At 37.4% G+C, this 144,179-nt stretch overlaps 1 pseudogene; it reads right to left on the bottom strand.

The window, feature by feature from the left end:
* Positions 1-30,891: 30,891 nt before the first annotated feature.
* On the bottom strand, positions 30,892-87,465 carry LOC144255051 (neuropeptide Y receptor type 4-like; annotated as a pseudogene).
* Positions 87,466-144,179: the final 56,714 nt, after the last annotated feature.

Raw genomic sequence — 144,179 nt, 5'->3', positions numbered from 1 at the left:
TTGCTCTCTCTCCATAGTCTCGAGGAGTATACGAAAAATGCACAAGAGCGTTGAAGACAGGATCAAGAGCAAGACTCATGGTTCACTAGAGGAAGCCATGCGCACTGTGTGTGGGAACTGGGACACAGTGCTCAGATGCACATAGGTCCACAGCTGAGCAACACCAAAGGGTAAAGGGCAAAGGGCCCACGGAGGTAACAGAAAGCAACAGGAGCCCATGTCACCTTCATAGGTCCTCCCCATACCTCCCACGCTCTCAGCCTATACCCTGGGATTGTTCCACTCCTAGCGTCTCAGTGTGTCCTGCCATGATCATTGCTGTCTTCATGGCACCCAGTGCCTTATGAGGATGTGTAAATATGCATAAGCATGTGAATATGTGTCAAAGAAAGAGCGTAAGTGTGACTATGTTGGTATAAATGTAAATGTGTGAGGAGATGTTTAAGTTGTGAGTGGGAATGTGTGCATGCGTGTGTGCTTGTGTATAGAGATGTGTTTGAAAAATAGTGCAAGTATATGAGCATATGTGAGAAAATGAGTGTATTCATGACTGTGTGCAGGTGTGTGACAGTGTATTTGAGAGATTGTGTGGGTGTGTGTGCATGTGCTCGCACACACATGCAGAGGTTTCTGGTTGAAAAGGCTTGAACAAAGCCACCTGTCTTAGTTGCCAATTGCAGAAATGATGGTGTGAGATTTTACAACACCAGGAGCATTAACCACCTTCCCCACAATGAGAAGTAAGATCCAATAGAAGACCCAGTAAGAGCACTATAGAAAGTCATTGAAGAGTAGAGATCTGCTGCTGAGGCAGAGGAACATCTCCTCTACACCTCACTCAATGGAGCTGAGGTCAGGGCTGCTGGGATGGGACATTCATCTCCACATCAGGTTACCTCTGGAAGGAGCTGGGTGCTTCTCCTTCTTCACTGTCTCTCTGGTGAGTGTTGTTTTCTGGAACTCCCCAGCCAACTTTGACCCTAGTGATAAAATCCAGTCTATGTTGGAGCATCTAGGCACACTCCTACCTCAACCTCAGCAACACTGTCATCCCTTCAGTCCTCAATAACAAAACCTCCTAATTAATATCCTCTGGCAGGGAGCAGTGAAGGTGTGCCTGGCCTCACTATGCTGGGCACTTCCTGTTCATTTCTCCTTAAAACATCACTCACTGTCACATCACAGATGAGTCAGGGATGTCATGCAATGCAGTCACACCACACCATCGAGGCAGCATTTAAACACATGCCTGCGTCCTTCAGAGCCTATCTTCTGCATCCCTGGCTTAAAATATTGCTTCCCCATGCAGATGCCAACTCTCTGCAGGAACATTCATGACAGGGGTTTCATGGAAAAGCAAGCATGGGGCCTGCTCTCTCAGCCAGGTGTCCCTGGGGCCTTAGTCCTCCTGGGCTGAGCCCCACTCATCTCATGGGAATTTAAAATACAGGGGTCCTCTGAGGCCATGGCCACCGTGCTGTGATGCCTCTGTGGAGCTAACCGGCTGGATTCTTGATGGTGCTACATTTAGTTGAAAGCCCAGGAACTCTCCAGGTCTAAGCTGAGCACAACTCTTACCAGAACCCAATAGCTGCTGAGGCTGGATACCCAGAGAAGAAGGCAGTATTTCTAAATATTTGCTTGATGTTCTAAATAATAAACATTTGTTCAATCAAAACGTGTCTGTGTTTTTAACCATGACCAGAGTAAGACCAATTTCACTGGTCAGAAATAGATCTTTGGGGAGCAATCAAACTTCAACACCTCTGTGGGTATTTCCTTGAAGGAACACTGAGGGTGAGCTCTGTCCACTGTTGCCCTGGGGACAAAACCTGTGAATGAGGATACTTTCTAGTTACCCTCTTTTTTTTTAAGCCAATATCTCAGGGTTGAAAACGGCTTTGAAAGTCACCTGGTCCTGTTCCATCCTGCAGCACGATGGCCGTCTCTGTTGTCATTGTTGTTCCTTGGTGTCCTAGAGATAGCTCTAAATAGACTCAATATGTGTACAATGTCCTAAACTATCTCCAAAGATGGAGACTTAATGTCTCTGTGGAATTTCCAATCTTTTTCCAACTGGTGTGATCTGTAAAATTTTTATCTGAGCTCAGACTTGCCCTTTAATGCACACTGCTTTTGACTCCGCCATCTGGAGCCACAACTTTTATTCTTTCCTATTTAAAACATTTTGACATCTGAAGAAGGCCACATATTCCAGTAAACCTCCTGCCAAAGGTAGATGTCCCCGTTGTCTCCAGCAGTTTGCTGGAATCTAATTTGAGGCCATGACCTCTGAACATGCTCCAGCTTACAAACTTCAGAGTGTGTCTCCAAAGGGTCTGGGCATGCCAGGGAGACAAGAGCAGTGTGGGCTCCAGAGGTGGATTCTGGATTCATGACTCTGACCTACTCACTTTCTCTAAAACTCAGTGTCCTTGTGTTTCAGTGCAAGGGGGAGTCCTGTTTAAAATTGCTGCCTTAGAGCTAGTGGTGTAAAATCATCATTTCATGGTGCTCACAGATTCTGTAGATCAAGAATTCAGTCAGGACACTCTGCAGATGGTTTATCTCTACTCCAGAAAATCTGGACACTTTGTTGGGAAGATCTAAAACTTGGGGTGATTATATAGCAGGAGGTCTCCATCACATGGAAGATTCTCCATTCCCATATTTAGTGCCTGGGTGAGAAGACTGGAAGGCTGGGTTCAGTGGGCCCCATAGAGCCCTGACATGTAGTCTTTCCATCATGGTGGCCTGGGGATGGAAGGGTGCCTCATGTGTCAGCTCAGGACACCGTATTCATCTAGTAGATGAAGAGCAGGCTGCATTGCCCTCTGTGATATAGACTCAGGAGTCACACTGCCCCTGCGTCCTGTTGGTCCAAAATATCACTAGCCATCCAGCTTCAAGAGATAGGACACAGTCCCCACCTGTCAATAAGAGGAGGGTCAAGGACTTGAGAGACCACTTTTTAATCTACCACAGGTGGTGCTCAAAGTATTCAACAATCAAGGGCGACACAGCCCACTCACTTGGAAGGGTGATACCTGTAGGGCTGGGGCAGAACTCCAGAGGCCCTTTCAGGGCCAGGCCTTGAGCTTTGGTGCTGAATGAAGGGTTATCTGTGGGGCACCAGGTTGCTTGGAGGGTAGGCGTGAGGAGCAGCAGCTATGTACCAATATGTCTTATTCTGCTCAAGTTTTCATTACACACCTTTGATAATTGGTTGGCTTAAGCTATAGATTTTTTTTTCACTCATAGCTCTGGATGTGAGGAATTCTAAGGTCAAGAGTGAGCCTATTCAGTTTCTGGTGAGTGCTCTCTTCCTAGCTTTCAGACGGCTTCCTTCTGGCTGTGCCTACACATGGCTGTTCTCTAAGTTCACACTCAGAGACAGAACCAACTCTCTCTCTCTCCCTCCCCCTCCTCCTCCTCTTTCTCTTCCTTCTCCTCCTCCTCTTTCTTCTTCTTCTCTCATTTCTCTCTCCCTCTCCTTAGGACTGGAACAGAACTTCCTCTTCTCTTATGGTCACTAATTCTATCATGAAGGTCCCACCCCTTTATAAGATTAGATGACCTCATCTAGCCCTAATTACCTCCCAAAAGCCCCCTCTCCAAATACCTTCACACTAGGAGCTGGGATTCAACAGCAAACATTCAGTCCTTAGCACAGCAGTGCTAAAGATCCCTGCAGTTTCACATCTGCCTTTAAGAGCTGTGCCAGGGTAGGGCACCCAAACACTGGCCCTGCCTGATGATTCCTTTTTTCCCTCCTTTTAGCTCAAGTCCTGCCCTGGACTTCCTCTCAGTGCTGAGTCACTGTCTGACCCATAGCTCTTTTCTGCCAAAGTGCTTTAGGAAGAACTTGGAGGACTCCTCTGCCATCCTGTACCCCCTGCTTTTAAGGGTTTGGAATTCTTTTGCAGCCTACCTGAGAAAGCCTTCATGTGACCTGATAGGAGCCTTGAACAAAGCTGAGACTGGCCAGGAAATGACAGCCTGTCCAAGTGGACACTCAGCAGGGTGTCTCTTTTAGCAGAAACAACACTTCTTCATCTTTCCTAATGAACCAGAAGACACTCCTACCCCCAGAAAACAGTGGGCAGGGTGGAAACAGGAGGTCTGCTCCGATTAGAGGGTATGTACTCTCTCCTTGGGGTCAGAGTTAAGCAGACATGCTGGGTGGGTGTGGGTAGATTTCCACAAGGTGTCTCCAGCTGAGTGCTATCTATCTATTAAGTGATACTCATGGTGGTTCAGGAAGCAGGAGGACCTGGTCAGGACAAGAGGTGTTTCTTAACACTCCTGTGTTTTCAAAGATAATTCGGGGTCTGCTTTCTGTGATTTGAGCAAAGTGGAAGAATGAGGGACTCATGACAAAGATTCTTTGCTTGGACAAAATTTAGTCAAACTCCTAAAAGGTCTCCAGACTTCCTTGTAAGTCCAGTTTGAGCAAGTACCCTTTGAAGCCAATGCAGTAAGAACCTCCATGATCACTTTCCTCATCACCCCCCTACCCCACCGCAGCTGACGTCTAGTCTGATCAACTCAGCTTGTCTTCAACAAAAATCTTGTTTCATGGCTTCAGACAGAGTCTCCCTGACCCCAATGTTTCCTGTTGGTGACCCTCTCATCCTGCTCCTTGGTTCTAAGTCCCCCTATCCTTGCAGTATCCAGAACTGAGTTCTGTTCTACATGAAATCTATCTTACCTTGATACAACCGTCCTGAATTGAATCCATTTTTACCACTTTGATTATTGCCCAGCTCTGGTCTTTCTTTGGTAGCAGATATTTCCTGCTTATGGCTTTGCCATGGTTCTCTAATGACTGTGGTTTGTTGTTGCATTATTGCCTTTTAACCCTCTGTTAGAGATTATGTACTTGAACTCGCTCCATTCTCAGATCAAGCCTTTTATTCCCTAGGAGATGGATGTGTTTATTTCCATTGAAAAACTAGCTGGCAGACAAGGAACAGGATCCAGAGAATGGGGTCGGAATTTCTGCTACGACATGATCTGAGACAAGGATTTCATCCCACATGGAATGAAATCTGTGAGCTTACGATAGCCTTTCAGAAATTTCTTTTCTCAGCCCTGGACCAGATGGGTATAGAGCGGAGTTCTACAAAACCTTCAAAGAAGAATTAATACCAATACTTTTCAAGTTATTTCAAGAAATAGAAAAAGAAGGAGCTCTTACAAACTCATTCGATGAGGCCAACATCACTCTGATCCCAAAACCAGACAAAGATACTTCAAAGAAAGAAAACTACAGACCAATATCTCTAATGAACTTGGATGCAAAAATTCTCAATAAAATTCTGGTGAATTGAATACAAAAACATATCAGAAAACTTGTGCACCATGATCAAGTAGGATTCATCCCTGGGATGCAAGGCTGGTTCAATATACGGAAATCAATAAATGCTATTCACCACATCAATAGACTTAAAGACAAGAACCATATGATCATCTTGATAGATGCAGAAAAAGCATTTGACAAAGTACAGCATCCCTTTATGTTCAAAACACTAGAAAAACTAGGGATAACAGGAACTTATCTCAACATTGTAAAAGCTATATATGCTAGCATCATCCTAAATGGAGAAAATCTGAAGGCATTCCCTCTAAAATCTGGAACAAGACAGGGATGTCCTCTATCACCACTTCTATTCAATTTAGTTCTCAAAGTACTAGCCAGAGCAATTAGACAGACAAAAGAAATTAAAGGCATAAAAATAGGAAAAGAACAAATTAAATTATCGCTATTTGCGGATGACATGATAATATACTTAACAGACCCAAAAGGGTCTACAAAGAAGCTGCTTGAGTTAATAAATGAATTCAGCAAAGTGGCAGGTTATAAAATCAACACGCATAAATCAAAGGCATTTCTGTATATCAGCGACAAAACCTCTGAAATGGAAATAAGGAAAACCACTCCATTCACAATATCCTCAAAGAAAATAAGATACTTGGGAATCAACCTAACAAAAGAGGTGAAAGATTTATATAATGAAAACTACAGAACCCTAAAGAGAGAGATAGATGAAGATCTCAGAAGATGGAAAAATGTACCCTGTTCATGGATAGGCAGAACTAACATCATCAAAATGGTGATATGACCCAAAGTTCTCTACAGGTTTAATTCGATGCCAATCAAAATCCCAATGGCATTTCTTGTAGAAATAGATAAAGCAATCATGAAATTCATATGGAAAAACAAAAGACCCAGAATAGCAAAAGTAATTCTAAGCAGGAAGTGTGAATCTGGGGGTATAGTGATACCAGAGTTCAAACTGTACTACAAAGCAATAGTAACAAAAACAGCATGGTACTGGTACCAAAACAGGCAGGTGGACCAATGGTACAGAATAGAGGACACAGAGACTAATCCACAAAGTTACAACTATCTTATATTTGATAAAGGGGCTAAAAGCATGCAATGGAGGAAGGATAGCATCTTCAACAAATGGTGCTGGGAAAACTGGAAATCCATTTGCATCAAAATGAATCTGAATCCCTGTCTCTCACCAGCCACAAAAGTTAACTCAAAATGGATCAAGGAGCTAGATATCAAATCAGAGACACTGCGTCTGATAGAAGAAAAAGTTGGCTACGATCTACATATTGTGGGGTCGGGCTCCAAATTCCTTAATAGGACGCCCATAGCCCAAGAGTTAATAACTAGAATAAACAAATGGGACTTACTTAAACTAAAAAGTTTTTTCTCAGCAAGAGAAACAATAAAAGAGGTAAATAGAGAGCCTACATCCTGGGAACAAATTTTTACCCCTCACTCCTCAGATAAAGCCCTAATATCCAGAATGTACAAAGAATTCAAAAAATTAAACAATAAGATAACAAATAACCCAATCAACAAATGGGCCAAGGACCTGAACAGACACTTCTCAGAGGAGGACAACAAGTACATGAAAAAATGCTCACCATCTCTAGCAATCAGAGAAATGCAAATCAAAACCACCCTAAGATACCATCTCACTCCAGTAAGATTGGCAGCCATTATGAAATCAAACAACAATAAGTGTTGGCGAGGATGTGGGGAAAAGGGTACACTTGTACACTGCTGGTGGGACTGCAAAATGGTGAGGCCAATTTGGAAAGCAGTATGGAGATTCCTGGGAAAGCTGGGAATGGATCCACCATTTGACCCAGCTATTTCCCTTCTCGGACTATTCCCTGAGGACCTTAAAAGAGGGCACTATAGGGATACGGCCACATCAATGATTATAGCGGCACAATTCACAATAGCTAGACTGTGGAACCAACCTAGATGCCCTTCAATAGATGAATGGATAAAGAAAATGTGGCATCTATACACAATGGAGTATTATGCAGCACTAAGAAATGACAAAATCATAGAATTTGCAGGGAAATGGATGGCATTAGAGCAGATTATGCTAAGTGAAGCTAGCCAAGCCCTAAAAAACAAATGCCAAATGTCTTCTTTGATATAAAGAGAGCAACTAAGAACAGAACATGAAGGAAGAGCATGAGGAAAAGACTAACAGTAAACAAAGACAAATGGGGGGAGAGAAAGGGAGAGAGAAGGGAAAGCATATGGAAATGGTAGGAGACCTTCAATATTACACAAAATTATAAGAGGTTATGAGGGGCAAGGGGGGGGAAGGGAGAGAATTGAACAACAGCAGAGGAGGTAGAGAGGGAAGATGGGAGGGGAGGGGAGGGGAGGGGGGATAGTAGGGGATAGGAAAGGTTGCAGAATACAACAGTCACTAATATGCCATTATGTAAAAATGTGAGTATGTAACAGATGTGATTCTGCAATCTGTATTTGGGGTAGAAATGGGAGTTCAAAACCCAATTGAGTCAAATGTATGAAAGATGATATATCATGAGCTCTGTAATGTTTTGAACAATCAATAAAAAAAAATACAAAAATTTCATCTTAAAAAAAAAAGAAATTTCTTTTCTCTTTAAACTGTCCAGAGTGGCTGCTCTTTTTAACAACACAGAACTCTCTTTAACTACAGAGTTCCTGCCCTAATGGCATCTTATCTGGTTATATGTCTCCCAAAGCAAAGCTCTGAGTCTCATAAAGGCAAGAACGTAGTTTTATCCAGTTTTGAACATTTTTCCTAACACATAGCATGTACTTCGTAGATATTTTTCAAAGAACAGCAACAACCAAGAGAATAGAATTTGTAGAGAAAAAAATATCTGTAAGGCAATGATTTGAAGCCAAATCTTTCTGGTCACTGATTCTGTAGGCTCCTTGGACTTCCCTGTGGAAGGAATCCTCAGCCAATGCTAGTGAAAAAAGATCTGGGAAAGATCTAAGCAGGGAGGAGAGCTCTCTCAATTCTTTTGGCACAAACTTGGTCCCAGCCCCAGTTTTAGATTCTGCCACTTGCCACCCTAGTGCCACCAGTTCAGTGGGGTATGCCTTCAAGTACTGGTTTCATACTCTTGTGAAGAAAGGGCTGGAATGCTGGGATTGACCTGTTTATTCTGTATCCTCAAGCTGGGGAAAGGTTACCTTTCTGTGGGTTGAACACTTGGGCAAAATCTGGATTCATTAGGAAGTAATAAAGCAGGCACAATGGATTTGTGATCAGCATCATACACTGCCACCACAACCAAGCATTCTCCCTGCCCCTACATTGGGGCTGGCCAGATCATTCTTCATAAGGAAGGTGAAGCTTGAGCAGTTTTGAAGAATAACTCAGTGTTTATCAGGTTGACAGGACAGAGAAGAACATTCCTGACAATGGGCGGAATGTAAACAGCCGAAGGAATCTGGTCTATACCAGACACACTAAAGAATGGCATGCTTATGCCCACGCAGGTGGGAGAGTCCAAAGATAAAGACATCAGAGGACAAGTAAAGAAGGCTCATGCTGCCAGGCTGAGGAGCTCCAAGATTCCCAAGGTCATTTTGGAAGACTGGCAGAGGATGTGCAGGGATGGGTATCTTGACTGGGTTTCAGTAAGGTTTCTGCCATCAGGATGGGTGGTGAAAAGTGCAGCTGGTTTGGAAGGAGGAGGCCCAGCACTGAACCTCTTTCCACACTCTATCATGACATGCACCCAATTCCCTTCAGCTTTATAGCCCAGCATTTTGTGGTCCTGGGTTAATTCCCTGGGAGGAGGCTGACCTTAATAACCCTGTGTCCTGGTCCTGGGAAGTCTTTCTAAGTATTTGAGGGTACCCCAGGCCATCTCTTTCTTCTCAGTGAGGAGAAGATTCTGATTTCCACAGCTGCTACTCTGAGACCATTGATACCTGAAATTTCTCTTGTGACCCTGAGGCCTGAGCCTCAAGTTTCTGTACATCACAGCCCCATGTAGGTGTCAAGCTCCCTCCCTGCCTGATGCTCCAGTGGCCCATGACTACCTTTGTTCCCCTGCCAGTCTCTTGCTGTCCCTGGGCCTGTCCCTGGGGCTATCCTCTGATAGAATTCTAGGGTTTCCAGCTGGTGATCAGGGCTGACCCTGTTTCTGTAATATGCTGTGGACCTGGATTCCCATGAGCCTCTCTCAGACGAGAACCCCCAGGTGGGGTCTTGGTTGGTCAAGCTTGGTTCACTCTGCCTGCAACCGTCAGCTGCTTCCAGGAAGCCACATCTTCCTCTCCAAGACTCAGTGCCTCTTTTCCTCCCTGAATACCTGAGCAGCTGGCCATGGTGAGCCATGACTTCTCCCACAATCACCCCGTCTCTGCTGTCCACAGTTCCTCCCAGATAAGGTCTCCGTCCCAACCCCTTCCCATCTGGTCCTAACTGAAACAGGAGTCAGTCACCTCGACTCTGCCCCTGGCCTGGTGGGATGTAAACCATCGTCCTCCCAACCTGGGGAGACACATCCTAGCTGCCAGGCCCTGTCACATCCCACATCGCTCTGTGCCAAGATCAAGGACTTGTTGTCTTTGTTTTCAGCCCCACCTGCTCTTCCTGGGCTCCTTTGTTTCCCTGGTGGCTTTATTTCCAGCTCTGTGTTCTGAGGTAATACACCAGATGGAGACAGAGTCCCTTGCAGATGTGGAGTGAAGTCACCCTCACCCCTGCCTCCCCTGTGTCTATCCTGGCCAGGCAGTCAGGGCCCAGGTCTGTTTCCTTGCTTCAGAGTGGTTCCAAGCTGCCTGGAAACCTGCTCTCACAGTGCCCTCTAGTGGCTGACGCTGACCAGGAGGAAGGCTAAATGGCCTGGAGGCTGATACCCACTGAGCTGGCCAGGGAAAGCTGAGGGGCTATTGAGGAATAATACTGGCCCACCCCAGCACTGGGTGGACATAAAGAAATCTGTAACATATTATTTCATTTATATTGAAACTAATTATGGTGAAAGAAATCAGACTAGCAATTGCCTTGGGGTTTAGGGGTGGAGTGATATGGCAGAGATTAGTTGGAAAAGGCACCAAGAAACATTCTGGGGTGTTAGAATAAGGTGGAAGGAGACCCTCATGGGTTCACAAAATGCATATACGATGGTGTGAGGGGGAAGGGAATGGAAAAAAAGAGAAAGAGAGATAAGTGTCACAGTAGAATGGGTAGAGAGAGGTGATGGGAGGGGAGGAGAGGGGAGGGGGGATAGGGAGGGCAGCAGAATACAACTGCCCTCCTTATCCTGTATGTATACATATAACCAATGTGATCCTGCAATCTGTACACGTGGAAAAATGAGAATTCATACCCTATTTGAATCAAATGTATGATATGTCAAAATCATTGTATTGTCTTGAACAACTAATAAAAAAAAAGAATATTCTAAATCTTATAAAGGGTAGATTGCATGTGTGAATGTGTTAACAAAAATATATTGAATGTAACATTTAAGACTTGTAAATTTTGTTTTGTGTAAATTATCCACCAAGAAAAACAGTACAAAGCTACTATGAACATGCATGTGCATTTTTCTGAGTGGACTTAAATATTAGTTTAACTGATAAATGCCCAGGACTGTTGTGTTCAGGTAATATGGTAAGTGCTTGTTTAGCTCGTTGTTTATTTATTTGCTTTAAGAAGTTGCCATCTCTTTTCCAGAGTGGCCTTATGTACCTTTTCTTATTTCCACAGGTATTAGAAATCCAGTTACTCTACATCTATGCTAGCATTTACTTTTGTTATTACCTTTAAATCTTAGCTGTTCTAAAAGACATGTAGTGTTTTTATATGATGATTTTAATTTGCATTTCCTCGATGTCAAGTGTTGTTAAGCCTCATTTTATGTACTTGTTTGCCTCTGCCATGAAATGTCTCTTCATCTATTTTTCATTTCCAATTGAATTACTTTTTACTAATTTGAGTTTTGAGATTTCTTTATATATTCTAGATAGGAGTCCATTATGCTTTGCACATATTTTCTAATATCTATAGCTTGTTTTTCCATCCCTTTAGCAGAATCGTTTGCAGAGACAAATTTTTTTATTTTGACCAAATTCGACTTATCATTATTTTTCATTCATAGAGCATACTTTTAGTGTCATGTCTAGAAATTCTTCACCAAGCTCTAGATCTGAAAGATTATCCAATGTGTTGTCTCATAATAGCTCCAAACTAAAACACTGAAATGTCCCTCAGTGGATGAGTAGTTAAACAAACTGATACAACCATGCCAAGATTTGGCAATAAAAAGAAACATATTATTGATATATGCAACACATTGGGCTAAGTGAAAAAGTCATTGTCAAAAGATTGCAAGCTGTATGATCTTGTTTATATAGAATTCTTCTAATGACAAATTATAAAATTGGAAAACATATCTGTGGTTACTCTGCTTTAAGGCTGGTGAGGGGGGTGGCATGAACACAAAAGCATTGCCCAGGGGAGATCTTTGTGGTGGTGGAATCAGTCTGTAGCTCGACAGTAACACAAATCTACCCAGGACAAAATGTCATAGAATGGCACACATTGTGCCTATGTCAAATTTCCTGATTTTGATGCTGTACTATAGAATGTAAAATGTAAACATTCAGGGAAACTGGGCAAAGGATACCAGAACCTCTTTTCAAATTCTTATGAATCCATAACTATTTGAAAAAAATTAAACATTCATAAAAACAACAAAAAATATCAAAAAGCAAAATAAGTAATACACAAAGTTGATAAAAAAAAATCAAACAGTACAAAATAATATGTGGTAAAAATATAACTTTATACCACTCTAGAGTCCTAGCCAAAATCTTTCCACAATAACTTTCACAATTAATGTTTCAACACTTCTGATAGGAATGTGTGAATATATGTGTTTTTCCCACTTTTACAGCTTTGATCTTACACTATGAATTTAATATAACCTAGAAAGTAAATCAGTATCTCTTTTTCACAGCAGTACGACTTTCATTTTGAATATGCCATGCTTTATTGAAGTCTCTGTTCATTTCAACTGTTTTGTTCATTTGGTATTATAAATCATGTTGCATTAAATATCATTCAACCTCATCCAGCACCGTCATAGGAGAGACTCCTAGAATACAGTTTGTGGTTAATAGGGCATGTGAATTGTAGCTGAGAAAAGTTTTGCCAAATTGCACCCCAAATAACATTCCAAATAATAATAAAATACCAATTTTCTAATCTTTTCAATAACTGAGTAAACTTTTAAAATGTTTACTTTCAAAAGTTTACTTTGAAAATGTCATCATCACTACTCTGGTGAGTAAAATAAAGTGATACAATGTTTTTAAGTTACCTTCCTACCATAACAAGTGAAATTTTAAACATTTTCATATATTTAAATGGTTTTTGCATTTGATTTCCTGTGAATTGTGGATTCTGTCCTCCCACTTAGCAGAGTGCAGTGAACCTGCCTTGTGTTCCTAAACAACTCCCTCTCCCAACACAGGAATGGAAAATTACAACTGCGTATCCACTCATCAGTTCACATGGGTTACTTCTACCTTTTAACTATTGTGAATAATGCCGCTACCAATATGCCTGTGGCATATTTTGTGTGGACATATGTTATATTATCCTGGGTATGTACCCAGAAGTAGACCTGCTTGGTCACATCATATTTCTACACTTAACTTTTTGAACCTCCAAACTATTTTCCAAAGTGACTACACCATTTTACATTTACCCCCACAGTATATAAACTTTCCCATTTTTCTGTATCTGCACTAACATTTGTTATTATCTCTCTTTTTTATGAAAACCATCCTACTGCCTGTCTAATGGTATCTTCCTGGAGTTTCATTTGCATTTTCCTACTGACTAATGATGGTGAAAACCTTTTTATGTGGCTTTTTGGCCATGTGTATATCTTCTTTGGAAAGACCTTTATTCAAATCATTACCCATGTTTTAATCAGATCATTTGCCTTTTAAAAAGTGTTTTTTTTTTTTTTTTAAATATTCTTTACACAATCCCTTTTCAAAGTCCCTTGCAAATATTTGATTAGCAAATATCCTCTTCTCATCCTATGGCTTATCTATTGACAATCTCAATGGTGTCCCTTCACATCATTTCAATTTTAAAAATGTCCAGATTGTTTTTTGTTTTGCCACCCTCATGCTTTGATAGTATATCTAAGAATCTTTTGCCAATTTGAGGTTATAAAATTGACCCCTACATTTTCTTCTAATAGTTATAAATTTTTAATGTTCACATGTAGAATTTTCATCAAATTTGAGTTAATTTTTGTGTATTCAACTTTATTCTTTTGCATGTGCATATCTGGTTGTCTGAGCACTATTTATTGAAGTCCCTTTTTTATCTAATGGGGTTATCACATTGATACCTTTATCAAATATCAATTAATCATAAATGGAAGTATTTATTTTATTTCAATCTTTATTATTCTTTCCTTTCTTCCTGCTCTGAGATGAGTTTACTCTTTCTTTACAAGTTTATTAAGGTGAAGGGTTTGTTTATTGGTTCGCTACATTTCTAATTTTAATATATACATTTACTGCTGTATATTCCCCCTAGGTACTGATTTGGCTGCATCACATAAGATTTGATATGTTGTGATTTTATTTTCATCCATATTCCAGAGTTTTCTAATATACTATGTGATTTCTTCTTTGGTTCATTGGCTATATGATTTCTTCATAGGTTGGATTTCCAAAATTTCATTTTGTTATTGATCTCAAATTTCATTCCACTATGGTTGGACAATACATTCTGTATAGTGTTATCATAACAAAGTGTACACAAACTTAGAGCTTAGACAACACCATTTATTATCTTACAGTTCTTAGGCATGGTCCTACTGAGTTAAAAATGAGTGGCATGAATTTGTATTCCTTTCTGGAAGCTCTAAGAGATTTCCTTTGTTCATTCTGCCTCTTGGGAAAATTAACTTCCTAGCATTTGTATGACTGAATTCCCATTTCTTTGCTGGCTGTCAGGGGATAGTTTTCAAGGACTAGAAGCTAGCCGCACTGCTTTGTCCATAGGCCCCTTCTTCATCTTCACAGCCAGCAATGGTTTTCCAAGTTCCCCTTTCACCATGCCTCCTGTAATCTCCTTGAAGAGTGTCTGGACATGATGGGTTGTGTTTCTATTGATGCTTTCAACATTCTCTCTTTGCTTTTGACAGTTTTGATTCTCATGTATCTACATGAGGGGTTTTTGTTTGCTTGATTCTATGCTACTTGGCTTTCTCTGAACTTACTGAGCATGCAAATTTACCCTTTTTGTGTGAAACATGTGGCAATTAAATCTTCAAATACCCTTTCTATAATCTTCTATTCTCTCCTCCTAGTATCCTCAGGATGCATCTGTTGGTCAATTTAAGGATGTGCACAGGTCTCTGAGGTGCTGCTCACTTGATGTTTTTTCTTTCTGTTCCTCACACTGTGTAATCTCAACTGATCTATCTTCAACTTGCTGAGTCTTTCTTCTACTTACTCAAATATGCCATTGAGTCCCTCTGGTGAATATTTCATTTCAATTGTACTGGGGGGTGTGAGGTGAGGCAGAACATCATGGCTAAAGTGTATGGTAGAGGAAAGCAGCTGGGGACATGGCACTAGGAAGCTGGAAGTGGGGAGGGAGGGAGGGAGGGAGGGAGGGAGAGAGAGAGAGAGAGAGAGAGAGAGAGAGAGAGAGAGAGAGAGAGAGAGATGGCAGACCAGGGAAAAATATAAACCAGCCAGTTAATTCTTACTCCTTAACAGGGGATTAATGCACTGATTAGGGTCACCTCATGACCCAATCATGTCACCTCTAAACCTTCTTGCATCTTCTCACACATGAGCTTTTGGGGGGATACCTAGTATTTCTGCTGATTGATTTTAGGGTTTTTGCTCATTTTTTTCTTAGGACCTTTTGTCTGTTTCATTCTGTTTTGTTTTGTGGGCTGGGGAAACACAGAGCCTCACATGTGCTAGGCAGGCTCCCTACCAGTGCTGAGTTCCCTGAACCCAAGCTGATTGCTTGTGACAAATGCCCTCAGGATGAGGCGGTTCACACAGATTAATTTCTGAACCATGTCAAATAAATCCCTGAGAATGGAGCTTTTCCAGGGAGCTGTCAGACAGATAAAGCAGTGAGAGATCCCTGGGGATGGGATTTTTAAAGGGGCTCAAACCTGCTCTGTCCTCTGCAGTGGCTGCCAGGCGGCTGGACTGCACAGCAGCCAGGTCTGTGAGGCCTTTTGTTTTCAGTCTACAGTGGAGATCAGGAGAGGAGGGAAGGAGTAAGTCAAGTTTAAACGCCATAATGCTTGGTGTTCTTGCAGAGATTGGGTTATTTTACTTGAATAAAAGCTACTTGAATTGTTGAGAGCCTTCAGTTATCTTCCAGACTCTGAAAGAGTTCATTTTGATGCTGATTTTTTCTTTTTAACTGTTCTTGATGTTCAAGAGGAGGATTTTCAGAATCCTACCCATCCAGATGTTCAGGACCCCAACTCTGTGCCAATGACTCATCAGCACCCCATTAATACCCATGATCCTCTGGTTTGAATAAATACCTTGCATTCAATGCTGGGCTCAGCCTGGCAGCTAACCCCCCACCTCCCATATAGCCTTGTAGCTAGAGCCATTGCAGGCTTCGCTAATTCCAGAAGACTGGCCTGGGAGATCTGATCTGGGATGTGAAGCAGGCACCTTAGAATCACAAATAAGCACCTAGGAAATGTGGGCTGCCTCACCACCCCCTGCATAGGACAAAGAGAACAGGCAATTCTTTTGTCATTGATTGGAGCCACCAAACCTTCACTTACTGTACACCTTGTATGCCCATGGTAACAGGTAGCACATAAATACAATTTCACTCCATGCTTCCCAGACCCACAGAAGTAGGAACATGCTCCAATGTGCAAATGAGGAAACCAAGGCCCAGAGAGCAGAGGCAACTGCCTGGAACCATGGAGCAGGTGAAAGATGAATCAGGTAAGAGATGGAGCCAGGGGTCAAGGCCAGCTCTGATGGATCTAGAGCCTGCACTCTCTGATATGCATTTCCACAGAGCCATGGGTGCCCAAGCAGGTGACTCCACAGAGATTCTGGAGTTTCCAAGACCTGAACAGGGAAGCAGATGGCGGACCATTGAGAATTCCATCCATGTTAATGTGAATAGTGAGGGTTTTCCTATCCCACATTCTGTTGAGGGGATTGTGCTGTTGGAAATTAACAAAGGCAACTGTGTATTCAGGCAGGAGCACCAGTAACCAGCCCCTGGCTGCTCCCCACAGTGCTCAGGTGTCAGGCATTCATTCAACCCCTAGGTTCTCTCCCCATTTTCCCTGGTTTATCTGAAGCTGTCTCCCTCCCCTGGCCTCTCTTGCCTCCTTTTCTAGAAAGTCAAGTATTCCACTGGCCCTGGAACCAGTTGAGCTCCCCCCTGAAACTTGGATTCTCTTCTCTGCCTGCAGATGGGTTCAATTCCCCACATTCCCCCAGCCCCCATCCCACATTGAGTTTTGAGAGGATAACCTTAACTTCCAAGGAAAATCAGAATCATACCTATATGTGGGTCAGACAGCACATGGACTTCCCATCAGCCAATAGGCCTATGTCAAGAGGTGGGAAGGTTTTGGTAGTGAGCATAAAAGAGATCTGAGCTTTTCTCCTCCTGGTTCTCTGTGGGATAGGGACATGCAACCTGTATAAGCAGAGTCTTTAAGATTGGAAAGCCATTTAGACCAGTGTAAGGGTGGTCCTGGGTTTCTGCCCTTTGTCCTTCTTTAATTATTAATAAAATCATGTAGTACATTGAACTGTGGCCCTCCAAAAAGATATGTCCACATTGGAATGGCCAGATCCCTGAGGAACTGAGTATATTGTAATTAAATTAAGGCTTGTCAGATAGTTCCTCCTGGCTTATCCATTTGTAATCAAGTTGTTGCTTTCTTACTATTGAATTGTTGTAAGGTTTCTTTCTTTCTTTTTGGATACCAGTACTTTGCCAGATAAGGTGTGAGCACTGTTTCCTGTAAGAGATGGAGAAAGAGAGGTCCACACATAAAGGAGAAGGGCCTGTGGTGATGGAGGAAGAGACTGGAGAGATGCATCCACAAGCCAAGCCTGGAGCCACCCACAGAGGGAACAGGCAAGGGAATCCTCCTAAGGCCTCTGGAGGGAGTGCAGCCCTGTGACACCTCCACGCTGGACTTCTGACCTCCAGAGGCATGAGAAGGCCAGCTTCCATCTTTAAACCATGATGTTTGTGGAATTTATTACTACAGCCCTGGGGGAAATTATAAATCCCTTTTCACTTTAGAACTTGTCAGTTGGGTTGAGGTGATACATTGGGTGGACCCTGTGAGAGAAGTGTGGGGAAAGGAAACAAGAAGCCAGTTTTCTAGGTTTTGTGCCCAACTTAGGCCAAGGACAGGGGCTCAAAAGTCAGTATATGTCCCACATACTGGCCTTTCCTAATCTCAGTGGTCTCCACTGCAGCTTCAGAGTCCTCCTCCCATCTCCATGCCTTGCCCTCTCAGGGGCTGTCCACAGGGACTTTGATCCTGCTGCACTTTCCCTGGCCTCCCAGGCCTTCCTTTCAAATCTTGGTGGAAGCCTCAATGACCCCCTAACTCCAGCATCCTGCATTCCTGCAGAACCAGCACCACATGCTTAACACCAAGGTCTGCCACCATCTGGAGCACTAGCCAAGCCCCCAGGGACACTCTGCAGCAGCCTCGGAGTGTCTGAGTGGCTGAGCATGTTGAAAATTCTTCCTAGGCCCCATGTGTTCACAGAGGGTGCCTCACTGGTCTCTGCTCAAGATCATTTTTAATTTTACATCCTTGACCCTGAGGTGGATGTAGCCTTACCAAGTCCCCGGAAGCCCTCAAGCCATATTTTTTATTGTCTCTGGGCAAACTCTTCAGGATTTCTTTAGTGGCAATAATGTCTTTAACAAAGGCAACTTTCTTAGCCCCAGTTTAACTTCCATATTTTAAGTCCAAGTTTTTCAATTTTTTTCTGCTCTGTTTTCTGCTCCTGAATATCACAATAAATTTGGCTAAAAGCCACCAGCAATACTCATGCCAATTCCTGAATGCTATGCTGTCTAGACCTTTCTTCTCCCAGATTTAGAAGTCCACCACTTTTAAGATCAGCCTCACAGAAAGTCTCAGGATATGGACATAATACAGTGCACTTCTCAGCCAGAACATAACACAAATAGCCTCTCGTCCAAATTCCAAATTCAGAGTCCCTATTCTCTGAAACCTCTTGCACCCTTTCTTCACTGTCCATCATCCTAATGGTTTTCTGGTCTTCTGAACTCGCACCAGAATTGGCCAGTAAGATCCACTTGTAACAATTTAAAGCATTTTCAGCTGGCACTGCTAAGCATCTCAAAATTCCTCACCAAATCCATAAAATTCCACATGTTCAGGTAGCCAGAGCAAGGACCCCACTTCCTGATAGAAATTTTTGTTTTAGTTAGCTCTTTTGCTGCTGCAACTAAAAAATCTAACCAGAACAATTTTAGGGAAGGAAAAGTTTATTTAGAGACTCACAGTTTTAGAGGTCTTAGTCCATAGATAGCAGACTCCATTCCTCACGGCTCAAAGTGAGGCTGAGCATCATGGATGAAGAGTGTGGCAGAGGGAAGCAGCTCACAAGATATCAGGAAGAGAGCTCCACTAGCCAGATAACAAATATACACCCCCAAATATGCTCCCAGTGCCCCACCTCCTCCAGCCACATCCTACCTACCTTTAGATACCATCCAAGTAATCCCATCAGGTGATTGATTGGCTGATTGGGTTAAGACTCTCATATCCCAATCATTTTTTTCTCTGAACCTTCCTGCATTGTCTCACATGTGAGCTTTTGGGGACACCTCACATCCAAAGTATAATACTTGATACGTGAAATCTTCTAGATTATATGACATTTAAGAATTTTCTGGGAATCCTATTACAATACATTTTTATTGCTGCAGGAGATGACTTGCTGGATCTCATGCAAGACTTATTCTTATTTAATTCATGTACTTGAATTATGGCCACACAGGCACTGAAAACTCAGTACTTCAGTAATTGGCCAGGGCCAATACCTGCATGGTAACTGCCAAACCAATTGTCCTGAGGAAACTTTAAAGGAGTCTCATCCCTAGCCATGGTGCCAAAACTTAAAAGAACTGAGGTTTTGGGAGAAGGAGGATAGCCCTAAAAGAAGATTTTTTTTTTTTTTTAGTTACAGAGTTCACTGGACAGAATTTTGTTACTAAAGGAATTAATCCAGAAACTAAATAAGGGAAAAATAGTAAATACTAAGTAAATACTTTAAAAGTGGATTTGTAAATATCCTACAGATGTAAAATGTATAGATATCAGTTGATTTTATTAAACATATTTTTAAATTAAAAAAACTCTTCAATATCAACCCAGTAGCCTGTTATACCATAGATTATTTACCTTTTTCTCATGACAAGACATTTAATTATTTCTCATATTTCACTGCATGATACCTGGAAAAGCATTTTTGTACATAAATCTAAGGAGTAATGGGACTGGGGATGTAGCTCTGTGGTAGAGTGCTTGCCTAGCATGCATGAGGCCCTAGGTTCAATCCCCAGGGCCAAAAAAAAAAAAAAAAAAAACACCAACATCTAAAGAGCAATTACAAATGTTTTCTATATAAATTCTGGACTTCTCCAGGCTGCCTTTTCCTTCTTTGTAGTCCTGTTTTCAGAAGACCCAGTGCGTGGCAAGATAGATATTTTATGATGACCTCCATTCTCTGATGACACATAGAATCCATTTCCTCTCATAATTAAATGACAGAATGAATGTATATAGCAGATCATAAGCAGTAAAGAAGATGTCAACTTTAATGATAATGACCCAAAGATAATGACCCTAGAGAAGACCAGAGGATAGCAGGGAGTGCTAAGAACAGAAGGGTCAGGGCACCTGGCCTCCTGGAGGAGGGAACAGCAGCTTGTACCTCATCTGGAGCTGTGCTTGTTAAGTAATCCTAAAATCACTGCCAAATGCCTGCTTATCCCTGTCTATAGAGGGAAGTTTGCATATTTTCACAGTAACACAAGCCTTGGTTAATTGGTCCCTGTATTGTTACATACAAATTTTGTAGATTGCTGTGTCAACATTCTTCCTAGGGAAAAGGAAGAAAAGAGGATAAAGTACTGAACTCAGGTCAGAGAACTTGCTTGCACTAGCATTTGCTGGTCCTCTCTCTGTCTGCCTCCCTCTCTTCCTCCTTCCCCTGTCTCTATGTATCTCTTTCTCTGTCTGTTTCCCTTTTGTTCTCTCCTCACTTACTGGACATTACATCTTCCTACTTTCTTAAATACAGGTGGGGAAGCCCCATTTCCCTAAACCCCAAAGTCTAACTTAAATTCTTTGTAAGGAAAGTTGCCTTCCCACACAGTTAGTTGCCAGCAATGGCTGTAGCCTTGATTAGTTGCCCCATTGGGAAGATGAAGTTGTTAGCCTGGCTCTTCCCTGCTCCCCTCTTGGAGGCCCAGCTCATCTCCAAGCTTCTACTTCTAGTTTCCTGTTCCTTGTGGAATATTTGCTCTGGGGCCCATAGTGTACTGATGACTGTGCTGGAAATAAAGGCCTAATCCCTGTGCGTAAGGGGATAACAGCCACGTGCAGAAACATCCTTTTTCTTTCCAGCTCTAAGAAGAACTGGAACATGTATGTGGATTCTACAGAAAATGAGCTAGACAATGTGTCATATTTAAGGAGCCAAAAATAGGAATATGGTAGAATGGAGTTAAGGAGGGAGGTCAGAGCAAAGACCATGGGAAAGCCAGCTGGAAAGAGAGTCCTGCCTGAGAGGCCCTGGGCATCACCAGGCAGCGGTGACCATGCCATCTGTGATTCGATAGAGGGCAACTTCAGCAGCAGTAGAGGTCAAAATGCCCTCAGTTGAGAAGTAATGGGCAAGTGAGAGTGGAGGCTGTGAGTGTAGAATACTTTGGCTCTGAGGGCATTGGCAGAGTCATGGGGCAGGTTTTTCTAATGTGGTGCTTCACTGAGTTTGCAGGCCACAGTGACAAAGCTTGTAGCAGGAAAAAAAAAAGTAAAAGAGTGGGGATGACTTTGAGGACACAAAGCTGGGGGAGTAAGGCACTGTTGAAACCAGAGTTTTGAGATAAAACCAGACTCACAGCTTTGCCAATTTTCTTCTGAGTTTTGTTTTGCAAATTTAAAGAATGAAATCCATGAACAATAATGAAAGGGAAGAGTAAACAGAGTAGGATTTATTGAAGTGAAAATAGAGAAAACTCCTGCCAAGCAGGAGGGACCCTGATAGCTGGAGATTCAATTTGGAGATTTATATGGTTTTGGGTGAGAGAAATAGAAGGTCCAGTGGTTCATTTTCTGAAAATAGGATTTACCCTTAATTGGGATGTAAGAGCCAATCATAGTCATTTTAACTATAGCCCTTCCCTTTGCCCAACCCAGTTTAAAAATAAACAAACAAACAAACATTAATTTAAGGAAATGTAACAAAATATAAGAGAACACAGACAAGTTAACTAAATTACAACTGAAATTCATGATATGAGTGAGAAATTCAGCAGTTATAGAACTGACTCAAGATCTAGGAATTGAATTGATTAAGGGGCTGTGACTGTTGCTAGTCAAGTCACACTTTTGTTCACCCTAGTTTTATTTTGTTGTCCATCCCAATTTTAAAATTAGCAGTTGCATAATTTATAACACCGAGTTCCTATCAAAACAAGGGGCAGTGCTGCATAGGGATAAGTAGGGTGGGCTGCCTGCCCAAGTGTACTTGCTCACCAGACTTTGTTGGTAGCACACCTTCTCCTGCAGAAGTAAAATTTGCCTTGCTGAGCTACTTCCAAACATGTTTGACTCCTTGTGGCACCCCAGTATATCTAACACGGGGTACGACCACTGATCCAAATCTGTGTTAAAGAGTGTCAGTGATGTTGGTTGTGTCCTTTAGCAGCCCCCCACCTCTCCACCCCATACCACACCACCCCCACCTCTCTGGGACAAAGGACTTGGCTGGAGAGTTCCCACTGGTGAACCTCCTGGGCTTTCACATTTGAAAAAGGCCTTCATGGTGCCCATTTATATTTCCACAGATTAGCCTCCTGGGATGATCTCTGCCTTGAAATAAGACCTTAATTAGGACCCATTGCCGATTTCCTCACAAATGGTGAGGAATAAAATGTATTCTTATTCAGTGGGATGCATTAATTATGGGACTGACCCTCCATGAAGGAGGAATCCTCTTGTGCTTTGGACGTGTCACTTCCCCAAGGCTTAAACACTTTGACACTGCCCAGTCCCGAGCACCAGGCCAGCTCAGGCAAAGAAGGAGGGAGGAGGAGGCCTAGAGTCCCCTAGAGAAACTGCCTGTGAAGGGTCAGCACTGAAGATCTGTGTCATGGAATGCAGCTGGGCCCAAGCCCAACCCCAGGAACCAGTGGTGGGCTAGCAATGCCATGATGTGGGTCACTGAACATCACTCATTTTTCCTCAGCACTTTGTACATTGATGGCTCATTATTTAGTACCATGTGCCATTCAATGCTCAGTATTGAGAAACAATGATGTTGTTATCTGGCTTCTACCAATCAGCTGCACAGCTCTGACGTGAAAAGACTTGTGTTAACTTCAGTGAATGAATTAACTAACAGAACTCTGGCCTGGGTGTGCAGGGCCAGAAAAGTCAGGATGGTGCTCATGAAAATGGAACTATGATATGACCAAAAATTATGGACCTTCCACTGTGTACTGGGTGTTCCACCTGTTGGTCCTGGCACTGATTCTCTCATAAGGGCTTCTGCTTGATTTCATGGAAAGGTCAGGAGACTACACATTTATTCTACTTCCCATAAAGATAAAGAAATAAGCTCTAAGAAGATCCCAGATTCCTGAAAATATTCTGGTCCAATATTCTACTCCATTTGACTAATAGGGAAACTTCAGGATAGTGAGAATTAGGGACTTCCAAACCTCAGGGAAGAGGTTATATGTAGCCCATTAAACAATGAGAAGACAGTCAAAGGACCAAATAAGTTTGCTTGAATGGCCAGTCCCCTCTTCTGGACAAGTATAGGGCTTGGAACTGGACACAGAGCCCATAGTTCCTGGGATCTGGGCAGGCCTGGAGAGTATATCCTAGAGCCAGGATCAGGACAGTGAGGGAAGGACTAGGAGGATCAGCCACATCAGGGCTCCCTATTACAGCTCACCCTGTTCCAGATCCCTGCATTCAACAGGACTCTTTGCTTGTGGATGAGACCATCTTCCCTTTAGCAAGCTAAAGCAAATTATTGTGGGAAAGGCCTGAAGGCCCCAAACTCTTTATTAAAAAGGAAAATTGCTTGACATCCCACCCAATGCCTGATGGAGCAGGGTTTATGGTAGAACCCTGCAGAGATAGGCTCAGGAACAAGTATGTTGACCTCTTCCAGGGCAGTGTACAGAGACCAAGCTGGGATGAGGTCATACTCCAAGAAAGTGACCCTGGATCCTGGGCTTGTAAGAGTCAAGGAAGCAGAGCCTTTTATCAGGTGGGACCAGAACACAAGATCCAGTAATAGTGAGGTGTGCAGAAATATGGTGATCTGCCCCATGATCAAGGAACAGCAACTCCCCTCCAGTGTGGTCAGGGGCTGGAGTTCCAGCTATGTCCTACCAGGACTGATCATCTTCTGGATTCAGCTAGAGCAAACTTCCTTGGAATTCTGCAAGAGATCAGTTTCTCCCTGAGGCCAGCTTGCAGAGGGAAAGGAAACCAGGAATCAGCTGAATATGTTAGTTATTATTTTGCTGAAACCCTTCTCCTCACTGAGCCAAAGGCAGCTTTCCAATCCTCAAATTTAACAATGGCAGCCCCTGTAGGAATTCTTGGTGTTGTCTCCTCACATGTATGACAGAGTCAAACTGCTCAATTGGAGATAGGAGAACTTCCACATCACATCTCAGGTAACTGCACAGACTCACCTTCAAACACCTTCACATCCCAAATACATCAGATCCTTTTGCTTTAGGTCCTTACAACTACTGGGTGCCCCCTACCCCACCATTGCTCATGATGTGTCTCCTGTCTTTTCCTAACCTGCTTACCTGCTTATCACCTAAATGTATCCTTCCACACACCCTCATGGAGAATGACTGTCTCTTATCCAATGCTCTGGCTCTATAACTGATCTCCTCATTGTACACTGTAGTTGTTTTGGATCTGCCCATCTGCAAGGGGTCTCAGTGACACCAGGCACAGAAGAAGTGCCAATAAATAATGAGGTTAAAGTTCGCTAGTTGCATATGCCCCTCCCCCAATCTGGGCTTTAGGTCTGTTGGCCCTGCCCACAGCCAGGCATGCCCTGATCTCATAGGTGGTAAAAGACCCAGGTACTTGAAATGAGAGATGGGGTGACAACATGCTGAAAGCTTAAAGGGCACCCCTGTTCACTTGGCACCACTTGGATAGAACTGCCCAAAGAACAGAACACATGTCACAGTGTAATCATTAATCATCTATAAAGCCACATTTAAAGAGTAAAAAAGATGAAGAGAATGTGAAGCAAAACACAGACTGGGAAAAAATATATCCAGTAGACACATTTAATAAATATCACTTCTCCAAGTGATATTTACACCAAGAACTCTGAAAACTCAACAACAAGAAAAAAAATCACTTTAAAAATGGGCAAAAGACTTGAAGTGACACCTCACCAAAGAAGGCACACAGAGGCAAACAAGCATCTGAAAAGATGCTCCACTCCATACATTGTCAGGGAACCTCAGACAACTGCTCCACCCCTATTAGAATGTCCAAAATCCAGAACACTGAAAATTCCAAATGCTGGCAAGGACATGGAGCAACAGCAACTCTCATCCACTGCTGGTGGCAATGCAAATGGCACTCTGACACTTTGGGAGAACATTTGGAAGTTTCTCCCAAAATAAAAATATTCTTACTATGCAGTCCAGTAGCAGGGCTTCTTGAAGCTGAAAGTTTAGAGACACATGAAAACCTGCATGTAGATGGTTATAGCAGCTTTGTTCACAGCTGCCAAAACTTGAAAACAAGTTGTCCTTCAGGGTGAGCAGATAAACTCTAGTACATCTGAACAATGCAATATTATTCAATACTAAAGAATGATTAGCAAGCCCGGAAAAGACACAGGGGGAACTTAAGTGCATAGTAGGAAGTAGAAGAAGCCACTGTGAAAAGGCTACATACCTTATGATTCCAACTACATGCAGTTGTTGGCCTGGGTTGTGAAGGAGGAGGAAAAATGGGTGGAGTATACAGGAATTTTCGGGCAGTGAAAATAGTCTATATAATACTCTCATGGTGGATACACATCATTATATTTTGTCCAAATTCAGAATGTACACAGCCAAGAGTGAACCCTAATGTTAATTTTGGGCTTTGGGTGATCGTGATGAGTGGTTATAACATATGCACTGCTGCAGAGAGAGATATGTTGGGGAGGCTGTGAGGGGGATGGGGGATGTGGAATATTTCTACTTTTGGCTCAATTTTGCTGGGAACCTAAAGCTACTCTAAAAGGTGAAAAAAAAGTAACATTAATTTTCATACTTCAACCCAATACTACTACTCGACACATTATAAACCTAAAAAAATTCAATGAGACAATTCCCATTCTTTTGGAGGGTGCTAGCTTTGAATCTGTGTGAAAATTCATACTCCACACATCTCAATTGAGTCAAATCACAATTTGAGTATCGAGTAGTCACACACATGTGGCCAGAGGCTACCGTGCCAGGCAGCTCCAGAGTCTGTGAGTTAAGACCCACTTTCAAGGAAGGCTGAAGGCCTGTGCAGATAGTGCCCAACACAAAAGGCTTTTATGGCAAACTCCAGCCATGCAGTAAGGGATGGGACAAACCCAAAAGCTCTGGACTCTAAAAAGTTCTCTACCATCATGTTCAGAGTGTACTGCAAGAGTAAGATGAGAGTCTGAGAGGATAGAGCTCAGATGAGAACTGTATTTCCTTTCCCAAAGTCACCAGAAGACTCCAGAAACTCTGGAGTGCTCCCACATCCCAAGGAAACATATTGGAGCCCACACCTAGTAAATTGTCCCAGATGTGAGGTAAGCTCTCCTACAGGGTAGCACATCCCAGCTCCCACTGAACCTGGAGTCTCATGGCCCAGCCTCTGCCGGAGCCCTGGGGAGGCACCAGCTTCAGCAATCCTAAGGTGGTGCCAAGCAGAGAGTAGCCAGAGACCAAAGGATTTGATGTAAGGCTACTCCACACACCAGCTCTGTGGCCTTGAGCAAATGCTCAGAGAGGTCTTCTCTGAGTAGCACCCTGCCAGGAAGGAAGCTACTGCCCTTCATCTCCCAGCACCTGTGACAGATCCCACTTCACGACTGAGGACTGAGGTTCTGCACACCCCTGTCTGTGTGGCCAGCTGCTCCCTAGTGGAGCCTGCCAATACAAGGCACTGGAGGGAAACTGGGAAGCTGGGGCAAGGTTGGGTTTGTCTCTCCCTGTTGTGCTTCCCCTAGGAGCAGGACCTGTTGAGGCTCCTTCCTCCAGAGGTGGCTGCTCCTTCCCACAGCTGTAAAGGGCTCCTGTTTGCAGTTTTCCAAGACCTCCAGAGCCAGCCCCTTGGTGACCCCGGTACACTCAGGCCCCTCTTCCAAGCCCAACCTCTTCTCATTTTTTGGCCTGATAACAATAACAATAATAGGGTCTAGCATGCTAAGCACTTCGTCACTCAGGAAGAAGGGAACCCCATCAGTTATTTCAACAGAATTTCATGTAAAAACTGTGAAGTTCATATAAAATTGTTGACTGGATGATTGTAAAAATGCAAAGACAGAATGCTAAGCTGTCACAGAGGGATGAACCATGGGAAGCAGTTTCCATTCTAGGACTGGGGAAGATGCTGTTTAACAAGGCATACATATGTAGTTATTCATATACAGACTAAAAATAAAAAAAATAAAGATTCCCCAAAATGTAAGCAGTGATTATCTTTGAAGGCTAGAACTGATGATTTCCTTAAAAAAGAAAAAAAAAAAAAAACACTTGTGGCTGGGGATGTGGCTCAAGCGGTAATGTGCTTGCCTGGCATGCACGTGGCGCTGGGTTCGATACTCAGCACCACATAAAAATAAAATAAAGATGTTCTGTCCACCAAAAACTGAAAAATAAGTATTAAAAAATTCTCTCTCTCTCTCTCTCTCTCTGTCTCTCTATCTATCTTTAAAAAAACTTTATTTCTGTATATACTGCATATTTTCAAGGATGAATATGATTACTTTTACACTGGAGAAAACAAGTCAATATTATTTCTTAAAAGAGGAAGGGCTGGATTTAGGCAGATTTACACTTTCACAACCAGGATTCTGTAAGGTGATGCACTCTGAGGGTTCCCAGGCAATCTTTGTGGGTGTGAGTCTCCAGTCCCAACTATGATGCTCCCCTGTAGGAAGGTTAACTCCGATTGCAGTTGGCAAGGTCAATTTCTGGCCCCTCTGGGAGCTTAAGAGATACTGAGAGATACCAACATTCACTGAAGCAATTTCTAAACTTATCAAAAATGATGTCCAGAAAGAAGAAAAACTGTTGTTGATATATTTTAAATGAAATAGAGAAAAATGCCAATGGACATATTTCTTTTGAGTGGAAATACGTAAATATGTGTTTAGCAAGGAATGACAAGGCTTCACAAGCAACACATCCACAGGAAGCCAGAGATGAGATGACCAACCAAAACTGAGTCACCTTTTTCCATAAGTTTTGAAGACACAGGTCTGGAATGAAGATTTTACTCCAATTCCCAGAGTGGGTGTTTACAGGTGCTCACCCAGTAACCCTAAGTTCCAGGTTAATCTGTTTCCTAGAGCAAAGCTTCTTAACTTTAATGTGCATGTATTAAGCTGTAGATTTTCGACAAAATATGGATTATTATTTAGCAGGTCTGGAATGGAAATAATAACTCAACATATCTGACACCTGTGAGTAAGGCTGAGGCTGCTAGTTTTCTGACTATACTTTGGGTAGCAAGTACCTAGTATCTTGCATCAAAGCAATGGGGATCATTGGGAACCAAAAACAGAAAACAGCCATTCAGGTGTGCTGTGCCACACTAAACAAGGGAAGAGGAGCATAGAACATGGTCAGTGAGACTTCCACCCACCACCCAATCCCTAATAACAAGTACCTTCAGATATTCAGTCTGGTGCTTCTGTCCTCAAGTATGCCAGCACCATAATGCATCTTTGTCCCCAAAGCATCTTGGCACCATTGAGATTGATAATGAGAAGCAAACTTCAGGACCTTGCATGAGATCATCTGGAGAAGCATGAGGACCTCAATTCTTTGGAAAACTTGAACAATGACATCTTGCCAGGAAGTATGCCAGAGTCTGGGCTTTGCTTACAGATGGTCACCTGGATCAGTAGCAGCAGATGGCATCAGAGGATAAGCACAAGCTGTGTCCAATACAGTGGCTCAAAAAATCACCTCAAAATCCCAGACAAAGTTTTAAAGAAAGGAACTAAAAGGGAAGGAACAGATGACTCAAAAAGCACTTGTCTCAGGAGTCACTTGCACAAGTTCTTTCAGGGCCTGGACCAAATATATCATGTGACTGCACAGTCTGCTGCTGCCTGACCCTTTGCTAGATCACCTAGACCAGCATTGGCCTTCTCACAGTCAGGATTCTTGAAGGTTCTGGCACTGAATACCTTCCCCCAGGGGACCATGGTGTGTCCAGTCACTGTCCATTCCATTGCAGGGCAGCTCTTATTAGAAAGGCTAGGACATCCAACTCAAGGTGGCCGAGGAACGATCTTGGCATGTCCTTCTCTGTAAGAACAGGCTGTGGGTCCAGGCCAAGCATTGAACCTGGTTCAGGATCAAGGGAACTGGGCCTTGACCTCCATGAGGGAGACATTCATGCTCACTTTCTCCATCTCTCCTACTCCTGTCAGCCAGGGCCTCGTTAAGTGAGACTCAGGAATCGCTTTCCCTACTCCTGCTGAAGGGTACTGGGATGCCAATGTCCTGGGAACACTTTGACAAAACCATGGCCTGTGGCCTAGGGCAATTCATCTCAGTGGTCAGGGCATGGATGAAGGAGGCTGTAGACATAGCCTTAAGGACTGTAGGCCTCTGTAGTGAGGCAGCACAAGGGAGGCCACAGAGTTTGTATCCAGGGTTCTCGTCAAAAGAGGTCCTGGCAAGCAGGAAGGGCAAGGAAGAGACTATGGGAACAGCAGCCTGACCCCTGACTCCTTTCCATGCTGGACCATAGCATGGCACATGGCTGTGGTCTAATACTCAGCTACAAGTGGCATCTTCACCATTGATCTGCAAGAGAAATCTTTTCTGGAGCTCTCTCCCTTGCCAGAACCTGTCCTAGGCATGGAGGGTAAGCGCTCTATGGCAATACAGAGGTCATTCACCAGGTGTTGACAACCTTGTAAGTTTATGTCCATAAAGGTAACAGGCACAGTAAATGGGAAAAATAATGTAGTAGAGTGTGAAATGTAGAACTCCTACTGCAGAGGGCCCTGAGGACTCAAGACTACCAGGATCTGTCCTCTTCAGCTGGATATGCTAATGGCACAACAGGAATTACACTGCCTTGAATCTACGGAATTCTTGCCACTTGTGAAGCACATACACACACATGTCATCTCTCCCAGCGGGCAGGGGTGACCAAGGTTCAGAGTTCTTTCTCCAAGTGCTCCTTTCCTCACTTCACAGTTGCCTCAAGGTTTTTGGTGGAGAAAACTCCCTGGCTTCCCAGGCCAGGCATCTGTTGCTGAGTTAATACAATGAACCCTTTCTGTTATAGACAGACACCTCTGGCTCTGCCATCCTGTAGCTCAAGACACAAGGTGCACCATAAACTGCAGAATCTGGAATCAAAATCCTTCCAAAAATAAACAGCAGAACTATGCAAGGGTCAGGCTTCACAAGGCAAATAATGCAAAAATGGAATCTTGCCAGACTATCTGGGCCCTAAATCCAGGAATGATGGGTGTTGTGGTTTAGATGTGATGTCCCCCAAAAGCTCAGTGTGAGACACTGCAAGAGAGCTTGGAGGAGAATTGATTGGGTATAGTCTTCACCTAATCAGTGAATTAATCCCTGATGGGGTTAACCAATTAGTAACTGGAGGCAGGTGGGTGTTGCTGGAGGAAGTAGTTCTTTGGGGGTGTGGCTATGAGGTATATATTTTATATCTGGGGAGTGGAGTCTCTCTCTGCTTCCTGATCTTCATGTGAGCTGGTTTATTCTACCACAGTCTTCTGTCATGATCTTCTGCCTCCCCTCAAGACATGAGGAATGGAGCCTGCTGTTTATGGATTGAGAATGTTGAAATTGTGAGCCCCTAACTAAGCCTTTACTCCTTTACAATTGTTCAGGTTGGGTCTTTTAGACACAGCAGGAAAAAAGCTGACTAAACAATGGGGTTGCCAGCTTGCAGCATGTCCAATTAGCTATATTGAAAGGCCTGGCAAGGAAAATGGCAGAGAATCCTAGGGCCTGTTTAAATGGGGTTGGATCTTCCACTTAGCCTCAAAGACTCAGAGCATTGTGAACAGGGGCAAATGCTCAACTCCTCCAAGGGGGAACTCTGTTGGAAGGTCAGCACCAGGGTCTTGACCTCCTTCTTGAAGTTGGCATCGAGAAAGACATGAATTAACAGGTAGATACAGGTAGAGGCTGTGGCAATCATGTGGCACGCCAAGAAGATGAGGTTTCTGTGACAGACAGGGATGACTTCATGATGCCAGTCCTCCAGGTATTGGACACACGCAAGGGCAGCCAGAATATGGCAAAATCAGCCACCATTGCCATGAGCATCCAGCTGATCATTCTCATCTGCCCAGCTTGCCAGCTGTAGGTGCCCTTGGGGAACACACACCCCTGCCTCCACAGGCACTGGTAGTTATGTACACAGCAGATCAGAATAAAGCCTAGAAGGGTGCAGTACTGGAAGAGAGGAAGGTGGTACAGCTAATGCGATGGTGGTACAGATACAGTACAGACCACCTTGTCCACCAGAAAATCCAGAGCCTTGGAGTGGTTGTTGTGGAAGACATTCTCCAGGATACTGTTAGTCAGAAAGGGTAGGGAAAGAAAGAAAGCAATGAGCCAGATGGCCACAATTCCCATGGAGGCTGGGAGATGCTGGGCTTCCAGCCCGTTGGGTTGATAGTGAGCTGATGCCTCTCCAGGGCCACAAGGACAAGTGAGAGGATGGAGACTGTCACTGACGCACACTGGATGAAGGCTGACATCTTGCAAAGGACCTTGTCAAAGATTCCATCAGTAGTCCTGTCAAAGATTCCATCAGTAGTGGCTGGCAGATGAAGCCCCTGAGGAAGTCAGAGAAGGCCAGGTTGACAATGAGCAGATTGATAGCATTGTTCTTCTCCTTTTCTTCATGATCACCCTTACAAGCAAAGGTTTCCTAGGAGCCCCACAATGGTAGAAAGTGATGATGAAAGCCATCGGGTTCACAGAATCTTGGCAGTGGTCAGAGAAGTTATATAGGACATCCTTGGGTTGGCTCCTGTTTTCACCTGTTCTGTAGTTTTCATTGTAGAGTTCTTTCACCTCTTTTTTTAGATTGATTCCCCAATTTTTTTTGAGACTATTGTGAATGGGGTAGTTTTCCTAATTTCTCTTCTCAGTGGATTCATTGCTGATATATAGAACATGTTTGATTTATGGGTGTTTTGCTGAATTCATTTATCAGTTCTAGAAGTTTTTTGTGGAATTTTTTGGAACTTCTAGATATAGAATCATGTCATCGACAAATAGTGATATTTTGAATTCTTCTTTATCTACTTGTATCCCTTTATTTTTTTCAAATTGCTCTGACTAGAGTTTCAAGGATGATGGTTGAATAAAAGTGGTGAAAGAGGGCATTCTTGTCTTGTTCCAGTTTTTAGAGCGAATGCTTTCAGTTTTTTTCTGTTTAGAATTATGCTGCCCTTGGGTTTAGCACATATAGCTTTTACGATGTTGAGGTATGTTTCTACTATCCCTAGTTTTTCTAGTGTTTTGAACATGAAAGTGGATGCATAAGTTTTAAGTGGCATATTTTTATCTCTTCATTTTACTATTTATATAGTTAATATTTTTTAGAAATCAGCAAACCTTTCTTTTTGGCAAAATGTTGTTTCATATTCAGAAAATAAAAATGAAAAATACTTCATAGAAAATGCACTTGGAAAAGATTATAGTGTTTAATTATCATTGTTTTTAAATTTTGAGACAGGGTCTCCCTAAGTTGCTTAGGCCTTGCTAAGTTGCTGAGGCTATCATTTGAACTTGTGATCCTACTTCCTCAACCTCCCAAGTTGTTGGAATTACGGGCACACACCACCACACCTAGCTTGGAAAAGATTGTATCTTCCTGGTTTGCAGATGACTGCCTTCTCTCGGTGTCCTCATGTGATCTTTTTTATATGTATACATACTTACTGTTGGTTTCTCTTCTTTTAAGGACACTTATTGGATTAGGGTCCCCATCATCATGCCATCATTTAACTTTAATTAACTACTAAAAGCTTTATCTTTAAGTATGGTCACATCACATGTTGGGAGGTAGAGGTTCAACATGCAAATTTGGGGAACATACAGTTTTGTCCTCGGCACTGACCATAACAATACTTTTAAAAGTAAGATTTCTAATACTTTTCTTTTTATTTATTTATTTTTCTTTGGTATAAAAATTGTAAATAATTTGAAACTAAAGCTCCAGTCCACAAAAAGCATGGGGAAGGGGCCTCTTTTTTTAATGTGTGTGTTGTGCTGGGGATCAAACCCTCATGCATACTAGGCAAACGTTATACTACTGAGTCACATCCCCAGCACACTTAAAGTATCTGTAAGGTAAATATTCTTGTTTCTAATGTATGCATATAGAATTTATTTTAAAATTTAAGGGACTGTAGTATTTATTCCCATTTTATCTTCTTCCTGTGCACTTCTCAAGTCAGTATTTAAAGAGGTACTCAACCTGCCCTTCCCAGAATCAGTAGTTTTAAGTAAGCTTCAATCAGAGCTATGCCAGGGCAAAGTGTAGGCTTGAATTCTGACAGATCTATGTTTGAATTCCAGCTCCTATTCACTCCCCAGTCCCTGGGAAACTACTGAGCTAGGGAACATCATGAAATTCCTGAATTTCTCCAAATCTAGTTTTTTTTTTTTTTTTCATTTTACAGATGAAGATTAAACTTTTGTGCAAAAGATGGCTGGTTAGCTTCTCAAAATGCATATTAAAATAATTTTATTGGCCAAGAAGCATAAGTATCAAGCACAACATATGTTCCTTTAGGGAATTACAATCAAAACCATAAAGATAACCAATTCATACCCAATAGGATGACTATAAACAGAATAATAAATAATAAGCATGGTGAAGTTGTGGAAAAATTGGCACCCTCTTTGTGCATTGATGATAGGGATATAAAATACTAAAGCATCTATGAGAAAGAGTTTGATAATTCCTCAACAATTAAACAGAACTACAATTCTAAGCAGATTTTTAAGCAAAAATATGTACATGAATGTTCATAGCAACACTATTTACAATAGTAAAAAGGTGAAGCAACCTAAATGTCCATCACTGGATGAATAAACAAAATGTATTAAATTCATGAAAGAGAATATTCAGTCATAAAAAAATGAAGTGCTGATATATACTACATTGATTGAACCTTGAAAATATTATGATAAATGAAAGAATCTAGTAACAAAAGACCATATTTTGTGTGATTACATTTATATAAAATATCTAGAATAGGCAAATTCATAGAGCATAGTAGTGATTGCCAGGGGCTGAGGAGAGGGGAATGAGGAATGAGAGCCACAGAGTCTGGGCTTTCATTTTACCATAGTGAAAATGGTCTGGAATTAGATGGTGATGATGATTGCATAGTATTGTCAGTGCACTAAATATCACTGAGTTGTATGCTTTCAATAGTTAGAATGATAAATTTGATGTGTATTTACCATGAGGAAAAAAAAATGTAAAGGATGAGCTTACAACAAGAAAAAAAAAAGCCAACTTACGAGATGTTTTAAACAATTTTTCTCATGATATGAGAGAGCCAGGCAAATATTCTACCAGTTTAAAAAAAGTCAAAAGAGCACCAATTTTTGTGGAGGAAAGGAATGTTAAGATGAATTACAAATAAATAAAAAAAAATTTATTCCAGATGGGGATGAAGTCTATTAAAATCATTCTCATCATAAATTAATGTCTACCAGGTTTTTACAGTTTATTTTCAACAAAGTATTACAAATAGCTTTCCATTGAAATGACATTTTTCCTCTAGATTCCCTGGTTTTGATTTTAAAAATCTCATAGAAAAGTTATTCTTGATTAGAAAATAACATCAGATTAGATTTGACATATTTTATTTATAAAGACACAGGGAGAATGGTCCTTCTTAAGTTGGTTTTGCTCTAAATGTCCTTGAGAATTTCAGGTTCAATTTTTTTCTTTTTTAAAAAAGTTTTTATTTATTAGTGCATAGTTATACATAGTTATAGATAGTATACATAGTTATAGATAGTGTACTTAAAGTTTACTCCATTTCTTTTTAAATTTTGTTGTAGTTATACATGATAGTAGAATGTAGTTTACTCCATTTCAATCCACAATACTTCCCCTTATACTCCTCTCTTCCCAATACCTTTACTATCTATTGGTCTTCCTTCTATTTATTTATTTATTTTAAAAATTGGTACATTATAGTTATATGTAAAATTGGAATTCATTGTGATGTATTCATACATATGCATAGCATAATTTGGTTAGTTTGGATCTTGTCATACCTCTTATGATTTGTGGTCCTAAGGTTAGAAATCCAAGCCAAGAACTTGTTACAAGGTTTCAGCTATAATATCTAAAAGAATTGCATATTTTTAAAAAGTACTTATTTTTTAGTTTTAGGTGGACACAATATCTTTATTTTATTTTTATGTGGTGCTGAGAATCGAACGCAGTGCCTCATGCATGCTAGGCGAGTACGCAACCACTTGAGCTACATCTCCAGCCCAATAATTCCATATTTTTAATGTTCCCCAAATATCTTAAAGTTCCTGGGCCTCTTAGAAGTGATTAAGTTTTATATAATCACCTGCCAGACTGGGAACTCTTTTTTTTTTTTTTTCAGACTGGGAACTCTTTAAACCAGATTTTCTAAAGAAGGCTTTGCAAGTTCACCTTAGTTCCTAAAAATTGTCTGGTCATATCCGATTGAATGAGCATCATTTTCAAATGTGAATTTCATTGCAAATCCAGTATTTCCAATTATGTCCTAGTGAGGGTATCAAATAAAGATAGCTTTATTGCCATAAAAACAAGAATATCCAAAAAAATTCTGAATTCTAGAAAGCTGATGCAAGGTAGATTGAGATATCATTTATAAGTGTTTCATGTCACTTTACAAAAGCAGTGTTTAGTAAATTATTATGAGTTTTATGTTTAGTAAATTATTATGATAGTTTTAAGAGTGAAGAGAATGGGCTTCTTTTTATGTCTGGAGGATAGAACATTCAAATATCATCAAAGTAGTTCCAGCAAAAACTATAGTCATTCCTCATCAGTTCATCCAGCCTTATTTAAGGCTGGCTGTAGGGTTAGCAGTTCTGTGAACACATCATCTTTATAAGGGTCCTGGGAACCCTGGTTTAGTGTGCTGATAATCTTAAGGATGTTTAAGTTATATTGTCAGAAGCTGGTACAGAAAATTCCACATGTAGTCCTTCTCCATGGGGCTCTCACTCACTTCTTTGGCCTGGAGCTGATTACAAGGACTTTGTGGGAAGCATGAGGTGTAAATAGACAGAATATATCTATAGATGACAAAAGACTTTAAATGGTGGCAGTTAATTTATTATTAATAATTTTTAAAAATGAAAAATAGAGTTTATTTAAAGAAAAATAAAATTTAAATACGGACATCTACATGTTTCTGGAACATGCAAAACCAGAAAATGAAATCAATCCAAAAAATTTAGACAAAATGATTATAAACATAATAACTCAGAGTAAACATTATGTACATTTTATGAAAGCAGATGAGCTTATACTTTTTTTTATTATTGGTCTTTCAAAATATTACATAGTTCTTAATACATCATATTACACGGTTTGATTCAAGTGGATTATGAACTCCCACATTCACCCCGTATACAGATTGCTGAATCACATCAGTTACCCTTCCATTGATTGACATATTGCCTTTCTAGTGTCTGATGTATTCTGCTGTCTGTCCTATTCTCTACTATCCCCCCTCCCCTCCCCTCCCCTCCCCTTTTCTCTCTCTACCCCTTCTACTGTAGATCATTTCTTCCATTTGTATTATCTTGTCTTACCCCTCCTTTCCTCTTATATGTCATTTTGTATAACCCTGAGGATCGCCTTCCATTTCCATGCGATTCCAATTCTCACTCCCTTTCCCTCCCACCTCTCATCCCTGTTTACTGTAAATCTTATTCTCAAGCTCTTCGTCCCTACCCTGTCCTTGTTTACTCCCCTTATATCAAAGGAGTCATTTGGTATTTGTTTTTTAAAGACTGACTAGCTTCACTTAGCATAATCTGCTCTAATGCCATCCATTTCCCTCCAAATTCTATGATTTTGTCATTTTTAATGCAGAGTAATACTCCATAGTGTATAAATGCCACATTTTTTTTATCCATTCATCTATTGAAGGGCATCTAAGCTGATTCCACAGTCTTGCTATCATGAATTGAGCTGCTATGAACATCGATGTAGCAGTGTCCCTGTAGAATGCTCTTATTAGGTCTTTAGGGAATAGACCGAGAAGGGGAATAGCTGGGTCAAATGGTGGTTCCATTCCCAGCTTTCCAAGAAATCTCCATACTGCTTTCCAAATTGGCTGCACCAGTTTGCAGTCCCACCAGCAATGAACAAGAGTGCCCTTTTCCCCGCATCCTCTCCAGCACTTATTGTTTTTTGACTTCCTAATGGCTGCCAATCTTACTGGAGTGAGATGGTATCTTAGGGTGGTTTTGATTTGTATTTCTCTGACTGCTAGCGATGGTGAGCATTTTTTCATCTATTTATTGATTGATTGTATGTCCTCCTCTGAGATGTGTCTGTTCAGGTCCTTGGCCCATTTATTGATTGGGTTATTTGTTATCTTATTGTCTAATTTTTTGAGTTCTTTGTATATTCTGGTTATTAGGGCTCTATCTGAAGTGTGTGGAGTAAAGATTTGTTCCCAGGATGTAGGCTCCCTGTTTATCTCTCTTATTGTTTCTTTTGCTGAGAAAAAACTTTTTAGTTTGAGTAAGTCCCATTTGTTGATTCTATTTGTTAACTCTAGCGCTATGGGTGTCCTATTGAGGAATTTGGAGCCCAATCCCACAGCATGTAGATCATAACCAACTTTTTCTTCTATCAGATGCCTTGTCTCTGATTTAATATCAAGCTCCTTGATCCATTTTGAGTTAACTTTTGTGCATGGCGAGAGACAGGGATTCAGATTCATTTTGATGCAAATGGATTTCCAGTTTTCCCAGCACCATTTGTTGAAGATGCTATCCTTCCTCCATTGCATGCTTTTAGCCCCTTTATCAAATATAAGATAGTTGTAGTTTTGTGGATTGGTTACTGTGTCCTCTATTCTGTACCATTGGTCCACCCGCCTGTTTTGGTACCAGTACCATGCTGTTTTTGTTACTATTGCTCTGTAGTATAGTTTGAAGTCTGGTATCGCTATACCGCCTGATTCACACTTCCTGCTTAGCATTGTTTTTGCTATTCTGGGTCTTTTATTATTCCATATGAATTTCATGATTCTTTTATCTATTTCTACAAGATATGCTGTTGGGATTTTGATTGGCATTGCATTGAACTTATAGAGAACTTTTGGTAATATCGCCATTTTGATGATGTTAGTTCTGCCTATCCATGAGTAGGGTATATTTTTCCATCTTCTAAGGTCTTCTTCTATATCTTTCTTTAGGGTTCTGTAATTTTCATTGTATAAATCTTTCACCTCTTTTGTTAGGTTGATTCCCAAGTATTTTATTTTTTGGGGGGATATTGTGAATGTAGTAGTTGTCCTCATTTCCGTTTCAGAGGATTTGTCGCTGATATACAGGAATGCCTTTGATTTATGCGTGTTGATCTTATATCCTGCCACTTTGCTGAATTCATTTATTAGCTCTAATAGCTTCTTTGTAGACCCTTTTGGGTCTGCTAGGTATAGGATCATATCATCTGCAAATAGTGATAATTTAAGTTCTTCTTTTCCTATTTTTATGCCTTTAATTTCTTTCTTCTGCCTAATTGCTCTGGCCAGTGTTTCGAGGACTATGTTGAACAGAAGTGGTGAGAGAGGGCATCCCTGTCTTGTACCAGATCTTAGAGGGAATGCCTTCAATTTTTCTCCATTCAGAATGATGCTGGCCTGTGGCTTATCATAGATTGCTTTTACAATGTTGAGGTATGATCCAGTTATCCCTAATTTTTCTAGAGTTTTGAACATAAAGGGATGCTGTACTTTGTCGAATGCTTTTTCTGCATCAATCGAGATGAACATATGGTTCTTATTTTTAAGTCTATTGATGTGGTGAATAACATTTATTGATTTCTGTATATTGAACCAGCCTTGCATCCTAGGGATGAATCCTACTTGATCATGGTGTATATTTTTTTTGATATGTATTTGAATCCGATTCGCCAGAATTTTATTGAGGATTTTTGCATCAAGGTTCATTAGAGATATTGGTCTGTAGTTTTCTTTCTTTGAAGTGTCTTTGTCTGGTTTCGAAATCAGGGTGATGTTGGCCTCGTAGAATGAATTTGGAAGTTCTCCCTCTTTTTCTATTTCCTGAAATAGAATGAAAAGTATTGGTGTTAGTTCCTCTTTAAAGGTTTTGTAAAACTCTGCTGTATACCCATCCGGTCCTGGGCTTTTCTTAGTTGGTAATCTTTTGATGGTTTCTTCTATTTCCTCTATTGTTATTGGTCTGTTTAGATTGTCTATATCCTCCTTCCTCAACCTGGGCAGATTATATGACTTAAGAAATTTATCGATGCCTTCACTATCTTCTATTTTATTGGAGTATAAGGATTCAAAATAATTTCTGATTATCTTCTGTATTTCTGAAGTGTCTGTTGTGATATTGCCTTTTTCATCCCGTATGCTAGTAATTTGGGTTCTCTCTCTTCTTCTCTTCGTTAGCATGGCTAAGGGTCTGTCAATTTTATTTATTTTTTCAAAGAACCAACTTTTAGTTTTGTCAATTTTTTCAATTGTTTCTTTTGTTTCAATTTCATTAATTTCAGCTCTGATTTTAATTATTTCTTGCCTTCTACTTCTTTTGCTGTTGTTTTGCTCTTCTTTTTCTAGGATTTTGAGATGAAGTATGAGATCATTTATTTGTTGTTTTTTTCTTTTTTTGAGGAATGAACTCCAAGCAATGAATTTTCCTCTTAGAACTGCTTTCAATGTGTCCCATAGATTCCGATATGTTGTGTCTGTGTTTTCATTTAACTCTAGGAAGTTTTTAATTTCCTCCTTGATGTCTTCTAAAACCCATTGATCATTCAACAACCTATTGTTCATTCTCCAAGTGATGCTTGATTTTTCCTTCCTTCTTTTATCATTGATTTTCAGTTTCATTCCATTGTGGTCAGATAAGATGCATGGTATTATCTCTACCCCTTTATATTGTCTAAGAGTTGCCCTGTGACATAATATATGGTCTATTTTTGAGAAGGTTCCATGTGCTGCTGAGAAAAAAGTGTAACTACTTGATGTTGGGTGGTATAGTCTATATATGTCAATTAGGTCTAGGTTGTTAATTGTGTTGTTGAGTTCTATAGTTTCCTTATTTAACTTTTGTTTGGAAGATCTGTCCAGTGGTGAGAGAGGTATGTTGAAGTCTCCCATGATTATTGTATGGTGGTCTATTAGACTCTTGAACTTGAGAAGAGTTTGCTTGATGAACACAGCTGCGCCATTATTTGGGGCATATATATTTATGATTGTTATGTCTTGTTGGTGTATAGTTCCCTTGAGCAGTATGAAGTGTCCTTCTTTATCCCTTTTGATTAACTTTGGTTTGAAATCTATTTTATTAGATATGAGTATGGCCACTCCTGCTTGTTTCCGCAGTCCATATGAGTGGTATGATTTTTCCCAACCTTTCACCTTCAGTCTATGAATATATTTTCCTATCAGATGCGTCTCCTGTAGGCAGCATATTGTTGGGTCTTGTTTTGTGATCCATTCTACTAGCCTGTGTCTCTTGATTGGTGAGTTTAAGCCATTAACATTTAGGGTTATTATTGAGATATGGTTTGTTCTTCTAGCCATATTTGTTTATTGATGTTACTAAACCTGATTTATTATCCACTTTGACTACTTTTCCCCCTTTACTGTCCTACCTCCCATTGTTGGTTTTCAATGTTATTTTCCATTTCCTCTTCCTGTAATGTTTTGCCAAGGATTTTTTGAAGAGATGGTTTTCTAGCTGTGAATTCTTTTAACTTTTGTTTATCGTGGAAGGTTTTAATTTCATCTTCTATCCTGAAGCTTAATTTCGCCGGATACACGATTCTTGGTTGGAACCCATTTTCTTTCAGAGTTTGAAATATGTTATTCCAGGATCTTCTAGCTTTCAGAGTCTGTGTTGAGAGATCAGCTGTTATCCTGATTGGTTTACCCCTAAATGTAATCTGGTTTCTTTCTCTTGCAGCTTTTAAAATTCTCTCCTTATTCTGTATGTTGGACATCTTCATTATAATGTGTCTAGGTGTGGATCTCTTATGATTTTGCACATTTGGCGTCCTGTAGGCTTCTAAGATTTGGGATTCTTTCTCATTCTTCAAGTCTGGGAAGTTTTCTCGTATTATTTCACTGAATAGACAGTTTATTCCTTTGTATGGAGCTCTGTGCCTTCCTGTATCCCAATGACTCTTAAATTTGGTCTTTTGATATTGTCCCATAATTCTTGGATGTTCTGCTCATGGTTTCTTAGCAGTCTTGCTGAGCTGTCTATGTTCTTTTCCAGTTGAAATACTTTGTCTTCATTGTCTGATGTTCTCTCTTCTAAGTGATCTACTCTGCTGGTAGTATTCTCAACTGAGTTTTTAAGTTGGTTTATTGTTTCCTGCATTTCTAGGATTTCTATTTGTTTGTTTTTTATTACCTCTATCTCCCTGTGAAATTGATCTTTTACTTCCTGGATTTGTTTGTCAATGTGATCTTTCATTGTCTGATTTTGCTGTCTCATGTCTTCCTTGAGACTCCAGATCATCTGAAGCATATGTATCCTCAACTCTTTATCTGACATTCCATCTGTTGCAGCTATTACCTCTTCTAAAGTTGAGTTGACCTGCGTTGCTTGTGGTCCTTTCTTTCCTTGTCTTTTCATACTGCTCGCGTTTCTTTCTGCTTGGTGCAACTGTTGTGTTTTTGAAATATACCCCCTATTTATTAATATTGCTCTTGTATAGTTGGGAAGTCTCCCTTGCAGGGCGGGTAGTGGCTGTGTTCCTCCTCTAATTAGGGTGATCTGTCTACCCCGCTGATCGGTCGCAGGTCTGTCCCCCCTGCGGTGCACTGGTGGCGGCTCTGCTCTGCCCCCACTCCAATTGTGGTAACGTAACTACCACACCCTGGGGTCGTTGGTCCTGATCTGGATGTGGGTGGCGGCTCTGCTGGGTCCCCACTCCAATTGGTGTGACGTGTCTACCGTGCTGGCAGGCCTCTAGGCCGGTGGGTCGCAGTTCTGCACAGCCCCCACTCCCAATGGGGGTACCTGACTACCTCTCCAATGGGTCTCTGAGCCCCCTCCGGACCCGGAGGGCAACCCTGCTCCACCCCCACTCCAACCAGTGTGACTCGACTGCCTCGGTGTTGCGTGTCCACCACGCTGGCAAGCTACCTGGCCTGTCTTTCCAGTGGGCCGCAGGTCTGCCTGCCCTGCTTGCTCAGATGGCAGCTCTGCACAGCCCCTACTCCAAATGAGGTTACTTGGCTACCGCTCCTCGGGGTCGCTGGTCCTATTCTAGGCGTGGGCGGCTACTCTCTTCAGCCCCCGCTGCATTTGGTGTGTCATGATACCACGCCGGCGGGTCACTTGGCCTGCTCTGGGAGCAGGAGGAAGCTCCACTCTGCCCCACAGCACCCAGCAGGAGCATGACTGAGAAGCAGACACCGCTGGTTCCCTATCCTTGGGCCGAAGCAGCTTCGGTAGCCAGAACCCCGCCTCTCGGATCCCGATACACTCTCCACTGGGAGCTGGCTCCAGCAAGCGACCCCCATGGGTTCCCCTGCCCCCAGGCCAAAACTGTTTCGGGAGTCAGAACCCAGTCACCCCAAGCTCAGCGCACGTGCCACTTGGAGCTGACCTCCACCGGCAGTCTCCGCAGTTTCCTCAGACCTGGGCCAGGTTAGCCCCGGGAACCAGAATCCAGCTGCTCAGTGCCTGGTGCACGCCTTGCCAGGCACGAGCCTCTAGGAGTATTCTCCACAAGATCCCCAGTCCCAAGCCTGAGCAAGAAATCTGACTGCTAGACGCAGGCAAATACCAGCCTGAAATCACCTGTTCCATAGCTGAATGAGCTGAGATCCCAGGGGAGCCCTGATGGCAGAGGCCGAGTGCCTGTTCGGGCGGGGTGGGCCAAACCGCTCGGGTGTCAGCCGCTTGCAAAAGTGGCCGCTGGCCTCAGGACTCTACTTCTGCACCCGCCGCGGGGCCACCTGTGGAGCCGGGTAGCTGTGGCCGCGTGGTTAGGAACCAGGCAGGTGAAGTGGCTGCTCCCAGAGCGAGCTCTAGGCCTCCCGGGGGAGCCGTTTGCAGAGTGGCTGATGGCTGCGGGACTAGACCTCTGTGCCCGAGTGGCCATCCATGATCCACTTCTCTGGGACGAACTGTCACTTCCAATAAACCTACCAGTTCATGGCTGCTCTCCTCTTAAGGGAATTATGCTAGAAGTTCCTCCGTAGGTAGGCTGCATCTGTTCAGGTGGGTCTTTCTTATCCTATTAAAGTGGAGACGTTGGAATCGCTGCTTCCTCACCGGCAGCCATGTTGCGAGCTTATACTTTTAGAGAAAATATCTTTAAAAAATTTTCAAATTTTATTTATTTTTTTAGTTGGGGGTAGACACAATACTTTTATTTCTTTATTTTTATGCGGTACTGATGATCAAACCCAGTGCCTCACATATGCTAGGCAAGAACTCTGCCACTGAGCTACAACCCCAACCTGAAAATATCTTTTTTTTTTAAGAGAGAGAGAGAGAGAGAGAGAGAGAGAATTTTTTAATATTTATTTTTTAGGTTTTGGTGGACACGACATCTTTATTTTATTTTTATGTGGTGCTGAGGATCTAACCCAACACCCTGCACATGCCAGGCGAGCGCGGCACCACTTGAGCCACATCCCCAGTCCCCTGAAAATATCTTGATACCATAATAATCCCAGATATAACATACCATGAATATCCCAAGAATATATCAAGAATATCAAGTAAAGTTATTCAGAAAGTCTGGAGTATGTCCTAACTTCTGTAAGTTGAACTCCATAAAAAGTGACACATATCTACAATTGAGAACTAATGGCCTAGAAGCAGCTTGATTCAAATTTAAAAAGTAAGGTTGTAACCAAGTTAATATTTGTATTTAAAATTTTTGGTTTTTGGTAATGGAGATTGAACCCAAGAGTGTGTTAGCACTGGGCTATACCTCCAGTCCTATGTTTAAAATTATTTTTTTATTTTGAGACAGTGTCTCTGCTAACTTTCTGAGGGCCTTGCCAAGTGGCTAAGGCTGACATTGAACTTGGGTTCCTCCTGCTTCAGCCTCCCTAGTTGCTGGGATTACAGGCATGACTCAAGTTAATACTTCTAAAAATAACAGAAATTATGACTCATAAAACTGTGCAGTGCAGGCCTGGAGTTGTGGCTTAGCAGTGGAGCGCTCGCCTAGCACATGTGAGGCCCTGGGTTCTATTCTCAGCACCACATAAAAATAAATACATAAAGGTTTTATGTCCAACTACAACTAAAAAATAAATATTAAAAAAACTGCAGTGCAAAGCAGTGTCAGGACTCTGATGGTGATAAATAGAAATGTATCATTTACAGTGAGAGGGTGTTGACAAATAGTAATAAATAAACTCAGTTATTTCCAGTACATTTTCTTTTTCAAGGTGAAGAATAGACTTTTGTAATTTTTCAGAGATCCTCTGGGAAATCTCAAAAGACAATTTTCAGTGTAAAAGATACCTTAACATTTTAATTTTACATTTGAATCTGACAAAAAATCAGAAGTTGTCAGGAGATTTAAACACTTTAAGACAAGAGTCAGATCATAGCTGCCTGGAAAATTTGCCTGTTGTTTTCATAGTAACATTTAATATTTGAAGACAAACAGATACTAACATGATTGTACAGTGTTTCAATCTTTCACATGTGGGAAAACTTCATAAAATAAGCATGAATAGGACAGATTACTGAGAAAACACAGAATCTTTGTTACAAAACAGATATCGTACAGTCTCTAATTGGAGTAGACCAGTAATCCAAGAACATAATTATTTTGACTGAGAAAACAAATTTATAGTTTTGCATCAGTGTTTGATATTACAGGATCTATAAGCATAAATAAAATCTTATGAATTAATCCATCAAAACTGAGATAGCTCTGGCTAAGGCTATAAAATTCCCTTTGCTCAAATTTTAATAACTTTCTGTATCAATTCAAATTGTGTCCTTTATAACCCCCTTTCTCATTCTAGAACAACAAGCTCTTTTATTTTAGGACAAACTCTTCTCTTAATAAAAACTCATCTTACTACCTTACACATCTGCCTATCACCATTACTATAGTGGTCTGATTCATGTAGTTTTTAATTTCTCTTACAGAGAACTAGGGAATAGATGTTAGTGAGCTCTCATGCATCACTTTCAACAGACTAGCAGAGAGAACAACCGTTTGTCTTAGTACACATACCCTCCTTATGCAATTTTCAAAATGGCAGAAATAAAACAAATTTAACTGATTAACAGAGCCAAAGACGGTGACTGGGGTTGTAGTTTAGTGGTAGAGCACTTGCCCAGCACTTGTAAGGCCCTGGGTTTGGTCCTCAACACCACATAAAAATAAACAAAATAAAGGTATTGTGTTTATCTACTACTAAAAAAAAAAAAAAAAAAAAAAAAAAAAAAAAAACAAAGAAACAAAAACAAAAACAAAAACCCAAAACCGAGCCAATGACACAACCTTTCTGTAGTAGGTAAAAAGAAGAAGCAAATCTATGTACAATTAAAAATTATGCTTAGTAATAAATATTTCTATCTTAGAGATGATTTAGATATCCAGTGGATATGCACTAATTAATTTAAATTAATATGAGGTCAAGTTTTTAAGTTATTATAGATCTTAGAAATTTATCTACAAGTTGACATATTGCAATACATAAGCACTGTTGAAGTAAAAGTTCATTGGGATAAGATTCAATTTGATTGAACACAAATTTACGTTTTTTATAATTTTAAACATTAAGTAAAAGAGGGTACCTTATGCAACCCAAAAACCTATATAAGTTTATGTGAAAGACATACATAAGTAGAATAACATCTATGCTTTGTTTTAATGAACACTAATAAATCAGAGAAGATATAGATGTTAATATTAAACCATAAATGTTAAAACTAGTCGCATTCGCAAAGATCGGGCTTAATTGTGTGAATTTGATTTCTTGAAACATTTTCATAATGGTTTCTATAAGGATAGCACATTTGAAAGTATTAGATATTCAACTTGTTTATTTTCTGAGAATTTTGGTAATATAGATACTTTTAAATCTCTATAAATCAAATCAATACATTCTTTTAGAAATTTTATGATTAAATAGATTTTACAATTAATATAATCTTGAGGTAGAAAAAACATTACACCTTCACATAATGAAAGTAAAATTCTTTCTGAACTTACACAGATGTGTAGGTGCTAATGGAGTTTGTAACTTCAATATTAAAATTTCAACTGTGTGTCCATAGTGTACACAATTACTAAAGTCATCATACCATATCAAAGATCTGTTGTCTTTCCACTGTGCTTGAATTCTTAATTGATTTATGTTTCAGAGCAGACAAACAAAAAAACAGAAAGCCTAATGATAATGAACTAGATTCTCACCTATAGTCTCTCACTCATTAACCCATCTACAGAGGTTAAAGATATTATGAAATGGTCAGGTCATAAAATCAAATACCAGTGGAAAATAATTTGTTAGAGGTTAACAAATGAAAAAACTAATTTGGAAGAGAGTGAACAGGTCCCAAATTTCCCATCCAATGGTTTGGATAGAATAAATCACCCCCAGCTATAGAAGTTGGCTATTAAGTTTTCTAAAGCAATTAAATGTTATTCTGTTTATCAATTACTGTGGCAAAGTTGGGTGGAATGTTCTGCTTCCTAGCTTAAACAGAAGTTAGACCACATGTCTAGCTTTAATTACTAGCCTGTTTCTTTGATTAGAAACAAATAAATGGATAGAAACTTTATAGTAATAGGGTTTGGCAACAGCAACTGAGGATTTGCAAATAACAGATCCTAATATGTAGAATTAATTCAGGGGATGTAAGTAAGTCAGTCTCTTTGTCACAGGGATTGTTTTAGGCCAATTGCCAGTTACCTCTAGACCTGGGAATGGGGATCCAGTACTATAGACTGGGAAGTTTCGGACTCTTCCTGGAAAAGTACAGGAGAGAAAACAGTGTTGGAAAACTGATTTGTGAAATGAAGAAACTGATTCTGGAGGGGAGGCATCCAAATAGTTTTTTGATCCTTTTGTTGTGAAGTTGGCTTCCCTTGTTATGGCACTTTGAGATGGTTAGTAGACTATCTCCTACAGTACCTGATGTTGGTTCAACTAAAATGTAGCATTGGAGAACTTATTAGGACTATTTCAGGATATTAGTGTAAGGAAATAAAGTAATCACAAATCTTTCCTGTCTGAATAGAAGAAAAAATGTACCTTTGCTGAGGGAAAAAATGTTCTATTTTCTATAATCCAGGGATCTAGAGCTTTGCAGAACTGACATAACCAAATTGTATGCTCTGAGTTAATGTTATTTTGTGCAGATGCAGGCAGGTCAAAAGGCAGAGCAGGAGGTATGGTTGAGGCCCTGTGAAAGTCTAATCTCTTTCTTTTCCACCCTCAAAATCTACCAAGGAATCTGCATGGCGGAGCAGCCACTCTTACTGTGGACATGACTGGTCCAGGATGAGAGTCCACAAAGCAGTTTTTGGTACCTCTTTCTTGGATTCAGAAGCAGTTAACTAAGGGGCTTGGAGTGTGTGTAGAGTCTGATAACATTATGCCAAGGCGACAGAAATGCCCAGCCTAACAGAATGATGATCTCAGGTTGTTTAGTAGTCAATGGAAGGCAGGAGAAATAAACATGCTAATAAATGCAGACCTAAAGCTAGAGCAGTGCAAAGCTAAGGTTGTTGAAATCAAATATTAAGAAAATATCAAGCAGAAAATTTCAAATAAAATACTAACCCTGGAATTTTCCTTACACTCTTCCCCAATAGAGCTCTGAGAGCCAAATGGATTATGAAGCTATTTCACATTTAGAAATCCTCTTTCTATCATTTAGTGAGATCTGATGAGTAGAGAAGTCAGCTATGAAGGTGTGGGCTTATTTTTATTTAATGAGTATGAGTGAATTCCAAAAAACATACAACTTGTACAGAGCTGTGAAGTGGTTTCTAATTGCTAGTGTTGGGAGTGGTGGCAATTCAACACAAAAAGAGAGAAATCAGATTAATAAGATGATTTTTAAATTTAACTTTTGATTGATACTCTTTTTGATATGAAAACACTGTTTTTTAAACAGCATAATAATGCTTTTTTTCCTTTTTTATTTAGTTGTAGATGAACATACAGTGTCTTTATTTATTTTTATGTGGTGCTGAGGATTGAACCTAGTGACTCACACATGTGAGGCAAGCACTTTACCACTAAGCTACAGCTTCAGACCCTGTTTTTTTTATTTTTTAATGTCATTATTTGACACAGTAAAAGTTGGCACTGTTATGTTCATCCCCAGATGCTTTTTAAAGTTTTACTGAGTACTGAAATCTAAAAATCCAAGAGAAACTGTTCTAAGGATTATGCCACCAAACATTTTTGATAACAAAAAATATAATAATATTACTGTCATAGTAATGGTATAGCCATTTAGATTTGTAAAAAATAGCATCGTCCACCAATATAGGAATCCATTGTTTAGTATCTGACACATATTTGTCAAACTCTACTTGGCCAGCTGGTGTTAGGAAACTATTTCACCAAGCATTCCCTTTTTTTTTTAAATTTACACTTTCTTTGCCATACTCTTTTTATGATTAACTTTCTGGACCCTTTGTATTTCAGGTTACCTGACTGCTCAATCCCCACCCCTCTCACCATGTGCTGAATAATAACAATGAGTATTTTGGTCTTTGTCCTGTATTCTTGGAACAGCCTTCTAAATCCCTTGGAATTTCTCAAGTTACAGGGGTTCCTTTTATTATTCAAGAAAAAGAAAGAAAAAGCCTTTTTTCTTTTTTTTTTACTTTAATTTTAAGTAAAATTATTTCTGTTCACAGATGGCAGGATGTAAATGCAGAAAACATCCAAGATTTCATACCAAAACTGAAGTAATAAATAAATTTCCCAAAGTTTCTGGATATAAATATCAAGAATAAACATTTCAAAAAAGAAATTAAGAAAGCAGTCCTATTGACAGTAGCAGCAAAAAGCAAAAAATAAGTTCAGGAATAAACAAGATGAAAGACTTATATATAAAAACCTGCAAAATGTTGCTAAAAGAAATTTTTAAAAATGGGAAAACACTTGTGTTCATTGATTGGAAACCTTAAAATTACTAAGATGAAAGTACTATCCAAAGCAGCTACAGACTCAGTGTAGTCCCTATCAGAATCTTGATTTTTTTTTTGCAGAAATAGAAAAATCCATCCCAAAATTCATATGGAATTGCAGGAAACCCTCCAATAGCCAAAATAATATCGGAAATGAAGAACAAAGTTGGAAGCTCATGATTTACATCTCACTACAAAGATACAGTAATTAAATTAGTGTGGTATTGGTATAAAGATAGGTAATATAGATTGTGGATTAGAATAGAGAACCCAGAAATAAAATCTTGCATAAATAATCAGATGATTTTTGATAGGAGGAAAGGACAATGTTTTCTACAAATGGCACTGGATAGTCTGGATAGTGACATCCAACAGAATGAAGTTAGACCCTTTATTTTATATACAAAAAGTAACTATGGATCTAACACATAAAACTGTTGGATTTGGCAAAATATTATTAATAGAGTATGACACGAAGAGCTCATGCCAAAAAGTTAGAAATAAATAGATCAGACTATGTAAAAAATTAAAACTTGCACTCTATCAAAAGTGAAAAATCTGTGTTAAGAGTGGAGAAAATATTTGCTATAATATATATAGATTACTATCCAGATTGTATAAAGAATTTTAAACTAAATAACAAAAACAAATAATTTGGTTGAAAATGGGCACAGTGTTTGAACATACATTTTTCCAAAAAAGATACAGATGGCCAGTAAGCATATGAAAAGATTACTAAGTCTTAGGGAAGTGTAAGTCAAAATCACAATGAGAATATCCTCTTACAGCCATCAGAATGGCTATAACACACTCTCTCTCTCTCTCTCTCTCTCTCTCTCTCTCTCTCTCTCTCACACACACACACACACACACACACACGAGTGAAGATGTGAAGAAATTGGAATGCTTGAGCTCTTTTCATGGGAAAGTAAAATGGTGTAGCTGCTGTGAAAAACAGTATGGTAGGAACTAAAATTCAGATAGAATGTTACCGTATGATCTAGGAATTTCACTTCTGGTATATTTGAAGGAAATATTTGTACACCTATGTTCATAGCAGTATTATTCACAGTACCCAAAGGGTGGGAGCAATGCAAGGTCCAAGGAAGGATGAATGGATGAATAAAATTAGGTTTGTATGTGTAATATTAATCTTTAAAAAGAAAGGAATTCTGATATATGCAACAACAGAGGAATTCTGAAGATCTATGTTAAGTCAAATAAGTGAGTCATGAAACATTAAATACTCCATAAAAAACTTAAAGTAAAATCATGGTTACTACAGATGAGGCTAGGTAAAATAAGGAATTATTTAATGGGTATAGAGTTTCAGTTTTGTAAGATGAGATTTTGGAGTTAGCTGCACAATATATGATGGAATATACTGAACTATATACTTAGAAATGGTTAAATGGTGAATTTTATGTTACTTAGTTTTCCCTAAGAAAATGTTTTAACAAGGAATGTTAAACAAGTTTAATAATGTTTAACGAATGATGGGAACACGTGGGTATGGTCGTATGCACTGGTAATCCCAGTGACTCAGGAGACGAATGCAGGAAGATCACAAGTTTGAGGCCATTTAGCAAATCCCTGTCTTAAAAAAAAATAAATCAAGGGGCTGCTGGATTTATTCCCCTAATACCACACACACACACACACACACACACACACACACACACACACAAGTGGTGAGAACAGCATGTTGTAATGTTAGGAAGAAAGCATTCTTTTTCATCTTTTAGTCATGAAGAATAATGTTACCTCTGTTTTCTTTTGTAGAATGTTTCTATTATTCTGTTCATGCCACCATAGCAAAATAGCATAGAAATTTAACTTCTCGCAGTTCTGGAGACAAGAATTCCAAATCAGATTACCACAAAAATACTGTTTTTCATGAGGCTTTTCTTCTGTCTTGCATATGGCTGCCTTCTCCCTGTGCCTTTATTTATTAAATTAACATTTACTGGTAAAATGTTCCTCTAATAACTGTGCTAGTTACATTACAAAGTGTGATATTTTATTTATTTATTTTTTTGTGTGTTTAGATTTCTTTCTTTTTTTTTGTTGTTGGTAGTTCAAAACATTACATCTAATTTGATATATTTCACAGTTTGATTCAAAAGGGTTATGAACTCCCATTTTTACCCCGTATACAGATTGCTGAATCACATCAGTTACAAGTGTGATATTTTATGACCCTTGTATTAACCTCAAAATTTTTAGGTTTTTCTTTTGAGTTCTTGTTTGACCCATGGTTGTTTTCAGATTTTATTGTTTAATTTCTACATGTTTGTGAATCTTTGCTGATTTTGTCCTGCTATTAATATAACAATAACATTTAACTTTAAAATTTAACTGTATGAAATGCTTTTAAATTTCTTGAAGTTTTGTTTTGTGAGGCACCCCATAGTTTATCCCAGAGAATGTTCTACATGTACTTGGGAAGTGTATATATTCTGTTGTGGTTTGATTGCCTATTCTATAAGTGTCTGTAAGGTCAAGTTAGTTTATAGTACTATTCAGATCTTTTCTTTTGCTGTTCTACCTAGTCTGTCCATTGTTGAAAATGGAATTTTGAAGTATACAAATATCGTTTGTTCTTCTGATAGTTTTGGCTTCATGTATATTGTGGCTCTCTTATTAGGTACATATATATTTAAAATTGTTATTTCTTTATGATTGATTAATCTAAGGATAAAAGACCTGGTTTATCTCTAGTAAGATTTTCTTATGTCTTCTTTATCTGATAGTAGTATAATTACTGCAACAGTTTTATGATTGCAGTTTTTGTGCTATATGTCTTTATCTTTTTTCTTTAACCCTTTTAACAATTTTGAATCTAATGTGGGTTTCCTCTACCCAAGAATGCAATTTTGGGTTTTTATCCTCTCTGACAATTCTTTCTTTTGTTATACTGTTAACCCATTTACATTTAATGATGATTTGATTTGTCTGCCATTTTACTTTTGTTATCCATACTTCATGCCTTTTTTTGTTGTTTCTGTGTTCTTTTTTATTGCTTTCTTTTTCCATGAGTAAATAATTGCAATGTTTTAATTCTTTAAATTATTTTTTGCCCCTTTTAAGTTATTTTCTTAGTGGTTGCTTAAAGATTCACAGTGTACAGTTTTCCATTGACAGAACCTACTCCAGATTCATTCTCCAGTAAGGTATGAGATCATTCCTCCTAGGTACCTCTATTTCCTCTTTCTTTTTATTAGCTAATATTGTTAATAATAAAGAATATAGAGATTTGTTACAAACCCAAGATACATTGTAGTGGTTATTACTTTGTAATAACTTTGTCTTTTAAAGAATTGGAAGGACTTGTGCATATTTACAGTTTATTTTAAACTTATTTATCATTTCTCATTCTCTTCATTCATTTTTTTTGGTTTTAAGTTTTCATGTGATATCACTTCGTGATGCCAATCCAACTTTGTACTCACTTATGTATTTTGTTATTGTCAAATATGCTTCTCTTTTATAGGTCCAATATACACATATTTTATATAATTTCTTTCTAAATCATTTAAGGGAAAAAATTGAAAATATACATTTTTTTTATAATTACATAATTACTTTCACTAATATTTACTATTTTGTTTACTTTCTGATTACTGAATGGCATTACTTGCGTTCAGCCCCAAAGATCATCCTTTAATATTTCTTTCTTTACTTTTTAAAAATTGAATAGCTAACAAACTGTCTAATTACATTTCTTCCAAAAAACCATGAAATGGGTAGTAAATGAATCTCTAGGCAGTATATGCCAAGTTGAGAAGATTAGAAAAATTAACAACAACAAAAAAAGCCCTCAGGTTCAATTAACAAAGCCTCACGGGATAATCAATACCAGTGATACTACTTGACTCTAGAAGGCTGGAGGACATTCAAATAACCCCCCTTGGAACATGTACTTCAAATAGACTTTTTTTCATTTTCCATCTTGTGAATAAATATAGTGTTTTGTTAATTTTCTTTCAGAAAACTTTTGACATATTGTTTTATGTACAATGCCAACTTATAAAAGCTCGCTAATTGGGCAATAAACTAGGCAGAGGGAAAGCTCAAAATACTGCTTTCTAAAGAGAACTCAGAGAGTTCAGTTATTCAGAGTAAAAACAAAAGTAATTTTCACTCATACTAAAAGAAATTCAGCCATAGATTTGGACTGAATTTGAACTCAAACTGCATTTATTGTGAGGCCAATATTGTGTCAATACAGTAGATTTGCTGCTGTATTTGTCTGTTGTTTGTCTAATATTAACAATTATAAACAGCAGTACAACTAGTATTTGGAACAATCCGTACAGTGTTGCAATGTCAGACATAACATTTCTCTTCACACAACTGGCTCTCTTTGCAAAACTGGTTTTCTTCCTCTTTAGAAAAGTTAGTAAAATCATTTTATTTTTGACAGGGGTTTCAGTTTTTGGTGAGTATTTACTTTTTTCTCATCTTATTCTAGTTAGAGTCCCATTCTTATGGATGTACATGGTGGTAGGATTCACTGTGTTGTTTTCATATATAAACATGGGAAAACTGTGTTAGATTCATTCCACTGTCTTTCTTTTGCTTATTCCCCATCCCTTCCCTCCATTTTCTGTTGTATAATCTACTGTATTTTTGGTCTTCCCTTCATCTCCCTAACCCCTTTATTATGGGTTAGCTTCCACCTATCAGAGAAAACATTTGACCTTTGGTTTTTTTGGGACTGGTTAATTTCACTCAGCATGATAGTCTCCAGATCCATGCATTTGCTGGCATTCTTTATGGCTGAGTAATACGTGTGTGTGTGTGTGTGTGTGTGTGTGTGTGTGTGTGTGTGGTATTTTCTTTATCCATTCATCTATTGAAAGACACCTAGGCTGGTTCCATAGCTTAGCTATTGTGAATGGAACTGCTGTAAACATTGATGTGGCTGTGTCACTGTAGTTTGCTGGTTTTAAATCCTTTGGATATATGCTGAGGAGTGGTATATTGAGTCAAATGGTGGTTCCATTCCAGGTTTTATGAGGAATCTCCATATTGCTTTCCAGAGTGGTTGCACCAAGTTGCAATCCCCTTGAGCAATGTATAAGTGCTTTTCCCCCACATCCTCATCGACATTTATTGCTACTTGTATTATTGATAATTGCCATTTTGACTAGAATAAGAAGGATCTCAATGTAGTTTTAATTTGCATTTCTCTAATTGCTAGAGATGTTGAGCATTTTTTTCATGTATTTGTTGACCATTTGTATTTCTTTTGTGAAGTGTCTGTTTAGTTCCTTTGCCCATTTATTGAATGGATTCTTTCTTTCTTTTTTTTTTTTTGTTAAGTTTTTTGAATTTTTTATATATCCTGGAAATTAATGCTCTATCTGCGGTGCAGGTGGCAAAGATTTTCTCCCATTTTATAGGCTCTTTCTTCATGCTCTTGATTGTTTCCTTTGCTGTAAAGAAGCTTTTAAGTTTGATGCCATCCCATTTCTTGATTATTGATTTTACTTCTTGCACTTTAGGGATCTTATTAAGGAAGACTTATTAAGGAAGACTGTGCCAATATGTTGGAGTGTTGGACCTAGCTTTTCTTGTAGTATATGTTGGGTTTCTATCTAGGTTCTTGATCCACTCTGAGCTGAGTTTTGTGAAGGGTGAGAGATAGGGATTAAATTTCATTCTTCTACATATGGATTTCCAGTTTTCCCAGCACCATTTGTTAAGGAGGCTATCTTTTCTCTAATGTTCATTTTTTGGGCACCTTTGGCTTATATGAGGTAACTGAATTTTTGTGGCTTTGTCTCTGTGTATTCTATTCTGTCCCATTGGTTTTCTTGCTTCTTTTGGTGCCAATGCTATGCTCTTTTTGTTAAATTGGCTCTGTAGTCCAATTTTAGGTTTGGTATTATGATGCCCACTGCTTAGTTTTTTTCCCCACAGAGATTGCTTTGACTATTCTGGGCCTCTTCTTTTTCCAGATGGATTTTATAAGTGCTTTTTTTATTTCCATGAAGAATGGCATTAGAATTTTGATGGGTGTTGTATTGAATCTGTATAGAGCTTAATTTGACTTTGCTGAATTTGTTTATGAGTTCTAGAAACTTTCTGATGGAGTTTTTGGGTCTTCCAAATATAGTATCATTTTGACAATATTAATTCTGCCCAGCCAAGAACATGGTTGGTCATTCCATCTTCCAAGGTCTTTCTCAATTTCTGTCTTTAGTGTTTTGTAATTTTCATTGTAGAGTTCTTTCACCTCTTTTGTTAGATTGATTCCAATGTATTTTATTTCATGTTTTTAAGGCTATTGTGAATGCAGTGGTTTTCCTAATTTCTCTTTCAGCTGATTTATCATTGGAGTATAGGAATGCAATTGATTTATGAGTGTTAGTTTTGTATGCTGTTACTTTGCAGAATTCGTTTATGAGTTCCAGAAATTTTCTGATGGAGTTTTTTGGGTCTTCTAAATATAGTATTGTGTTGTTGGCAAACAGAGCTAGTTTTAGCTCTTCTTTCCTATTCATATTTCTTTTATTTCATTCTGTTGCCTAATTCCTTTGGATAGAGGTTCAAGAGCTATGTTGAGTAGAAGTGGTTAAAGTGGGTATCCCTGTCTTGTTCCTGTTTTTAGAAGGAAGACTTCCAATTTTTCTTCATTTAGAATGATGTTGGCCTTGGATTTGTTGTATATAGCTTAGTAAAGTCATTTAATTTTTTTTTAAGTTGTAGGTGGCACAATACCTTTATTTTATTTATTTATTTTTATGTGGTGCTAAGGATTGAAACCAGTGCCTCACACATGCTAGGCAAGCACTCTACCACTGAGCTACAGCCCCAGCCCCAGTAAAGTCATTTTTAATAATGAAAATTTTGTGAATCACTCGAGAGATTTCACCTTAATCTTATTGGCAGCAGTCTTTTGTGTAACATCAAGCAAACTCAAGTTTTCCCTGATCACCTTTCAGGAATTCTTGGTCCCATATAGGAATATCATCTGTTTGCTTTTCTTTGTTCTTATCATCATCAGGAGGAGGGTCATCCTTGTTGGGTGTATCATTGAATGACCTGCTGAATTAATATTTGTAGAGTGACTTGGGGTCATCATCTCCATCATCCATCCCAAATCCTCCAACATGGTCTTGGTCATCACAAATTGGTTGACAATCTCTACATCAACCTCAAGCATCAACCTTCATCAGAATTGAGCAACTCAGATGAAGGCACAGTGATTGGTTTCAAGAAGATGGTGGGCTGAAGGCTGATGCAAGTGGGGTGACATCTGCACAAGGAGACTAGAAAGACTGAGTATAAGGCACTCTAGTATTTCTTTTAAGATGTATCTGCTCAAGATGAATTCTGTGAGTTTTTGTTTTTCTAGGAATATTTTTATTTCATCTCTGTTTTTAAAGTTAGTTTTTGTTCTATATAATAATCTTGGTTGCTGTTTTCTTCTTTCATCTTCTTTATGGCATTCTGTTAACTTATGGCTTTTATAGTTTTTGATGAAATTTCAACACTACAGAATTGGCCAAATCTCCCCTTTTAGTATTTTTTTATTTTCCCCCCCAGCTATATTGATTTGATATGTCAAATGTGAATCTCTTTGCTTTTATCTTCCACTACAGTTTTATCCAACTTCTTAGATGTATAGTTTCATGATTACATCAACTTTTGAAAGTTTTTAGCCATTATAATTTTTAATATTTTTTTCTCTCTTTCTCCTTTCTACTTGCTAGTCCCATTATGTATATATTGGGGCACTTAATCATGCCCCACATTTCTCTAAGGATCTATTTTTCTTCATTCTTTTTGCCCTCTTTTCCTCAGATTGAATAATCTCTAATGGTACTTCAGCTTTACTGATTCTTTCACTCTGTAGTTTAAATATTCTGTGAATTCCTATAGTGAATTTTTTATTTCAATTATTTTACTTTTCAATTTCATATTTTCTGATATTCCATTTGTACACTTTCTGACATTTTAGTGCTATAGTCATTTATTAGATAATGTCATCATATTTCTTTGCTTCTTAAATATTGCTTCCTTTACTTGTATGAACATATTTGTGATAACTATATCAAAACCTTAATATGCTAATAAATCCAATATCTAGGCCTTCAAGAAAAGTTTGTTTTACTTGCCATTTTGTTGTAAGTTCTTTGTTGTTCTTCAAAACTAAATATTTTATTTCCAGCACTGCAGAAAACAAAGCAAAAAAAGCTAAATATTTTAAATAAAGTTTCCAGCAACTCTGAATTACTACCACCAGGAGGTTGTTTGTTTGTTGATTTGGCTGGACTGTATGGTTATGTCTATTCACAATATGTCCTCTGATGTTGCTTCCCAGAGAGTACAGCCTTGGATATAAAAATCTTTGAGTTGGGATGATGATGTTTTTAGCAGTGCTGTCTTTGAAGTCTCTTTCTGATCTCTCTGTTTTCTTTGCCTGTTGGTATTATATCTACTTTTAGTGTCTACTAATTTCTGGATGATTGCACTGTTCTTTCTGATAGTTCTCTGGGTCACAAAATGCTCCAGAGTGTGTGTGATTCAGATAAATTCTGATCTCTTTATAATGGCTGTTTTTGAGGCCAATTTGTAGGGTTTCCTCTAAATTCAGGGCTCTTCTTAGTGGTCTCTTTTTCTGGCTTTCTGTCATATATTTGTGATTGGTATATGTTTAGTTTGTTGTTCTTGTGGACCTATGCCCAGACCTACTCTTTTTCTTGTATTTGCTTACCACTAAAAGTTTTTATAATGCACAGGGCAGAAAGGGGTCTTAGTCCTTCTTGGCAGTTGCTTTCCTCATGGCAGCTAGGATGTTGTTCAGCTCCTCTTGCTTCTTTCATGGATGTGTGTCTCTTACCCTTTTCTATTTGTCCTTGGAGACCTTGAGCAGCTCCATGGTGCACTGCTTAGATGGGGAACAGCCACACAGCTCTTGGTTCATGCCCCACATGAACTTGTGTTTGGTGAGGCACACGTGTTGGCAACTGTGTATTGTCTTCTGACTTTCTTGGTCATCTTTTGGCCCTTATTGAGGTCCATAGTGATGGGAAATCAACTACTCTTCAGTGGCTTCTGTGGTGGAACAAACACCCTTGTTTTTGATAGCATCTTTAGGCTGAACTTCCATATCCTCTTTTTTTATTTTTAAAATTTTTTAGTTATTGATGGACTTTTATTTATTTTTTTATTTATTTGTATGTGGTGCTGAGAATTGAAACCAGTACCTCACACATGAGTGAGGCAAGTGCTCCCTCACTGGCCTACAACCTCAGCCCCACATCCTCTTTTTCAAATAATGTACATTTAGACAGACTTTAGCAGCTTTCTGTTCTCTGAAACTGCCTTTCTACCTTTGCAAACTGTGAGCCTTAGTTTAAGAGCTACAGCATACAGAGGATACAGTGGTCCTCATGTCTTGGAGTGACACACCTACTTTATGAGCAACATTCTGGTGGGCAGTATCTTGTGGTTTTCTTGGCTCACCTTTTGGTATATATATATAGGATCTCTGCCCTGCCAACATGTTGGGTTGACCATATTGGGGACCTCATTATTCTCTTCCTACCTAATGCCTGGGGTAGAACTTCTGCATTGTCTAATGGGAATGTAACAGAGGAAGGGAGCCCAAACTTTTTTTTTATTGATTTAAAAATGACAGCAGAATGCATTATAATTCTTATTACACATATACAGCACAATTTTTCATATCTCTGGTTGTATATAAAGTATTTTTACACCAATTTGTGTCTTCATACATGTACTTTGGATAATGATGTCTATCTCATTCCACCATCCTTGATAATCCCCTGCCATCTCCCTTTCCCTCCCACCCCTCTACCCTATCTAGAGTTTGCCTATTCCTCCCATGCTCCCCCTCCCTACCCTACTATGAATCAGCCTCCTTATATCAGAAAAAACGTCTGCATTTGTTTTTTTTTGGATTGGCTAACTTTACTTAGCACTATCTTCTCCAACGCCATCCATTAACTGAAAATGCTGTGATTTTTTTATTAGTTGCTCAAGACAATACAGTGATCTTGACATATCATACATTTGATTCAAATGGTATGATTTTATTCTCTTTTATTGCTGAGTAAAATTTCATTGTGTATATATGCCACATTTTTTTTATCCATTCATCTACTGAACGGCATCTAGGTAGGCTCCACAGTTTAGCTATTGTGAATTGTGCTGCTATAAACATTGATGTGGCCGTGTCCCTATGGTATGCTGATTTTAAGTCCTTTGGGTATAGTCTGAGGAGAGGGATAGCTGGGTCAAATGATGGTTCCATTCCCAGATTTCCAAGAAATCTTCATACTGCTTTTTATATTGGCTGTACCAATTTTGCAGTCCCACCAGTGGTGTGTGACTGTACCTTTTCCCCACATCCTCATCAATACTTGTTGTTGTTTGTCTTCATAATAGCTGACTGGAGTGAGGTGATATCTTAGAGTAGTTTTGATTTGCATTTTTCTAATTGCTAGAGTTGTTGAACATTTTTCATATATTTGTTGATTGATTGTATACCCTCTTCTGAGAAGTGCCTATTCAGGTCCTTGGCCCATTTATTGATTGGGTTATTTTTTTTTTGGTGCTTAGCTTTTTGACTTCTTTATATACCCTAGAGATTAGTGCTCTATCTGATGTGTGAGGGGTAAAAATTTACAAATAAATGACCTTACACTACATCTCAAAGCCCTAGAAAAAGAAAAACAAATCAACAGCAAAAGCAGTAGAAGGCAAGAAATAATTAAAATTAGAGCTGAAATCAATGAAATTGAAACAAAAGAAACAGTTGAAAAAATTGACAAAACAAAAAATTGCTTCTTTGAAAAAATAAATAAAATAGACAGACCTTTAGCTAAGCTAAAGAAGAGAAAAAGAGAGAAAACTCAAATTACCAGCATATATGTGACAAAAAAGGTAATATCACAACAGACACTACAGAAATACAGAGAATAATTAGAAATTATTTTGAAAACTTATACTCCAGTAAAATAGAAGACACTGAAGGCATCAATAGATTTTTTTAAGTCATATGATTTGCCCGGATTGAATCAGGAAGATATACAGAATTTTAACAGTATCAAGTGATGAAATAGAAGATGCCATCAGAAGCTTACCAACCAAGAAAAGCCCAGGACTGGATGGATACACAGCTGAGTTCTACAAGACCTTTAAAGAAGAACTAAAACCAATACTCTTCAATTTATTTCAGAAAATAGAAAAAGAGGCAGCACTTCCGAACTCATTCCATGAAGCCTACATCACCCTGATTCCAAAAACAGGCAAAGACATATCAAAGAAAGAAAACTTCAGACCAATATCTCTAATGAGCATGGATGCAAAAATTCCCTTCATCCCAGGGATGCAAGGTTGGTTCAACATATGGAAATCAATAAATGTAATTCATCACATCAATAGACTCAAAGATAAGAAATATGATCATCTCAGTAGATGCAGAAAAAGTTTTTGACAAAATATAGCATTCTTTCATGTTCAAAACATTAGAAAAACTAGGGATAACAGGAACATATCTCAACATTGTAAATGCTATCTACACTAAGCCTCAGGCCATCATCATTCTAAATGGAGAAAAATTAAAGACATCCCCTTTAAAAACAGGAACAGGACAGGATGCCCTCTTTCACCACTTGGCAACATCATTCTTGAAACACTGGCCAGAGCCATTAGACAGATGAAAGAAATTAAAGGGATATGTATAGGAAAGAAGAATTTAAATTTGTATTGTTTGCTGACGATATGGTTCTATACCTAGAAGACCCAAAAAGCTCCACCAGAAAACTGCTAGAACTAGTAAATGAATTCAGCAAAGTGTCAGGATATAAAATCAACACCCATAAATCAAAGTCATTATGTATATCAGTGACAAATCCTCTGAGAAGGAAATGAGGAAAACTACTCCATTTACAGTAGCCTAAAAAAAAAATTATTGAGAATCAATGAAAGAGGTGAAAGATCTATACAACAGAAACTACAGGTCCCTAAAGAAAGAAATCAAAGAAGACCTTAGAAGATGGAAAGATCTACCTTGCTCTTATATAGGCAGAATTAATATTATCAAAATGACCATACTGCCAAATGCACTATACAGATTTAATACAATTCCAATCAAAATCCCAATGGCATTCCTCATAGAAATAGAAAAAGCAATCAGGAAATTCATTTAGGAAAATAAGAGACCCAGAATAGTTAAAGCAATCCTTAGCAGGAAGAGTAAAGCAGGTGGCATCACTATACCATACCTTAAACTATACTACAGAGCAATGGTAATTAAAACAGCATGGTCTTGGCACCAAACCAGACTGGTAGACCAATGGTACAAAATAGAGGACACAGAGACTAACCCACAAAATTACAATTATCTTATATTAGACAAAGGTGCCAAAAACATGCATTGGAGAAAAGATAGCCTCTTCAACATACTGTGCTGGAAAATCTGGAAATCTATATGCAACTGAGAGTGGGAGAAGTAAGGAGGGACTAGGTTGCAACTCAGAAGTCACAGATTGTCACTGTTCTACTGAGTTAAGTAGATTTTTTTCAATAGTTCAGTTTTTTGTATCTTTGAAATTAAGTGTGCTTTCTTAGTTTTGTTTTTGCCTTTATGTATATTTACCTAGAAAACAGAAGAAAAACATCTAACCATTAAGAGCAATCTCCTTTATGCTTCAAGATAGGATGTGCATGATTAATATCACTATTCATTGCCTCTTCCCTCCCCCTACGTCTTTTATTCTCTGTACCTTCTCCTTCCATCTCTTGTACTCTCTCTCATGGGCTCCTGAACTCTCTTACTTGGGCAATTTCCTCTCCCCCATTTATTTTCCCTGCGTTTATTTGAGATACGGAGCACAAATTTTTAGAGTGCCTTTTGTTTTATCTTGGTCTTTATGAGTATATCTCTATGTACTTTTCAAGTGCTGGCACATCTTCAGATACTTGATTTGAAATTTTAAAAAATAATATTTATTTTTTCATTGTGGTTGGGCACAATGTATATATATTTATTTATTTATTTTTATGTGGTGCTGAGAATCAAATCCAGGGCCCTGCACTTGCTAGACGAAGCCAAGCTGTGTTTGGGTAATGACTGATGTTCCCTGGCTTCATGCACTATCTTCTGGATTGGGAAAGCAGAATCCTTAGAAGCAGACGTGGAGAGGCTGTCATGACAAGAACTTTAAATTAGAAAAGAAGCTCAGTGTGGGTGGCAATGGACTGGACCCTGACTCTAGAAGGACAAGAAGCTACCTGGAATGACTTCTTTGAGGCCCAGAGACTCAAGTGCCAGGTGATGGAGTGGCAGGCTGCCACTGGGACTGAGTTCAGGGGAATGGGACTGATGAGCTGTCAGGGGCATTGAAGAAGCTGGAAAGACCTCACAGACCTGGCTGATGGAACTCAGTGAAACCCATGCTCTTCCTCTGGAAACAGCCAGCAGTTTTTGTTCTCTATTTGTATATATTCATTGCTGCCCCCTTCTCCCAAATCTTTTGTTCTCTGTACCTTCTCCCTCCAGCTCTTGAACTCTCTCTCAGGGGCTCATGAACTCTCTTACTTGGGCAATTCCCTCTCCCCCATTTATTTTTCCTGAGTTTATTTGAGATATGGAGCACAAATTTTTAGAGTGCCTTTTGTTTTATCTATGGTCTTAATGAGTATATCTCTATGTTCTTTTTAAGTGCTTGCACATCTTCAGATATTTTATTTGAATTTTTTTTCACTATGTCTCCAAACTTATTGAAGGTTTGGAAAATAGTTATAGTAACATTTCGATGTCCTTTTTTGCTCATTTTTGCATGTGTTCCAATTTCAGTTGAGTAGTTTCTTCTCTTCATAGGTTTAAAGCAATTCCAATCAAAATCCCTTCTTTTCTAGGTTTAAAGCATTTCCAATGCATATTCTATTGCAAAGTTCTTATATGATTGAATAAGTAGCTAAATTAATAGCACTTTTAAAATTTAAAGTGAAACATAATTTTACTTGAAAGAATTACTAATAGTTAAACTATAGTTATTCTGACATGGGCAGACTTTTTCTCAACAGTGAAATTTTCACTTCAAGGAGAACAAGTGATGATTTTTGTTACTAATGATAAAACTCAACTTTTCCCAACAAAACTTAGAATTTTGGAAACATCACTAAGTATCTTTTGATGACTGGATTATTTTTTTAAAAATTGTATATAATGAAATGTGTTGATATTTGGAAAATTTATGTAACTATAAATGAGCTAGTAATTTCTACATGGATATGAGATGTCCCCTAGAAGCCCTTCTATCAATGCAGTAATGTTAGGAGGTAAAGTGATTGGATTGTGAGTGATAAAACCTAATCAATCCATCCTAATTTCAATGGACTAACTGGATGGTAACTGTAGGCAAGTGGGGAGTGACTGGAGGAGGTGAGTCACTTGGCATATAACCCACTGATGGGTGCATCTCCTCTGAAGCCCCTGTCCCCCACTCTCTTTGCTTCTTAACTATCATGAATGGTGTAGTGTTCCTCTACCTTGCCCTTCTCCATGATGTTCTACTTTACTTTGGGCTCAGAGGAATGAACTTGGCTGACCATGGACTAAAACTCTGAAACCATGAGCAAAAATAAATTCTTCCTCCTCTAAGTTGTTCTTATTAGGTATTTTGATAATAGTAACAGCTGTCTAACACAGTGGCCAAAGAATAATATTATAAAATCATGAATGTTTAAGAGATTAATTCAAAGTTCAGGATAGACCAGATGATATTTAATGCAATAGATACTAAAAGTTCATGGATAACATCTCAGAGTCTACCTTGTGTCTGATCACTTATTCTGTGTTTTTGTGTCAAAGAATAATATCTATGGTCTTTCAAATAGCTATTGGGATATACCTCCTTTTCTAAATACATAACTGTATAAGGCTGGATTTTCTTCATTTTTCAAATTTTCAAAATGAAAATTTTCAAAATTTTCATTTTGTTCAAAGTGTTTGGGAGGAAACCATTCTTCTATAGCCTCCTTGGTTTAAGACTGGTGGCTTGTGAAGCAAACTGAAAAAAGAGAATATTAGGGGGAAAAACTTCATCCATGTGCATACAGGAGCTCATAGAGAAGTAGTTTGCTAAGTGGTTACAGTTAGAGGCTTCTATAACTGATGTAATAGGAGGGGGAAGAAAAAACATTCATGGTAGAGACAAATGAGTATCATTAGGAAAAACAAATGGGTTTCTAGGAGAACAAATTAGAAGTAAGAAAGCTTGTGATGATGTTTGCAAGTAATATGTTTTTCTCCTTCTTCAAGGCCATAAAACTTTCCCCAGAAGGGGGAGTTATGGCGGGTTAGTAAACTTTCCAAGAGGGAATTAACGGTAGCCTCATTTACTAGAAATTTTTGCCTTTTGTTAAGTGAGGGCAGTATGGAGAAGGCTTCTCTCTGCATCTATCAAATCTCAAATGTCTTCTGCTTAAAATAATTTCCATACCAACTCTAGCTTTCCATGTGGGTCCTCACAAAATCAGCATATCAGAAGAGACTGAATGCACAAGCAGATATGAGAATCCAGCTGTTTTCTGTTAGTTACATGACAATGAGATTTACAAAATTAAGGAATAATGCCATTCTCTAACTTAAATTTTTGTTTGAGAAGATAATTTTTTCCAATGTTTATTTTTATTAGCTGAATTTATTATTGTTAATGCTAAGTGAGTTCAGATATGTATATTTATTTTACATTGCAGATTTAATTCTAATCCAGCATATATCAATAAATATAACTTATACACATAAACTAAAGATTTGAGAGACCCTTGATAATTTTTATAATTTAAAGTAGTCCTTGAGACCAAAATTCTGAGACTTCTGATATATTCCTTTCCTCTGCGTGGTCCCAATATAAATGTTTTACTTCCTGGCATTGCATCAATGTTCCAGGCTGAATGAAGGGGGAGGAATTCCAGATAAATGGCCATTGGTTTTATCAGGAAAGCAAAATGTTTTCTCAGAAAGCCTCTAGTTAATATCTTTTTTTAAAAATTTTATTCTAATTTGTTATATATGACAGCAGAATGCATTACAATTCATATTACATATAGAACACAATTTTTCCTATCTGTGGTTGTACACAATGTAGAGTCACACCATTGTGTCTTCATAGATACACTTAGAGTAATGATGTTCATCTCATTTCACTGCCTTTCCTACCTCCATGCCCCTCCTTTCTCCTCCCTGCCCTTTGCCCTATCTAGAGTATGTCTACTCCTCCCATGCTCCCCCTCCATCCCTATTATGAATCAGCATTCTATATCAGAGAAAACATTTAGCATTTGTTTTTTTGGGATTGGCTAACTTTTATTTAGCATTATATTCTCCAGCTCCATCCATTTACCTGCAAATGCCATGATTTTATTCTCTTTTAATGCTAAGTAATATTCCATCGTGTGTATATATACCTAATTTTCTTTATCCATTCATCTACTGAAGGGATTCTAGGTTGGTTACATAGTTTAGCTATTGTGAATTGTGCTGCTATAAACATTGATGTGGCTGTGTCCCTGTAGTATGCTGTTTTTAAGTCCTTTGGGTATAGACAAAGGAAAAGGATAGCTGAGTCAAATGGTGATTCCATTCCCAGTTTTCCAAGGAGTCTCCATACTGCTTTCCAGATTGGCTGCACCAATTTGCAGTCCCACCAGCAGTGTATGAGTGCGCCTATTTCCCCACATCCTCGCCAACACTTATTGTTGTTTGTGTTTATAATGGCTGCCATTCTGATTGGAATGAGACGAAATCTTAGAGTAGTTTTGATTTGCATTTCTGTAATTGCTAGAGATGTTGAACATTTTTTCATAATATCTGTTGATTGATCATATATCACCTTCTGAGAAGTGTCTGTTCAGTTCCTTGGCCCATTTTTTGAATGGGTTATTTGGGGTTTTTTTGATGTTAAGAGTTTTGGGTTCTTTATATACCCTAGAGATTAGTGTTGTATGATAGATACTGATGTGTGTATGGTAGAAATTTGCTCCCATTCTGTAGACTCTCTATTCACCTCACAGATTATTGTTTCTTTTGCTGAGAAGAAGATTTTTAGTTTGAATCCATCCCATTTATTGATTCTTGTTTTTAATTCTTGTGCTATAGGAGTATTATTAAGGAAGGTGGGGCCTAATCTGACATCATGGAAATTTGGGCCTGCTTTTTCTTCTAGTAGACACAGTGTCTCTGGTTTAATTCCTACACCCTCGATCCACTTTGAGTTTTGTGCTTGGTGAGAGATAGGGGTTAAATTAATTTTGTTGCATATGGATTTCCAGTTTTCCCAGCACCATTTGTTGAAGAGGCTATCTTTTCTCCAATATATGTTTTGGCGCCTTTGTCTAACAGAAGAGAACTGTAATTATGCAGGTTTGTCTCTGTGTCTTCTATTCTGTACCATTGATCTACAAGTCTATTTTGGTGCCAATACCATGCTGTTTTTGTTATTATTGCTCTGTAGTCTGGCATAGTGATGCTACCTGCCTCACTCTTCTTGCTAAGGATTGCTGTAGCTATTCTGGGTCTCTTATTTTTCCAGATGAATTTCATGATTGCTTCTTCTGTTTCTATGAGGAATGTCATTGGGATTTTGATTGGAATTGCATCAAATTTGTATAGTGCTTTTGGTAGTATGGTCATTTTGACAATATTAATTCTGCCTATACAGAACAAGGGAGATCTTTCCATCTTCTAAGGTCTTCTTTAATTTCTTTTTTTAGCGTTCTGTGGTTTTAATTGTAGTGATCTTTCACTTCTTTCGTTGATTCCCAAGGATTTTATTTTCTTTTGAGGCTATGTAAATGGGGTAGTTTTTCTCATTTCCCTTTCACAGGATTTGTCACTGATGTACGGAAATGCCTTTGATTGACGGATGTTGATTTTTTATCCTGCTACTTTGCTGAATTCATTTACTAATTCTAGAAGTTTTCTGGTGGAATTTTTTGATCTACTAAGTATAGAATCATTTGTTGGCAAATAGTGCTAATTTGAGTTCTTCTTTTCCTATCTGTATCTCTGTAATTTCTTATGTCTTGTCTAATTGCTTTGGCAAGAGTTTCAAGAACTAAAGTGGTGAAAGAGGCATCCCTGTCTTGTTTCAGTTTTAGAGGAATGCTTTCAATTTTTCTTCATTTAGAATGATGTTGGCCTGGGACTTAACATAGATAGCTTTGACAATGTTGAGATATATTCCTGTTATCCCTAGTTTTTCTAGAGTTTCGAACATGAAAGGGTGCTGTATTTTGTTGAATGTTTTTTCTGCAATTATTGAGATGATCATATGATTATTATCTTTAAGAATATTAAAGCAATATTAATATATTGCTTTGATGAATTACATTTATTGATTTCCATATGTTGAACCAACCTTGCATCCCTGGGATGAACCCCATTTGATTGTGGTGCACTATATTTTTGATGTTTTTATATTCAATTTGCCAGAATTTTATTGAGAATATTTGCATCCATGTTCATTAGAGATATTGATCTGAAGTTTTCTTTTTTTTGTTGTGTCTTTGGTTTTGGAATCAGAGTGATATTTGCTTCATAGAATAGTTTGCAAGTGTTCCCTCTTTTTCTATTTCATGAAATAATTTGAGGAGTATTGGTATTAGTTTTTCTTTGAAGGTCTTGTAGAACTTAGCTGTGTATCTGTCTGGTGCTGGGCTTTTCTTGGTTGGTAGGCTTCTGATGGTGTCTTCTATTTCATTGCTTGAAATTGATCCATTTATCCTGATTCAGTTTGGGTATATCATATGGCTCTAGAAATTTGTCAATGCCTTTGATATTTTCTATTTTATTGGAGTACAGATTCTCAAAATAGTTTCTAATTATCTTCTGTAAGTTCTCTAAGCAGTTGAACTAAGGTTAAATTTTGCTGATTTTGAAAATATTTACAAACTTTCTTGGAAATCAGGTCTCATGACAACTAAGTTCCATGGTGACCACTCTATATTTGGAGGTCAAAATGTTCCCTTTTGGTAAAACATTATAGCCATTAATCATTGTGGGCACATTGTGTAAGTTCCTTTGGTGATATTCTAATTAGTAATATGTCTAGTGTCTTACAGGCATACATTGAATGTTCTGTTAACTTTAACCAAAGAAGAAAGCTTGGTATAAAATGTGTCATGTTTTCAAAGGTCTCTATTTACTGAGAGACTATCCCTATAGACCCATCTTAGTTTACTTGTCTCATGTGGACATGTAAAACATCATTAGTGGGACTGATGAAAAGATGAAATGCCCCTGTTCTTCCACAGAACTTCTCATTATCCTTGTGATTTGTTAACTTCTTAAATTAACAAAACTTTGCTTTCTCACACCCTCAGACAAAGTCTTTCCCAATCTATGTATTTGTTTTCTTATTTTAAAATATTTTTTTAGTTGTAGAGGAATATATATATATTATTTAGTTTTATGTGATGCTGAGGATATAACCCAGTGCGTCATATGTGCGAAGCAAGCACTCTGCCACTGAGCCACAACCCCAGTCTTATGTATATGTTTTCTGATGGGTTTATTTTTATTAACTAAATTGTGTGCACACTGTCATCTTTTACCCAGAAATCTACTTCTATAATAGTCATGATTTACTTTTAAAAAATGAAACATAGCCTTTTGTGGATTACTCTTGTCCAGATTTGTAATGAAACTTGCTCCCCAAAGTGTGAGAGTCAACTTGGGAGCTTATTGGAAATGTAGAATCTGCATTCACCAAGACCTCACAAATCACTGTCTACATTTTAGCAAGATCTCTAAATGATGAAGTATACAGAGTTTGAGAATCCCTGATCTAAGAGAAAAGATATATGAGAAAAGGGCATGAGAAAAAGACATTTTATTCTAAGAAGCTCTAGTATTTAATGTGAATGAAAACCACTCACCGAAGAGATATGGAGATGAGAGGAGGCCAAGGAAGTGCCTGTCATTTCCTGGTACCTCCTCTGAGGAAAGCACAGTGAGGCTTCCATTTCTTCCTGGGTCTGACATGGTAGTTCCCATTAAGCAGGAACTGAATGTTTAAAGATCTTATGAAAATAATTTGCTAAGTTTTTTATTACTTGAGCATTAATACTTAGTTTTCCCTTAATAGAACTCTCTTTTCCTGATTCGAGTTCTAGACGTTAATGTTTGACAAACTTTCCTTCTTTTCTTCTCATTAAAAAATATACCATTCTGACCATAGGATGGAATGCTGTCACCCACCCCAACTTGATGTAATTTATGTATGTGCCTTTTCCTCCTCCTTGAATCAAACCCAAATAATGAGAATATCAAAAAGGTCTTCAGAGATTATTTATTTCCAGGGCCTTGCACATGCTAGGCAAGCACTTTACCATTGAACTATATCCCTAGCCCTGTATGTGCTTTTTCATGTGTTTTTTTCACTTTCTGCGTGTTATCACTTTCTTCATCAAATTCCTGCTTTGAAGGACTTCTGTGGTAATACTGCCATTGGCCCAAGGATGGGGGCAGATTTATTCTTGTCTATATTCTATGCTTCACACAGTTTTTGCATGTAGTAGTTAAATTATAAGTGTGGAATGAATGAATGAATGAATGAATGATTTAAATGAAACCCCAGCATTTGCTTTCTGGAAAATTGCTCTTTTGTGGTTCTGAACAGTTTTTTTGTTGTTCAAATACATGGACATTAAATACCAATGTTTATAGGAACAGTGTGTTAGAACCAAATTGTTGAAGTCCTACCTAGTGTTGAAGAAGCAGCCCTAAATATTGGAAGGTTTCAGGCTTTAAAATACTTGTGTCTTCTGGGGCTTGTTTTATTTCTTTTATTTTTCCAGTGTAAAATATTGGTTTTTCTATTGGAAAAAAACAGCATAAAAGTTTACATCATCAAATTACATGTGGTAAAGAAACACTTTTAGCTTTCAGTCTAGATTTATGTTATATAGTTTAACAGCTAGTCCTTTCCCCATCCCAATATTTACTTTCTGGAAAAATGAATATCAAACAGGTCTTCAGAGATTATTTATCTATTTCTTAGTGCTGCACATCCTTTTTTAAAATTTCTAGATGGTGTCAAACTGGCTGTTCCTTGTGATAGAGTAGATAACGTAACAGTGGTTGTAATTGGCTTTCTGTATGAATAACCCAAAGTGTACAATATTTTATCTGGTAGTAAGTCACCAGTGGGTTAGCCTTTAAGCAGGGATTCACAACAGTACTCTTATCTATGATATAGTCTTAACACTTGAATGGGACTTTGAATGGTTATAGATTTACCTGTTAAATAGTCAGAGCCTTTCTGTTCCAGTTAGTAAATAATATGACTGAATAAAATTCTTAATCAAATCTGATCCTTTAGTAACAAGTTTTGGTGACATACTCCTAACACTTTGAACATACTTGATGATTTTTTTCTGCTATAATGGACTATTTATCTGGCTAAAGACCAAGAAACACTAAGTAGCAGTGCCTAAACAGTTAATGGCAGTGCCCATATTATACATTTAAAGAAACCCATGCTTTTATTTCCTTTCAAATTTATAACATGATGAAGGGGACAGGTTTGGTGGCATATGCCTAAAAGTCAGTGATTTGGGAGGCTGAGGCAGGAGGATTGCAAGTTCAAAGCCAGACTTGTCAGCTTAGCAAAATTGACTCAAAATAAAATTTAAAAAGGGGATGAGAATGTAGCTCAGTGGTAGAGCACCCCTGTGTTCAAACCCTAGTACCAAAAAAGAAAAAAAAAAGTAGCTCAGATTTATAAAACAAGGAAACAATATTAAAAGAAAATCAGAAGTACACAAACATATTTCTATAAAGATCCCCCAAAACAACGACAAACAAATAACAACAACAACAAAACATTGTCAGAATAGAAGTGCTCATTAACAGCCTACCTGAGAGATCAGGACATTTTTTTCTTCATCACCATTTTAGGAATAGGCAGCATCCAAAGCTAAAAATCCAAAAACAAAGGTAGTCTATAATTTGGTGGGTCAAGGAGAAAGGGAAAATTCAGACTGTCTTGTTGGTTAGCTTTCATTATCTTCCCTCTGCTTGGTGATTAAGATCAAACCCAGGGCTTTGTGTACACTAGGCAAGTGTTTTACCACTGAGCTACACCTGCAAGGGGTGGGGGGGGGTTATGTTGTCTTTAAGGAGGAATTTGGTGGAGTACAATCTCCTTCAAAGGAATTTTTCAGTGATCCACTAGTTTTTTTTTGTATTTCGGATTGACCAAAGATTTTAAGAGAAAATAGATAATTTTAAAGTAAGATCTTCTGTTTCTTTTGCAATAGCTTTTTACTCATTTGGATTTTGAGCAAGAATGAGTGGATTCAAGAAAATACTTTCTTTTTTTAAAAAATCAAACTATTTTTAGAATGTCATCTTTTAAAGACAAAGCAATATAGTGTAGAAGATTATTGTATTTATTTGCTAGGATTCCCATAACAGACTTACACAGAGTGGATGGCTTAAACAACAGAAATTCATTTTCTCAATCTGGAGGCTGGAAGTCTGAGCTCAAGGTATAAGCAGAATTGGATTCTTCTGAGGCTTCTCTTTGGCTTGCAGACAGTTGTCTTTTCCATGTTTTTGCATGGTCTTTCCTCTGTGTGTATCTGTGTCCCATTCTTATAAGGATATTAGTCATATTGAATTTCCTCCCAAATGACCTCATTTTAACTTAATCACCTCTTGAGAGACTCTACCATCTGTCACATTGTGAAGTATTGGAAATTACAACTTCAATATATGAATTTGGGGGAGGAGAAATACAAGTTAGCTGATAATTTGTCAGGGAGGTAGGAGATTATTTAGGAAGGTCCCATGAAGATAAATGAAGAGAATCTAAACTAAGGTATTGATAATAAAAATGGAAATGAGATTTGAGATTTAGAATCCTTAAGGAGCCAGTAATTTGATATTAGACTGAATGTGGAGGAATCTGAGAGAGGGGGGGCAGTGTCCTTCCTGGATTTCTGCTCTAGGAGAAGAAACAGACTTGAGGGAGATCTGAGCATTGTGATATATCTTTTGAGTACCTAGCACTTTGACAGTCATATGACCCTGGTGGGATCAACTCTGGGGACATCCTACAATGACTACTTTATAACATGGACTATGTCACATCCACTGTGCATGCAGGTTTCTCATCTTTGAACCTGCCCTTGAATATATCTTATGATAGTTATCACTCTCTTATTATTATAATTGATTTCAAACTCCTGTATTTTCCCTGATAAATTCCTTTAGGGTAAGGCCTACTATTTTTATTATTTTTTTGCCCAATTCTTCAGTATCCAATAACTGGCTTCACACATCTAGTACATAGTAGAAATAGGTTGTGCTTAGCAAATTCTAGTTATAGGAATAGTGTGTCAGGAGGATTGTTATATTCTTTGCATATTTTAATCAAGGCTCAATATTGAATACCTGTTTGGCTTTCTTGCAGAATGAGAAGACTTTGGGACATTCCATGAGTCATTCAAGCAACATTTCTAAGGTAGAGTACTACAGAAATATATTACTAGTGCCTTGGGACTTTTATATTCTTATACCTTACATGTGTTTATACTCTTGTCTTTTGAAGACATCAAGTTCTTGATACATTTCTGTAATTTGCTTTGGGACAATACTAGGTATTGGCAGTTATATTTTTCTAATCCACATACTTCACAGAAACACACTGGTCAGCATACCCACTATTTTCCTGAAGGTATACCAGACCCCTACAGACCCCAGAGACCCCACCTACCCACCCCATGCAGTCAGATGGTTGACAGGCATGCCCTACAGAGCCCACTCCTCCATGCATCTCTGTCATGTCCACTCAGGTCTCTCACATACACTGCCTAGCACCAAGCACTGTGCCCACTTTACACCCCATGCCAAAGTGATTAGATATACCCAAGGCTGCAAGTGGAGCCCCCATCCCTCATTCCATGGGGAACTGTTCTATACATCCTCCCTAGGACCCTTGCCCATCAACTCTAGTAGAGGGACCACCATTGAGCCAACAGTGGATTCCAAGCTGGCCCCTAGCCCACCTTCCAAATGTGTCAGACAGGAAGCACCTTGTGAATGGCCTCCTCCTCTGTCCTGGCTCTCTCTCTGTTTTCTCAGGCCCTTTCCCCTTTCTGGGGTGGGCTGGCAGAGGCTTTGGCTAGTGTGTGTGGAATCATCAATAATCTTTAGTGTTATTTTGGGGGAAGTGACTTGCAAGGGAAACATAGTTTCTTCCAGGAAATCATATTTTTAGGCAGAATAAATCTTAGTCACCAGAGGATTTGTCATCTCAATTAGGAATGCATTGGACTGAAAGTAACACAAAGCTAACTATGGCTACATAAATATAGCTTTATCTGGTTCAGATGATGAGGTGCTTGGAGGTAGGTAGCTCAGGGCTAAGTTGTTCATAGACATTGCCAGGTATTATGGTTTGGGTCTGGAATGTTCCCAAAAGGCTTATATGCTTAAAGATTTAGACCCTAATAGAACAGTGTACAGAGGTGAGGCTTTTGACAAATGACTGTATCATGAGGACTCTAACCTCATCAGTGGATCAATCTATTTGGTGGATTAATAATTTGAATGAACTATTGGGAGGTGTTGGACAGTGATGAAAAGATGAATAGTCACCTGAGCTCTCTTTTCAGTGTTCCTTTGGACACTTGTCATTCTCCTGCTTTGCACATGGTCTCACAAAGAATGAGAGCTGAGTCTTCAGCACTTTGGCCTTGGCAGGAATAAGAGGAATGACTAAGGAAGGGAGGAGTCTCAACTGAGGGACCCTTTTTGGTAGGAAGACTGATGCTTCCCTAACTGGAAGCCCTCTCCAGTACTTGATTTCTGCTTATTTATCTCACTGCCAGAACTGTCTTAGCAGGCCACCTCTCATAGGAAGGTAGCTAGAACAAGGAGGGATTGAGGGTATGGGTTAGTCATCCATGCAGTGAGGTCATCTAGTTAGCTTACCAGGAGCATGTCAGCTGCTAGGATGTGACCCAGGAACCATCAGTACACCATGTAATGAGCTTGCTCCCATGCAGTGCTCCTCTCTCAGCCCAGAAACAGCCCTGGCTGTCTCCTTGTGCAGCAAGACATGAAACTGATTCTGACAGGAAGATTTGAACAGTATGATGAAACCTGTCTTACTGCCTCAGATACTCTGAAATAAAGCTACTGTATATGCCATTTTAACTTACTAACTGTATAGATGTTTTCATTAAGATTATCTGATTTTTTTAAACTAAAAGAATCTAGCAAAATATTTTTTTTTAAATTTTGAGTTGTAGATGGACACAATAACTTTATTTTGTTTATTTATTTTTTATGTGGTGCTGGGGATTGAACCCAGTGCCTCATGAATGCTAGGCAAGCGTTCTACCACTGAGCCACAACCCCAGCCCAAGAATCTAGCAAATGTTCTGTAAGACATTAACTCATCTCTTCTTAGGCATATTTATAATCTAATAACTTGATCTTCTTAATTTTGCATAAAAAGAAAACCCCATAGTGCTTAGCATGACATTGCAGGCCATTTGCATTGTGGTCCTTGGCTTCTGTCCTGAGTTATTCCCCAGACCAGTTCCTTGAGCAGTGGGCTTCACCATGTTGTGTGAATGCTTTTCTTTGAATACTCTCTACTTATACAACCTCTGTTTCTTTTCTCTTGTTCTCCCTTCATCCACAAAACCTGGAGCTCTAGAATGCTGCAGTGGTAGGTCATTACTCTGGATAAAGAATCCAGTTTTGCTCTACTACCTTTCAAGGGAGCTAGCAAGTGTTGAAGCACGTATGCAGATGAAATGTTAGAGGAAGTTGAACTGCATGTGTTAAAAAGAGTGCTTTTTTTTATTAGCTACACATGGCATTACAATGATCTTGGCAATTCATACATTTGAATCAATTTCTCATTTTTCTGATTATACAGATTGCAGAATCACATTGGTCATACAGTCACCTATATACATACAGCAATCATAATGTCTATTCTATTCTGCTGCCCTTCCTATCCCCCCTTCCCCTCCCCTCCCCTCCCATCACTTCTCTCTATCCAATCTAATGTGACACACTTTTTTTTTTCTTTTTCTCCTCACAACATCATACATGTATTCTGTATAACGATGAGGGTCTCCTTCCATCTTCCGTGCATCTCCCCTTCTCCCTCCTTTTCCCTCCTACCTCTCTTCCCTATTTAGTGGTAATCTTCTTGTCATGCTCTTCCTCCCTATCCCATTTTGAAACACCCCCCTTATACCAGAGAAGACATTTGGCATTTGTTTTTTAGGGATTGGCTAACTTCACTTAGCATAATCTGCTCTAATGCTATCCATTTCCCTGCAAATGCCATGATCTTGTTATTTTTTACTGCTGACTAATATTCCATTGTGTATAAATGCCACATTTTTTAAATCAATTCATCTATGGAAGGGCATCTAGGTTGGTTCCACAGTCTAGCTATTGTGAATTGTGCTGCTATAAACATTGATGTGGCTGTGTCCCTGTAGTATGCTCTTTTTAGGTCTTTTGAGTATAGTCTGAGAAGGGGAATAGCTAGGTCAAATGATGGTTCCATTCCCAGCTTTTCAAGGAATCTCATTCTGGAGGAAGTTATCTTCCCAAATCGTTCATGTGGTTTAGTAACATTTTATTTGAAGGAAAGTTTTTTCCTGTAATTAAAAAAAGCTTGTAAATGACTGATTTAAAATGTCTAGGAATTAGGTTAATGGGCATGGCATGGGGTGTGGATATTCTGACTTGCTTTGGAGGATTGGTTAGGGGGTTACATTGACTGTGGTTTATTAGTCCTGTGACTTTGAGAAAGGTACTTCTCTGAGCTTTAATTTCCTGATGAGTTAATTTATGGTAATAATGCATCTTTAAAGGTTGTTGTGAGTCTTAGAGTTAATATTAGCTTAGACCTGGGCTCTCTTCTTGCACAGAACCAACAAATCTGACTCTTTTCAGATTATGTCAAATCATGGTGATCATTTGGGTGGATTGGGTCTGAATAGTCTAGTGGTAGCTGCTATTATTTACTGCTAATCAAGGGCAGAAGCATAAGTGTTATCTTTTCTTCCTGTACACATTTTTATCATGTGCTATCTGTGCCTGGACACTTAACTGTGTCCACTGCATTCCCAGACACTTTTTAGGGTCATAGGAGAATCTCAGAAACAGTGTGTGCTTTAGAACTCTGTTCACAGAACTTCCAGGGAGCCACTCAATGTGAAATTTTGTCACAAAGTATACCCCTCTGTAACTAAGAGTTACAGAGGCTGCATAAAGTTGTTAGGTTGAACCAGTTCATTGGGGCCAAGGGAAGCTGGGCAGAGGACACTGTGGAAGTTACTTTTTTTTCTTGAAAATCCTAGTTCCTTTTTATTGCAGGATTTGTAAAATGAACCTGCTGGTTTCAACCATTTTTAGGCCATAGCATATAAAATCCTATCTTTAGTATGACAGATGTATTTCAGCAGATTCTTTATACCCTTGAGATAAAAGGTACAAAGAAAGGAGGTCAGAATAAGGACATGTCTTCTGTTTCCCAGAATTCTCATTGTATCTCTCAGCAGATTTTTCTTGCAAATTCTCTGCCTCCATATGGGTTCAGCATCTTAGTTGCTCACCTGCAGTCTGTCTTGGATTTCTGCAGTTTACTTCTTGCTGGCAGGATATTAGAGGTTGAAAAGAGGTGAACATAAACCTCAGTCTGTTTCATGGTAGTTTATCTAGATTGGATTTTAGGAGTTCATCAAATTTGTTACCACGCCCTAGTGGCCCTTCCTAGTCACTTAAGTGGTTCATGTTACTTTTCCTTTTTTATTTTTTTATTTTTAACAGAGCACTTATTGCTGCCTAGATGTTTGAATTTATTTTTTCTGCTGCTGCTTCATCCCACTTAAATTTTGTTGACATAGAGTCACGTTTTGTTTACTCCTAAGCCTTCAGAGCCAAAGATAGGATGTAACCCTGGAGGTTTCCAGCAGCACTGAGTGAATGTTTGCATGGTATTGTTCCAGATGCTTTATCTCAGCCTGTTGTTTTTCCTTCATTGTCACAGCCACCTTCCAGGTCAAGCTTCTTAGCTCATTTTTAGCTCCCTAAGAATCTGTGTACATTTTGACCACTTTTCTGAAATCCTTCTCTGACTAGCAACCTGTAAATGGAATCCTAACGCTTCTCCTTTCTCGCCTTCATGTATTTCATTTTGTTAGCGTAAGTTCCCATCTTCCTACCTTCGTCTGTTAGAGTTAAAGTGATCTGGCACTGGCTGCTTGGAGTCTCGTCCATCTCAGTGTCCCATTGGTCATCAAATTCTAGATGGTTCTGGCAGGTCAGTACTCTATCCATGCATGCATTTTGCACATGTTATTCCCTCTAGTTGAGAATGGATGGCTGACTCTTGTTTTCTTCTTTAAGTCTTGGGCCCCTTAGAGGGGCTTTTCTGGACACCTTTTTCTTAATCTTAATTATCTCAGTCATTTGGGTATTACATTTTTTCCCTTTTTAGCACCTGTCACAGTTTATAATGATATTGCAGCAATGTGTACAAAAAAATATATTTTTAGAAGACCCTCATTGCTATACAAAATTACATATAAGAGTTTGTGAGGGGAATGGGAAAATAAACAAGGAGAGAAATGAATTACAGTAGATGGGGTAGACAGAGAAGATGGGAGGGGAGGGGAGGGGGGATAGTAGGGGATAGGAAAGGTAGCAGAATACAACAGTTACTAATAGGGCATTATGTAAAAATGTGGATGTGTAACTGATGTGATTCTGCAATCTGCATTTAGGGTAAAAATTGGGAGTTTATAACCCACTTGAATCAAACATATGAAATATGATATGTCAAGAGCTTTGTAATGTTTTGAACAACCAATAAAAAAAGAAAAATATATGCAATTCTCTATGCAAAGAATACAAAAAATAAGTTGTTTGATAAACAATTATGAAAAGACAAAATATTTGCTTTTATTGAAAAGACAAAGTTTCTCCAAATTCAGAGATTTTAAGTAAATTTAGTAAAAGATATAAAACCCAGATGGAAAGAAACTAGTAAGTAGTGGGGAAAGATGCAAAGAATGGTGTAAATATGAGGATATATTTTTGGTATAGAAACTTAAAAAGAGAAAAAGAATTTTTTGTTGTTGTATGAGAAAGAATTTTGTGATAGAGTAAAATTTTTATCTGACAGTTGAATGACTAGATTGCTCCAGAACTTAAAAAAGTATGTATAATATAAAACTAAAGATTTAAGCAAGTCATGGATGGTTTATAAAGTACAAATCTTATTAAAGTTGTATGTCATCAAGTTGGATTAAAGGAAACATTTTTGGGGGGCAGATGAGTACTGCTAAGAGCCATAGCTGAGTAGGAATGATGCATGGCATTTTTGGTTGAAAGGTGATGTGGCAAGCCATTGAGATGATAATGATTATGTTAAGATCTGCATTCAATTGGCTATTAGACCCCTGCTGTCTGCCTCCACCTGCTACTTTGGAGCTCTCTGGGGACTCCCAGAGAGTTCCTATTAGTTGGGGAAGTGCAGTAGGAGGGATTTCCAGAGGAGGGATTTCCAGTTGGTGGGGTGTGTCCCAGGAGAAGGTCTTGTGCATGGCATTCGTGGAAGTTTTGGAAATAAAGTTTGTTCCTGATTGAAAAAAAAAAAAATATATATATATATATATATATATATATATATATATATGTGTATAATACAAAAAGTTCATAAATCTTCATTTTGAAGTTTTTTTCCACTGCCTATGAACTCATACTCCATGTGTTTCTGTTCTCTCAGACTATTACCTCAATAAGAATTTCGTTGCATAGGAATACTTGTCAACAGTTTATTAAGAGGAGCATCCTTTGTGTTCTTACTACATGGTTTTCAGTTTTTAAAACTGCTAGGCTGATTATGCCCCTCCCTGAAACACAACAGACCTAATGACATAGACTAGCTTCCAACCGCTGTTAAAAATGTTCAACATTTGTTGTTATTTTAACCAAGAAAATCATTTCTAAAGTCAGCTTTTGTTGACCCAATGATCTGAATAACAGAGACATAAAATCCTTAAAAGGTTGGTCTCTGCTTACTGAAATACTACCATAAGAAAGTTTCTAATCACCCTTTAAATGATAGCAGACGATTAATGTGGTTGAAAGAAAAAAGATTGTATTCTGTAAGCCAAAAATTATTACTAATCATACTTCTTTTAACTTCCCACCCATGGAAATAGAGAAAAACAAATGTAAGTTAAACTAATTTGGTCAGAAAGAAGAAATTGGAAGGCAGTAGTACCTAGTCAAACTCCAGTTCTCCCAGTTATTTCTTCAGTTTTGGGGATCTGGGATTTTGTATATTATACTTCTCTAGTTAGTGATTCTTCTCCAGGAGTTGGGTCAGAATCTCAGGAAATATTATAAATATCCATGTCCAGGCCCTATTGAATTTATTGAATATAAACCTCCAGGGAAGAGCCTGGGTTTGACAGTTTTTAAAATCATCACCAGCTCATTTTGTGATACCAGAAGACCAAACAATCATCTCTTAATCTCATCTCTTATTTACAGGAACAATTCCCTTTATAATTTGGAGAGTTGTAAAAAAATAAGGCAACAGACAGTAATTTACTAAATACTCCATGTAATTTTCCTAGGCAGTGGCAGAATAAGGACCAGTAAATTCAAAATGCAGCTTGGTTTCATATGTAAGCTCCTTAGCTCCCACATTCCAGTAAGATGGTGTAGATTTGACAGCATGGTTTGACTCTTATCTAATTGGTTGTTTCAGGCAGAAAAGGGTCATCTCTCACTTTATAATTTGTTCTCCCCTCTAGCTTCCCCATACTCACTGCCTAGTCACTGCCAACATGGTTTCCTCAAAACCCGCCTAAAACTGCATTTTAAACATGTTTGCAACTCTGCATCTTCCTTCCCTAAATTAAACATTGTTGTTCCCCAGACCGAATAGCACTTCATCCATACACAGAAACTAAGAAAAATTACAAAAACTAAATTCTTCTTGGTATTTTTTCCTTAATTATCTAATTTCCACATTGGAAAATTATCCACTTTTCACTTTTCCTTCCCAAGCCTTACCACAGAGAGATAAGTAACTTTTATGCAACTTTTCCCACAGCAAAAGATCACCATTTATAGTCAAATGCTTTGTTTTATTTGGGTTTTAAGATTAAATATTATTTCCAAGATTTCTTTTACACTATTTTGGAAAAAAAATTGGTGCAAAAAATAAATTGGACATAGGAAATGTTTTACCTTTAAAAATTCAGTGTTTTCACAAATATTTGCAATTGGTGCATACCCGAAAGCTGTATCTTCTAATACTTTTAAAGTATCAGTATTTGAAGAAAATTCTCAACAGTCCATTCATTTCAACACATTTTCCTGCAGTGAGTGCTTCAGCTTCAAAATATGAAAATGGTCCCTATATATGTCATTATTTAAACAAATGTATTTCAAATAATCTGGAAATAAACTCGGGTAATGTGTACCTTGTTTTGGAATTCCATATTTGCATTGTATGAAAGCAGCTTTTCTGCCATTGCTGTGCTGCTACAAAAGACAGCACTGTGGAGAGGAGAGTAACCATCCTTGTCCTGAACATTTGGAATGGCATCATGAATTAGAAGACTATTTACATAGTACTCATGCTGGTGTTCTGTGGCCTGTTGGTATTGTACCAAGAAATGTATCATAAATCCAAGAAATGCAAGCCAAACATTTTACAGGGTTCACGAATTAGTTATATTTAAATTATATTAAGCCTTTTTTATTTATGCATTTCAATTCCTGCAGAAACCTTAGGCTACTAACTACATACCTTAGAGGTGTGTTGTAGTCATTATCCTAAAGTTCAAGGTTGCATTTCTTCTCAATTAAGAGGGCCACTACTTCCAAATGTCCAAAGGCACAGGCATAATGGAGAGGGGTCCTGGAAAAGTAAGAAGATTCATTAGGAGATCATAGAGCACTTTCACTGCCTAGGGAATCCAAGAGGTGAGACAACCTAGTCAGCTGCAGCAACTGAACCAGGCAGCTCCAAGGTCTGGTATCTTTCAAGGCCAGAATAGTCCTTCACAGACAACCCTGCTAAACACAAGTGAGCTTGCAGAGCCTAAAGGACAACTTGCACTCTCAAAGTAATTCCAGCACTCTGGAGAGGAGTTTTCTCCTGTAAACACTATGAATAGCTCCAAGATATAATACATCATGATGGACCAGAAATCAATGACATTCAGGGAGGTCTTGAAAAGCTCAGTTGTTTCTCAAGAGAACCTTAGGATTCACAGTGAGCCCCAAAGAGGTCACCTTAGATCTCTTCAGTGATCCTCCCACCCACCTGCACGAAATGGCTGGCTAGTATTAGCGTGGCCAGTGTGGCCAACGGTTCCTGGAAGTCCTGCCACCTGCTCTCCAAACAACCCTGGACTCCTCCGACCAGATAGGTGGACGTTTGGGATATAAGGTGGTAAAGGCAGTACTGGAAACAGAACTGGAGGTGTGACAAAAAAGCATGATGTGTTTGAGGTTTCATTAAGTGTGAAATCTCCCAGTGACTGCTATCCTCTCTCAGGGGAAGTAAGTACCTGCAATTAGTGCAAAACTTGCAGGAAATCCACACTTCTTGGCAAATCTGGTTATGAAGATGGTTGGCTGCTTAAAACAACACTGAGTAACCCTTCAAAAGTTGATGAGTGTATATAACTGGAGCATACAAGAAATAAGGAAAATCCTTTGAAGAGTGAAAATGGCACCCCTAAATACTCTAGTGTGAGATAACATTAGAAACAAAACAGAGAAAGAACAAGGAGCCATCTTGCCATTTCAAAATGTCCTTGTAAGGGTCCTCAGTAGAGAACATATATACATAGGTCTACACTGATGCAAATGGATTACAGACTGTATTCAAAGAGTTATTTTTGCCCTTACATTGCAATATTATGGGAAACGTTGTCTCATGCTGCACTTTTCTACAATGTACATAACATTTAAAAATGTGTACATTGAAACAAAGGGCTGGTACAAAATTTTGTGATTTAAATCACTTTTAAATAGTCAATCAAGCATTCTATAGGATGAATTTTAAGTAGCTGGGAAGCAGGCTAACGTTTTGTTTGGCTGCTCAATAAGACCGCCTGGATGCGAGATGTCTCCAAGGTCTATAGATCCCAGGTGTTGAGGAGCCTATGAGCGCAGGAAAGTCAAGCACCTGGTGAAAGGAGAGTTGGCCTCCTTTCTCTCCTCCTGCCCTGGGCTCAGTGGGAAAGGTGGAGGAGCCTTCTGCCTTACTGGCCCCCCTTCCCTGATCAGCACCCTGTCCCCAGGACCCCTAGTCCTCTGGACATTATTACATGTTTTATTTGTCTCTATCACCTACTCCAGCTTCTCATAAATGATGATGTTATTCACTTTTTCTACATTGCCCACAAATGCAGCCCTATGGATCCTGGTTTGAGCCTTATACCTGAAGGCTCTTTTCCACAGGCTCCAGACAAAAGACCTGTTCTAATGAATTTAGAGGCCATGACTAGGCCTCACAGCCCCCTGCTCTGTATTCTGGGGCTTTTCAAGACTTTTCAAACACAGAATAACCAACCTACTTTCACCAGGTACCTAGTTGTGGCTGAGGCACTCAGTGGTCAGGTAGCAACTGACAAATGAAGAGTGGTTACTCTGCGCAACAGAGATACAGTGGGCTTCAAGAGCCACACCCATCTTGGAACCCTGGGATGAGGGCTTTAGTTATCTTGCTGCCCTCCTGGCCAGCCAGGTTAGGTGCTTGCTGACTTCACAGGATCATGAAACCACCACCCATCTGCATGATGGACAGCAACTGAGCGGTAAGTCAGCATGGCCAAGGGCCCCTGGAAGGCCCACTGCCTGTGCTCAGTCAGCACTGGGCCCTTCTGCCAGGAGCTGGTGGAGGTTTTGGAAGTTGGAGGGGAAGGCAATAGAAGCAGAACTGGAGGTGCAAGACTCCAGGTCCCTTTGTAGGAGAGTTCCTCTTTGCTGTACAAGACCAAGTGAGTGGGGCTTGCAGTGGAGTCTTACTTAGAGCTGGATGAAACCAAATACCTTCTGATAGCAGTCCAAGGATCCTGTGTGAAGTGCAATAAGTTCTTTCTGAGCTCCTGGAGAGCCAGTAAAAGGTGCCACCAAGATTCATCAGGATCAGGGACCCAGGAGAGGTCATTTTTGAGGATGACCACAGAAGCCAGCAGAAAACCTCATGTATACTGGACACTACACCCCACAAAACACCATCTACCTCCTGTGTGCCCAGGTTCAAGTATACTGACTAGTGTGACCTGTGTACTCAGAGACGGGTGCAGCCATGTACCACTCTGCCCCATGGGCCACCCAGTATCACATCAAATAAGTTAAAATACTTCTAACTTACACTGCCACACCTCAAAACCTCCCAAATATACACTGGTACCACACCCTGGATTTGACAGCTCTGGATACATGGAGTTTCTCTGCAGCAGAGCACACAAGACTGTACCTCCTAACATGGTATAACCAGGCTGCTTATTCACGGAAAATCAGGGGCCCTCTCCTCTGAACCAACAGGAAGCTAAGAGGGACCTGAAATGAAAAGGTTGAGAATTTAGAAAATTCGTAGTTAAAATGTTCAGTGAACTAAAAGAAGATGTAAGGAATTTAAAAATACAGGAAGTAAAAGATGATTTCAAAAAGAAATTCTGAAGAAGAATCAAAGAGAAATCCTGGAAAGATGGAGGGAGCCTCCTAGAATTGTTTTAGAGGTGAGCTGGTGTGAACACTATTGCCACACCCAGAGAAACATAGACTTAAAGCTGAAGATTGGTGGGCATCTTCTATAGGTCCCAAATTCTGGTGAAATCCAAACAAGCAAGACTCAATAAGAAATTTTTCCACTTTGGCTTGGATATTACATAGAACACTAATATCAATTTTGATCTTACATATTACTTTTTATTTTGAATCAATAAATGTTCATCTTTTATCAATATTATATGCTCATCAATATTTGATTGTATTCTTGTAATGTTTTAAAGATTAACTGGAAACCATTCTATTCTTGTTTTCCTAGGTCAGATGTACATTTGCTCCTCTTAGTCCCTCTTTCCCCTCTAACATTATCTGCCACTAATACAAATTACTCCATCCATCTTTTTTTTCTTTTTAACTTGGTTTTTATTATTATTTTTTCTTTTGTTCTTTCTGTCCATTTAATCTCTACTTTTCTTTTCATCTCCTATATAATGTAACAGTAATTTTACTATCTTTAATGACTCATTTCCCAACCTACTCCAGAATGTTACTACAATTTTATACCCAGAATATGAGAACAGTAGAGAATTTTTTCATGAAGTTCCACTTGACCTAAGGTTTATTAGTGTATGAAGTTTGCTCTGAAGATACTAAGGTATAGTATCTTCTTTCAGTGATGCTGAGATTGGGAACAGCAGATGATACATGTTGAATGAGAGTATCGATACCTGGATATTCACCCAGCCCAGGGCATTTATACAAAGAAGCTCACTAAATTGTCTCTGGTTTAAAAGTACAAGTAATAACCAGGTGTGGAGCTCATGCCTGTAATCCCAGGAGCTCAAGAGGTTTTTGCACTAGGATCACAAGTTCAAGGCCAGTCTGAGCAACATAGTGAGGTGCTAAGCAACTTAAGGAGACTCTGTATCAAAATAAAAAAAAAATAACTAGGATGAGGCTCACTGGTTAAGCTCCTGGTTTCTATTCTTGGTATAAAAAAAGTAGAGGTAATAATAATCTCAGAAGATGGGTACACACAAAAATAATATGAAAAAGCAAGTGAACCACCACTTCAAACACCCACAACACTTCAACAACTGATCCCATTGACACCACAGTAATGAAAATGTTGAGAATTTAGAAAATTCATAGTTAAAATGTTCAGTGAACTAAAAGAAGATGTAAGGAATTTAAAAATACAGGAAGTAAAAGATGATTTCAAAAAGAAATTCTGGAAAAGAATCAAAGAGAAATCCTGGAAAGATTCAGTAAACCAAATTAAAAATTGAGTGGAAAATATCACCACTAAATTAGACCACTTTGAAGACAGATTCTCAGGCCTTGAAAGCAAAGTATGAAATTTTAAAAATAATGTCAATAGTAAAAATGTTAAGAGACCATGACCAGAATATTCAAGATATTTTAGATAACAAAGGAAGAATCATTGCCATAGATGAAGGCACCCAAATACAAAATATAGAAATGCACACACTTCAACAAATATAAAAAAACTTCAAAACATTTAAGAATGAGATGGAAATCCAAATATAGAGCCTCTTAGAACACCAAATAGGCAGGATCAATAAAGATCTTCTCCAAAATACAATATAATTAAAATGTCAGGATAAAAAAGAAAGTCACATTTTGAAGAAAAACAGAATTTCAAATGAATTCACAGTTCAAATCTTAAAAAAAGCAGGGAGGGTTTGGAATCATATATACCAACCAAGATTAACATATCCAGCAAATTTTTCTTCAGAATTGAAGTGAAATAAAAACCTTCCATGCTGAAAGTGAAAGAATTCATATAAGCAAAAAGCTTGCACTATGAAACTTAATGAAATAGTCCATGCAAAAGAAGGAGAAGAATCAGAGCCAGCAGAGGGATGAATTCCCTAGAATAGTCATCTAAAGGGGAATCAAGTCTGAATCAAGCATTAGAAATAAATGAAAATGGTTGGAAATAAAAATCATTCTCTGTATATTAACAATTAATGTAAATAAGAATCCTTTGCATGGCTTGTGCTTTGACCCTGAAATTCTACAATCATTACCACTAAGAGTTTGCTAACACAAATGCAAAATTGTAAGACCAAACTGACAGGGATTCCAAACCCCATTACTCCTCTGAGTACTATAAGGCAATTCACTGCAGAAAGCAATGGGAGCTCAAGGTGTGTGAACTTTACCCTAGTGGCCCCAAGGTCAGGGGTCAGGTACCCTCCTTACTCAGAGTAGATGGTATCTGCTCTACATGGTCCTGCTCTCATATTCACCTGCTTCATGCCTACAGGTTCTGGCCGTACCCTCTCAGACTACTTGTCAGTGTTGCAAGTTTCTCCTTCCTGGTGACTCTGGGGCCCAGGTTTATGAAGCTTGCTGCAATCAGTCTGTGGGTACTAGCAGCCTCTTCACTGGTGGTCACTGTTTCCCAAATACTCTGTGAAACTGGAGTATGCTGAGTTGAAAAACCTCACCTGGACTCTGACATAGCCTTGCTCAAACATCTATTTTTCTCAAAGGAAAGAAAATTATAAAATATTTTATTCATTTACACTTTTAATTGTGAGAAATACTGTGTATTTTGTGAATGCATGTACTGACATACATTTCATTTTATTTGGTGATACTTGTTCATGTATAAGAACAATAAATCCAAGAAAGTAAATATCTTTATATCAAACAGTTTAAGTCTGACAGGATGTATTCTCACAATGGGTTGGATCACAACTTTTGCACTTGACATTTGAGTGCTTGTATTTAAACATTTGTTTTTCTTCATTAATAAGCCAGATGTTTGATGCATTCTAAATAGCATGGAGTTTTCCAGAATTGTATTATAAATGTATACAATATGTCTTCCAGCCCAGAATACACTAATAAGATGGTATTAGGTATTAGAACTTTTCTCTGAACTCCTCACTCTATAACCTCAGTTCATGGAGAATATCCCCGTAGGAAAACAAAAACCTGTAGGAATTTCCTTAGTGACATATTTGCCACTGGGCAAAGACACTTTGGTAAATATTCCAGTGCACATATACTGTTAGGAAGTCCTAGAAACTGCAGTAGTGATTATTCACAGTGTGTGTAGAGTTAGGCTTTACAGTTTCATTTGCATCTTTTATGATAGCATGCTCCTGTGTGTGTAATTTACTTGATTCATTAACCATCATCCATAAAGCCATTCCCCTACCCCAGTGCAACTGAAGAGCGGAACTCCCTGATAAGGGAGTACCTTGGCTTGAAGGCCAGACTTGCCTCAGAAGGGGCTGGTTTTGCCCAACACTTTTGGCTGCAATGGGCAGTGCAAATATCCCAAGTGGTTTTGCAAAGCACTGGGCCACCTGAGATGGTGCTTCATACATCATCATGTCAAACAGAACATGTATTACTTGCTCTGGAATCTAGCATTCTCCTTGAGAGACTACTTACTGCATAGGCTCAGGAGGAGCTCGGGAAACTAGTGCCCTGTGAAAGGAATACTCTTTGGCTTGCTTAAAAACTTCTGCAAAGTCAAGAAGTCACTGTTGTGTTTGAGTGGACACATTTCTAGAGTCAATGAGAGCTGATCCCCTCTCCCTCCCTTTCCTATAAGAGCTATGAGGAAAATTATTTTGAGCTATGAATTTTCAACTGCCAATGAACCCAGAAAATGATTACAATTTTTTTTTTTTATTGATCAGTTTACATTTTGTTTAAAGTCTCAAAGCAGAACAAGAAGGGTTGAGAAAGAGGGAGGAGGGATGGGAAAAAAGGAGACTTTAGAATTGCTGGAACCAAATTGACCAATGTGCCAGGTGCAGTGGTGCACACCTGTAATCTCAGCAGCTTGGGAAGCTGAGGCAGGAGGATCACAAGTTCATAGCCAGCCTTGGCAATTTAGCAAATCCCTAAGCAAATTTGGGAGACCCTATCTCAAAGTAAAATATTGAAAACAGGTCTGGGGATGTGTCTCAGTAGTTAAGTGACCCTGGGTTCAAACCCCAGTACCAAAAGAAAAAAAAAGTAATTGATCAATTATATATATATATATACACAATTAATAAATTTACACACAATTAATAAATTTAATCTGTATCTATATCTATAAAGCAGTAGTTTAAAAACACTTCAAACAAATTGAAGGAAGACCAGAAGAGTTGGAGTATGAGACAAGGGGTAGTAGGAGAATAGGGAAAGGAATAGTACTGGGGACTGAAGTGTTGTATGATTATGTAAAAGGTAAATTCCAATATTATGTATAAGACATTAATTAAAACATTCAGAAACCTCTTCCCAACTTGTGGTTATTTCTTTCTTTTTACTACTATTGTAGTTTCATGCTGAGAGCCATTAGCCAAGTAGGTATGACAATTTCCTTGCCAGCGTACCCCATGTTGCTTAGTGGAAGGATTCCTGGAAATGGACTTGCCTTGGACATTTGCAGTGACATTGCATGTATGTTTGAGAAAGGTGACCCTGCTCAAGGACCAGGGTGGATCCGGGTTTAGGGAGGATCCTACTGGATTAGGGGGGTTCCAGGTTTAAGGTGTACCCTGCTGGGAATAGGGTGTATCCTGCTGCCTCAGGCACACCTGTTCCTTGAGTTCCCCTTTGAGTTCTCAGGGGATTCAAAAAATATTTGGGATTCGGAGCCTGGTGGAGTACATGGAATTTTGCCCAGAACGTGGATTTCCCCAGAACGTGTGTGGAGTGCTGGTTTGAGTTTGGGAATAAAGAGTTGCTGTTTGAATCTACAAGGCTGTGAGTGGCTCGTGATTTTGTGCCCAGCCAGACTGCGGAAGTTTCACTTGCCTTCTTTTTTTTTTTTTTATTGGATTTTTTTTTTTATTGGTTGTTCACAACATTACAAAGCTCATGACATATCATATTTCATACATTAGATTGAAGTGGATTATGAACTCCCAATTGCCTTCTTTTTCCCCGTAATTAAGACTGATAAGAAACTGGGTTGTGGCTTAGTGGTAGAGTGCTTGCCTAGCACGTGTGAGGCCCTGGGATTCATCCTCAGCACCATATATAAATACAACAAATAAAATAAATGCATTGTGTCCATCTACAAGTAAGAAAAACATTTTTTTAAAATATTGATACGCTGTGTGTAGTGGTGCATGCATGAAATCCTAGGGATTACCCAGACTGAGGCAGGAGAAGTCCAAAGTATAAGTATCCTGGGCAAATTATTGAGAACCTCTATTAAAATAAAGAAACTGAAAATAAGACCTGGGACTGTTCTTCATAGCAGGGTGCCTTGGGTTCGATCATTACTGCAGAAGGAAAAAAGATTGAGAGCCACAAATTTAATAATTATTTGAATTTTTATCAATTTATTCCTGATATTACATTTCCAAAATCATTCACTTCTTTCATTGTTAGTAATATTTTTGATACTTTAAATATGGAAATACTTTTGTCACTCTTGCTCATCTCTTAACATAAATACTAAGATGTCTTATTTTAAATCTGTCAGATTTTTGTACAATACCTGCTGTGTCTTCTGACTCATCCTGTAGTGGTCCTTAAACTGGTATACCTGTGACTAAGAATTTCTTTTTCAATATTCTCTCTGAGTGGCTTCATACAGGGGAAGAATTCACTAATAACTTTAGCTAGATATTTCATGACCTCTCCATCCTTTCTGGAAATTCAAATTCTCTGAGCCTTCCAAACAGAGAGCTGTAACCTGTCACAAATGAAAATATTCCTCCTGGTGTCTGTCTGCAGCACGCGGGTGCTCAACCATTTGCCAAATTCTCTCTTGTTCTCAGGGGCCCCTATTTCAGCTCTCTGTGTCACAGGAGACAGAAAGCAATGACCTAAAAAACCAAAATGTTGGACTTATGTTCCCTTTTTCTGACTCCCAAGGAGAACACTGAGAATTTGATATTTTCTCCTGATCATACCAGATTGTGTCCACTTAAGAACAGGCTGTTATGGATACTTGTTCTTCCCCACTTTCAATTAGGCTGTTCTTATTTTTGCACTCTGTACTGATTTTGTCTTAGTTGTACTAACATTATTTGGATGGGATGGTGGGCTGTCCATAACTCCAGGTGTGGTTGTGAAATAGAAGACATTTGCAGAGCTTCTAATTTACATTAAGTCTATGCCCTTTTTAAGTAGTTTGGAAATCCTTGTAATTAAAAGTGTAATATGTTTCATTGTTCAGTGTATAAGTGTAAAATGTGGTGAATGAAGTTATGTCTAGATTTGCTAAAGTGAAAATCAAAGGTAACTTTGAGTAAAAGGACTTTAGAGGAGTACTTGAGGAGCAAATCACTAGAGCGAGTTCAAGAATAAATGAAGAGCCTGAGAGGGCTGAATGGTAGTGAATGCCCTGGATTCACCCAAACACTTAAAACGACAATGAAGTCTGGGAGTACAGACTCTCCTCTCATTGACATCAAACTAAGTTGCATAGTGGTGGGTGATCTAATTTTTATCTGGTTTAACTGTATCTTTCAATTCTTATTGAAATAATCATTCTATATATTTACAACACTTAAAAGAGTTTTAAAATTACATACATGGGGTACCAAAAATACTAGACTAAGGTTTTAAGCAATAAATTTATAAGTTGTAAGCTAAACAAAAACCCCTTGAATATTTCTCACCAATTTCTTATAAAATCTATTAATTTGCTATTTTTTCTGAACAAAGAGCACATAAAGAAAAAACAATTTTGAGGACAATATTTCTCAAATGATAAAAGTACTCTAATTTGGGGCTGGGGCTGTAGCTAAGTGGTAGAGCACTTGCCTCATATGTGTGAGGCACTGGGTTCGATTCTCAGCACTGCATATAAATAAAAAAAAAGGTCCATTGATAAGTAAAGAAAAAAAGAGTTTTACAAAAAAGTACTCTAATTTGAGGATGTTTTAAGCTAGTCAAATATACCAAGTAAACAATCATATTGAGATAATAAATTCAATAACAGTAACCAAGGGAGAGTAATTCAGACTATCATCTTATTTTATAAGCTGAAATTTTGTGAATTGTACATGGTTTGCACATGGTTTCTTTGCACACCATCATCTAAAAAAAGGAATGTGACATGCACACAGAGTGCCACTGAAGGAAGATTCCCTGCATTAGCAGTCCCTTGGGTTTAACACAAGATCTGAAAAATTAATGCCTCTACATCACAACTAGTCCATTTCCTGTTTTTGAAAGTTAAAGGGTTTTTTTTTTTTTTTTTCATTTTGTTTTGCAGTGGTTGTAGTGAACCCAGAGCCTGATGCCTTCTAGGAAAGTGCTCTACCACTGTAGTATGCCTCTATCCCTGAAAATAAAGTTGTGTTGGATTACACTCATATACCTTCACTTAACATTTATAGCACAATCAGACTACATCCACAGAGGAATTTCTGGTCCACACTGCCTAAACTATTTTCTATCTGGCGCTCTGCAGAAAACTTTTATCAACTCCTTGTTTGGTATATCAAAGTCCCTTTGATACAATTTTAATATAGCTTACCAAATACACTGAAGTATTAGTGGGATATGGATCCCCATGAGCAATCCCTTAGTGACATTCAGTTTAATTTGATAGCCCTCTATATGAGCACTCATGCACTGGGAAAAAAAAAATAAAAAATATAACAACTAATAATTATTCAAGTAACAAGGTACAGTGCCAATAGTAGGCAGCTTCCTTTTGCAACTTAGCAATTGTTATAAGTATTTGAAATAAACTTGCTTAAGATGTGTCATCTATCTAGAGTTCTTTAATTATACTTTACTTGTAAATCTATACAGTTCTAAAATTTTAAACATGGTTACATACTACATTATTTTATGGATATGAAAATAGAACTGTTTTCTTATTGAGCAGGATTAAGATTATCTCCAATTTGATAAGATAATACTATAATAAATGTACTTAGAACACACATGTATATGTGAAATATATTTGTATAAATGTCTCTAACACATATATTACATATCCTTCATGCATGCTTTCTATATGAAACATATATTCAGCTTTGTATGTTATGTATAATATAAAATAAATGTGCTTACCACAACAACCCCAAGGGCGATATTCACAACCACCATAAATAGTGCCCACATCTTTCTCCCATAATGAGAATCAGAGCTTCTCAGAAAAAAAAGGGGCCTAGAACAGAGAAAATACAAGATGCTCTTTGAAAACACTGTCATGCCATAAACTACTCAAAGATGAATGGGAACACATCAAATAAGACATAGAATCTCCTTGAAATGGAGATTCAACTATTGTCCAACTCCAGAGAATTTGAGTACCACTTCTCAGGGTAGAAATTTAAAACTTCTTAGACTCAAACAAGAATAGTATTACAACATGCTAGAACCTTGGGACACTCTGAAGACAGTTCTAAGAAGAAATTTTATACCTCTGAGTGTCCACACAAGAAAATCAGAAAGATTCCAAATAAAAAACCTCATGTGCACCTCAAGGCCCTTGATAAAGAAGTAACCAACTCCAAAATCAGTACAGGAAAGGTCATAATTAAGACAAGAGATGAATTTTATTGAAAATTTTTACATTGAGGTTCATTAGAGATATTGGTATGAAGTTTTCTTTCTTTGATGTGTCTTTGCCTGGTTTGGAGATCAGGGTGATATTGACCTCATAGAATGAGTTTGGAAGTGTTGACTCTTTTCCTATTTCCTGAAATAAATTGTAGAAGATTGGTATTAGTTCTTCTTTAAACATCTTATAGAACTCGGCTGTGTATCCCTCCAGTCCTGGGCTTTTCTTGGTTGGTAAGCTTCTGATGGTTTCTTCTATTTCTTCATTTGATATTGTTCAGTTAAAATTGTGTATATCTTCCTGATTCAATCTGGGCAAATCGTATGACTTAAGTCTGTCAATACCTTCAATGTCTTCTATTTTATTGGAGTATAAGTTTTCAAGATAATTTCTAATTATCCTTCTATATTTCTGTAGTGTCTGTTGTGACATTACGTTTTACATCATGTATGCTGGTAATTTGTGCTTTCTCTCTCCTCTTCGTTAGCATAGCTAAGGGTCTGTCAATTTTATTTATTTTTTCAAAGAACCAACTATTTGTTTTGTCAATTATTTTCAATTGTTTCTTTGATTTTGATTTCATTGATTTGAACTCTAATTTTAATTATTTCTTGCCTTCTACTGATTTTGCTGTTGATTTGTTCCTCTTTTTCTACGGGTTTGAGATGTAATGTGAGGTCATTTATTTATTGACTTTTTCTTCTTTCAAGGAATGAACTCCATGCAATAAATTTTCCTCTTAGTACTGCTTTCATACTGTCCCAGAGATTTCAATATGTTGTGTGTATGTTCTCATTTACCTCTAAGAATTTTTAATCCTCTCCTTGAGTTCTTCTGTAACCCACTGTTCATTCAGTAGCATATTGTTTAGTCTCCAGGTGATGGAGAAATTTCTATTTTTTATTTTGTCATTGATTTCCAATTTCATTCCATTATGATCTGATAAAATACATGGTAGTATCTCTACTTTTTGGTATTTTCTAAGAGTTGCTTTGTGGCAAATTGAATACAAAAACATATCAAAAAGATTGTTCACTATGATCAAGTGGTATTTATCCCAGGGATGCAAGGTTGGTTTAATATACAGAAATCAATCAATAAAATTCATTACATCAATAGACTCAAAGATAAGAATCATATGATCAACTCAATAGATGCAGAAAAAAGCACTTGACAAAATAAAGCAATGTTTCATATTCAAAACACTAGAAAAACTAGGGATAATAGGAACATATCTCAACATCATAAAGGCTATCTATGCTAAGCTTCAGGCCAACATCATTCTAAATGGAGAAATGTTGACGGCATTCCCTCTAAAAACTGGAAGCTGGGATGCCCTCTTTCCCTCTTTCACCACTTCTATTCAACATCCTTCTTGAAACACTGGCCAGAGCCATTAGATAAATGAAGGAAATTAAAGGGATATGTATAGGAAAAGAAGAACTTAAATTAGCACTATTTGCTGATGATATGATTCTATACCTAGAAGACCCAAAAAGCTCCACCAGAAAACTGCTAGAACTGGTAAATTAATTGATTAAAGTATCAGGATATGAAATCAACACCCATAAATCAAAGGCATTTCTGTATATCAGTGACAAATCCTCTGAGAAAGTAATGAGGAAAACTACTCCCATTTATAATAGCCTCAAAAAAAAATTCTTGGGAATCAATGAAAGAGGTGAAACATCTATTCAACAAAAACTACAGGACCCTAAAGAAAGAAATCAAAGAAGACCTTAGAAGATGGAAATATCTGCCTTTCTCTTGAATAGGCAGAATTAATATTATCAAAATGACCATACTTCTGAAAGCACTATAAAGATTTAATAAAATTCCGATCAAAATACCAATGGCATTCCTCATAGAAACAGAAAAAGCAATCATGAAATTCATCTGGAAAAATAAGAGACCCAGAATAGCTAAAGCAATCCTTAGCAGGAAGAGTGAAGCAGGTGGCATCACTATACCAGACCTTAAACTATACTACAGAGCAATAGTAACAAAAACAGCATGGTATTGGCACCAATGGTACAAAATAGAGGACACAGAGACTAATCCACAAAATTAAAATTATCTTATATTAGACAAATGTGCCAAAAACATGCATTGGAGAAAAGATAGCCTCTTCAACAAATGGTGCTGGCAAAACTGGAAATCCATATGCAACAAAATGAAATTAAACCCCTATCTCTCACCACACACAAAACTCAACTCAAAGTGGATCATGGATCTTGGAATTAAAACAGAGACTCTTTGTCTAATAGAAGAAAAAGTAGGCCCTAATCTTCATCAAGTCAGGTTAGGCCATAACTATCTTAATAAGAATAATTTGGTGCAAGAATTAAAACCAAGAATCAATAAATGGGATGGAATCAAACTAAAATGTTTCTTCTCAGAAAAAGAAACAATCTGTGAGGTAAACAGAGAGCCTACATCCTGGGAGCAAATTTTTACTCCTCACTCATCAGATATAGCACTAATCTCTAGGGTATATAAAGAACTCAGAAAGATAAGCACCAAAATAACAAATAACCCAATCAACAAATGGGCCAAGAACCTGAACAGACACTTCTCAGAAGAGCATAGAAGCAATCAATAAATATATGAAACAATGTTCATAATCTCTATCAATTAGAGAAATGCAAATGAAAACTACTCTAAGATACCATCTCACTCCAGTCAGAATGGCAACTATTATGCATACAAATATCAAAAAGTGTTGTCAAGGATGTGGGACTACATTGTTGTGGATGTTGTCATACATTGCTGGTGGGACTGCAAATTGGTGTAGCTAATATGGAAAGCATTTTGGAGATTCCTTGGAAGTCTGGGAATGGAACCATCATTTGACCCAGCTATCCCTCTTTTCGGTCTATACCCAAAGGGCTTAAAAACAGCATATTACAAGGACATGGACATATCAATGTTTATAGCAGCACAATTCACCAACCTAGATGCCCTTCAGTGGATGAATGGATTAAAAAATTTGGCATATATACACAATAGAATTTTACTCAGTAATAAAAGATTATAAAATCATGGCATTTGCAAGTAAATGGATGGCCCTGGAGAAGATAATGCTAAGTAAAGTTAGCCAAATCCCCAAAAACCAAATGTCAAATTTTTTTCTCTGATATAAGGAGGCTGACTCATAGTAGAGTAGGGATGGGGAGCATTGGAGGAATAGATGAATTCTAGATAGGGCAGAGGGGTGGGAGGGAAAAGAAGGGAACAGGGGGTTATCAAGAATGAAACAATGTTCATAATCTCTAGCAATTAGAGAAATGCAAATGTGATAGACATCATTATCCATAATACATTTATGAAGACACAAATTGCTGTCAAAATGATTTATATACAACCAGAGATATGAAAAATTGTGCTGAATAAGTGTAATAAGAATTGTAGTGCATATCACTGTCATTTATTTTTTAAAAAATCAATAAATTTTTTTTCTTAAGAAAGGAAAGATCAGAGCTGAAATCAATCAACTGGAGAATAAAAGCAATACAAATGATCAATGAAACAAAGATGTGGTTCTTTGAAAATATAAAGGAGAGCGATAAGCCCGTATTTTCTTTTTCAAAAGAAAAAGAAAAAACACAAATTAATACAATTAGAGATGAAAAAAGAGAAATTACCACAGACATCATAGAAATCCAGCATATCATTAGAAACTATTTTGAAAACATACACCAATAACTTGGAAAACCTAAAAAAAGGAATTCATTTCTAGACAAATACAATATGCCAAAACTGAATCAAGAGGACATCCCTTTCTAGGAATTAACTGAGTGGTAACTGAAGTGGTAGGGTATAGCTGGAGAAAGTGGGAATTGGGGCATGGCTTGCATCTGGCCAGTGGAAAACTCTCTCTCTCTGCTTCCTGGTCACAGTGAGATGTTTTCCTCTGCCACCCTCTCCCACCATGATGTTCAGCCTTACCTCAAGCCCTGAGGAATGAGGCTGGCCTTCTATGGACCAAGAACTCTGTAACCATGTGCCCTCAAATAAATTCTTCGTCCTTTGTAATTGTGTTGGTCTCATCTTTTAGTCACAGCAGTGAAAAAGCTGACTAAAACAACATGATAAAAGCTACATATGAAAAACCCAAACCAAATCTCACAATATGGGAAAAACTGAAAGCATTTTCTTTAAAATCTGAGACAAAACAAGGATTTGTATTTAATATGGCCCCTAAAATTCTAGCCAGAGCAATTAAGCAACAGAAGGAAATAGAGGGGATGAAAATAGGAAAGGAATAAGTCAAGTTATTACTATTGGCAGATGATAAGATCCTATACCTAGAAGATCCCCCCAAAAAAATCCACCAAAAGACTACTAGAGCTAATAAACAAATCTGGAAAAGTGGGTTACAAAATCCATATACAAAATCAATAGCTTTCCTAAATGCCAATAATGGATCTGCTGAGATAAAAATCAGAACAATTCCATCCACTATAGCCTCAAGATTTTTATTAAGGAATAAACCTAGTCAAGGAGGGGAGAGGGTTGAAGAGGGAAGCAGGGGTCTGTTTTTTTCTGTTAACTTTCACTGCTCACATTTGTCATAAGATTAGGATGAAGTTCTGAAAGTCAAAAGGAGGAAAGAGAAAAGGGAGAACAAATGAATGAAAGAAAAAAGAGGAAGATAAAAGGATTCTCAATCACTTATTTTCAATTCTCCTAGCACTGAAATATATCTCCCATCTATAAAATTTCAAGGATGCCTTGGAACCTTCACAATATACAGTTGTTTGTTAAGATTAACTATAATATTCTCTATTCTAGTTAATTTTTTCACTTACTATAGGTATGGCCTTGGGGATAATATTTAAATTTTTCAACCTAACTATATCAGTTAAGTATATATGATTGTAACAGTGGAAAATGATGACACAACTGACAGAGATCTAGGACCAATCAGTTAACTCAGAAAGTGTATTGGGTTATAGAATTTGAGCATGGGAAAGAAAAGCTAATGCCAGGAAGGCTGGAATCCAAGACCCAAGAGCTGGATCTTCCTCAGGTCTTTATCTTGTTTTGGTTACTCTTTATTTATTGGTTCTATTCTCCTCTACTGCAGCTGGGCATTCTCCATGTGAAAGGGAACAGGACACTAATATCCTTTGACTAGCAGCTCAGAGCTCAAACACCAGAGAGAGACCAGCCATATACATATAGGATGCAGCAAGGAGAAACTTAGAGATGAATGCAGATTTTGGTTCAACTTGGCCAAATCCAGACAATTGTCACTACCCACTTCATATGGTTTCTGTAAGTATTAACTGGTTATAAAAATTCATCCAGTCTATATATAAGGAGACACGGAACTTTATAGAATGAAGTCACAAAGCAACTTTGTTTTTTTTCTCTCATTGTCCTTAAAACTCCACTTGGAATAGTTTCTTTTCTCTTCTCTCTATACCTGAACTAAATTTAGGTAGATAGAACAATTTTTCTGGTTCATTCAAGTCATAAGAAAAATTGCATTTCTTAATAGAAATGAGTAATATAGTATTTAACTCCAAACTTAATGCATGTATGAAGATTCTATTTTCCATTTTCCCAAGATATATGGATGATCTGTTTGTCTCTTCTTCAGATTTAGTTCCTCAATCCCTAGCTAGCCATGATTTCTAATCTCTGAATTTTACCTATAAGGGATAGGTGATCCAGGTAAAATGTGGCTGGTACTACTGTAGTGTGGCTGGTAATATCATGGATGAATATGCAATCGAATCATAGAGATTTGCAAAATGTCAAAACTGAATTTTCTATAAGATCTTATTGCATATTCCTCAGATATTTTTCTGAAAGAATTTTAATTTGGAATTCCATTGGTTCAGGGATGTTTTTTCTGGCTTATCATCTTCAAGTACTCTCCCAGTCTTCAGTTATTGCAATTCTTCTGATGAATCATTTGACACCTCAAAATGGACTTATTGAATGAGGTCACTTTCAAGAGGGTCCAGACTGTGTGTTTCTTATTTGACTCCAATTTGGTTCAAAAGAAGAGTAAACTATAGGACTAGAATTTTACGAAAGTTATAAACGTGACTCTCATACAATACACAGTGAACATCTGTGAAAGATTTATTTAACTCATTAATAAGAGAACCAGCAGGATGGTGAAGCCAGTTCAAAGAGTATTTTGAGAAACTATATGTAGGTAATGAAGATGTTTGAAAATATTTGGTGGATTACATACAAAACTAATATCCTAAAGACCCATAAAATTGTAACTTCAGGATTGTCTTTTATAGTAGAGAGAAATGATTAAATCCCAGGAATCTGCAGGTAAACATGTGATTTTAAAGACTCTTTTATTGGTTATTTTTAATTATACATAGCATTAGGATTTATTTTGACATAATTATAAAAAGCATAGAATATTGTTTGCTGTAATTCAGTCTCTGGTATGTCCCCATTTTCTTCCCTCCCCCCTCTCTCCCTTCCCTCTACCATAGTGATCTTTATTCTATTTACTTTTAGACTTTTAAGATATATAGTTACAGCAATCTGTATATGGGGTAAAAGCGGGAGTTCATAATCCACTTGAATCAAACCGTGTAATATGATGTATTAAGAACCATGTAGTGTTATGAACGACCAATAAAAAAAAATAAAATATAAAAAAAAAAAAAAAAAAAAAAGATATATAGTTAAAGTCTTTTGCATCATTTCTAAATTTTGTAAAATTTTTAATTTTGTTTATGCTGCTGTCATGGCTGGTTTTGTACTTTCCTCACATTGCAGCTCTCCTTGCCTCAGAAAATATTGCCAATCTCTGCACCTGAACCTACAGGAGCATGTATCATGTTAAAATCTTAGACCCCTCTCAAATGACCAGATGTGGAAAAAAGACTCCTTCATCTCCTGGAGGAAAGCAGAGCAATGGGGAGACACAACATCACAGACCTCTGAAGAATCCTCCAGTAGCCTCCTCAGTTCTATTAAGTAGGAGCAGTAGCACAACAATTTTACTATCTCTTACTTTGGCCTTACTTTGCTGATGTGTTGCCTAGGATATGAGTACCTGCTATTCTTCCTTAAATGTTTCTGGTGAAACCTTTAGCCAATAAGAGGTGCATTCCATATTCCATATCTTCTTTATATGAAGCTGTCAGTAGCAGGGCCAGGTGATCCCAGAGTGAATGCCTCCTTCAAGTCTGATTGCCTCTCCCTTATCCCGCCCCTGCTTAGTAAAGTATCTGGTACTTAACACATACTTCCTAAATGCTATAATCTGAATTTTACTACAGTTATTGTTGTTGTTACTTCCTGGAGACTAAAAGGTTCTCATTTTTTAAGTTGTCCATTTACAATCTCTTCAGAAATTGCCTTTTTAGATTCACCACCAGTAATTTTTTCCTACCAGTTCTGTCCCTTATGCTCCTGCTATACTGGAGTAGCTATTGACATGGACATTGTGGTTGAGAGCATGCAATTTGTGGTCAGGCAGAATTGAATCTGAAACAACTATGGGAATTATCAGTTTGGACCTTGGGCAAATTACTCAACCACTGAAGGTTTCAGTTTTCTTATATCTAAAATAGAGATAATAGAAACCTCTTCATAGACTGCTATAATTTAAAAGAGAAATTGTACTTAAAATACTTAACATATAAGACATGCTCCATAAATAATGGGTGTCCTTTTCATGATTCTGAATCTACTACCTTCTGTATGATGCTAGATTTGGAAACTATTGTCAAGTCTTTCTCAAAATAGCAGTGATTCATAATAAGTATACTGTAAGTAACTGGTTCCTCTGAAGCACATACAATAGTCATTAATTGATGCAGTGTTTTTAAAAAGTAGATATATATCATGCAGAAAATTACTCATATACTATTCTCACTTTACAAATGTGAACAGCAGGATGGAAATTTTAACTGAGTTGCTTAAAATAAATTATCTGATTCATCAGTAAAAATAAAAAAAAATCCCAGTGAGTGACTTTTTTCCTCTTAGTTAGTAAGTGAAGCTAGTAGTAAGTATAGGGAAGATATTTAAGACCACAATAAGCTGATCATTTATAATCTTTGCTATACGTTACACAGTTTACTCCTCCCATCTTTATTATTTCTTTCACTTTTATTGAAAAGTTGTAGCATATTTTTTATGAGACCATTGTTTAAGGCTCAAGATTTAATTTCTAGTCACTGTTCTGGCTGTGTGATTTTGCTATCCAGGCCTCAGGTTCTCACATGTACATATAAGGGAAGTATAGTAGAGTTAACCCAGTATTTCCTAGAAAATCTGATTTTGTTACCTAGTATCTTCACTAAATAGAAGTAGCTTCTGGAAAATACATCTTTCAAAAAAGCATTTCAATGTATCAAACCAATAATTAAATCACATGAAGCAAAAGTAAGAAATAAAACTATTGGAAGGACACACAAGATGACTATTGTTTTCAGACATTATAAATTTATCCCTTAATTATCACACAGAACCAGTTAAAAGTCTTACTCCAATGAAATGAAGTTGAAGTAACTTAGCTTTTGATTTTAAATGTTTAAAGAGTATAATACATAGGTGTCATTTACAATAGTACCACAAATATAAAAATATTTGAAATCTTACATAATGAAAAATGTGTGGAAATGTCTGGTTCGATGTGATGACTACTAAGAAGCTGTGCAGATGACATAATTAAATAGAAAGGAAACGTTATCTTGACAGATTCATATTGTAAGTATATTGAGACATTTCAAACTTATAGTAGTACATCATTTCCCATCAAGTTTCAAGTGTTTTTCTCATAGGATAATTTGATGAAAAAAGTTATTATTATATCTTTCTTAAATTTAAAGTATCCAAGGCAATTTTGCAACTGCTTCCTGATTGCACACAATTAGTTAATGAGGCTTCCACAATTTAAACCAAACAATCTAAATTTACTCAGATTGAACATTACTTTGCCCAGAGCCCAGAGTGACAATGGCATAGAATCGGTGTGTGTGTGTTTGTGTGTGTGTGTGTGTGTGTGTGTGTGTGTGTGTTGGTGCTAGGGATTTAACTCAGAGGTGCTTTTCCACTGAGCCACATTCCCAGCTCTTTTTGATGTTTTATTTTGAGACAGGGTCTCAATAAGTTGCTGAGGGCCTCACTAGGTTGCTGAGAGTGGCCTCAAACTTGTGACCCTCCTGCCTCAGTCTCCTGAGTCACTGGGACTACAGGCATGTGCCACTGCACCTGGCTTGCTACAATATTTTTAAGGGAATAAGAAGGAAGGAATTGCTTTATCAATTAGATAAATAAGTAGGTTTATTTCACATACCACAAATATAAACTCCAGATGGAATAAGAGTTAAATGGGAAAAAATAAATAGCAATAAAATTTGCAAAAATAGAATTAATGACATCTTTTGTTTAGATAAGACCCCCTAATTCTGGATGCAATACATTAATACAGCAAATACAAATGCTGTCTGTTATTTGCCAAATGTCATCATACTAGTGTGCGATGGGTATGAGGTGATGGCAAGCAACAGACAACCAGTCTTTGCTCTAGGCATTACCCAAATAATATTAAGTCAGTATTTACTTGCAACTACTACTGGGTTACTCTGAAGACTATTGACAAACATACCTGACCTAGTAGTCCTGATTGCCAAAGGCATTCCTGAAGAAGGGGACATCGAAAATAAGATGTGAAGATGTGCAGAAGACAGATAATTTGGAGGAGATATGAAGAGGTGAAGGGAGAAAATTGCAGAAGAGGCAACATCATATACAGAGACTGTGTGGACTGGAACTGCACCTGTTGAAAGCTATGGAAAAGAGCTAATACACAACAGCATATAATGAGGAGAGACAGGTAAATTGTGTCAGGGATGAAATTTCTGCATACATGAACATTTACAATGTTTACACATTAAAATCACTTATTTTAAAGCTGAAATGACAAGCTGATTAAAGCATTTTTTAAACATTTTTATTTTTTAGTTGTAGTTGGACACAATACCTTTATTTTATTTATTTATATGGGGTGCTGAGGATTGAACCCAGGCCTCGCACATGTTAGGCGAGCACTTTACCGCTGAGACACAACACCAGCCCCTGATGAAAATATTTTTCACAACAGAATTAGTTTAACAGAGTGTGTTCACAGTGAAAATTATCCAAAAATTGTACCCAACTATATAGAAAAGTGGATCAAAGAAATGAACAATGAAAAAAGAAAAAGAAAAAGCTTCTGAGATTTTGGTAACAAAATCAGCAACTTATTGAGAACCTATCTCAAAAAAAAAAAAAAAAAAGATTTGGGAATCTGGCTCAGCACCTCTGGGTTAAATTCTTAGCACCAAAAAAGTCATCAAAGAAAAATGACGATTAATGAACACAGAGAATATTTTATCTCATTGTTCTCAATGAGTGGGTATATCAAATTCATAATAATTTAGTAAATATTAATCAAGGTATTTAATGTCAACTGAAATGAATGCTCCACTAATGAGGAAGATCATCTTTTAGGACACATTTTGTCAGTATATGACAAACTCTTTATGCAACCATTACTTGACTCTGTAATTCTATTTCAGTTATCATTTGATCCATGTGTCTAGTCATTCATCAGAGTCTAACCTGGCAGCATTCCACAAGAAGAAGAAAAAGAAGGAGTAGAATAATAGGTAAAATTAGACCATGAGAAGGGGCATTTAAGAAAACTATTAATTTTCACAAGTTAAAACCCATGTGCTCTCAAGCAATTTACATAGTAAATAAAATAGACCTAATGTATGTATCTTCACAGCATGTGTGCACACACACAGGCATACGCACACACAGGGAAATAGAAAATATTTTGTAGTAACTTATTTTGTGTAGAAAATATCTACTGGAAAGAAATATTAAGAAAACAAATGAATGTTCAATTTTATCTTATCCAGGGCTCTTTTGAAAAGCATAAAATGCTTTATCTTGTCACGACCCCTCGCCGGCAAAGGAAACACGACACAGGATTCTTCTTTCAGCAGTTTACTCAGGACCTTTGAATCATGATGAGAAAACAGGAACAAGTGAGCGGTCGGTCTGCCCTAGCTTAAGTACCCAGCCCCGCCAATGAATTAGCACCACGCGGGAAAGTATAATAGGTACAGCGCAGCGGAAGCAGGCCAGAGCCCAGCCCACAGCCTTACAAGGAGTTGTTTACTTCTAACAACTCTAACCGCTAACGAAGCGGAAGCAGAGACCAGCGCCATATTCAGGGTGCGGTCGCCGGCTCCCAACATTATCTTTTTCTTTTCTTTGAAAAATATTTTGTATGTGAAGGCAAAGTCTAAGCTAGTTACTAAAGAAAAAAAGTTTCCTATTGCCTAGAGTCAATTAATGCTCAAACAGATGGAATGATATCCATGGCAGGCAATTTGTTTCACATTTCTTCTCACTAGAGAATAATGAATTTTAGTCCTTTGGATTTACAGGGTAAAACAGGAGAAAAAAACCTATCTCTAAGATATATAGATATATAGATATAGATATATAGATATAGATATATAGATAGATATAGATATAGATATATAGATAAATAGATATAGATGTAGATATATTTTTAATCTTTCAATCTAGATACATACACACATACCTGCACATACACAGAGGATATATTTTTTGAAAGATTTATCTTGACTACTTGATATCTCATAATTTATATCATCAGCATTTAAATGGCAATTTGAAATTAGGGCAAATTCATAACATGTCCTACGTGCAAAACAAAATAAGAAAGTGAATTTTCCTTTAGGTTTTTCATGCCTGACCTTCCATTTCCATTTAAGCTTCCACCAGAGTCCAGACTTGTATTGTTTCATGGTTAGATTATTATAGTACCATAACTGCTCTGTCTGTATTGATAATGCTTTACAGAGTTCCAGGTTAATTTTGCTATATCACACACTTTCACTATATTGCTGTCCTCTCAAAAATATATCTACCATCTACAGGATAAAATTCAAATTATTTTGAAAGACATTTATAATTTCCTCCTTTCCAGCTTCAAACTTTTTTCTTAATCTTGTTGCTTGATCTTCTAATCTATAATCTTCATGTTTATCTCCTGTCCCACATTTTCTCATTTTCTATTCTTGTTGTACAGTTCCATTTTTCATGCATGGTATACTATTTCTATAGCTGTCATGATAAATTACCAAAATCTCAGAAGCTTAAAACAGCACAAATTTGTCTTACATTTTTTTAGGATAGCTGCCAACACTGGTCTGACTGGGTTAAACTCAAGGTTTAGGCAGGACTGCATTCTGTCCAGAGTCTTTAGATGAGATCTATTTTCTTGCCTTTCCAACTTCTAGAGATTACACTTATTGCTTGTGTCAAGGTCCCTTCCATCTTCATAGCTGGCAATGACTGGTTGAGATTTTCTCATATGGCATCTATCTGACCCTTACTTTTCTGCCTCCGTTTTCCACATTTAAGAATACTTATGTGTCCATTTAAACAATTCTATAAAGTATTTTCAGATCAACTCATAAGCAGACTTAATTCCTTCTGCACCTTAAAATTATTTTTTCCTAGTAAATATAAATTCAAATATACTAAGGATTATGATATGAACATCTTTGGGGGACGCTTTTTCCACCTACCAAAGATGGTCTGACCATTTTTCTCTTCCTTTGGAAACTACAGGTCTTTGGTTATTTTTCAATGATTCACTCAACTCTTTTATGAAGCTTCTCAGAATTCAGTTAAGCACATTCTCTTCCTTAGAAGTTTTATGAGCAGTAGTGTCACACTTACGAAATGACAACAAATATTCCTTTTGGGTTCTGTTCCTAAAAGGTCTTTGACTTACTTGAATTTATTCTTCCACAAAACAATAAGTCCACAGGCTTATTGAAGAAATAAGGATTTTTCCTCTTCCTTTGGACCATTGGAAATGGTATGTGTTAACCTACCCATGACAATAGGGAACACGATGAATTCTAGTGTAGACTCTGTGTCACTTAATGAATATATTTTTTTCTGTTTTTTTTTTAACCTCTGGGGACTCTCAGTTTTCTTATCTTTGTATGGATGTCATTAAACATAGTTCTCCAAGTTAACAACATACTGATATTGATTGTTTCTCTGAATAAACATTATAGATTTTGAATCACATTCTATGCTTCTGAATTTACTAGAATTAGCACTGAATAATATCAAAGGTGCTGGATGAACATGTACCAAATCCTAAATGTGCTTATCCAAGGGAAATAATAGATAATAAGTAAAATATCTAGTAAGATCTTTATACAAAGATACTCATGGTCAAATCATTTCCCAATCAAAAGCAATTTAAATATTTAAATAAAGATATTTACTTTCTAATAAATATGATAATATTATACAGCTTTTATGATGTATATTCCTAAAGATTATCAATAGTAAAATGCTATGGTTTAGAATAAAGTGTCCCTCCCAAACTCCTGTGTTCATGCAGGAACATTCAGAGGTATTGCGCTTATGCTTATACTATAAGATCTGTAACCTAATCAGCCCATTCTAGTTTGTATGATCTAACTAGGAGGTAACTGGAGAAATGTGCCTGGAGGGGTGCTTTGGACATGTTTATCTTCCCTGTGGTCCCTTTTCTCTTTCTTTTTTTCTCTGCTTCCTAGGTACCATGAGGTAGGCAACTTTTCATTGCACTTTCTTTCTGTCAAGATGTCCTACCTCACCTTGGACGCTGAGCAATGGAACTGGCTGATCATGGACTGAAGATGTACAACTATGAGCCAAAATAAATTTGCTTCCTCTAAGTTTATATATATATATATATATATATATATATATATATATATATTAAAAATAACAATATAAAACTAGTTTTATATACACAATAATCACAAGTAAAAAACAAAGTTTATATTTAAAAAATACTGCAAAGAAAAATACCAAAATAGCATAAGTGGTCATGTATCAGAAGATTTTAAAATACATTTTATATACCTTTTCTTACTTTCAAAATTAAATGTTTTCTAGCTTTGATAGCTTAATATGTAACTTTTACATATAACTAAATATGCAATATTTATTGTTTTTAAATTTATACCAAAATTGTTAACCTCTACTATGAATAAATTCAACAAACACTTACTGGAGATTTACTAAGCACAAAATGCCATGCTGGGCAACAAAGATAAGAGATAGTCCCTGCTAAATGGAGCTTATTTTTAAGTATAACATTACACATACAAACAATCTCAAGTCCGGTCATGATGGCACTACTCGTGGTACATATCAGTATAACAGACTTTCAGAGAAAGGAACAATTCATTTTTATTAATTTTTAAATTTGTTTTAATTAGTTATACATGGTAATAGAATGAATTTAAGCACTTTAATATATCATATGTAGATGGGATATAATATCTTATTTTTCTGAGTTGTGTATGTTATAGAATCATATTGGTCATGCAGTCACATATATACATACAGTAATCATGTCTGTTTCATTCTACTATCTTTCCTATCCCCACATCCCCTCCTCTCTCCTCCCTTCACTTCCCTGTACCTAGTCTAAGGTAATGCTATTCTTTTCTAGTGCCCCTCACCTTATTGTGAATTAGCATCAGCATATTAGAGAAAACATTCAGCCTTAGAACAATATATTTTTATGATGTAGTCAAGGAAGTCTTCATAGGGGAGGTGACATTTGCAGATATTTTTAAAAAATGTGAAGGACTTTGCTAGTTTCTAACTGATAGAAATGTGTAGTATGATTATTTTTTTACACAAATAGCATAAAGTGTAAAATATATATTTCTTATATAAGATCAAAGAACACAGTTCAATTTTATGTTCTGAAACATAAATTTCATATTCTGTAATATTTCTTTCTTGAAAAAAAGAAAGTGAATTTCATTTATTGTGGTCAGGAACCCATTGCCTTTGTACACACTTGGGTCAAAGAAACTAACTACTTTGGTAATGCCAACAATGTTCTTCACTTTTTTTTTTTTTTGATAAGGAATAAAATCTGAATCTGGGTTTGATCCCCAACACACACACACAAAGAATATCTGAGGAATGAAATTCCAACAAGAAGAATTTTCTGGGGAGAGGCAGGTCCTCTTAGAGCTTTCCTATCCAGGTGTAGAAAGATAAGGTTTCACAAGAGCCATAGAGCAGGGCATTCAAAGAGTCCAGGAACTTGGATTTCTACAGAGATCCCCAGGATGTTCTGGTGGTTGGTCAGGTTTAGAACAAACAACAGAGTAAGGCTGTGCCTTTCATCAGCTAGCAACATGAATAAGTATGGAATGGCCTCAAGAAGATTTCCTTGGTCCTACAAAATATTTATTAGCTGGATCAATCTCTTGAACCTTGAACATCTGCAGCTTAGCATTAAAAATTTTTTTGATATTGTTACTTCACGTGTAGATGATCTCATCACTAGACTATAAACTTCTCAAGGTGAAAAACTAAAATGTTTGTTTTTGTTTCTTTTAAGTCCTCTGGAGTCTTTTCTGTGCTTTGCAGGGTTAGTTTTAACTGGTACTCAAAGGAGGAACACATGAATGAAAAAGATCAATTGTCATTTCTCCCTCACCTGGAAATCTATACTTGAACTAGAGGATTCTATCAAAAGTCAATCCTTTCCATGAAGACTGTAATGTATGCATGTATTCAGTCAGATGTCTTTCAGAGATCCATTGCTCTTTGATAGTATTTCATACCCTCCTGATTAGGATGTCTTGTATACTTAACAGACATATATTTTTCATGTATCTGTTTCTAGTGTCTGAACTTTTATCATTATTTTAACCTACTTATCTGTTCCTTAATACCCTCAGGGAAAAATTCCTCCTGCAAATTTGGTATAATATGGCAGACTTTTGTGTGGACAAAAAATGTATATGGAGGGGCTGGGATTGTTTCTCAGTGGTGGAGCACTTGCCTAGCATGTGTAATGCTCTGGGTTTGATCTTCAGCACCACATAAACAAACAATCAAACAAACAAATAAAAGTCCTTTGACAACAAAAGTAAATTTATATATATGGACCAAAAAAAAATTGAGAAGGAGTGAAGAGGTCAATTCTTATCTGATTGACTATCCTATGAAAATTCCTATCCAATGAACACATTTTCACCTCAGCTATGGCATATTTTCAGTAAAAAAAGACAGTAAAGAGATTTATATAAACAATATAACACATCCATCACATAATTATGTCAGATTTCACAGGGAAAGAATACTCAAGTATATATAATCCCAACTTATTGTGAAACCTGACTGAATATATTTTATGTATGAATTAATTGGTTGACAATTCCAACAAATGACCTTCATTGTTTGTACAAATGTCTAACAAAGAAAAGATCATCAGGTCAAATTTATAATAAGGAAGATCTTGGGAGGATGAACATTGCTCTGATTAATAGCTCTACAAATACTTAGAAAAACACCCAAGAGATTTTAATTGAAATAATAATTTCAAAATATCAGATTCATTGAATTAGTCCTGCTAAAGATCCTACCATATATCTCCATCATTTCTGTCTCCCTTTCCCCTTTCACCCCCATTACTTTCCTTTAATCAGAGAATATCAAACATTGGCATCTCTCCTTAAACTCCAAACAGTTCTAATGATTTTTCTCAGTTGGTGACCATACCTCCCTCGCTGAAGCACCCATCTCCAGGTCTACCCATTCACCGATCTGTACCTGTAGGTTCTGCATGCCTTCCTCTCACTATGGATGAACTATCCATTTGTCAATATAATAAGAAAGCTTTACCTGTTAAGAAGCTCCCAGTCTTTCTTTTTCCTTAAGTATATCACTCCAGTATATCTAACATTTCTCTGCAAAATCATTTTTCTACTAAATTATAACCATTAGCCCAAAAATTTTCAATACTTTTTGCTGAGATCCATAGCCATGTAGGAATGATGCACTGCATTTTGGTTGAAAGGTGACCCCAGCAAGCCATTGAGATGATAATGATTATGTTAAGATGCACACTCAATTGGAGATTAGATCCCTGCTGTCTGCCTAGGGCTGCTACTTTGGAGTTCTCACAGGACTCCCAGAGGTTCCCATTGGTTGGGGAAGTGCGGTATGAGAGAATTCTGGAGGAGGGATTTTCTGTTGGTGTAGTGTGTCCCGGGAGAAGGCCGTGTGTGTGGCATTTTCGTGGGAGTTTTGGAAATAAAGTTTGTTCCTGCTTGAGTGGCTCATGATTTTGTGCCCAGTGAGACTTCTGCATTTGGTGGCCCATATGGGGAATGCCTGAAGCTCAGAGGTAAGTGAAATTGCTCACCCCTGAGGGAAGGTGAGAGAATGAGTGACCATTTCAAAAAACAATGTGCTCTTGTTTTGAGTTATTTTGTTTTTGTTTCAAGCTGCCTATCCCTAGAACTTTCTCAGGCAAACTGGGAAAAATGTTTGGCTCAAGGTTTGAAGTTGTTTGGCACTGAGGAAGAGAAAATTGATACAATAAATTTTTGTTCCATTTTTGTTTCATTCTGTTTTGGTTTTGTTTTGTGTTATCTTATTGGGTTGCATTATCTTTATAGTAGATTAGAAATTAGTAAAAAACAAACTGAAAGGGTGTTAAGTAAATTGTTAGAGGTCCAGACTATGGTAGAAAACATGTTAGATCAAGCAAAAGAGAAGGTCTCTCGAGTTATTCAGATAGAGGAAGAAAATTTAAAGGAAGAAAGCTTAGAGGAGAAACAGCTATCAGGGGGGGAGCTACAACAGGAGGCTGCTACTAACTCCATTCTATCATCAGAAGGCGTAATTCAACCAACAGCTCCACCTATAGAAACAGCTGAGTGGCCCTCAACCCCTTTAGCTGATAGATGAAATCCTGAGACAGGACCTCAAAGATTAGCATGCCCTGTACTTGAACAGGCATGAGGGCAGCTAATTCACCATGCTTTATATTTCAAAACAGTGAAGCAGTTAAAGGAGGCTGTAACAACCTATGGTTCCTAAGCACACTTCACCATAAGCATGGTCGAATCCATTACCAACTTGGACATGACACCAGCAGATTGGGCTAGCATGTGTAAATCTGTGCTAAACGGAGGACAATATTTGTTATGGAAGGTTTCCAATGAGGAATTTTGCACAGAGACAGCTAGGCGAAATGCAGCAGCCGGATACCGTCCAAGAAATCTAGATATGTTGTTAGGAAAAAGACCTTATGAGGGTCAGTGGCAACAAATTGAATATGATCTTCCTATATATGCACAAATTGCTTCAGACACAGTTAGGGCATGGAAGACTTTACAAGGACATGGAGATTTACAAGGTCAATTATCTAAGGTAATGCAGAGAGCTAATGAACCTTATGCTGAATTTATAGATAGGCTTATTCAAACAGCTGCCAGAGTTTTTGGGATACAGAACAAGCAATGCCATTAATAAAACAACTGGCTTTTGAGCAAGCAAATCGTTGGTACAGAGAGGTCATCAGACCATGGAAACACGAAGATTTAAACACATATATCAAATTATGTAGAGACATTAATGAACAAGGGCAAGTCTTGGCAGCTGGAGTACAACAGGCTTCAGATGCCAGGCCAAAAACATGCTACAATTGTGAACAAACAGGACATTTTAAAAAGAGTTGCCCCTTAGGAGGAGGGTTTAACAAAGCTTGGTATCAAAGGAGTAGAATGCCAGGTATTTGCCCATGATGCCGTAAAGGGAGACATTGGGCTAATGAATGCCATTCTCAAAACCCCATAGAGGGTACTGTGTTATCAAAAAATGGACAAGGACCAGGTGTTTACCCAGAATATCGTGCAGAAAATCATCAGGCTCCATAGCCAAAAAACGGACTGGGGGGCCCAATGCTCCGGGGCCCACAACCACAAATATACGGAGCAATGGAGGAACACAGCAACACCATTAGGGTAGTGCCCAGGACACATTATCCATTAAATCCCTCATCAGACAAACCAGAGGGAGTGCAGGGTTGGACATCTGTGCCTCCAGCAGAGCAGTGCTAACTCCAGAGATGGGAGTTCAAATCATTCCCATAGGAGTAAAAGTACCTCTTCCCCAAGGAACAGTAGGCTTATTATTGGGACGCAGTTCTTCTACTCTAAAAGGACTTATGATAAGTCCTGGGGTAATTGATCCCAATTATGAAGGTGAAATAAAAATTATAGCTACTTCTCCAAGAGGTCTATCAGTAATTTCACCAGGAGACAGAATAGCACAGTTATTAATACCCAGCCTACATGATAAATTTTCCAGTCATACTGTAGAAAGAGGTTCCAGGGAATTAGGCTCCACAAGTGTAGATTGGGCTATGCTGTCTTTAAATTTAGATTCTCGTCCAATGCTAAAACTAAATATTGAATGACATAAATTTAATGGGCTACTTGATACAGGTGCAGACCTTAGCATCATATCTCGTCAAGAATGGCCAAAAAATTGACAGACCCTTAGACATGCTAATGAAGAGAAGAAGAGAGAGAACCCAAATTAATAGCATACGGGATGAAAAAGGCAATATCACAATAGACACTTCAGAAATACAGAAGATAATCAGAAATTATTTTGAATCATTATACTCCAATAAAATAGAAGATAGTGAAGGCATAGATAATTTTCTTAAGTCATATAATCTGCCCAGATTGAGGCAGGAGGATATAGACAATCTAAACAGACCAATAACAATAGAGGAAATAGAAGAAACCATCAAAAGATTACCAACTAAGAAAAGCCCAGGACCGGATGGGTATACAGCAGAGTTTTACAAAACCTTTAAAGAGGAACTAACACCAATACTTTTCAAGCTATTTCAGGAAATAGAAAAAGAAGGAGAACTTCCAAATTCATTCTACAAGGCCAACATCACCCTGATTCCAAAACCAGACAAAGACACTTCAAAGAAAGAAAACTACAGACCAATATCTCTAATGAACCTTGACGCAAAAATCCTCAATAAAATTCTGGCGAATCGGATTCAAATACATATCAAAAAAATTATACACCATGATCAAGTAGGATTCATCCCTGGGATGCAAGGCTGGTTCAATATACGGAAATCAATAAATGTTATCCACCACATCAATAGACTTAAAAATAAGAACCATATGTTCATCTCGATTGATGCAGAAAAAGCATTCGACAAAGTACAGCATCCCTTTATGTTCAAAACTCTAGAAAAATTAGGGATAACTGGATCATACCTCAACATTGTAAAAGCAATCTATGATAAGCCACAGGCCAGCATCATTCTAAATGGAGAAAAATTGAAGGCATTCCCTCTAAGATCTGGTACAAGACAGGGATGCCCTCTCTCACCACTTCTGTTCAACATAGTCCTCCAAACACTGGCCAGAGCAATTAGACAAATGAAAGAAATTAAAGGCATAAAAATAGGAAAAGAAGAACTTAAATTATCACTATTTGCAGATGATATGATTCTATACCTAGCAGACCCAAAAGGGTCTACAAAGAAGCTATTAGAGCTAATAAATGAATTCAGCAAAGTGGCAGGATATAAGATCAACACGCATAAATCAAAGGCATTCCTGTATATCAGCGACAAATCCTCTGAAAAGGAAATGAGGACAACTACTCCATTCACAATATCCTCCCAAAAAATAAAATACTTGGGAATCAACCTAACAAAAGAGGTGAAAGATTTATACAATGAAAATTACAGAACCCTAAAGAAAGATATAGAAGAAGACCTGAGAAGATGGAAAAATATACCCTGCTCATGGATAGGCAGAACTAACATCATCAAAATGGCGATATTACCAAAAGTTCTCTATAAGTTCAATGCAATGCCAATCAAAATCCCAACAGCATATCTTGTAGAAATTGATAAAAGAATCATGAAATTCATATGGAATAATAAAAGACCCAGAACAGCAAAAACAATGCTAAGCAGGAAGTGTGAATCAGGCGGTATAGGGATACCAGACTTCAAACTATACTACAGAGCAATAGTAACAAAAACAGCATGGTACTGGTACCAAAACAGGCGGGTGGACCAATGGTACAGAATAGAGGACACAGTAACCAATCCACAAAACTACAACTATCTTATTTTTGATAAAGGGGCTAAAAGCATGCAATGGAGGAAGGATAGCATCTTCAACAAATGGTGCTGGGAAAACTGGAAATCCATCTGCATCAAAATGAATCTGAATCCCTATCTCTCGCCATGCACAAAAGTTAACTCAAAATGGATCAAGGAGCTTGATATTAAATCAGAGACACGGTATCTGATAGAAGAAAAAGTTGGTTATGATCTACATGCTGTGGGGTCGGGCTCCAAATTCCTCAATAGGACACCCATAGCGCAAGAGTTAACAACTAGAATCAACAAATGGGACTTACTCAAACTAAAAAGTTTTTTCTCAGCAAAAGATACAATAAGAGAGATAAACAGGGAGCCTACATCCTGGGAACAAATCTTTACTCCACACACTTCAGATAGAGCCCTAATAACCAGAATATACAAAGAACTCAAAAAATTAGACAATAAGATAACAAATAACCCAATCAATAAATGGGCCAAGGACCTGAACAGACACTTCTCAGAGGAGGACATACAATCAATCAATAAATACATGAAAAAATGCTCACCATCGCTAGCAGTCAGAGAAATGCAAATCAAAACCACCCTAAGATACCATCTCACTCTGGTAAGATTGGCAGCCATTAGGAAGTCAAACAACAATAAGTGCTGGAGAGGATGCGGGGAAAAGGGCACTCTTGTTCATTGCTGGTGGGACTGCAAACTGGTGCAGCCAATTTGGAAAGCAGTATGGAGATTTCTTGGAAAGCTGGGAATGGAACCACCATTTGACCCAGCTATTCCCCTTCTCGGTCTATTCCCTAAAGACCTAATAAGAGCATGCTACAGGGACACTGCTACATCGATGTTCATAGCAGCTCAATTCACGATAGCAAGACTGTGGAATCAGCCTAGATGCCCTTCAATAGATGAATGGATAAAAAAAATGTGGCATGCCCTATTTCTATTTTGAGTACCATTTATTAGTTTAAGAAACTAAGACTCAAAAAATTATTGGCATACACCTGTAATCCTATTGACTTGAGAGACTGAGGCAGGGGATCACAAATTCAAAGCCAGCCTCAGCAACTTAGGAAGGTCCTAAGCAACCTAGCACAAACCTGACTCAAAATGAAACTTAAGAATGGCTTAGGATGTGACTTGGTGGTTAAGCACCCCAGAGTTAGATCCTCAATACAAAAAAAAATGCAATATGTATATGGAGTAACAGGGAGAAATCACAAGGTCAACTGGATCACAATGGCAGGACATGCATTTTCTGTCACTGAAGCACTCAAAAAGAATGGATGACAAGTTTTCACAGATACCAAAGAACAGTCTTGAGATTCATACCAGGCCTAAACTCCTAAATTGGTCCTCTTTTTTATGAGCCCAACTCAAAAAATAGTCTATTCTGAAATGAAATTTTGGTGATGATGGTGAGAAGAAACACCAAACAAGCTTCTCCTGACTATTTAATTATTTAGAAAGTAATGGTCAGTGTTTTTAACAAAATCACTGTATTTTTTATTTTTAATGATATATAGCAAGAAATACTAAAAAACATAGGTAATTTTAATAACACATTTTAATAATTTAATATTATTAATATTAAAACATTTTTTAATAATCAAGGTATGTGGGCATATTTTTGTATCATGGCTTATTTCCCAGTTACTGAATTGGTTGGTAGGGAAAGAAAAACTCATTCAACTATACTTGAGTTAGTAATTAAATAAGAATTATATACAATGGGGCTGGAGTTGTGGCTCAGCGGTAGAGCGCTCGCTCGTGCGAGATCCTGGGTTCAATCCTCAGCACCACATAAAAATAAATAAGTGAAATAAAGGTATTGTGTCTAACTACAACTAAAACTTAAACATTTATAAAAAGAATTATATACAATGCACCATTTGACCCAGCTATCCCACTCTTTGGTCTTAAAATCAGCATACTATAGAAATGCAGTCACATCAATGTTTATAGCAGCTCAAATCACAATAACTAAACTATAGAAATAATCTAGATGCCCTTCAGTTATGAATGGATAAAGAAACTGGTATATATATATATATATATATATATACCAATTTCTTTATCCATGGCTCACTCTCCCTTATCCTCCACACTGTATATATATATATATATATATATATACACACACACAACGGAATATTACTAAGCACTAAAAGAGAACAAAATCACAGCATTTGCAGGTAAATGGATGGAGCTGGAGAATATCGTGCTAAGTGAAGTAAGCCAATCCCAAAAATCAAAGGCCAAATGTCCTCTCTGATAAGTGGATGCTGATCCATAATGGGAGGGGTGGGGAGGCGGTGGGGCATGCATTGGAAAAGTGGAGGAACTTTGTTTAATTGGACAAAGAGGAGGAAGGAGAGGGGAGCAGGTATGGGGACAGGAAAGATTGTGGAATGACACGAATGAACATTATTAGCTAAGGTACATGTATGACTGCACATATGGTGCAATTCTATATAGTGTACAACCAGAGAAATAAAAAGTTGTGCTGCAATTGTGTATAATAAATCAAAATGCATTCTGCTATCATATCTACATAATTAAAATAAATTTTAAAAAGACTGAATATCAAATACATTTTGTCATATTTTCAAAATATCTGATTTCAGAATAAAAGTGATAAATAAGAAAAAGAAAACCCTCTTGTCTCTGCTATACAATGATACTTTTCCTGTTGGATTATCAACAAAAGATATCAATTCCTATTTAAGATTTGCAACTTCTGTCTTTTATGAAAATCTGATCTTTTAATTATGGCATAATCTATTCAATATCCAGGGAGAATCAAAGGTAATCAGAGTTAAACTGAAAAAGGGAAGGCACATCTTTATATAAGATAAATATTTTATATAAATCAGAAGCAGGAAAAGTTGTTCTTGGCTCTTTGGGAATAAGTAAATGCCTAGGAAAATGACAAAACAGCATATGGTGTAGTAGTTCCATAAGACATTTTTTTTTTGTCCCTGAAACAGAGCTGCAGCTGTAGCTGTTCACCACAGGCATCTTGGTGTGAGAAGGAAAGTTCACTTTGTTGGGGGAGCATCCATCCATGTTTTCAGGGGAAAAAAAAATGATGAGAGTGGAAATGACTACTGTTTTTCAGAGGCACGAATTAGAGGCAGAATTATAAACAAATCTCTAGCACAGCAAACATTAGTATTCCCATATGTATTTTAGTAATTGAGAGATATTGTTGGCACTGTGTAGAGAATCAGGTCTAACATTAGACTATCTCAAAATATAATCTTTCCCATAAGGAAGTACAAAAGTGGTCCTTAATGCTTTAATAACCTTTCATTAAAAACACCAGCCCCAAACTGGGCGCAGTAGCACACACCTGTAATCCCAGCAGCTCTGGAGGCTGAGACAGGAGGATCACAAGTTCAAAGCCAGCTCTAGCAACTTAGTGAGAAATAAAATGGGGTGGGAATGTGGCTCAGTGAGTGTCCCTGGTTTCAAGCCCTTGTATCAAAACAAAACAAAACAATGAGCACAAAATACCATCCTCTATCTTTTCACATCCAGTGCACTGGGACAGAGTTTGGATTCTTCATATAGGTCTTCTCATACACAAAGGAAAAAAAAAAGAAACTCAGATTCAAGACTGTTGTTCCCTTAAATAGCCATTCAACATCCTTTCATTGCTTAGGTCAAGAGCTTCGGAGTCTAAGAACTATGTAATGTTTTGAATGACCAACAATAAAAAAAAAAAAGAAAAAAAAAAAAAAGAGCTTCGGAGTCAACTGTGCCTCCTCTCTTCCTTTCACACCCCTCATCTAAGGGCAGGAATGGAAACCTGATAACTTCTCCCCATGGCCACTGCTATAATCCTTTTCTGGATGACTGAAATAAGCCCTTTCTTGGTCTCCAGGTTTCTGTACTTGCTCTTTGATAATCTCAAAACAATGATTAGATGATCCTTAGGAAACTTAAGTCAAATTATCTTCTCAGAAAGTCCCCCACTGCAAATGAAATGAATCCTCATGATGACCTTCTACAGCTCTCCTTCTGGCCTCCTGTCACTCCTCCAACCTCCCTCTTAGGATTGCTCCTTGACCACAATACTCCCATCACCATAGCTTTCTTAAAGGTTCTAAAACACAGCAGGATCCCGCTCATGTCCTGCCTGCCTGGGAAGCTTAGTCTAGGCATCTTCATGGCTCACTCTCCCTTATCCTCCACACTGCTCAGATGGCAACTTCTCCATGAGCCCTGGCCACACCAGGCAGCATGTTTAACTCAGCAACCTGTCTCCAACTCTCAGTACCCAGGCTCTCTCATCAAGTATCTTTCTTGCCAGAAGCAACAGCATCTCCAGAGAACTTCTTCTGGGATATAAATTATCTTACCCAGCCCAGATTTGTTGATTTAGAAACTTGGAGGCATGGGAAGGAAAAGCACTGGCTAAACAAGCCCTCTCTGTGTTTCTGATGCATCCTAAAGTTTGAGATTCTCTGTCCTATGTAACACACTGCATAATGGGAAAATGTAAAAATATTTCTCTTTCAAGTCAGAGACAAATCAAAAACACCTTTACTCAAAAATTGCGTTAATTTCCTGGTGGTTTTACCCTACAAAATAATGAAAGACATGAATTTGTTACATTTCAATGTTAGTATAATCTATATGAAAACTCAGACTCTTAAAATAATGAACTTATTTAACCTTGGGAAAAACATTACATAGTATACCTGCTTCTCTATGTCCCAAGAGTAAATATTTAGCAAAGAAAAAGGTTTTAACAATATAAATATCATTCAAAATGGCAACCCAAATTACAAACTACAGTGAAATAAACCTAGCCAATTGCACATAAGATATTTTTGGACAAAATCATAATTCTACAAAGGAACTAATAATATTATATAAATGGATAAATAGGTATATGAATTTCATGAGTAAAAAGAGGATTATAAAATGAAAATTCTCTCAAATTTATCTACACATTAAATTTAATTTCCCTGTGTTTGTATGCACATGAATTTGCGTGATTAAAAATGTTAGAACATTGAAGTGTGAAAGTAGTACATTAGTAAACAAATGAAAGTTTGAAGACATACATAGTGGAGGTCCAAGAAGACCTTTCCAAAGAAACAAGAACTGGTATTAAAGGTAGTGTAAAATGGGGCATGTGATAAACAGACTAATGGTAAAGAACAGTGGGAAGAGAAATGGACCTACATGGGACTAGTCTAATGCATAGGAAGCACAGAAGTCAGAGGGAGAGAAGATCCATATGCAAAGCATCATAGAACCCCATCATTCATGTGGGAGGAAGAATTAAAACATGGGCCCACAACACACCCACGTGCACACATAAATTCAGATATATATTTAAATGGGAAAAACAAAAATTTAAGAGTGTAGGAGAACAGAGGAAAGTAATATCTCTACGAATGTAGGCTAAAATAATTTACTGTGTAAGACAAAGAAAAAACAACCATAATTAAAAAATGAATACATTGGATTTTTAATACAAAAACAACAAACACTTGTGCACAATTAAGTCCCAGAAATAAGATTTTTAAAAAATCAAAGGTAGTAAGATCATTATAAAACATAACCACAAATTTCTACTTTCATGAGTGTTTTATGAAAGTCAATAAGGGAAAAACAAGCATGAGTGAAGTATATTAACATATAAACACCAAAATCCTTAAACACTTCACTCCTCAAGTATAAGAAAACCAAGAAGGAAAAAAAATAAAACCAAAAATATTATTTAATGACCAATACAAATTGACATAAAATAGCATTTTATACCTATTATGTACAAAAGTCAACTCTTAATCTTGGCAAAGTTTGGGGAGTGGTGTGTAAATTGTTGCAACAATTTTGAAAAACAATATAAAACAATGTCCAGTGTGCATGTGCCCTCTAACCCAGCAGTTCCTTTTCTTGCCATATGCTCACAAAGGAACTTCCACACTTAGGCAGAAGGCAAGTTCAGGAATGTTAATTGCAGCAGTATTGTGAAAACTGGAAGTCTCCAAAATGGCCATAAAATGTGTATGTGTAAAAATAACAGATTGTTCTAAATTATAATGGAATAAGAAGTCTGCAATAAAAGTAAATGCATTATTTACTTATTAGTTGAAATGCATAGACTTCTTTCTTTTTTTAGTGTTGATGGACATTTATTTATTTACTTACTTATATGTGGTGCTGAGAATAGAAGCTAGTGCCTCACACATGCTAGGCAAGCGTTCTAACACTGAGTGACAATCCCAGCTCAGGAGATGACAGAATTCTTGCCCCAGAATTCCCTCTACTCCAAATAATTATTTATGATCATTAAATTATAAAAGCACCTCCTGATTTAAAGACCAGAGAAGAAAACAGAAAAACAAAGCAGTTCCATCACTATAGATTTATAAGCTTTGGGCTTATATTGGGAGCCAAGATTATATTCGGTATCCTCAGGAAAACTAGTATAAAAGTGATCCCATGGCACAAAGGAACAGACTTGAGTATCTTTGCTTGAAACTGGGAGACCAGAGTATATGGCTAACGTATTCCAAATAATGTCATCCTAAAACACTGCAGAAGGGAAGGGGAGATGTCTGGAATGGAAGCTCTGGGGCAGTACTAGCCAACAAAACTTCCTGCAATGATAAAGTGCTATCCATTAAGACAAATGCTTGGACACAAGGGGCTAGTATGATGAAAATATGTACTTTTAAATTGAATTGGTTAAATTTAAATATCTATAAATGGCTAGTGGCTACTTAATTGAATAATACTTCTCTGAGTAACCTAAAGACCTAGGGATAAGAGACTTCATGAATGAAGAATTAATGAGCCAAGCACAGACTTCTCCTGGTTCTCGGTAAGGATCTCCTTTCCCCAGAGTCAACACTTTTTGAAAATGTGGTCTGATTGATGACTCAGGGGATCTGAGAGACAACTGCCAACCGCAATTCAAAGTGGGCTGAGTATGAAGGAATTCAAGCAGGGAAAGAGAAGAAACATAAAAAAAAAAAAAAAGAGTTTCATCAAATGAGACTAAAATCGTGGTAACACATGAAGAAATCAAATCTTATAAAAAAAACAATAAAATTTACTCTAGATAAAGTTAATTTTGTGGAACAAATACTTTAGAAGATGTTTAATATGCTTGAAAAGTTAAATACTAACTTAAGAGAAAAGTAACCCCTTTAAAAATCCTTTGTATTATGAAAAAGAGTTAATTAGAAATTATGGAAATAAAAATGTAATTATTATATCAATTAAAAGTTCATTACATGAAATAATCATAACTAGATATAGTTAAACAGCAAATTAGTGGATTGAAATATGGTCATGCAAAAATGACCCACAATGAAAGCCTGAGGGACCACAGAATAAATTCTACAACAAAACAGGCTGAAAGAAAAGGTTGTGTGTCAGTAATCCCAGAGGGAGGGGACAAAAAAAGGGGAGAAATGACAGAAGAACAATATTGAATAAACCAACAGCTAAGGATTATAAAGATTTAAAACAAAGATATAAGCTCTCCAACCCAAAAAGCAGAGTAAAAGTACTGAAACATATAGCTTTCCAGATAAAATAAGTCAATCCATAGCTAGATATATTATAACTAAACAGAAGATAAAGGATAAGAGAGAAATCTCAAAATCAGCCAGAGGTAGTATTAAAAAAAAATTCATGGAAAGTGAAATCTTGAATATATCACAATATCTTTCTTAAAAATAAAAGAGATTTTTTAAAAAAAATACTCTATTGTTTCTTTTTACTGTTAAAAAAACTTGAAAGTAATATGCAAATAAGTATATGAAGAAACTGGGGTTTACAATGGTATTCATTCTGTTATATAAAGTAGCTGTATTCAAATTTATATTTCTACTTTTTGAATGATTATTCGAAATAATGAATCTGATATATGCATTATAGGTGAATGTTTAGATTTATAAAGCATGCTATTGTATAAAAATTATTTTTAGAAAGTTTATGCTATGGTATTATATAAATATCAGCTCTGAATATAGGTCAAAATACAAATACTGACTCTATATAGACAGTCACATGGAAGGAAAGTGGTTTATACAATGAAGGAAGAAAATGTTCAAGGGGCCTTAGCTTCTCCTATATAATTTAAGGCATAATGAGATTTGAAACAAACATTTTGATATTTTTAAAGAATGACTCCAATCTGGAGATATAATTAACAAGGGCATGGAAATAATGTATGCAAAGATTTCAAATCCCCAAATGGTAACTAGTTAATCCTCTTGGAAGATTTTTTGAACTTGCCGTCTACCTGGAGATCTAAATGTGTCATTCCTGAGAGGCATGCCTTCTGCTGCCCTAACCACCCACCAGCAGCAGCATTTAACATCACAATTCTAATGAGCTACTACTGCTGAAGAGATTGTCACACATCCATGAGATGCACCTACTTGCAAAATGTTGACATCAATTGTTATAGATTGAGAAAAAGAAAAATAAAGGAAGTGGGTGATTGCCCAGGATTGAAGGCCCTGAGGATAGGTTCTGGCTGTTTTTATGTTTCCAGAAATGGAACTTCAAAGAATCTGAAATGCTAAATATGACTCTGGTCCTATTTAAAATAGGTCAATAAATATTTCATCACACAGATTTTAGCTTAAATATTTTTTAAACCCTTTAATAGAAGGCTCTCCTGGTCCGATCCCTGAAAATATTGGGAGTAAAACTAAATACAGGTTCCACATTATTGTTGGTGCAAGTTGTCAAATGGCAGTTCGATGCCAGAACAGGTGAGTGGGATATTGGCAGGCAAGCTTGACAGCCTATCATGCAAATGCCAAAAGAAAAAATTGCTTCATCCTGGAGTGGATCACTGGGATAGATATTTTTCTGTCTGGGAAGAGCTGCTTTTTCTTTTGTTCACTTTTCGTGTAGATGGTAAGATAAAGGTTATCTCCCAATTTGCTTTGTTCTATTTCAGATAACAAGTCAACACTGTAAGCTCTCCTGAGCAGCATTGATTTATTCCCCTTGAGGGGAAAATGAAGGAGGGTTTTAAACTGGGGAGAAAAACCTTGTGGAGCCTGAAACTTGGAAGGGGAGGAGCATAGAAATGGTGGTAAAGGCAGAGTAATGGGCTAGCTGAACAGAATTCACCTTAGGTTGCTTGAACTCCTAGAGTCCCACTTTTCAGCATGTATCAGAATGCCTTGGATGGTTTATTAAAGACATTGCTGGGCCTTGCCACAGACAGCCTCTGATCAGGACCCTTAAATATTCAAAGACATGTCCCAGGTCCAGCAGTATTATTAGTACCACCTGGAAAGAAAAACAGTCCCTTGCCCATCGGCTGTGTTTTTCTAATCAGATTGCATTTTAACATGTTTCCCAGGTGAGATGACATTGAAGTTTGAGAAGTCCTAGCCCTACTCACTTGTATCTGTTGATTATAAATTCAAACAGCATAAAACCGGTCTCTTTTCTACAGTTCCCTCCCATACGTGAATTATACTTTCCTCTTGTTCTTCTGACAAATTTCATAGGCAGTAGATTTTTAGGATTTTCTGTTCAATGATCACTGCCCTCTAATCATCTGTGCATACTATTATCAATTTATTCTTATTTTCTTCATGATTTTGACCATTTCATGATCTGAGTGGGACAAGTACTAGATACAGAATCGTGTGTAGAACCTGCCTCTTGATGTAGTATTCTGAGCACATTAGTTTATAAAGATGATTTTAAGCAATGATACAAATGAATTGTGAGTCGAATCTGACCACAAATACAAATAGTTTAAAATATTTTGGATGAGCAATCCTTTACAAATGAACAATCTGCAAATACCATTGAGAAAAAGCATGAAGTAATATTTGCAAAACTGCAGATGAGAGAGATACCAATAGACAGGAGGTGGTCAGAAATTCTTACTTCAATGAAATGAAAAATACAGACTTGCATAAATGAAATCAGGAATATTATAAAATGATAAAGATTTATGGCAGTTCCCTAATGGATTGGAATAACAAGATAAGCCAAACTAAGACAATTTTTCTCCTTTGGTAGCATTATTAGACTAGCAAACTGAAAGCATGATAGAGTATTCTTTGATTTTTTTTTTTTTTGAGCACAGCAGATTATGTCCTTGTAGGCAAGATAGGGGAATCTGATGTAGTCTGCTAGATTTACAGTTTGACCACCAAGTGCTCCTCAAAAGTGCTGACTAATAGCAAATTGGACAGAAACCTTGAGCAGCATGCTGTAGGTTTTGCCTTTGTACTGCCTTTCCCAATACTTCAGTGACTGGAATAAGGTCCTGGATGATGATGATGATGATGATGATGATGATGATGATGGTGTGTGTGTGTGTGTGTGTTTGTATGTGTTTTGGGGGAGGGGATGCCACAAAAACAGAAAAAGAGCTAACAGGATAGAGGTTCAAATATGTTCATGGAAGCAAAGAATTTGCAAGTAAGGATTCAAAGGGATAGAAGTAGAAATTTCATATGATTAGATTTTTTTTTCTGCCACCACATTGAGGAAAAATTAGTTATGCAGAAGCAAGAGATAGAAGTGTATTTTTCAGTAGAAAATGGGTTTTACAAAGCCTTTTCATTTAATAGCATATGACAAAAATCATAGAAGTTTTAAAACAATTTTCAAAAGGCAGTTTAGCTGGCGTTTAGACAAATAGACTTTGTTGGTGTTTAGATAGATATGCTGTCCTGGTTAATAACAGTGTGTGAATAAAGTCATCATAAATTGATGGAGAAGCTATAGGAGGCCCATACAGAAATATGCTGTTCAGATCCTAACCAGGACAAATGAAGGTCTCTGGTGGTCCTAATTTCTTTATGATAATTCAGTGTGACACATATTTTTCTCCAGAACAATTAGGCATTGTTTTGAGATCATCCTTGCCTAGGCAGAGAGCAAAATAAACAAGAACTTATGTAACAAGAGTCTGAAAACAATAAAACTCTATAAAAGTGCTCATTAAAGAAGTTGAAACTAAGAAAAAAGTAGCTATGAGATAATACAGTCATAATTATTATTCAGAGCTCCTGAAAAGAAGCAAAAAAAGCTCACAAATATTATGGTCAGAGCTATCATACCATTAACTTCAGGGAATAATGGAATGGAATAACCATCATTTTCCCAATAGTAATTTTAAGAACTCTAGTTCCGTGAGTTCTATCTGTATTACCCAAGTTGGAGTCATTGAATATAAATTTGCAAACAAATAAAAACTTAGTCAAATAAAACTGATGAGCTATCTCAATTACAAAACATCTCAGTGGCTTTAATTTGCCAATTTATATTGTCACTGTCTAAAAGCAAATATAAAATGCCATCTATCCTTATGTGGTCATGAAATCCTTTCTTTCAAATCTTGTGCAACCAATTTATTATAAAATGTGCTTTAGATAACATGTAACTAGAACATTTCAAGTTCCCTTCCCTGGTGAATTTCTATACACCATATTGTCTTTCCACTCCTTTATACATCAGTAAATTAATGAACACAAAACTGGAAAAATAACACAAAAACACTGAGTCTCAATGTAAGCAGAATGAACTCTAAGCAAAACATTGCTGTACTACTTAACTTGATATGGATATATTTAAGAACTTGAATACTTGTAAAACACTTAGTTATATAGGATGTAGAAATTATTTGTACAAAAAATTCACTCTTGCAAAAAGATCCCCAGCTCAGTTTCTTTGGATCTCTCAAGGAATCTCAATAAACTCACATCTTCTATCAGTTTTCAACTAGAGATCAAACAAGGAAATACCTCTGTTGGTTGGTGTCCTCTGCTTGCTGATAGTTTTAACATCTGATCCTATGCTGAAACTCTCAGGATCTGCTCATTGATAATCATGTTAAACTCACCCCTCATCACTCTCTTACCTGCAGCATTAGTAACCATCTCATCAAGTTCTTGTTTTTCAGTCCCACGATGTATGTGCACACATAATTCCTAAAATATCTTCATATATATTAAGCATCACTGTTTTGCTGGAAAATATTTTAAGTTATTGGAAAATTTCTTTGAATATTATTTTTTGTGTTCACAGTTTCAAAACTAGTTGCTCTGGACTTTGATATTGCAGAGGTGAAATTTAAAATCAATGTTTCCAGAAACTGTTTTTCAAAACCTTTTCTTCCACACTTTCAATTGATTGTCTCCATCTGACTCGCTTTCATAAAGTGAATGCAGCTGTTAGTCAGCATGTGACCAGGGAACGTGTTAGAATCCATAAAGCAACTGCTAAGTATTCATTATCTTTTACAAGATGAGATACATCACAACCTGGCGATGTGGTGTGACCCTCTGTTCAGCACAGCACTGGTTTCTATACTACTGTTTCTCTTTATCCTCCCTTTCCATGTGCACACAGGAGCGATTTCACAGAGTGACCCAGGGTGCAAATATGGCCAGCAATCAGGCTGACAAAATAGGTCAGAAGTGTCAGGTTCAAATCATATCTCCATCAGGAATCAACACACTTGCAAAGTTCCTGAGTCTCTTGAATTATGTTTACAAATGAAGACAATAACATATCCTATGAAATGTTACATCAATTTTATGATGTCAGAAAGATCTCCATGTAGTAGACTCAAAAAGTGTAAGCTTAACTTGGGTATCTAGTTGTTTTCTTCCATCATTTTTAAGCTTAATACCTGAAAAATGGGGATGAATTGGGTAGAACTATAAATTGTGAGATAATCTGTTTTAAAGCACTTAGAAAAGTATAGAGTTCTAAACAAATATGAGCAAATAAATCAACACTACTACGATTACTACCAATAAATTGGCTATCCAAACAAGAATGCTATATTTTCTTTTTTTAATGATTTTTTAAAATTTTATTTATTTTGCATTACAATTATTAATACATAGCGTCCTTTAAAATTTTCATAATTCAGAGTTTACTGAACTGTTTTTAAGAGTATAAAATTGTGCTTATTACCAGTGCATCTTGCTTGATCTTTTGGCTCTATCTATACATTCTTGAACTGATAATAATGCTCTTGAACTTGTGATTGCTTCTGACATATAAATATGCAGCCAGACTCTTGGCTTTCTCAAGAGAACTAAGGCACAGCCATCTAGTTCTGATCAAGTGACAAGTGGGAGCAAATGAGGGACGGATACGTGCTGGGGATTTATGTAAAAGTTTAAACAAAGGAAAAACACTCTAGTTATCTTCTGCTCCTTAACCCTACTAGCTTGTTGATGTATGCATGTATTCAAGAAATGCATATGAAAAAAATAGGGAAGAATTTTGAGAGTCACCAATAGCCAAAAATTGTTTACTGACTCATGCTAGCCACCTTTGAGCCATTAGTAACTGTTGAGGACAGTGATAAAAATGTGACTGTTGCAAATGCTCTTTAACATTTACTTTATAAAATTGTGATATATATATATATATATATATATATATATATATATATATATATATATATTTCATGTATATCATTTATTATAATGTAGTTTGTTTTCATTATTCTTTTGTATTTAACTCCTTACAAAATTTCTTAGGTTTATTTTCCCGTTTTTAAATAGGGGATTTGAAGCTTAGAAGGCAATATGACCTAAGGCTTCATGATTTTGAAAACTGTTCCTTTCACATAACGGAATCAAAGATGTATTCACCAGTGAATGAGACCACTGATGCCCATATATATCTCAATCAATTGATTCTTCTTACTTGCCAAACATTTATTTCTTATTCCAGGCTCTCTACCTTCTCCTCAAACAGTTTAAAATTACCATTCAGGCCACAGGATATAGAAATAAAGAACACAGAAGATAACTTTGAAACAAAAAGGACAAATGCTTTGCCTGCATATAGCTTATAAAGAAACTTTTATGACAAAACAGATGGTTTATAAAACAGAAATGATTCTCAAACCCAGCTGACATTATACTAATTAGATGATCAGAAGGCACCTACCAAAAATTATCTCATTGCAATTTATAAAACATCATTTATAAAACATCGTGCTTACCTCTACTTCCCAACAGGCTCTGTCAAAACCTCACTGCAATTCTTTTCTTTAAGTTGAAATTCATTATTATTAAAATTAAAAAAAAAAAATACTGTGCTCTTTCCTCCTCAGACTATTGGAGCCATCCTCCCCTGTGGGGAAAGATGGAAATTCTTGGCTCATCAAAGTGATGCTTTAATAATCTTGGCAATAGTTCAGTTTAGTATGGGTCCTTTCCAAACTTCTACTTCAGACTACTTTCATATAAAGTCTCCTGGAGTGACAAGCCTCACATGATTTTCAAGCTTGTTTTCTCAGGCAGAAACTTCCAATGTATTTCTCTATCTGCAATGTAACCTAGATGAATCAATTTCCAGTGTGTGATCTAACTTGGAACTTGGAGCAAAATGATTTTCACTTTCAATGTCTGTCAAGACCTGAAAGCAGGTTCACATGGTCTGTGACTAGCTGGGCCTCTAAAGGTGAAATACCATAGCCTTGATGAAATTATCATGCTTCACCTTGCATAAATTTTTCCTATATTGTCTTTATATATGAGTCAATGTTTGGAACAACCTACACACTTTTAGCATATGTGTTAAATCATGCTAAGAACTTGTAGTGTATAAACACACACACACACACACACACACACACACACACACACACTCCACCATGCATAGGTACATAAATATTTTAAGTCAGCAAATGTTTATTTGTATAATATTGTGTGCTGGTGAAAATTAATGTGTGGGTATCGATTTCTTATGGAGCAACAAGGCTTAGGAAAGAGTACATATAAATTATTAATTACAAAAGGGTAAAATAAGTTGAACAGACAGACCTTTTGCATCAGGGATTCAGGTAGGTGCACCAAGGAAGAATTGTGTGTCCAGGGCTGGTAGAGATGTATATAATTTAATAGGCACATATTCACATAAAAATTAGAACTGGCCAAGAGGTTAGATGGGATGGATAATTTCTTAATGCCAGCTTGATAATAAGCAAGTAGCCACAATTTTGGAAATAAAGAGGGGAATGAAGATGATCTTTGGCTGTAACTGGATTAAGAAACTGGAAAACAATTTGAGCATAAAGGTCTGCCATGTTATAATTAATTTCTCTCCTCCTTTCCTTCTTCCCCTCCTCACTACATAAATAAATAACAATAGTTCCCTGACAGTCATTTCAAGTTCAACGTAAATTCATTCTAATGTCATGTCAGTACTTCTGGGTGAAGCTTTTGCGGATGCCCTTGAGTTTCAGACATCAATGCTGTCTATAAGTTATACTTCAGAAAAGTTTAGTACTTGGAAAATACACTTCTTAATAAGACAAGATGCTACAAGGTTTGTGTTGTCCAAGTTCAAAATTTATATGGTGAGTTAGCCAAAAGAATGTCTATGAGATCAAACTTTGCTTTTTTAAAACTATTGCAAAATGCAACTTGTAGAATGAGTATGGACCTTTGAGTGAAACGGGTTTGAGCATATAGTAGAACCTGGAACAAGTTACTGAATACCGTTATAAACACTGGTAGTGGGCATGACACTGTACTTTCTATGAACCAGGTATTTTTTTTTGTGAATTATCATGTGTCTCTCTCAACTACCAGTGTGTTAGGTATTTATTCGGCCCCCATTGTACAGATACTGAAACTCTTGGAGATTCAGTAACTTGTTTGAAAGGAGACAAGAATGTTATACAATTAAGACTTGAATCTGAGTTTCATGTCCAAATCCATTTACTTACCCACTATACTATGGTTCCATAAAATGACTTATATAACAGTCTTATGGTGATCTTAAAAAAGTGAAAATGTTATTTTATTCTGCATTTTTCCACTTTTAAAAATGAAAACTTAAAACTAAGTTAATTTTTCTCATGCTATTATTTAAATTTTCTGGATATTTAAAGAATCTCTTAATAAGTAAACATTTTCCCCTCTTAGATTCTCAGGTGTGGTATTTATATCATCGTGTGGAGGCTTCCTGCTTCCCTAAGTAGTTCTTCTTAAACTAACCAGTTTTACAATAACATTAAGTTACTCTCAATTTTTTTTTCTCATGATTAAACCAGCAATTCACATCCCTTGAACTGGCTTTATTCTGGTATTGTGCAGCAAATAGTATATTTAAGGGAATATTTCTGAAATAAGCAAATATTCCTTAGATCAAAATGCTTTGATTCATTTGGTTCTCTTTTCTTACACATTTTTTCTAAAAGTAGAAAGAAATATTCAAGAGGGTATGGAAAAGTATTTTAAAAATAACTACAGAAGTACAGTGCTGTTTGGCAGAAAAATATATTGTTGTTGATAAATTTGTCTACTCATAATGTCAGATGGATTTTCTTTGCCAATCTCCCACCTTTCATAAGAAGGGCAGGCATACTTCACTCCAACCCACTTAGAGCTAGGCTACTACAGCCCCACAAAATTTTTCACTGATCCAAAATGCCGAATGATGGTTCCTGGGAATGTCCTCCAACTACAGAGTGGCATTGATACATTACTAGTGACTTTCTGAAATTAGGTCTGAAGGTCCCTTTTCCTCCCTGACCTCTTCCCAACCACTATCAAGAGTCTTTTCTACCACCTCTTCCCACATGCTTAAGCTGCTAAACCAACACAAGGCTCATTAAAATCATGTTGAAAAATAAAATATTCCATTAATTGCTGGAGTGCCCATAAGTTCCATAATTTGTAGGTAATATGACATTTTATACATTTAGTACTTCAATATTTTAGACAATCCATTAACATAAAATTGAGTGTGGTTTTGTTTGAATCTGTCATATCTGATAGTGAAAATGAGTATGCATAATCCTCCCCTCTCTGGGAAGAATGAACTCATGAATGAACTTGGGAATCACAACACAATGGTAGTTGGAGGTTTTCCTGGATAAGAACCAGATTACCTGGGGAACATGGGTTTGTTACAATTTTTATAAAACCCTTCTTCAATCTGAAAGTCCTTTCCTTTCCATTCTTTTTTCTTTTTCTTTTTTTAAAAATATTTTTCAGTTGTAGTTGAACACAACACCTTTATTTCACTTATTTATTTTTATGTGGTGCTGAGCATCGAACCACCCAGGGTCTCGCACATGTGAGGCAAGTACTCTACAACTGAGCCACAACCCCAGACTTCCTTTCCATTCATTAGGCAGGCTTTGGTTAGCTTTTCTGGACTTTACTTTCTAATTCATCATTTGACAATTTCAACCATATTAAAATTAGTGTGAATATTTTATGCCAATTGGATTTAACAAAGAAATCAGTGTTAGTGCTATCATTTTAGACCCACTGAGTTCAGGAAAATATAAATTAGTCCATTTTATAATTTCTCTAATTTTTATAATTTATATAAAAATTCATAATTTTATAATTTTTAAATTTATTGCATGACTCTTAAAATGGGATTCACTATGTAAGATTAAAACACAAGAGAGTTTTTGTTTCTTTCTTTATTTTTTTTGAGTATTCATTATATATCAGCACCTGATAATGGGCTATCACCTTTGGAAATCTCAACTGAGAAGAGAAAATGTAAATAAACAAGCAAAATAAGATGTTGTGATGGAGGATCCTACCACATGCAGCGGTGCAGGAGGGTAAATTCATCATAGATTGAGCTATAGATAATGACCTGTAAGTATGGTAAGTGGTGACACTTTGGAAACTAAATCAAATACTGTGCTATAGCCAAATTCTGTACTACCATTTGAAAATTGAGAACTTCACTGACAAAAGTTCTGCTCGCTAGCTTTCTTACTCAGGCAAAGGAAATTCTTCTAAACGTTGTCAACATTGTTGGCCTTATGCTTAGTTCTCAGATTTGTTTCTTTCACTTAATTGAGAGTTCCCCAAAGGAGGCATGTGCCTAGCCAGCACCCCAAAATAAGCTCCAATTACTAGGACATCCCCTGGCCATTTGATGGGAATCAAATTTTATTTATTTATTTATTGCCTGAGCATGGCTAGCTCTAGGGAATATAGGACCCAGGAGAGAAAGAAATTATTTATCATTCTCTAACAGGCTTTCACTGTGTTTTTCATCACTTCTAGTTTATTCCCCCATTGTCAGCCTACTTCCTGGTTCACTTAATTTCCTTTCAGCCACATTAATTAATTCAAAAAATATAAATTATATAATCATAATAACCATCTTAAGTATATTGTAAATACATACACTATGTTCTCATTTTAAATTTGTCCATGTGTCTTTTGTGCATGGTGAGAAACATTTTCCTCCCATGTAGCCTCTGAGGAAAATATTTCTGAGCAAGACCTGGTATCCTTTCTTGGGAATCCTATCCCTGTTTAAGATACAATAATAATCTTCTGCAGAAATTTGGGAAAGGTATCTCAAATGCCAGGGTAACATTTTTTTTAGCAAAGAAAAGGGATTCTCCATTCTACCTGACAATGTATGCACTTGGGAGAGGCAAATAATGGATTCGAAGAATTACGTCAGCATAGGAAGTGATGATCTAATGTAAATGGTTCCTCACCTTGGCCACAGATTCAAGTGCTCACTCACAAAGACTCTGCAGGAAACTTGCAGGTGAAAGATTTAAGGGAGAGCTTTTCCCCCCTCTAAATATTTCACCTCAAAAATATGTAGATAGTATTGTCATCTCCTATGCTAAATAAAATGTTGACCACATGATTCAGAATGCTCAGAACAAAGATATCTACTTTAGTGATCTTGTCAATGGAAAAAGCAACATAAAACAGTCCTTAAAAATGAATATATATCACCCTGTGAGAAAAGCAACCTCAATGTCAATGCTGACTTCTTTTATGTTCCTTTGAAGTGCTGAGGAAGGAACTCAGGGCCTCATGCATTCTACCCCCAAGTGCTCTGCCACTGAGATACATCCCCTGTCCTTTTATTTTTGTTTGAGATAGGGTCTCCCTAAGTTGCCTGCCTTGAATTTGCAATCTTGCCTGAGCCTCCTGAGTATCTGGGATTACAGGCATGTGTCACCATTTCTGGCTCAGTAGACCTTAATAACTAGTCCACATTTTCCGCTACTTCCCCCATACATTTCCTTACTTTATATTAAAAACTAGTTAAAAAAAGTTCCCCCAAAATTAAAGATCTAATTGGCTTTTTCTAGAATTATTTCCAAGTTTTTTTCTAGGGTTAACACAAGGACACTTTTCTACATTGGTTCTGTAAAATGGGGCTCCTTCTATAATTGGGACTGTGAATATACATTTTTTTTTGAAAACTAGCAAATCTCCAAGCTTTGTTACATGGCACCTGGCTTGAGTAACTCCATTCTGCTTTGGTCAGTCCAAAGAATAAATAAACTAGTTATCAAGTCTAAGCCCTCTTATTTCCCTTACATGAAAAGCCCCCGAATCTGACCTGTTTTCTGGAAACTCCAATACGTGAAAATATTAATAAGGTATGTGATTTTCTCCTAAAAATGTGTATGTTTAGTGAAGTATATTTTCCTATTAAGTTAGGCTATATCTCAGCAGAAAATTCAAGAAATGGAGAATAAAAAGAAAAACAAAAACATCTCTTCTCCAAAAATTACTACTAAAACTTACAAAATTTTCTTATATCCACTCATCTAGTCATATGATTCAAACATGTTTCATTCTATGTCTACATGTACTCACATCATACCTGTGTCCAGCTTTTGTTTTTTTTTCATGACATGCATTTCTTCATTAAATCACTACTTCTATCATTTAACCATTCCATGAATATTGCTTGTTTGTGTTTCAAACTTTTGGTCTTACATGAGATGCTAAAATTTAATTGTAGTATGTAATTTTGCTTTATTATTTTTTAATTAGAATATCAGAAATGAAATTAGTCAATTGTGATGAATTAGCATCTAAATCACTATGAATGAGGTCATATGGGGCCAGGGTTGTGCCTCAGTGGTAAAGTGCTTGCCTAGCATGTATGAGGCACAGGGTTCAATCCCTGGCACCACATAAAAATAAAAACAAATAAAATAAAGGCATAAAAAAGAAAATAAAAATGAATGAGGTCATATGTTGGAACCATTTTAAATATGTATTTTAAATATATACATATATTCTGATTACATATATCAAATGCAGAAAATTTGGAAAGAAAACATAAGATATTCATATTTCTAACCCTTAAATATAACCATTGATAATATTTCAATATTTATCCAATGTACATACGTGTCTCATTTAATGGTAAAATTTTGTTTAATTGGAATTGAAAAATTTTTACAATTTGTGTTTCCTAAATAGTATAAAATATCTTATTAATGAAAGTCATAATTGATATTACAATGGTTAATTGTTGCTTTAAAATCCTATTGATGTAAAATATATTACTGATTTAAATCCCTATTTTGAGGACAGTTATTAAGTAAGGCAGTGTGTGCCTTCTTAAGAAATATATCTTAGTTTTTGTTTTTTATAACTACTTAGAATAAATATAAATTAATTCACTCTAACAGTTTTGGCATTTATAATTTATACATACACACACACATTAAGTTACATAGCAATAAGGAAAAAAATACCTTTTAGTTAATTGTAAAGATTCAACCTTGACATGACTACAACCACCTTGGTTGCTCACCATTATACCCACCAAGTGACTCTGGTACACATTCCAAACTCTACTGAAGAAGTTCCAAGATGTCTACTGAGAATATTTTGCTGGCCACTACTACACTTTTTTCCCCCTGTATGGAAGAGTGAATATGAGGGAAGTTCTATCACTGAGTTACATTCCCAGGTCTTTTTGTTTTTAGGTAAGCTCTCACTAAGTTGCCCAGGCTAGCCTCAAATTTACAATCCTCCTGATTCAAACCCCAAAATAGCTGGAATGATAAATGCATGCCACTGAACTTGGCTTCCCAGCTGCTTTGTTACCATCTACTAAAACTATAAGAAGTTCTCTATACTATTTTCTTTACACATAACCATAATCATACGATATTTGGAATATTGTCCTTGTTTTGTAGTAGGAAATGAATGCACAGAGTGATTTACCAACTTCCCATGATCTAAAAACAATGTTTCTTGTCTTATATCCTTGAAATCTATGGACCTGCTTCCAGGATCATTAATATTATAGTGAAAGAGATAGCTCTGCTTACAGTGTAACATATGTACACACATTCATGTGTGTGTTTATACACGTGTGTGTGATATTTGAAACATTGTGATTTAACTGAAAAATTGATCAACTAGGAGTTTGAAACTTTTAATTTCTCACCCTAGGTCTTCTTTTAATTGAGGTGGTACACAAAGTGCATATATTGTCTATAACCAGTTTCATCACTATTAAAATTAAGTCATTATTTGTTTTAGTTAGTTTTTTTTTATGCTGTGACTTAAAGACTGCTCCACTACAACTGTAGAGGAGGAAAAGTTTATTTGTAAGCTTACAGTTTCAGAGGTCTTAGTCCATAGAAGGACAGCTCTACTCCTTGGGGCTCGATATAAGGCAGAACATCATGGTGGAAGAACGTGGCAGAGGGAAACAGCTCACATAATGATCAGAGAGCAGAGAGTGGTCTCCACTTGCCAGATACAAATATGTACCCCAAAGCCAAGGTCCCAATGCCACACTCCACTTACCTCCAATTACCACTCAGTTAATCCCATGAGGGATCAATTCACTGATTATGCTAAGGCCAAACCCAAACATTTCTCCTCCAAATCTTCTTGCATTGTCTTGCACATGAGCTTTTGGGGGACACCTCACATCCAAACCAAAACATAATTTATTCCTGCTGCATTGGGATAAGCATATATATCCCAGGAAATAGTATGTACTTAACAAATCTTATTTCAGGGAGGAATAATAGCACATGGCATACAGCATGGGTGTACTTGTATGACCTGGCTTGGTTTCTGCTCTGCCATGTGACCATGAACCTTTGCAAGCTACTCAATGTCTCTGGGTTTTGCCTCCTCTTTTATTGGTTTATTTAACAATTAAATAGAACAGTGCATATAACATGATTGAAGCTATGTTTGACACTTACTATAGGGACACTAAGTTCTATATTCTTCTTTTATATAACAGGTACTGGAAGAGAGATGAAAATGTACAGATCACACAAGTCACAGATATACTAAGGTACTGCTTTGTACCCACTAATTTTTCTGGTCTGCTTATAACATCTCAAAATATTAGTTTGGTCTCATAATTCTAGGGAGGGTCTACACTTACAGTGAGATCTGGAAATCACCATCCAGAATTTGAACTTGAAACTCATAAACAAATGTAGAGGTTGGGAAGGCCTTGAGGGTGCAGTGCTAGATAAATCCAAACAAAGGTGATGTGCAGTTTTAGAACAAGAAGAGAGTTAAATGGGGATGGCCAACAGGCAGCAGTTAATAGCAAAACCCAAAAGCCCATAATGAGAATCGCTAAATATTCACCTGGCCTTGCATCATTAAACTGTGTTTGCAGGCATGGCAGGGTGGAATTGGCAAGCAAGGAACATGTTTTTCAAAACTATCTACTTTCATTGAGCTTCAATAGGAACAAGCTATTTTTTATTTAAGATGATCATGATTTTTTGTTCCAGAAATTCTGATTCAAGTGCTTAATAAGTCACTTCTAGTTGAAGGGAGAGAGGAACTGGGGGAAGGAGACATGAAAGAGAAGCTAAAAGGCAGATAGAAGGAGACTGGACAGGACCTTCCAGAAGACACTGATACCATGAGATCGCAATGGAGATAAGAGATGAGCTCTATTTCCACCTCATTTTTTCAAATAACTTTTTTCCATGGGGAAAAAAATACAATAACATGCAGAAGCTAACAAAATGTTTAAGTAAAGTAAATCATTTTGTTTTAGACATATCTAAAGCTTCCCAAATGGCTTAATGAACTGGAAAGGAAGAGGAGAGCTATGCAAAGATGGCGAGATGGAACACTGTCAGTTTTGTTTTAGCAAAAAATTTCTTTAAGTTTTCTGGTTTTATAACTCAATGAAAGTTTTCTTCTTTTGCACTATAAACAAAATTACAGTTTCTAATATATAATTTATATTTTCTTTCATGTTTTTGATAGTAATGCACTTATCTCTGTGAAATATTTATTGGGGAAGGGGATAACCTACAAACTAGAAAGGTGCTACACTTCCCTCTGCAGGTGGTGAGACTTTCTCCATTGGATCAGGCTTGTGTCACTCAGGGAACTGAAATTGTTTATCCAGGGCAGAAAGGGTGCCAACTGCTTTTGGAGTCAAGATTTCCCTATGTTCCTGGGAAAAGAAAATCAATGTGCCCAATGTCATATTTAAGAGAAAACACTTTACTAAAATTTAAAATTTCCTCAGATATACTCTTCATGAAGTGTCATGGATCACACTGGCCAGCCCACTTTATGCCTGGGGATTTCTGTCAGTAATTATGGCCCATTCCATATGGAGCTGAGTTATGAAATTGAAGACAAAAGACAAGGCAAATCCTGATACATGGACTTATGCCTCGAGTGTAAAAAGGAATTAGAGGAATGGGTCATGGAATAGTTTCAAGAAAAGGCAACCTCTTGGTGTCATATTTCCATCTACATTTTTTCCAGTTTTGTGATATGTTATGGGAAAATACTGACAACGAGGAATAATAAATAATAAAAACAAATTCTACAAATAAATAACAAAAACAAATTCTACTAAAACTATGGTAGAGAAGTCTAGCACTAACACGTATCTGGTTTTCCCCTCTCTCTTCATTCTGCTTCCATTTTCTTATTAAACCACAGTTCTAGTCAATGAAATGCGACTGGAAGTTACATGGGTCATTTCAGTTTGAGGCGATGAAAAGACTATAAATACTTCATTATTTTCCTCCAACACTCTGTCCTTAAGAGTCATGAACAACATGTCAAAATTGTAAGTATCACATAAACATTGTGTTAGGCTTCTAAGATCGTGAGTTTGTAACTGAGTATTATTGGTGACTAATCAAGGCTTTGTCATTCCTGAGCATGTAGCAGACTGATAGTCATCACCAATATCAACCATAAGTTTTTGAGTTTTCCAATTATTCCAAATGAAATCAGACTTTCATACAATAAAACTGACTCATTAACAGAAATTGGTATGATTTTATTCCACCAATATGTCCAGAATCTAGGATTATGCTGCCTTGTTTTCCCACATTAATTTGTATGAGCACATGTTTATAAAAGCATTCACATTATAGTTTTTTCTTAGCCATCTTTTGGGATTGCTAGAAGATATTTTTACTTTTCATATTCTTCCCAAAGAATCAAGCTGTAAATATTAGGATGAACTATATAAAATTACCAATATTGACATTTTTTGATCAACAATTTTATAAGGTGCCAACTAATGTTTTGCTTGTTTTAAAAGATAAAGTAATTTACTTCATAAAAGCTGGTTTGATTTCTTCTTGACAATCAAACATTCTTTCTGCTAAAGAGTGAACTGAGAGAGTTTTAAAAGATCAGGGATTCAGATCTGCAAATTATAGTGTTGTGTTTAGTGGGCTTTCTCTCTCCATCTATCTGTGGGAAATTAAATTGGGGCTTTTATGTGCTTAAACAACTTCAAAGTCTATCAGGAGCAGAAATAAATCTATAATATCCAACAACAAAAAGTGTATGGAAATTACATTTAAAATTATTGAGGCACTGTTTTCATTTATTGCTAAAAAAATATGGATTAGTTCTAGGTGAATGCCATTCTAAACCACTTGATTTATAAACCTTCTACCTATAAAACTCTAGTTTATATGCAGAAATTTGTTTATTTCTAGGGAAATAAAAATTATTATGATTTAGGAATCCAAAACTAGCTCATTAATTGGAAATGTTGAGTAAATCCTTTCTAAGTGAATGACCAACAACCACAGAGGTAATTTTCTATAAATAATTTTGGCCATTAAGATTCTCAGAAATATTTGTTAACCCATGAAATCATGAAGACTGATTTAAGTGCAATCTCGAGTAGAACACATTATTAATAAACAATAATCAGTCTGATTAAACTGCCAGTTCTCAGGATTTTTCAGAATAGGAAATTGCAGTGATGCCCCATTCAAAGCTCTTTGACAACACTGATTGAGCACCTACCATCTGCCAGGCACCATGAGAAAATTTAAAGGGAATATAGATAAATAACTTTGCCAAGCTCAAGTTTAGGTAGCTAGTTAGACCTGCAAGTACATCCATATAATAGGATGTAATAAGTGTTCTAATACAGATATGTTCAAGGACATTTGGATATACATGTGGGGAAGTGAATAATCATGCCTAGGGATGGATACAGGCCATGAGCTATATTTTACTCACATCTTAGTGTGTAGGAGTTGGTAAGTTCACTCAAGGTATAACATTAGAGGTGGAGAGTATGTGGGTGGTGATGTGGGAGATAATATATGCATGGCAAGTCCCAGTATTTACATGTTGATTGGCTAAACCTTGAGGTTCATGGCAGAAGAGGAAGAAATGAAGATTAGTTTAGAAAAGCCACTTGTGCTGTTTCCAACAGAATGAAAGGAAAAATAAGGTAAAATTTAACTGAAGGTACTAGAGACTTCTTGAAAGATCCAGAGTAGTGAAATAAAAAGATGGCATGGAGAGGGCTACTCTTCCTGATGAGTGGTTGGTGATATGAGTTACAGATGTGGAGACCTGCTTCCTAGGACCATTCTTATTCTAACATTTGTGTTAAACTTCTCTACTCCATATTTATGCCTTGGGAAGTGTTATGATTTAATTATGAGGTGTTCCCCAAAGCTCAAGTGTGAGATAATGGAAGAAAGTTCAGAGGTGAAATAATTAGGTTTTGACAGTCTTACCATAACCAGTTAATTAATCCACTGATATGGATTAACTAGCCAGTGATTGTAGGCAGGAAGAATGTGGCCAGAGGAGGTAGGTCACTAGTGGTATGGTATTGTGGTTTATATTTTGTCCCTAGTGAGCAGAGCTCTTTACTTCCTGATCATTTCTGGCTTTCCTCTACCACACCCCTCTGCCATAATGCTGTGTCTCACCTCGGGCTTAAAGCAATGAAATCGATTGTGGATGGACTGAGACCTCCCAAACTGTGAGAGTCAGAAAAAATTTTCCTCCTCTAAAATTGTTCTTGTCAGGTCTTTTGATTTTAGCGGCAAAAAAAAAAAAAAAGCTGACTAACATTGGAGAGAATACATAGGGCTACTCAACCTGATTCCCGCCTTCTTGTCTGTTCTATGGACAACTCCACCCTTTGCCTTAAACACCTCTCCTCTATCTTTCCAAATCATAAACTCTCTTCAGAATGTTGTCCAGTTTCTACTTCAAGTAACACAACAGCAACAACAACAACAACAAAAATAATACAGTGAAAGAACAGATTTTGTTACCTGTAATGCAAACCCCATCATCATAAAGCAGAGAAGAACAAAGTCAGAATTACTAAAATGATGTGACTTATTTCTGAATGTTGAGGAAATAAAGATGGCAAAAAGAATAATTACAAGCAGAAATACAGTGACAAGGAATTGTTAATTAGGCATCTAGAAGCCACTATAAGAACTCCTTGCCTCCTAGAGAAAAATGTAAAACCTCACAGTCAAAATGGCAGCCTGCTGAGTAAAAGCACAGGGCTTGGTAAGACGACATGAAGCAGGGCAAAGTACATTCTGAAGCCCATTAAGCCTTGGGAAGACTATAAATAAGAAAGTCCTGAGATGAATCCAAAGTGGTTAATGAGGCCAAATGTCTTGATTGACCTAAGATAGCTGCTCCGGAGGGCATGATGGCTTATGTGCTGAGACTGGAAGCCTCCCAGCAGGAATGTCAAATTGATTCTACCTGTGTGGCTTTAACACAATGTGATCTGGGCCCAAGTGTCTGGATCTCCTGGAAATCCAAGAATATTCATCACATCTTATCACCTATTAGTCAGTGACATTTATGTCTCCCAGCCAAACTTACTTATTTTTCTCTTCAGAGTTAAAATATTTACTTCTTTTTTAGACCTAGGACATATACATATTGATCAGCTTTCAATGATTTTGTCAGGCCATATTGTAAGGCATTCTTCTTATTTTTAGGAAAATGAATCAAGACACATCAAAAGAAAGGACTACTGAGATGATTATGTTGAGTTAAAGATGTATCATTAACATTATTTATTTTGTAAATCAAAATAGCTAAGTTTTTGGAAAAGTCTCACACACTAAAACTACTTATGACTTATATTCATAACAAGAATGTGTTTAATTTTAACATGAACTATGTGATAGTCTCTTTACCCCATGTTATATGCAGTTGAAGATAATACTATTATCTGTCTTAAAGGATTATTGTAAAGGTTAGATGAAAAATTGCTCCTTGACTAACAGAAAATGAGTGTTAATAAGTGTAAGAAATTATGCTTGTGATCATTTCCAGACCTATGAGTAGAGGTACTCACCTCCAGAACTCTTAGGTCTTGGAAGGGAGTATTCACAGGCATGTGCAACCACATTTGAACAGTGGTAGAAGCACATTCAACTCACAGTAGTGTTACAAAACAGGACTAGATAGCTAATAGGGAAGCAAAGAAATAACTGTCAAATACTTTGAATGGCACTTGCTAGATTGCCATCCATTCAAGCAAGAGTATAACTAGTATGAGATGAGACGGGCTCAAGGAAGGCTTCATGGAAATATGCTTTGGCTGTTGTCTCATCAAGAGTGGCTAGGTGATGAGAAGGGAGGTTATGAGCAGGAGACACTGTATGTACATGATCCATTTTAAGTCAGCAAGTCTCTTTTCTGTTGGGTGGCACTCAGCTACTAGGCTGGAGAGCTTAGAAGGCGGTGGGTCTGTAATTGCCATCAAAAAGAGTCAGAATTCAATTCTAAGGAAGGGAAGAGGGTCTAACAGAGGTTTATAAGGAGAAGAAAAGACCATTTCAGAGGCAAGAGTTAGAGAGTCTAAATTCTATGGAGAATGGCGATTAGCCAGTGAGGCCAATTTTTCCCTTGTCCCTTTTGGCATCTTTGTACCACAGCTTTCCAAGATCCTGTTCAGGCATCCAGACTAATAGCACCGACTTCCTTATTATTAAAGAGGGCTGAGTTTGAACTTGTTGAGAAAATCATGAGGCCAGCTTCTTTCAATAATTCCTTTCCTTTTTCTTACTGCAGTGCTCTTGCTATAATTTATTCATCCCAGGTTGCACTTACCGAGTGCATCTACTTCATCATGATTTTATTATTTCTTCTTGCTTTAAACTTGCATGAACCACTGAGCAGCAGAGATGATAAATAGGGAAAACATCTGGACTATTACTAGATGATAGTGTGGTTAGGTTTGGTGTGGGGACTTTGTCGATTTAGTCATCTCTATAGACTTGCCCATTCATTTCCTAAATATTAATTTGCTCACTTATTTTTCAATATTCAAAATGAAGCCTTCCTCATTTCCTAGATGACCTGCTTTCCTTTTACTATATTTATTTTCATAAACTCATTCCCATCAAGTCACACCCTGCAGAAAAATCCTCTAAATGTTCAAAGTCTACTTCCTTATTAAGGAATTAAGGGCCTTCAGAATCTGCCCAAATTGTATTCCCTTAACACATTTTACAAATTCCAGTTTATTCAAATTGTTTCTCAAACAATTTGCTGTACTTCTGCTGTAAGCTTTGTTTTAAAAGCCTCCCTTTCTCTTTTGCACAGGACCCAACATTGACTCACATTCTCTGTAGACCATCTCCTATGCTCTAGCTTCTTTTAGAATTCTTCTGAAAGCCATATGGTTTTCTTGATTATATTACTTAGGTGATACATGTGACCTTCATTCTAGAATTTTAGGGTTTCTTTTGTGTAGATGATGTTATACAAAATAAAGGTTAATTATCAAAGCAAAAGTAAAAATAGTAATATTGACCAAAATATGTCATTTCCTCTGCTTCATCAATAGTAGTGGTTATGGGCTTACATCTAACCTTAATTTTAAAATTTGGTGTTTAATAGCAATTGAATAAAAGGTTTAGGAAGCTATATTCCACTAAAACATCACCTAACACATATACTTACACACTGGTTCATAATAATATTTTTCAGATACTAGAAAACAATGTATAAATATGTGTTAAATTGCCTTAGTTTGGAATCGTGCTGCCATTACTTTTGGGAGAAATAAAAATGTGAATTTCTTCCATTGTGATATAATAAAGACTTCTCATTTATTTGCTTGGTGCAAGAGAATGATCACATTACCCATTACCCCTGAGGGAACAGGCTGCTTCCTCAATTTTCCTTCTTTAATCTCTGTATCTGTACTTATTAAAATGTATCCTTGTATCTAAATATAATAGGATTACCTATCTATTGGGAGCTATTGCTACTTTATTGCTTGGTGAGATCCATAACCCAATACTTAAAACAATGAACACAAAGCACACTGAAGCTATTTAAAAGGCACATTTGCAGGAGTATCCCAGTTGCAAAGATGTGAATCCAATTCAACAGTATGCAGATAAATTGTACCTCGGAGCTTTCATCCATAAGCCAGCTTTTTTTACAAATACCTATTTGTCTGTGTTTAGTTTAAGAAAAAGCAAAGAAAAATGAGATAAGAAAGTGATTTTCTAGTTTAAGCCCTTAAGAGTTTTGGACTAAGATAATCAGACCTAATTCTGTTCCAAAAGCATACCAATTTCACCACAAAATACAACTATTATGAAAACTACATATGAGGAAACATATTTTAAAAGAATGGGTCAGAAAACAAACCAATTTATAGTGTCTTTTCTTACTATTGGAATAAGTAGAGTGCTAGGTTAGATCAACTAGTTATAGTTGTTCAACTTATGGAACTTTGCTAAAAATCTTAAGTCTCTGATTAGAGACAGCAATTTACTTTGAACCTCTAGAAACATAATAATACATAGAAATATGTCAACAATATTGACATGGTGATAACATTTTATTGAATATTATCTGTATTTTTATCAATATTGTAGGCAATTTTATCCATTATCAATTTACTCCTCTGTTTGATAAAGCTACATAAAATTCTATGGTAGTCACTGTGACCAAGGAGTGGAGAGGAAGGGAGAGCGTGATATAAAATTAAAATTCAATTAAAACATACTCTATACTTTCACACAGCTAGCTATTTGGGAGGGAGTTTGATACACATCTGTCAAACTGAAAGAAACTGAAGTTGGAAAATACAGACTGTATAGATTACATATGAGAATGATTTTTTGTAAGAAATGCAAATAGTAGACCAATGCTTAAGGAAAGCGTGTGATTTGCATCAAGATTGGCAAATAAATTGATACATTTGCAATTCACAAAATATTTTAAAAAGATATGAGTTTTTAGGATTTCTTTTCATTCCATTTCAAAAAACAGTTTAACACCTAATCAGCAGTCCATGTATTCATATATGCCATTCCACTCTACATATCTCTTTTTTATCCAAGAGAAAAATGTGAGATGTCCACAGATACTACACAAGCTCTAGAGAGAAGGAAATGAGTGTTGGCATGTATGGAGATTTGTGATGACACAGTCTTGTTTAATCTCCAACTGGGGGTACCTAATAAATAGTAAATACTGAGAGGACAAAGCACTTCAAAT

Source organism: Urocitellus parryii, chromosome 5 (genome assembly GCF_045843805.1).
Source record: "Urocitellus parryii isolate mUroPar1 chromosome 5, mUroPar1.hap1, whole genome shotgun sequence".
Classification (NCBI taxonomy): Eukaryota; Metazoa; Chordata; class Mammalia; order Rodentia; family Sciuridae; genus Urocitellus; species Urocitellus parryii.
Note: the sequence above shows the minus strand (reverse complement) of the source record. Positions and strands in the feature narration are given on the sequence as shown.